We start from the raw sequence: 123,452 nt of genomic DNA, 5'->3' as shown, positions 1-123,452 counted from the left end.
AGGCTGTCTGCCATTGAGTCATCCACTCAGCCCACAGTCTGCAATGAAAACGTTTAAAAATTCTTTATCCTTACATGATGCTAAAAATTAGTTTAGCGAGGATCAGCCTGCAAAGTAGAGAAATAAGAATTTTAGAAGCATTTGCTTCTCTTTTCATTAAATACTGATGTGCTACCAAGTCAGTATTGAGTCATAGTTATAATATATATGATGATGATCTCTTCTCTTCATGATGATTTGTCCCCAACCTGGCCCGCAACTCTGCCCATGGTGCACTCATTACAGCCTGAGACCATCCATCTTGCTGTTATTCTCTTTTGCTCTTTCCTTCCTTCTTCCCTGGAGTAAACTTTTCAAGAGAGCTAGTTTTTCATGTGTCTAAAATATAACAATCTGAGCGGGTCATTTATGCCTCAATTAATAGGAAACCAAAGGAAGTGTGAAATAAAAACAAAGAAGCTGTTAAGGGTAAATGTAAAAATAGGTTGGCAAAAAAAGGAACAGAGGAAAACTAACTGGATAACAGTAAAAAAAATGGTAGTAATTACCAAGAAGAGAAGAGAAACCAAGAAAGGCAAAGATCTCAGGAAGGAACTGAACAAAGAATTTCAGAAAGTTATTCCAAAAGAACTACCAATTCTGAAGGCAGGTCTAACCTCAAAATAGTATGCTAAAGGATGCCAAAGGATAAATTCATAATAACCTATTCAAAAAAGACCAAACAAGATGAAGGAATAGCAGAAATGTCAACATCCAAGATTCTTTAGGAAATACAGTCTACTTATAATCACTTCCAATAATTGTATTGGAAGATAAAGTTGTATCAACAGGGAAGTTGCTACCAAGTTTGTAGGCTAGATCAATTGATGGAATATCTAAAATAATATGGCAAGCAACAAAAGAAGAATCAGTAAAAGTTCTAACCAAACTATGTTAACAAATCTGGAGAATGACACAATAACCAACAGATTGGAAGAGGTTAATTTATATACCAATACCAAGGAAAGAAGATTGAACAGTCCTTGATTTATGACTGAGCTGATAGAGATGACTTATGACTGATTAGTTTTCTTGCTTTCTGCATAAGTGAACAGGCCAAAATTTGGATAAACATTTATTAAAGGGTTGCAAAGTCTAGTTAGTATTTGGTCATTGGCTGCACCCAAGTATATAGTCTCCTTCTTAACTACAAAAACAGTCCTTGGGTTTTTTTGTGTCCTAGGAGTAGCAACAGTATGTTCTTTTGGTTGCAAGAGTCCACTTTCAATCCATTTCAATCTGCTAATACATAAGATGTCAATTTATAATTGATTTATTTGATCTTCCACTATATTGAGCTTTCCAATGTTCATGCATCTTATATACCATGTTTCTACTATAATTCTGTCTCTGCAGCTTCAGGGTTTATTTTCCTCTATGGTAACATCAGCAATTAGATGTCCCAAAGACTTTAATGAGAACCAGTTTGGTGTAGTGGACATTTGATCCTTCGCCTGTTCCTGTTTGCCTATGGCATTGTTGGTGGTGGCATGATGGTGTCAAGGGTGGGAGCATAAATGGGCAGTTTTGGAGGGGGTCAGGGTTGCAAAGATTGCCCTCCACAATGGTCCCAGTTTCTCATGTGGCCCCCTTGGGAAAATTAATTGCCCACCCGTGAGTTAAGGCATTAGGACCGAAGCCCAGAGACAATGAGTTCTAGTCTTGCTTCAGGACAAAATCAGCCAGATGTCCTTGGACCAGTTATATTCTCGCAACTCTAGGAAAGAGGCAATGACAAATCACTTATGAAAAAACTTCTAACAGGGACTTATCCAGGCAGTCTCCAAGAATCAGGCATGACTAAATGGGGGAAAAAACAACCCATCAGCAACGAGATGTCCCAAAGCATTTAATCTAGTTGTGGCACCCTGAAAGAATCTCAGCATGTTGAGTTTCATCATCTGGCACTATAACCATTAATTACTTTTGGTTTTTTTTATCTATGTAGTTTTCTAAGGTAAAACATAGTACAGGTAGTCCTCGACTTATGAACATAATTGAGTCCAAAATTGACGTTGATAAGCGAGACATTTATTAAGTGAATTTTGTCCCATTTTATTACCTTTCTTGCCACAGTTGTTAAGTGAATGACTGCAGGTGTTAAGTAAGTATCAAAGGTGTTAGGTGAATCTTTTTTCTCCATTGACTTTGCTTGACCATCGGTCACAAAATGTGATCACTTATCCTGGGATACTGCAACCTTCATAAATATGAATCAGTTGCTAGCTGTCTGAATTTTGATCACATGACCATGGGGATGTTGCAATAGTTGTAAGTGTGAAAAATGGTCATAAGTCACTTTTTTCAGTGATATAATTTTGAACAATCACTAAATGAACTGTTGGAAATCAAGGACTATCTGCAATCTCTGAGAGAGATGGGCAGTTCAAAAATGTAAAAAATAAATAAATAAAAAATATACCATTGCATTCTGCTACACAACATGAAATGATCCTTTGCTATTGTCACTACATATCAGTGCTTAGACAATTTCCTGATAAACTATGGTTGCCAAAACAAACCAATTTCATAATTCCAGCTGTAATTTTTCATGCTGGTACTATGCATTTTTGAAAAAGCAACGCTACTGTACTGAATTGCTAAATAGTTAAAAGTAGTTAATAGACATTTACATTTTTATGCATTTAGGATTGGCAGCTTCTTGCATCAATATTTTATCAGGCACGATACAAAGAGATTATGTAAGGTAGAGATATTTTGTCTGAGGAATCTGTGGAGGTTTCAGTATACATTCGCATTTGACCTGATTAAGAGGTCTAGTAAGTTTAATTCTATCTCCATATCTGTTCCCACTGTACAGAAGTAATTTTGTTGTAATTTCTCAGCTACCAGAATTAGAGAATTCCACTGATTTGAAGATGTTGATTATTTATGTTATTTTTCTTAGCATCTGTCCCACATGATTGCTGGGTCTGCTTTTTTTTTTACACTGTGCTCATTTAATTTGCACAGTGCAGCTATCTATACATGCTGTGTGGGGGATTGATTGATTTGCTTGGCTTGCTACAAACCCTGATCTAATTAGGTCTGACAGGGTGTTACTGGCCCAAAATCACCATGCTGGTTTTTGTATCATAATAACAGAGGACTAAAACCTAGGTCTCCCTACTCCTAGTCCAGCACTAACCATTACAACTTGCTCACTGTTTTAGTAATGTTACTAGTACAAGCATAGCATCAGAAATGAAAGTTCCAGAAAATCAGAAAGATCACAACAGGATATAGAAGGCTGTAATAATAAAACTGAAAGTATCGCTATCACATTTCACCCTGTAGAATTCATCCTATAGACAGGACTTTAAAAAAAGCAAGGCTTATATAGAGCAAGCACCGATAGAAAAAAAAAGATTGTATGGCGCTATAATATTCAGTCTTACAGCTGGGATATAGGATACTGAGCCAAGTCTTGCCCTGTGTGGGAACCTACTTTAAAGCATCTTGGATAGATGGCTTTCTAGTTTCTGTTTGTATCTTGTAAGTGATTGACAAATCAAATAAATACTAAAAATTTCCAAACAGGAAAGAATACTACCTTTATATAGTGGGTTCTACAATCAACCTCTTCCCATCCAACCAGAATTTGCCTTTCTAATTTAAGACCATTATTCAATATAGAACACATTGTTAATTATTTTTACGCTTCAAAAAGTATACATATTTTTGTGTATAATGTATTGTGTTCACAACATTATACACAAAAATGCTACATGGTACTGAATTTATTGGTTTATAACATGCTACCATAGATGACTCTGCTGGGTTTTTTTTCCCTGTCACTGACTGATAGTGTTATTTCAATGGAAATTGTTCAGCTAAACTGAATAATTAGGTGCTACGTTTCCATTATTAAGAAAACACAAGACAAAGGTATCTTAAATGACAGTGGTAATTTAACTGATTAGCAGTTTTTTATAGCAGATGTCCCTTTTATCTCTCCCAAGCTTATTAGTCAGAAATAATTCAGAGAATAAGGATTGCATCTAAGCAACTAACTCAGTAGTGGAAACAAAATTCGAATAGTTACTCTTAATATACATATGTTTTTGCTGTCCTACCAGCCAACTATCCAATTTGTAGCGAATGATGGATTGCTAGCAAACAACCTTTCTTATAAATTGAAACCGTTTGCATGGCTAATTGCTTGGAAGTTGCATCTGGAAGTTAGCAAAGGAAATCTGCACATTGTACACAAGCTTATAATCAACATGTATAGATGTGGAATCTCTGGTAAAATATGATAGGTAAAGACTACTTGACTTGTGAGAAGCCACAGCCATAGTTAAGACAGTTATCTTGTCAACAATACATAAACTGCCATGGCTTTCTAGGAAAGTTCTTTTCAACTTTTCAGGGTAGTCTGCAGCTGTAGAATTTCCTAATAGTTTCCCATCCAACTACTAACTGGCTCTGACCTTTATCTTTGCTTGAGATTAACCAAGGTCATTAGATACTATAATTTTGCAAAACTGGAGTGTTCACAAACAGTGAAAACTTAAGTAAAAAAGGACCTCTTATACTTTCTGTTTTTTTAAAAAATGTGTTTATACCATTGCACTGAATGGTACAGACTATTCAGTGCAATGGTACTGTATATCCAGTTGCAAGAAGGTTAGAACACGACTGACACAAAGTAAAATGTATTAGAAAGACCGTTCTTTATCATTTATCAAAAACAAGTCACACAGCTATACCAACTCTCCCAAAACAGCTCCAGCAGAAGAAGAAAAAAAACTTGACCACTGCAAGGTTCTTCTGCATTCAAATGGAGTGTGAAACAATATGTTAAAATGGAATAAAACATTAAAAGGATGCTGCAATTATTTAAAGATTTATATTGTGTATGTCAGAAGATTAAGCAAAAAGTGTAATGAGGAACTCTAAAAGTCGGAACACCAGGATGAAAGAACACATCTGTGCATGACACAAGTTGAACAGTACAAACTTTTGATTAGAAAACACCTTTTTCATTATAGTTGTTTTGACTTATTTTATCCAAGCAGGGCAGAATTTTTTAAAATTCAGCATCAAAACCCAAAGCATTTTGCCCCAAAATAAATATCTACATTTGACTTATGAAGGCAGTTAAAAAAAAATATTAAGCAAACCCATTTTAGCTTATCCCAAAAAATTGAATCAAAATATGACATGAAACTTGGATTTTGTGTTCTCATTTTCTAAATATCACTTCACATGTTTTATGCTATTTGCACATTTAAAATATATGGAAGGAAAGAATAATGCTTCATTTCCACCCCTAAGATAAGATTATTTTTATAAGCAATCGATAAGTTTTGTTTATATCGGATGAGCGGGAGTAAAATAGTTTTACTTACATGAAAAGCACCGAGTGTTCTCTTCTCGGCAGTCATAAGATAGCAAAATGTCTGGACAACGTCAAAAAGGAATGAAACACATCACTTTTTCTCCAGGGATAAAGTGCTAAATGACAAAGGAAAATATAAGCCTATATTACACATCATCTTAATTGCCATTACTGAAATTGGATAGAATCATGGGAAGTGGATTGCAGCCAGAGTGAAACTGAAATCTTTGGACTGTGATAAGAGTTAAGTAGCCAAATTTAACATCATAGTTCTATCTTACTATTTTTTTAAAACGCTGCATTGTCTAATTACAACCAGTAGTGAATATCCCTAGTGAATAATGAATAGAACAACACATTAAGCCATAAGGTGATTTGTGTTGTTTGGACTTAGTATATTGCATAAGCAAAGGTAGCATGAAAAATGGCCCTCCTGGAAAAACCGGAAGTCACGAAATGGGCCTGTTTCTGGCTTCCAGTGGGCCTCCAGAGCCCGGGGGAGGGTGTTTTCCCCCTCCCAGAGGCCTGGAGGACACACCCACCCAACAACCAGGCAGCGAACCGGTTGCTAGTGTTATGTCCTGAGGACTCTAGGAGTTCTCACTCAGGTCCATTCACTTTGCGGGGGCGTTTTCCCCTTCACCCATTGGTTGGTTCTCCCCAGCAGCCAGCTATAAAAGCAGGCTGCGGGGTCCAACCAGTTGCTGATCGCTGCGAGCCAGTTCCAGGCGTGGCAAGCACGGTCAGCCCTTTATTGTTATAATAAAGTATTGTTGCACTCATGCTCTGGTTCAGCCTCTCTTTTCCCAAACTTAACACTGGCGACGAGGATGGGATGGCTACCAGAAGCACCATGCAACCGCTGAGTCACTAGCCGCCGATCCGCAGCCAGAGAGAGCAATCGGCCGGCGATAAGAGCAACGCTGATACGCAGCCAGAGAGAGCGGTCAGCAAGCAAAAAGAGCAAACAAAAAGAGCAAACGCTGGTCCGCTGACAGAGAAAGCGGCCAGCAAGCAATAGAAGCGAACACTGATCCGCAGCCAGAGAGAGCGGTCAGAGCGAAAAGTTAGAAGCGTCTGTAGCCGCTTGTTAGCCCAGCTACAGGGAAAGTGAAGCGCTGCGAGCCGCAGCCGCTCATTGTTTGGCGCGAAATTCAAACGGCTGTCATTTGAATTTCAAACCTAAAAGGCACAGCACGGTGCTGTAGTCAAGTCACTGACGCCCACACAGGCGCGAATTCAAACGCCGCCAACGGCTGACGGCCAAACGTGGCTAACCCAGAGAGAGAGAGGATTGCGAAAAGCCTCTCCAGAGCTGAAATCACTTGCCTGCCACAGGCACTAGAACATTTTTCTGCTGCCCCAGAGAGATTTTTTCCACAGGTTGTTCTACCGGCCCCATCACCATGAACTCCAATCCAGTCTTCCCAGCGTTCAAACCGGATGAGGAGAAGTGGGAATCATACAAGAACCGTTTTAACCATTATATCGATGCAATTGGGCTTGCTGATGCTGGAGAACATCGGAAAAAATCGTATTTCCTGATCTACTGTGGAGCCATCGTCTTCGATACTGCCACAGCCCTCATGGCTCCACGTGAGTTGAAAAACGTTCCTTGGTCAGAGCTACTTGAAATCCTCACTAACCACTATTCTCCCAGGCCCTCACAGATTGCCAGGAGATTCACCTTCCGTATGAGGAAGCAAGCGGACAAGGAAACCATTAATCAGTATATGGCCGCTCTCAGAACAGCAGCATTGCATTGTGGGTTTGGAACCTACCTGGAGGACATGCTCCTCGATCAACTAGTCTGCGGGGTCAAGGACCTACACCTTCAAAGGCGCCTCCTCGCGAAAAAAGACCTCAATCTCGCACAAGCAGTCGAGGAGGCCTTAGCAGCAGAATTGGCAGCGCACTCAGCCACCGAAATCCATGGCCCGACTGCCAAGCTGACATCAATTCCAGTCCACTCCGAGGAGGTGGTAGCAGAGGAATCCCTGAGTGATGAAAACGACGTCCACCGCCTCTCCAACGACAGACGGCCGCAGGTAGGAGCCAAACAAGAAAACATCGGTCCACCCAAGCACATCACCCTGTGCCTAGCCTGTGGTGGATCTCATCTGAGGGCCACCTGCAAGTTTAAAGGAGCCACCTGCAATAACTGCCATAAAAGGGGGCACATCGCGAGAGTCTGCCAAGCCCCTCAAAGCTCAACACAAAGGCACCCCCCCGTCTCACACTCGGGGCCGCAGAGGCAAGTATTGAACTGTCGCACACATCACCGTGCCAAGCACACTTGCCACACTGTTAGTAAAATCTCTCTCTCCGTTTACTTAGAAGGTAAACCGTGCCGCATGGAGGTTGACACAGGGTCAGCGCTCTCAATTATCTCGTGGAACACCCTCAAGAGGCTCCAGCCCAGCCTATCAACTAGCTGGCTCCAGAAGTGCCAGTTTAGCCTGAAGGACTACCAGGGGAGGACCATTCCTGTAATCGGCAGAGGCAAGTTCCTTGTCAGTTTTAAAGCTTTTAAAGGTCACCTACCTCTAGTGGTAGTTAACGGCAATCTCCTACCTTATTGGGGCTCGATTGGTTTCCCCATCTCGGCCTAGGGCTAACAGGAGTCCATGCTGTCTCAACCTCAGACACTGACTCCTTATTCGCTGATTACTCAGATGTATTCAGCGATGAGCTGGGGTGTTATAACGGTACCCCAATATCGTTCTCAGTCGACCCCCAGGCAGTCCCAATCAGGCTAAAACCGCGTAGGGTCCCATTCGCTATTCGGCCAAAACTAGATGCTGAATTGGATAAACTATTAAAACAAGGGGTCATTGAGCCAACAGATTTCGCCAAATGGGAGACGCCCATTGTCACACCCCTCAAAAAGACGGTAGCCTGAGAATTTGCTCGGACTACAAGACCACAATCAATAAGTTTCTACAAGTTAGCGCTTACCCAGTGCCCGTCATTCAGCATTTATTACACACTTTTGAACCTGGCAGCATTTTTGCCAAATTGGACATGTCTCAAGCGTACCAACAGTTCCCTGTTGACAACCAAACAGCGGAACTCCAGACCATCGTCACTCACAGGGGTGCTTTCCGATGCAAGCGTCTCCAATTTGGCGTAAGTGTTGCCCCAGGTATCTTTCAATCCCTCATGGAGCGGATTTTACAGGGCCTCCTGGAGTAGTACCCTACTTCGACGACATCTTAGTCTCGGCCAGGGACAGACCCCAACTCTTCCAGAGAGTTCGAGCAGTGTTAGAGAGGTTCAGACAGCATGGCCTCAAATTGAAAAAAGAAAAATGCGCCATTGCCACTAGACAGGTGGACTTTCTGGGTTATAAAATTGACGCCTCAGGCATTCACCCCCTGGAGTCCAAGGTTAAGGCAATTCACGAGGCACCCACTCCAACCTCCAAAACTGAACTACAGGCCTTCTTGGGGCTATTAAACTTTTACGCGTCTTTCTTGCCCCATAAAGCATCAGTAGCTGAACCCCTACACAGATTACTGGATAAAAAGTCACCTTGGCACTGGGGGCACAAAGAAGACCATGCTTTTCACGCCGTGAAATCACTACTCACGTCAGAGGCGGTACTTATTCAATTCGACCCCAACCTTCCTTTAGTGCTGGCAGCAGACGCATCCCCCTTTGGAATTGGGGCAGTATTAAGCCACAGGCTTCCCAATGGCGCCGAGGCTCCCATTGCCTTTTTCTCCAGGACGCTCTCCGCAACAGAGCGTAATTACAGCCAGATCGATAAGGAAGCTCTAGCAGCTGTTGCGGCAGTGAAAAAATTTCACGAATTTCTCTTTGGCCATTTTTCGAGCTGGTCACAGACCACAAGCCCCTCCTGGGTCTACTAGCCGGAGACAAACAGACCCCTCAAGTCCTTTCCCCTAGGATGACGAGATGGACCCTCTTCCTAGCAGCCTACTCCTACAGACTCTTACACCGGCCAGGTAAAACATTGTCCCACGCTGACGCTCTCAGCTGCTGTCCCTTGCCGGCTCCGGCTGAAGACCCTGCTCCTGTCCACGCTATTTTCGAGGTAACCCAATTGGACCTCCCCATCACTGCCCTTGACATTGCTGCTAAAACCAAGGCAGACAAAACGCTCGCCCAGGTGCTCGACTGGGTGAGGAGGGGGTGGCCGGGTGGCAATGTTGAAAACAAATTCTCACCTTTCAAGACCCTCATGCAGGAACTGTCCAGTTTGCATGGCTGTCTACTGTGGGGCACTCGAGTGGTCATCCCGGCCTTACTACATACCCGAGTCCTGGAGGCGTTACACGAGGGACACCCTGGCATCGTGAGAATGAAGGCATTAGCACGCAGCTACGTATGGTGGCCAGGCCTCGACGAGGATGTTGTCAGATGGGTAAGTTCCTGCAACATTTGCCAGGAATCCCGTCCTGCTCCTCCTATTGCCACCCCTACTAAATGGGAGAGCGCCAGCGCTCCGTGGTCCAGAATTCACATCGACCTGGCCGGCCCGTTGCATGGGAAGATGTTCCTAGTGGTCATGGACGCCTATTCTAAATGGATTGACGTCGCACAGCTATCCACGACCACCACACTAGCAATCACCAACGTATTAACACGCCTGTTTGTAACGCACGGGCTACCCGACTCCATTGTCTCCGACAATGGCCCACAGTTCGCATCAACCGAGTTCAGCCGTTTCGCTGCCAACCTGGGTATCCACCACATTTTCACAGCCCCATTTCATCCTGCCAGTAACGGATTGGCTGAAAGGGCCGTCAGGACTACTAAAGAAGCCCTGGCTAGGTTCAGTAAGGATGACTGGCACCACAAACTCTCACGTTTCCTGATGAGCCAGCATTCAACTCCATGTTCAGTCACCAACAAGTCCCCAGCTGAGCTCCTGATGGGCAGGCGTCTGAGGACTGTATTGGACAGACTTCACCCACAATACTGCCCTGACTCTCCCCTCGCTTCCACATCGGGGGTTAGACATTTTATCTTATAGGAGCCAGTATTCGCGAGGAACTTCGCTGGAGACCCGCTGTGGATCCCGGGCGAGATCGTGGCCATCACCGGACCAAGGTCGTATCGGGTCAGACTGGAGGACGGCCGGGTCTGGAGAAGGCACCTGGACCAGCTGCGTAGGCGCCTCAGCACCCACACTAGCAGGGACCCAGAATCACAAAGCGACGGGAGGTCTCAGCATCAACCCCACATCCACATCCTTCCCGGCGACCAGTACACACTAGCAGTCATTCCGGAAAGCCCGAGCACGGACAGCGGCGCCCTGACGGTGGACCAGCCCGATCCAGTCTACGAGAGCACGTCCCCAGTGACCAACCCTACGAGTCCCGGGCCTGCCCGAACCGAGGGGCACGTTGGTGACACTTACCCGGCTCTGCCCAGACAGACTCTGAACGGACAGTCAGCGTTCCAGAGCTGCGCCGTTCCGGGCGCCAACATAAACCTCCTGCCTACCTCAAAGACTATGCGTGTTCGCATCTGGGGGAAAGGGGTGTTATGTCCTGAGGACTCTAGGAGTTCTCACTCAGGTCCATTCACTTTGCGGGGGCGTTTTCCCCTTCACCCATTGGTTGGTTCTCCCCAGCAGCCAGCTATAAAAGCAGGCTGCGGGGTCCAACCAGTTGCTGATCGCTGCAAGCCAGTTCCAGGCGTGGCAAGCACGGTCAGCCCTTTATTGTTATAATAAAGTATTGTTGCACTCATGCTCTGGTTCAGCCTCTCTTTTCCCAAACTTAACAGCTAGGATTTTTGAATCCCACCCCAGGTGCTTGTGTGTGCATATGTGTGTGTTTGTATGCATGTAAGAAAGACATTCTGAATTCCAAATGAAAACAACTGCTGCCCCCAACTTAGTGGTCTCCAGATTTGTGAGCAATTTGTGTATCTGAAGACTGCATTTAAACATGCAGTCTGGCATTTTCCTCCCTCCTCTCTTTGCCTGATGAAGACTTCTTGAAACTTGAAAGCTTGCAGCAATTTTCTACAGAAGCAATTGGCTTATAAAGATATTGCATCTCTTGGTGTTGTGTTTGGAATAGAGTATGCATATCTGCTTCCACATTCTTTAGCATTTATTTGCAACAAGGAAAAAAGAAAACAACACTGATATTTTTAGAAGACTAAATGCCAGCTTTCTTTGCTCATTATATAGAAGAGATGAAGAATGTGCTGTACAAACGTACTGTAATTACTCACCTCCTACAAATCTAACATCACATTTGTTTTATTTAAATAAATAACAATACAGCCAAGAGTTAAGATTCCCCATTAAGATTGCATTGAATTTCTAGCACTGCATAACCAACTGAAATTGTTAATGTGGAAATCTGTGATCCTTTATGCTCAATGCTCCATTGTTGTAAACACAAAAATGGGATAAAGTAGCATTCAGATCAGATGTGAAGCAAATGACAACTTGCTGCAAATATGCTTTGTTGTATTTTCTTTTCTAAGATTAAAGGAAAGAGGTATAAAGAAGTAAAGTTAAACCTTAACATTAGATCAACATTAGATCAGCCTTCATTCAGCTAAGAAGATAAAGATCAGGAAATACTAAATAAAGGAGAATAAGGTAGAAGGAGTCTTGGGGATTATCTCTACCTGTACAAATTCTGGAAAACAACCTAAGATATTCTAATGGGCAATTTCTGAAACCTGTAGGATTACCTCCTATTAAGCCATAACCTGGTTGTTGATTTTGGCTAAGGTGATACATGAACTCACACACTGTGGTTTGTATTCTGGGAACCTATCCAATTGTGGTTTAATAAAGAGATCATTGTTGAACCATATAGCATGACATGAAAATTAATTTAAACCTGAACCAGCAATTTGTGCTGTCATTTCAAAATCAAACTCTTTTCTTTTCCTGGCATACTGTATTTGGACATTTACAAACCACATATACAAGAGGAATGAAAGATAAAAACTCTCTTGAACCAAGTCCCAAATCTAATTAAGTACCTGGATGCAGTCCATATGGTATCCTTAGCAGTTATTCTATATGGAAATAGTTTACCTCCACTCCAGGCATCTGCAGGAGGTGGTTCCAATAGCAGAATTGAAGCCCTGCTCCTTTTAAATGTGCATAACAGTATGCGTATAGAGGGCTCTCTTTTTTCAAAGTGCTACCTGGCTCTGACCCACATTAACTTTTTTCAAGATCAGCCAAGACCACACTATAGCAAGGAGCAAATAGCAAATTTCATAGCAGAGGAACAGATGGCAAGAAAAAACTTACAAACCAATAAATCTGTGCCATGGCTAGAGGATTGAAGCTGCGGCTTGAAATTAGGCTGTTTCTGTACTGTCAAAGTCCAATTTCAAGCAAATATGAAATGAAGTGTGTGCATTTCAAATATGAAATGCACACAGTTGTTTTGCATATTCCACAAACATTGCAAGGTATGCCAAGGAAGGAAGGAAGGAAGGAAGGAAGGAAGGAAGGTATATGCCATCTTTATTATTTTTATAAACAGCTCAAGGTGGCAAACATATCTAATACTTCTCCTATTTTCCCCACAACAAACCTGTGAGGTGGGTTGAAGTCACTCAGCTGGCTTTTATACCTAAGGCAGAATTAGAACTCAGGCTCCCAATTGCTAGCCTGGTGCCTTAACCACTAGGCCAAACTGGCATTCTTTATAATAAAGTTGTAACAGAAATATTTTTATTCATTTATTTAGGTGCTTTTACTTTGTACCACTCAAGGCATCATGTTGCCTCCTCTGTTTTCCCTATAACAACAACTCTGTGAGTAAATTGAGGCTGAGAATGGCAACTTCCATAGGACTAGAATTCATAGCTTCTTAGTTTCAAGTCCTTCATCTTAACCACTACATCAAACCAGCTCCTAGAAGCATGGCAATTTTTTGACAATACTCTGTTCATTTTCCACGAAGTACAAAGAAGGACCTCTGTCATTTTCTAAGTGTTCAAAGGAAGAAAGAATATAATGTAATAATAGGCTCAGGGATGGGATGCTATGGGTTTGCACAGGTTTGTGTGATCCTCTAGCTAGGATTCTGCGGAGTTCGGCTAACCGCATACAGCCCATTTCGGATGCCAGGTAAGTACAGGGCCCACGTGGAGGCTTGGGGAGGGTGAAAAACAGGCCTCCTGGAAAGGTCCAGTAAGTCATGCCTGCCATGGCCATGCCCACCCAGCAACCAGGCTAAGATTTTTGAAGCCCATCCATGAATAGACTGATCAGGGGATGCTCAGGGAAAGTTAAAAAAAAAGCCACCAAGGCCATAAATCTTTGGCAGGATGCAGAAACACAAAGAAGTATAAAGGAAAGGCTCCTTAAAAGGAGACACAAAAAGTTGCAAGAAAGGAGATAAAGCTTCCTATTAGAAACAAGTCATACTGAACACCACGAGAAGTGAAGAGATGAAAAACAATATGTGGACAGTAAAAGAGAATCAAAGGACAAAGGGATTCCTCAAACAAAATCACTAGAGTCAACTCAATCTGTGAGAAATTAATTGAGGTCTACAATCACAGAAATTCTAGAATGATCTTTCGTATCACAGCTCCTATAGATGCATCAAATCAACAGCCAAGGTTTCTAGAAATTTTGGAAGTTGCCCTCTACTAGAAGGCACAGAGTTAAAAAAAAAAAAAAGATATGGGTGTGTGTGTGTGCAAGACGGTTATCATCTCTATTGAAAGGAAAAGAGAAGAGCATATCCAAAAGAGAACTCTTTAGTAATACTATAGTGCTTGCAGAAGTTTTAATGAAGTACTGAAGTAGAAGCCAGATTGAAAATGGTCAAACACAGAATTAGAAGGGGCGGGTTCTAGAAGTTTGCAATAAAATGCAGATAGGAAAGGTTGGTGGAATTAGAGGAGGAGGAAGAGGCAATAATTTGTGATAATTTGAAAATATGGGAAACGTAACACTGTGGCTTGCACATTTAACTACTGGTAATTGAGCTAGTCTGAGTATGGACAACTTCTTTAACCACACAGTAAAGCCGTTTTAAGTTGAGGAGCCACATGAGAAGGGAACAGGCTAACAGTACATATATTCACTTTGACAAGCAAAGTGGACAGCAGCACGTGAATGCATGTAGAACGTCTGAATATAGAAGGGATAGAGACTAAATTGGATAATAGGGAGAGACGGTAAATCACTGTATGTCATATTGGCACAGCATTTTATGGACTGATGAGGAAATGGTTAAATAAGCGTAGGAATAATTCATTTTTAAAAATCAATTTAGGCTGATTTTATTAAATTTGCACACTGGCTGCAGACTTATACAGCTACTTTGAACAACTAACTCTCAGTAATGTGTTACCTTGGCTGCTTTATCAATATGGCATGTTCCCTTGCAAGCTCAGCAAAAGTATTTGCCTTGGGAATCTAGCCAAGTAGCATTAGAAGGCTATTTCAAGCTTAAACCAGCTTTGATTAAGCAAAAATGGTTTAACTGAAAAATTCCATCCATGTAAATAGGAAGAACCCCATTTTAATAGCCTTGTGATGACCCAGGGTGGGATACAAAACAAACACAGTCACAGAAAACAGGTGAAGCCTCTTTTATTCCTTCACTTTGCTTCCAAGCTCCGAATTGACAGAAGACCAAAAAACTCCCACACAAACAATTACAAGAAGGAGGAAAAAAGCAACACAAACCAGGCAAGATAAGGGCTGGAGGACATCCACAGATAACAGAACACACACTGGGAAGGATGCCAAACTCAGAGAGGAACCATAAACTAGAGATATTTCCACACTTTGTTTCCAGCATTTGCCCGTACGCATATCTGTCCTCTTATTCAGTTGTCACAGTTGAAGCCATGAAGAGGATCAAAGCCCTCTCCTCCCGAGTACACCACGTCTCTCCCTTATCCTCTCCTCCATGCGTGTCCTAGGATGGATAAGGGATGGGCTTGGGTCCTCCTCTGACTGCTCAGCTGGTCTCTGCCCTTCCCCAGCCTCCTCCACAACCTCTGGAACCACACTTCCACTCCCTGTTGGCTGTTCCTCCTCTCCCTCAGAGTCAGTCTCCACCAGGGGCATGACAAGCCTTGAGATGCTCCTGTTATTCTGAAAAAGATAGCTTAACACTTTCTTTTTTGTATACCTTCTTCTGACCTTTGTGAACCCACAGGCATCCTTAGTCCTTGATTTGAATGTGTGGTGGGGAGGAGGTGAGTTCTGACATTATGAAAGTGAGAAAGACGTTTCTGGAACCACATTTTAATGTCACGGAGAGTCAATACCAACTTGATAGTCCTCAATCCATCAGTCATGTGTTTGTTACACATTTGTATTGTGCCTCTTTTGCCTACCTTTCCTTCAAGTTAAAAGGCCTCAGTCTGAACTCTATCCTCAACAAGGAAGTATTTTCATTATTTTGGTTGCCATGCTTTATACTTTTTCCATCACTTTGAGTGATTGGAACAAAGACAATACTTCAAATATTGCTGCGTCATTGATTTATACAATGTAATTGCTATCCTGGGCGTATTATTTTCCATGCTTTCCATGTATTAATTCCAGGCATGGAATTCATCAATTTTTATAGCAGCTACAACTTGTGTTGATGTTTTTGCTTTGAAATATATCCATTGTCATTCCAAGATCCTCTTCCTGATCAATCATAGCCACACAGATGATCCCATTAGTGAATGGGAAGGCTGGATCTTCTGCCTCAAAATGTATCAGCCATTCCTATCATTTAGAGAGGCCCTTTTGAAGTTCTTTGGAATCCCTGACTGGATAAATTTTACCTTATCCCCAAATATTTATAAAGAAACCCATATATTACTTTCTAAAATGTTTCTATAGTACAATGAATTCTTATAGTACTTACCATAACATTATAGTATACACTATTATAGTATACATTATTATATTTACTAAAATGGCTGTACCACATTAAAATACGAAAGCCTCTTTCTTTTCTAGGATATCTCCCCTCATGTCATGCCCCTGGTGGAGACTGACTGAGGAAGAGGAGGAACAGCCAACAGGGAGTGGGAGTGTGGCTCCAGAGGGGGTGGAGGAGGCTGGGGAAGGGCAAAGACTGGCTGAGCAGTCAGAGGAGGACCCAAGCCCATCCCTTATCCATCGTAGGGCACGCAGGGAGGAGACGATCAGGGAAAAGTGAGGTCTACTTAAGAGGAGATTACCATGATCCTCCTCGTGACTTGCAGGTGGGAGCTATGTATATAAGTTTGCAACTGCGCAGTTAGAATTTCAAGAGTCAATTTAGTGTTCACCTTGAAAGAGGTTTATCTTTGCTGGCGTTCTTCCCATGGAGTTTTCTCAGTTATTTTCCTGGAGTTTATGATTAGTTATCTTGGCTTGCTTCGGAACTCTCATCAATGCGGTTTGTTTTGGTTTTCTATTTGCCTCATTATTTACTTTTGTGACTTTAAACTGTGCTTAATAAAACAGTGAAGTTAAGTTGAAGGCCTTACCAGACTTTAATATATGTTTTAGGTTTTGTGTTATTTTGAGAGACTACGGGTCATCACACTTCACTGGATTAAGACATTCACATTTACCATGCATTTGGTCAAACTTTATACATGTGAATGAGCCCACAGGTATAGCAGTCACATCTTTTTAACGCTCATGGCACCATTTCTACACAGATGAGGCTGAGGGCACTTGCATGCTCACTGCTTGCAAACCTAGGTCTTGAGGGATGACCCAAATGAAGCAAATGATTGTCTCTATGCTCCATGAATCTGGAAACCAGGGTGGTTAAGTGTAGGACGACAATATGAGCAAGAACTAATAAATACCATTGTCATTTCTTTACCAATGGTTCAATCAGCCCAACAGATCAAGAGTTAATTCCTCCTATGGGTTCTGCTTCCCAGGAGGGGCCTAAACCCCTTCTAATAAGGTTCTTCCAATCTCCTTTCTTGCTACAGATTTTATTGGTCCCCCCTCCCTTTTCTTATGTTACCATGGTGACCTCAACAAAGACCTTCCTAGGACTCTGGGACAGAGACTTGCAAGCAATGGGACTTGCATCATAAAGCTTCTAGTGCATCCCCTACAAGTGGCTACAGCAGCCATAAAATGTGAGTTAAAGGGCAGGGGATAAAAAAGGAACACTTTATTTGGGAGAAGCACAAACCCAGAGGTTATTTGGGGGTTTGGGTTCTATGGCAAACAATAGGGAAGAGAAGAAAGATTCCATACAAACTATTTTTTTTAACAAATTTAATTTCTATTACTATAGCAAGATGAATATCTCAAGACTCTGTGTGACATTAAAAAAAAAAAAGATGTAGCAGAGTCTTGCCTTTGCAACAATTATGTAAAGGTAATCCTTGTTTTTCACTTACTACCTACAGGAAGTAAGAATGGGAGACAACTTAGTTCAGCAATTATCGGATTGCAGCCTAAACAGATTTTTGAATATGCTTAGTTACAGTGATTATGCTGTACATTTTGCAGTTATCAACTCATTGGTTTACTCTAGGATTTTAAAGCATGTATAGAATGTGCCCGGAATTGTTAGGGTTCCCAAAGCAATAGGTGAAAACTAATTACTGAAAATTCATGGAATGTATCTGGGATTGCCAGTGTTCCTTAGCAATGTCAAAGATACTGTATCTTGCCATGTAGTAAGAACTTTAACAGCTTCTTTAACAGATTAACAGAGTTGGAAGGGATCTTTTAGGTCATCTAGACCAACCCCCTGCTCCAGCTTTATAGCACTTTACATTTTTATTATAGCACATGTGGTCAGGCAGCTTTTTGGCTTAAGTAACTACACTTTTGCAGGTGGGATTAAAAGGGAATGGGTTGGGGTTAAAATGGTGGGAGATAAATTGGCAAGGCTAGAATTTGAAGGTTGATTGAATCCAGTAAGCTATCAGAATTCAAAGTTGTATTTCCTAGCAGAAATCCTGGGAAATCCTGCCCCCGTTTTAACAGATTTTCTCATATTTTGATTGTCTTTCCGGCCTCTGAGAAAACCCCCCCCAAAAGTTTGGTTTTTAAAGAGGTTGCACTTTATCTACTCCTGTGATAAATATAAAACTTAACCGTCACAGGAAAAGATAGAATTATGAGATAATAATGCAGACAGCATGTTGGAATGCAATAAATAGTGGTGAGAATGCAGACAGGGATGGATGGATGGATGGATGGATAGAGAGAGAGAGAGAGAGAGAGAGAGAGAGACAGAGACAGAGACAGAGACAGAGACAGAGACAGAGACAGAGAGAGAGAGAGAGAGACAGACAGACAGACAGACAGACAGACAGACAGCATTCACAGCGCCTATTTATAACACATTCTAGGCATGATACTGACATTGTTTAAGGTCATTGTTGTCATTGTTGCTCACTTAACTAGCATTATCTGTCGATAATTGCTTCTATGAGTTCTTGTCAGCTTGTCCTTCTGATATCAATGATAACATTCACCCATCTTATTCCTTGACAGCTTTTTTTCTGATAGCCTTGTTATTGTTCCAGGTTATGGGATCTTTATTAATGACTCTTGGTTTTGTATTACATGCTCCAAACATTTAAGTTTTAGTTTTATTCTTAATGCTTTCAATGGTTTTACTTACACTAGTAATGAATTGTGAGTGTGGTTCAAATATTCTTAACAATTTTCTCCAGCACCACAATTCATAAGCTTCAATTTTTCTTCTTTCAGGTTTTCAAACACACCAGATTTCACAGCTGTTACAACTAGAAAAATCATTGCCTTGACTGTTCGTTGGTCAATGTGATGTCTCTGCAGTTTTATATTTTTCCTAACTGTCTCATAACAGATGTCTTTTTATTTCATGGCTACTAACAAACTCTTTGTGAATTTTTGAACCTAAGAATATAAAATATTCTGCTCCTTCATTGCCTGTAGACACAACATTAGGTTGTTATTGTTTAAATTCTAAACAGCCCTGGTTTTGAGCATTTTTTTTCACATTTAGTAAGGAATTCCTTGGGTTTTCCTCTATTTACATTATAAAAGCAGTATTACCAACTGAACTGGTTGATATGTCTCTCAGCAATTTGAAGTCCAGTTCAATTATTTATAGGCTAGTGTATGTCATATATACTGCATATACATTTTAAAAGATACCAATATAGAACTCTAGCACAATGGTTGCCAACCATTCAGCTGGGGACCACTGGTGGTCCGTGACAAAATTTTGGTGGTCCACAGAGAAATGTCACCCCCAAAGCACCTCCCAAAGCAATTAATCCAGGCTGCGTGGTAACACAAGTATGTGCCGTCCACATGGCCTGTGGGAACACAAGGCTTATGTTGCTTGCATTGTGAACAACACGAGGTAGTGAGGGGAGGGGGGAAAGGGTGGAGGGGGAGAACTTTGCCCCATTTGCCCCACATGCCTGGCCTGGCCACCAGGCTGCTTCTTTCCACTTCTTTCTTCTTCTGCTTTTGGCTGCATGCAAGGAAAACAGCAAAAGTCTTTCTTTCTCTCCCCCAAACTCCGCCAGAAATGAGTTTTTAGGACCCTGCAAGTCATCCTGCTCCAAGAGGCTGCACCGGCACGACAAGTCTCACAATGACTCATTTCTGGCGGAGTTTGGGGCAGAGAAAGAAAGACTTCTGCTGCTTCTGCTGCTTTCCTTGCATGAAGCTAAAAGTCTCTCTCTCTCCCTTTCTCCCCCCACCCATCTCTCTCCCTGAGAACAGAGCTGGAGACAGCGACTTTTTTAAAAGGAATCCATAATCAGAAAATTGGTGGCTACCTACAAATGTTCATAAAAATTTCTTGCCAGCTTACATTAAGGGTGTATTCTGATTTTTATTTGACTTTCCTAGATTTCTTCCCAAAGTTTATGCAAATCCAGAGTACAGCATTTTGTTTTTTATTAATTAATTTAATTTTTATAGTTTCCCATCTCAGCTAAGGGACTCTGAGTGGCAAATAGTTTTAAAACAATTAGAAACAGTACAAAATAAATAGATGCAGCTGCCAAGAAAATTATCATAACAATTGTCAATAAAGCAAAGACATGGGATTTTTAACACATTTGGGACCTCAGACCCAGCTACATAACCATGTTTTTAAAACCTTACAAAAGGCCAATGGGACTGGAGCCATCCTTCTCTGGAGGAAGGATGTTGCAAAGGACAGGGGCTACCCTAGAAAAGGCACATCTTCCAGTCCCTTCCAATTGACTTTCCTTGGATGATGGGACCTGCAGCATGCTCAACCTGTTGGATTGGATTGGGTGGGGAAAAACTACTGAGAAAAGACGGTTCCTTGCATAATCCAAACAGCTGAGGGGCACTGAGTTGGAGAAGGTCAGAATACCTGGATAGTAAAGCCATATATTCATTCCATGTTTCTTTTTTATCCAAGGGAAAGAAGGACAAATCCTCCTAGGAAGGCTGAAGAAGAGTTTCAAAAAGAAGATGAAGAGGATACCAACAAACATGGTGTACAGTGGGAAGAAAACAAGAAACCCTACATTACCAGGGTCAGCATGATGTTCTACCCTGGGACTGGAAGCCAAAGTGATGAAAACTTCTCTACTGCTTCTTCGGGTTCCAAAGTCTTTAAACAGAGGTAAGCATTGTCCACATACCGATTCTTTCAGAACATTCATAAAACAAATCAGTAACACGATTTCTAATCAGTAATGTTGAAATCAGCAGGGATCCTGGCAACAGCAAGCTCATCTTATCATCCATGTGAGTTCACACATCTCACTAAACTATGTCATACTTTGCTGAGTAAACCACCATTGGATAATCTTATCTCACACTCAGCCAGAAACTGGTTTACCATCTACAGAGGCCAGATTCACACAGTAACCCATGGTCCAAAACTAAACTGTGTTACAACCTGGCTAGGGCTATCACCTCTGGGCTGCAAAGATCTGGAGTACCATTAATGAGCATTTGGATATTTGCAGCGTTAGCTCAAAGTACAAAATAGCTTATGGACTATGGACTGGGATTGGTTGGACACAGAGCAATGCAAGTGGAGTATTGCTTCGGATATGGAATAAGCTTTAGCTTATCTCACTACAGAAACCTATTCCTTCCTCTGGGTAAGAAAAAGTCCTTTGAATTGCTGGTAAATGATTATTTTATAGTTTGCATAAAAGTTATAGGAGCGTACTTGTCATTTTAAAAAGAAGTACATATTATGCTGTTTTTGCGCAAAAGGAAGAATTTGTGGACTTTAATTTCTTTCCCTTGTTGAGGGCTAAGTTGAGTGGGGGGGAAAGTTTGTTCTTCTGAAGGAGGGTTGGAGCAGAATAGGGCTGGCAAAACTTCAGATGACCAGCAGAGGGATCAATCTTTCTGTAGGTCTCTTCTGCCATCTAGAGACTGCCCAGATTTTCGCAGCCTACATCTGGTTGTCCTAGGGGAAAAGGCTAATTCTTTCCTTTTTAATTCCCTCACACACACTCCTGATATGTCTTTTGATCCAGCAGCCAAAGTTGCATACCTTCTCTTCCCTGCTTTTTCCCCATGGCAACCAAAATATATCAAGACAAAACAAAATCACCAGATGGGGGATTGATGAGATCATGGGGAAGGAATGGGAGACAGGTGGAGACAGGTAGAAGAAGCGTAGAGGCTTGAGGAGCCCAGAAAATGTGGAACTGCTGCTTGTTGGAGCCCCAGAAGCTGACCCTGGTGGGAGGTGGGAGGAAAGAGAAATAGCAAGCTGTTGAAGAGGGCTAAGAATAGCCGGCAAGCTATAATTAATCCAACATATGGGAGGCCAGGAAGAAATGTCTTAATGCATGTACAGAGACATACACAGAAATGGACACGGACACACACACACACACACACACACACACTAGTTGGGAAGAGACATGACCAACAAGTATTCACAATGCCAACATGGAATTAGGGTGCAGCCCCTCCCCCCATAAACTAAGCCAGTTAGCCTGCTTAATGAGATGATACACTACCAATTTATCCAGCCCTGCCTGCTTTTTACCTCAGAAGATCAAAAGCTAATTCTATCGTATAAACTTCAAATAACTTGTGTAATTGAGGTTGTGTGATTCAAGTAGCCTTGTGTGATTCAAGTAGACAAATCTTTGGCCAGATTAAGATAGACATGAGGATCTATGCACTCTTGCTAATCAAGCTGGTTGATTAATGTGTTGTATGAATTGTGCTAAGTACAGGTTAATATGCAGCTTCCTGCTTAACAGAAGTCTTTCTGACTCTTGAAGAGCATGTTCCCTCAGAGATTATCTCTCAGGAGCTCTGCTGCAGTAGTTAAGTCCAGCCTAAAACTTGTTGGTTATCTGGTTTGGGCCAGCTCTCCTTCTAAGCCTTCCTCATATGTGGATCTGGTAGTTGCAAAGAGTAAAAAAAAAGGATCCCCTGGGACTGTACTTGTAGGGGACTGAGGGTACCTGGTGACCAAGTTGACCCTGAAAGGGGGAGGGGAGAAGTAGGATCAGACCCGATTAGTACTGGGATAGGAGCAATGTACTAGATGTAGGATAGGAAATCCCAAGGCTGTTATTTAGGCTTGGGAATAAAAGATCCCATAAAAAAGCAACAGCAAGCCATTTCAATAAGGTCTCCAAAAACATTGGCAAGGAATCTTTCAAGTAATAACATAGAATAGAATAACAGAGTTGGAAGGAACCTTGGAATGGTGGGATTCAAATTTTTTTACTACCGGTTCTGTGGGTGTGGCTTGGCGGGCTTGGCAGGGGAAGGACACTGTAAAATCTCCAGTCAGAGGTCGTATTTGCTGGTTCTCCGAACTACTCAAAATTTCCGCTACCGGTTCTTCAGAACTGGTCAGAATCTGCTGAATACCACCTCTGTTCTAGTCTAACTCCCTGCCTAGGCAGGAAACCCTACACCACTTCAGACAAATGATTATCCAATAACATTATTTTTGCTTAGAGCTAATTGCTACTTTAAGCTGCAGCATTTAGTTTAACTAAATGGGAACACTGAGATTGAATTTATAGAGTTATTTCTTTCTTCTATTTACTGTATTTTCCTCTCTTTCCCCCCAAAAGGTCAAGGAGGTGTGGTTTGGCTTCTTTCTCCTTTTATTCTCACAACAAACTAGTGAGTGGCTTAAAGTCACCAAATGAGTTTATGGGGACTGTAATTATGCGGATTCGATTCTTCATTTTTGACTGTCCAAAAAGTACTGCAATTCTGTCCATTATTGCAATACTGATAATGACCTGGGAACAACTGAATCTTAGTGAAGGTTCAGGACAAGCAAATTGATTAAAAAGATAAAATAGTGTCCCATGATGGAAAAAAGAAAGAAAATGAAATATGATCCAGGTAGCCGACCAAAATTATCCCGGATTGTCTGTTTTCAGGTAAATCCAGGTAGGCACTTGATCTGTATATTTTATGACCCTTTTCCTGCCACACAGAGATTAAACAGGGCAGTAACTAAGAGCTGCCTTGGGGAGTTTCCACCTGATGCTAGGGAACAGTAACGGAGTTCTCATAGCAACAATAAATATGTCTTCTTGGCTGGTTGATTTCAGAGAGAGTAACTGAATATTTCTTTCCTTCCCTTCTCTGGGTATGCAAAGAAACCCCACAACCTCTCTCAATATTGAAAATAAATCAGGCTAGAATTCACTGTACCATCTAATTTCCATTGCAGAAAAGTATGTCTTAGCAATACCCTCAAACATTCAGACTAGAGATGATGCAGGGGAAATGATCATTGGCTTCAGGCAATGAACGGTCATTTGGTAAAATTGGTCCTACGGTATGCTGGAGATGACAATGTTCTCTTGTCCTGGATATGTAATATAAATCCTTCCTGGGGCTTTAGGATGCTTTGAATTAGCCTTGCCACTAGCATCTACTCAGAAAGGATATGCCCACCAGTCTGCAAGAAGAACCTGTGGTTTATGAACGAGGAGAAATGTCCCTTCCTTCATGCTACTTCCAATTATTTGGTGCAGCAATACCCTATTATCTATATTTATTCTGACAAGTGATTAGCTATCCTACTCTTAAGCCAAAGAGCTCCTCCTTGAGGATGTCAATATGATAACCATTGGGCTTTCTTTCCTTAACAGAGAGACCCTTCATGATTCCAAATTGCTGGACAACTATCGTTCACTGGTCCTTTTGCTGCATCAGAAGGATCTTGAAATCCAAGGACTGAAGAGTGTTGCCCGAAAGTATCCATCTGACCGACTGACTTACATTCTACAGGAAATTGTGAAGTCAAAACATAAAGGACTGGGGAAGAAGTGAGTTACAGAAAGCTGGACTTTCCTAAAACCTGGACTTTGTCCAGCCTCAAAGCACAGACCTGCATGAAAACTTGTCTTGGAGAATTACAAATAGTCCTTGACTTATGACCACAGTTGATCCCAATAAATGGTTATAAGCTAAGGACTACTTGTATAGATTACCAGAAAACCGTGTCACCTTCATTATCAAGGGCAGTAGTGATGGGGGTGGGAATGACAGATTGGTTATGATGTAAGGTTGGGCTCAGGGGAATTTGACACTGTGTCATAAAATGCTGCTTGGATTGTTTGTATCTGTGCCATAAGTCAACAGGAGGGAGCAGGGCTGGCCTCTGTGCTTTGTGAACTTTCTGCCTGTTGAAGCTGTCCAACAGCATAACAATGTTTACATAGCTTATCTCTGGCTTGCCTCATTTAATTTTGTTTCACAGAATAGTCACTGAGGTATCTTGGGGAAAAATACTTCTATGGGCACAGTCACCTTTTCGCAGCTGGTCCTAACAATTGATATTAGAGATGTGGAGACTGGGGAATTGAATTTATCTGGAGGACGTGTTTGGAGATGGCTGTACTAGGTGAATCAGAAGAATGACTGCTGGAGAAAAATCCTTCCTTGAAATTCCTAATTATTCCTACTAAGTGGGAATAATTAGATGTAGAAAGTTGTCAAGCTTGGATGAATATGCAGGAAAAAAAACCCATGTCGTTCATATGCGTGCGCGCGTGTGTGTGTGTGTGTGTGTGTGTGTGTGTATCCATCCATCTCATAATATATTTGAGTTATATTTAGGCAAATTGAATAATTGTCATGCATGCAACAATAGAAAGTACACTGTAAGAGAAGATTTCTTATTTTCAAACAGCGAATGTGTAAGTAATTTTTTATCTATTGTCTAATAAATTGATTCTGGAAAATGATTTTGTAAAATATTCTGGCTTGGCCTTCTAGTTTGATTAATCTGCTTGCCTTTCTCAAATGCCACTTAAGACTTGGTTCTAAGCTGTACATTTTAGATCTGGCAGCTAAGTAAGATTTTACGCTGCTTTGGGGTTAAAGTCTATTGCAAAAAATCCTGCAAGACATAATATTAATCTTGCAGAGCTGATGTCCCAAAGAAGCAAGCCATAAACAGTACCTGAACAAGGTTTCTGAGGCTCTCAGAAAGCATTATTTTTTACTAATGTGACATGCTCATCAGTATTCAATTTTCATTTTCCCCCCACACCTTTGTGGGTCACAAGTAACTGTTTAGCATATAATTGTTATTCGGAGCCTTCACCATTCTAAACAAAAGTACATGAATGACATCTCAAGTGGATATGAGCTGATCAGGTTGGCCATCAAGCAAGCATGAATAATGGATGTAGTTACCACAGACATGGTCTGTTGTACCACAACAGTACATGGTTAAAGGGGAGAGTTGTCATTGTTAACAGTATAAGAAACCAGTTGACTAAAGAGCTCTTGAGTTTTCTTTCTTTGAAAAGAATACACAAAATAGCTGTTATCCATTAGAAGAACTACACATCTTCCACAGTAGAAAAACTTTTGTGAAATGTGGAATTCTTTTTTGAATGAGATGGAACTGCAGTTGAAGAGGAAGAGGAAATACAAATGTAGTGGGGTATACCTGTGCACTGTATTTCCACCAACATTTGTGTTTTGTCAAAATCTGAACTAGACATAATCTTGAACACTTTCTCTTGAAAATGTAGAGGCATGGGAGAGACAGAAGGCAGAAAACTGTTCTGTACGAAACAATGAAGCAGAAGAGGAAAAACTGAGATGTTGTTAGTGTACATACATTAAAAAAATACTCCACACTTTTTAGGGGGACAATTTGTAGCAGCAGCAATTTGTGGTCCTGGCTAGTAGTACTGCGTCTGCTGTCATTGTCCACAGAGCCTCAGAAAACGGTTGTCAGCTTATACGTAACAACTAAACACTCAGCAGCAGTCCATCTCTGTTGGCTAGGCTCTCCATAGCAAAACAGTGGGATTAATTTGCATTCTGTTTCATTTGCTAATATATTTCTTTTGCTTTAAAAATGGGAACCTCTTCCTATTGTATGTTTCTTAAGCAAAGAAGTCTGGCCCTGTCAAATATAGCTTGACTGGAAAGAATCTTTTATTATTTATAAAGGATGATTTATTATTATGCTCATTTGGAGATTTGGAAATAACCTCAATGAAGTTTGAAGTGACATTGTTCTAGCAGTAAGCTCCTTTGAACATTACAATTTGTTTCCGAAGCATATAGAGTACAGTAGTGACTTCATTGATTTAATGGTGATAATTACAGCTTTGTCCTTTTTAAACAAAACATCTTTATTTTCAGGCTCCCGTAAGGTGTCCAGAGCAGTTATCTAAACCCAGGCATAATACTTTTCAATTTTACTCACTAAAATTCAGGAATTTATTCCAGAAGAAGGAAAAATTCCCCAACACATTCATAAAAGCAGACTTTCCCTTTACTGAGAAAATAATGTAGGCTCAACCTACAACTAATCGCTTCTCCCTATTATTTCTGAGAATTTGAACTTCAGATGTGATATGTTATATAGGTCTATAAATCAGTGCTGCCTATGAACCGGGCAAAGTTTATTCCTATAAATAAATCACAGGATTCTTAGTCCAACTGTATCTAGGCTATACAATATTGTAATGAAGGAGTGAGGTCCCAGAATACTTATATGTTACTGGGATAAAGGAAATGTTGAGAGTAAAGAAGTTAGATTCTGTTGCTTACAGTATTTTATATATGTTGCCTCTTCTGAAGATGGCTTGCCAGGGTTTCTTGTAATGTTATTCCCACAACAATTTTGTGAGATATCTTGGCCTAAACAGATTAAATAGAATAGAAAGTTATTAGATGATCTCAGTTATGAAACTGGGACTTAAACCTGACTTTCTCCAGGCTAAATCCAATGCCTTAACAGTTATACTGGCTCTCAATTGCTAACCCTAAACTGCAATGCATTTAGTGATTTCAATTCTTGGTTACGTTTTGGACTTTCATTGTCGATTGCTACTTCTGGGGTAAAGGGAAACCAAACTTGGTTTATTCCCCCCTCCCTTTGTCACCCCAATAGATCACCTGGATCCTCTAGAACAGGGTTTCTCCATCCCAGCAACTTTAAAATGTGTGAACTTCAACTCCCAGAATTCCCCAGCCACCTTAAAGTTGCTGAGATGGAGAAAACCTGCTCTACGCGGTCCCATAATTTCATGGCATGGTTTTCAGGGACTGCAGTGGAGAACGAGGATGGTTTCCACCTTATTTAAGCTATAAAAAAGCTATGTCAGATTCAAAAGGCTCAAAAGGACCCCTTTACGGGATCAAACATGGAGTTCAGCTCAATGTTTGCACCTATTTTGTGATGCAAATCAGGAACTTTGAGGAATTCTATTTAATCTTGGGCTATGACACTGACTTCGTTATTGTCTGTTCTCTGTCCTCCCAGTCATGTGTGTGTTTTTTTAAATAATGGAAGAGTATCTCCACATGGGTTACACAAATTCTTGTGGTTTCCTGTCCCCCAACTGGTTTACAAGCATACATTCATATGTGTGATCCCTGAGAACGTTGGGCTTCACCCAAGGAAGGTAGAAGGAAATGATTCAAGGACATATGTCTATGATGAAATAGGTTTATGGAGATTCTTTGATGAAGTAGTTTTATTATAGATGTTAGCAAAGCTATAACTAGTGCAGAAAAACAGGAAGGGCCAACTACAAGCCTCAAAGACATGTGGATACGGATAGGAGAGCTTTTCCACATTGTAGCCTTCAAATCCCTACCTTCTCTGCATAAACAGGTGACAATGAAGCTTGCTTAATCCTGTTGCCATTTTGACCACAGTGAAGGCAAAGCCTTCTGCTTAAACGGCTGTTAACACAGACCTTGATTGATGGGTTCTTCTGCTGCTTTTACCCTTCCAACAACAGCAGTGAAATTACTAATTATATGCTAAGCAAAAACATTGTTTTCTTTTATTCCACAATAGTTGTGTAAAGAAATATATTATTTTTAGGAACCCTAATGAAGAAGCCCTTCAAAAAGAAGTAGATCAATTGAATGCTGACCTGAAAGCTGTTAAGGAGGATTATGCAAAGGTAAATGAGCGTCCAGCAATATTTGCCTGAAGATTGATACCATGGATATAGCTGTACTTTGAATGGGAATTTGAACACAGATTTCCTTGATCCAAGTTCAGCACACTACATTTTTTTTTAGTTTCCTAACATTTCCCCACCAGTGCAGGAGTGCTTTGTTTGGATCAATTAAGCATTAATCCATTGGTTACAACAGCTTATCACCCACATCTGACATTTTGGGCTGGGAGAAAGCGACTGAGCCAAAGTCACTCAGCCATTTTTCATACCAAAAGTGGAACTAGAATTCACAGGCTCCTGGTTTCTACCCTGGTGCCTTAACCACTACACTAACATGGCTCCCTCAACCTTAATCACTACCATACAGTATTGCAGAATATTTTGATTTTTGACATTTTGATCAATGTCCACATGTTCTCAAATGCTTTTGTCTGTCTTTTTGAAAAGGAGATAGAAGATCTGAAAAATGAACTCACAAACTTGAATTTGCACATCAATAATTTGCAGCAGAAAATAAAGGCCCTGGGAGTAAAATTAGATGATGAAAATTATACTGAGTCTGAAATTTCTCTGTTTGAAGAGAGGAAATTAGCACATGAGAGCTTTGAGGTAGGAGCCTTACCTAACAAAAAATTCTCTGTTTCAATTTTATTTTAAATCATTAAATAATATTTTCATTGTGGTTTGTTTCTTTTATCAATTTCTGATTTTGTTTGGAGGAAAAATAGCTTTCTAATGGATTGAAATGTCCTGTAGAAAATTAACTGCTTATGAAATCTATAAAGGATCCTCCTCATGATACCTTTGGCTCCCTATCCTGCCTGAACTTGTAATGTTTTTTTTTAAAAAATATTTTAATGAACAGGTTTCCTTGATCCATATCCAGTACATTAATCACTACACTTTTTCTTTCTTTCTAGCATCTATTGTTTAACTTGTTTCAAGCATACTGTATGTGTATATGGTTCTTTGCTCCATATTTTTAGATGTTAAGATAATCTTTATTGTAATTTTTACTTCAACATTTTACCTTCTTGTAAATATATGTTTGATGATTGATCTCACCCAATATGGAAGATACTTTGTAAATACTGTAGTATTTCCAGTGGCAACAATTGCACATCTGGAATTGTGCTTCAGAATGCTTAAGACATGCTGTCAAAATGACAGATGTGCCCACCGTTTCCAGGTCTCTAGAGTCAAAGGTTTCTACAGAAAACACAACACACACACACACACACATTGTACCCCAAGCTCTAATGTATTGCTTTAATCCAGTACCGTCAATCCATCTATTAACTTTTTCTCCAAACTTTTGCTCCCAAAACATGTTCCAAAATTTTGAAGTTTTACTCATCCCAGAGCAATTCTAAAAGGATGAGAAAAACTGTTGTTGTGTAAATAAAGGTTGGCTAATGAAATTTTGGAAGAAACCCAGTGTCTGCTTCTAGGTAGGGATTGAATCAATAGTGAAGCTTGCCTATCAAATATATCTCCTTCCTGGGCGTGTTTTTAATTAATATAACAATTCTAAAAAAATCATTGTATTTGGAAAGAGAATTCAATTTGTCAGGAAAAATGTGACAATAATTTATGAAGACAGGTTCAGACATGTAAAGTAAATACAGTTTCACATTTTTACCTATAGTTAAACAAGTAGTTTGAGCATTGGGAACTAACTGGTTTATGCCATCATACTACGAACCCCTTGTTCATTTAATGGAATGCAAATGTATATATTTTGTCAAACACTAAAATGGAAGAGTGAAACAGTAAGCCACGGAAGAGAAAGACAAAAATATTAAGATATGAAGCAACAGAAATAAATACTGTGCATTTCTCATTCATCATGATCCAAATAAAGAGATGATAGATAGATAGATAGATAGATAGATAGATAGATAGATAGATAGATAGATAGATAGATAGATAGATAGATAGATAGATAGATAGGCAGGCAGGCAGGCAGGCAGGCAGGCAGGCAGACAGGCAGGCAGGCAGGCAGGCAGGCATGATAGAAGATAGAAGATACTGTAGATTATAGAAGATAGATCACGGTTCCCAACCCCTGGACTGCGGGCCACTTCTAGGCTGTGACCTATTCAGAACTGGGATCTGCAAATGATGGGCCGATGTGCATGCATGTGCACAGCTTGATTTGCATAAGCAGTATGCTGGCACATGTACGCACACAGAGAGAGAGCTCAACTTGTGCACGTTGCGCTGTGCACGCATATGTGTGCACGCTGGCCCACTGCTCACACAAGTTGAGCTGAGCTCGTGCAGCCCAGTTCACCTCTTCCCCAACCTCCACCTGGGCTGCCAAGTTGCAAAGGTTGTGGGGAGAGAGAGAGAAGGAGGGAGGGAGAGAAGATAAATTACAGGTGGACTCACTTGGTTGTGATTCATTTGTGCAGTAAGAAAGGAAAATAAAAAATCTCTTTCAGAACTACTCAGTACTTAAAGCAATAGAAGAAACAGATTGACCTTCAGATGAATGGAGTCAATTCCATTCCTGTTGGAGAAATGTATAAACATCCATCAGTGGCAACAACTGTCTTACCTTATCTGCATGTGAAAGCTAAGCAGGCCTGGTTAGTATTAGGTGGGAGAGTCCCAGGGATGTAGGCTAGGCTGGAAATTAAAAAACTTACCTCCAAAAGGGCAAAATGGCAAACTATTTCTATAATCTTGTCAAGAAACAGACGTGTCATGAATCACCAGCCATTATATGCAACCTGAAGGTGCTCTTACTTTTACTGTTGAAAAAGGCTGGGAGGGAAAAGGAAGGATTGTGGCAAAGGACTAGTGATGACATGATGAAGCAGAGCTCTTGGGCAGAGTTAGATAACTTGACATACTGTATTTTACTGTAATTTTCTACCCTAATTTCAGTCCTGGCAGAAATATAAATATGATACAATGAAAAACAAAAATGGAACAAACTCCATCACAACTCAATATTGCTAAAATATCTAATGACATTAAGATGGAAAATATGATGTTGTTAAAGACACATAAGTTATTCCCTCCTCAAATTTATTTTCCCAAGAAAAATACACTATCAGCTTAATAGCAGCATTTAACCAGCTTCTTAATTAGGCAACTTGGCTTTTCCTTATCAAATAGGGAAATAAACATTTGGAAAAAGCATAACTCCCCTTCCTCCTCTCCTTCTTGAAAGTTTAATTAGAGATCGAGCCACTTTGCCAATCAACACATCAGTCCTATTAAGGCATTGCCAGAACTGAAAAATCTTGCAGAGAATTAGGCAGAATTCCAGGCCTGGCTGACTCTCCAAGAAATCATTAGTTAGTAAAGGGTAAAGGAAGGTCCAATGCTATTTCTTCTGCTCAAGTCTTCCCCTTGCCCCTACTCCAAGCGTTCAGAAAGTGATTGGAGAAGAACCACCTCAGTCTACTGCTTGGATGCAGGTAAGTAGACCTTTCCTGCTATTGCTTCTTTTTCCACAAGCAGCTTGAGTAAGGATTGCTAAAGGAAATTGGCTGTGGTCAAGTTAGTTGGCACTGGAGGGAAAGTCAAGAAAGATTCATAGGGAAGAAGAAGGCTTGGAGACATGTGATTGCCCCTGTTGCTAGACTGCTAGACAGACAGAAAGAAAATGAAATTGCAGAGGAAGGAGAAAGACAAACTGAGGAAGATTTTAGTCACTGTTGGAGGAAAGTTCTCCAAGGTTTCAGGAAGGCTGAGAGTTATGAAATAATGATGCCGGTATTTTGAGCCTACTTCGAGAAGATTTAGGTGGCCAGAAGAAGGAATTCTAAAGGAGGAACTGCTGACATTCTGAAGGAAATAAGTGTTGTATATTTTCTGGTTTTTGACAGAGCAAGCATCCATTGATCGCTGAATCTTGATTATTTTCCATTAAAGACACACAGGAAACGTTCATTCTTGTGCACATGTAGCAGCAGTTGAAGAACAGAGGGGAGAAAAGGAGATCTTGAAAAACAGCAGAGGAATTTGAAGATTATCTTTTGTAATGGCTAACATGGTGAGCAGCTGAGATGTGGAACTTTGAAGTACTGTAGAAAAGAACACAGCTTTTCAGGGAAAATCAGAACTACTGTTTCAAATGAACTGAATAGATAGTGAGCAGTAGAGAAATGCTTTACTAACGGTAATTTTCTTGGAGAGGGAGATGGCTGGTAATATAGGATTTTTTTTTAACAATTCAGTAAATAGACTTGCAGTAGAATTCTTTATTGTCCAAGAGTGATTGGACACACAAGGAATTTGCCTTGGTGCAAATGCTCTCAGTGTACATAAAAGAAAAGATACATTCATCAAGAGTCAAGAATCATCTGGTACAACACTTAATAATAGTCATAGGGTACAATAAGCAATCAAATCATACTAGGAAACAATGAAGTATTACATTGAAAACATGTCCATCTTTTAGGGATACCACTGAAGGAGTATTCACTGACTGTTGACCGTTCCATGACTTTCTAGTTCTCCAATGAAGCCTGCATATCCTTAAATCCAAATATCAAAAAAAGTCAAGTCAAAAAATAGATACATATCCCGAGAGGCAGACTAAAAAGGATTTATCAGCAACACAATTTGGGAACAATTTCACCATCATCTCCAGATATGATTCATTATGAACTGGATGGTCTCTCTTCCTCTGAGTTTTCTTCACTAAATGCAGTTCTGCCATCTTTCTGGTATTTCTGGTACCATTTTTGGATCAAAGAGAGACCATTCCTTTGGTAGAGGAACCTTGTTTCAAAATATTTTCCCAAACATTCCCTTTTCTTCTTATATCAGTGACTCATGTTGATATATTTCAGCTTTTTCTATCTCACCGGCCCTTCGAATGGATCCTTGCCCAATCCCATTTTCTGTTGGCAGCCGGATCTCCAAACTGATCTCTGCTCTGAGGCCTGGATCAACCTGAATAATAGCTGATCAGAAGTTACAAGTCAGGTTTTATAGAGGAACAGAAAACAGAGCTCTCTACTGCTCCCTTCTACCCTACTCCAGTATATCAGCCAGCTGTTGTTTAGTTGTCCTGACCTTGGGGTAAATGCCCTTCTGGAACTGCTGTAGCTTGCTGCTAGGTAGATATTTTTTCCAGCAGGAATGTGGGAGGGGAGGTCCTTCCCTTCATGGAATATGCCCTGGAGCTGCAAGCCAGAACAAGGATGTCTCTGATTCACAATGGGGCTGCCACTTCAGTTTTTTCTTGGTACGCAAGTAAAAAGTGACCACTTCGACTGAGCTCTTGGAAGAAGCTCTGTGTAAGGATAAATTCATCACTAGAGTCTGATTTTCATTCATCCATCTAAAGTTGAGTCCAGAAGAATGGAACGTAGCTGTCTGAGCAAAATGTAACCACTTTTGTGTGTGTGTGTCCAAAATATTTCTGAATTGGGGTTGTAAAGAATTCTGCGTGTGCAAGGCATATGATTCAAAAGGGAATGGCACAGAGAGCTACTCAGCTCAGCAAACCACAGCTCATAAGAGGTGGAGACAAAGCACCTCATGTTCTGGGATCTGATGAAATAATTATTCTCTTGACACATCAATTTAACATGACTAAAAAGGGGAGTGAGAGGAGGTGGATGGCAGATTCTGTTCCTGCTGCAAACAAACAGAAACCATTAGTCAGGAAATCCAAACAGGAAGATCAGAATGTTAATGCATTAGAAGTTGTTTTTTCCTGTTGAATACAAGATTTATTAGATGACTTTAAAAAAAAGGGGGGGGGGGCTTAATAGTCATAAAATTCAAGCTCTTTTTTAATGATTTATATTTATTCATTATTGTCCTTTCAACAAAAAGGTACCTCTTGTCCAACCTTTAACAGACTGCATTTCCTTGAGTGGAGAAAAAAACCCTTTGATTTTTCTTTTCTCATATATCTTTGAACCTTGAATTTTCATTTTTCATTTCTGGAGCACCTGCATTTTGGGGTCTATAAACTGTGCTAAGTCAAAAACTATTTTGCTTGCTTTGGGCAGAGCATCTACTCCCTATACCATTAAAGTTGCCTTTCCCCCCACCTCGCCTCCCCACCTCTGAAGTGATAAAAAACAGCGGTAGTATACTAAAAGGCTGCCAGTTCCTGATTTAGTGCAATCAAGGAATCCAGCCCTTATAGCTTATTCAATATACCCTGGTTTAAACAAACCATGAATGAACATCTCATGTAAAGGAGCCAGCATAGGAGAGGCTGACTTGGTTCGCAGAACAGAGATTCACTTCACAGGACCTCATGTCAAAAGATTCTCAGATTCCAGGGAAGACCAGGGAAACAAGAGGCCATTACAGAGGCCATTACAATTGCAATGTCTCATCTATATATCAAGGAAAGCTGGTTGGCGTTTGCTCCTGTTTCATCGGGACAGAGGAAACTTAATGAATCATGATCATCTCTACCCAGCATGTGAATAAGCTTTGCCCTTAATAAAATGCATCTGTGTCTTAATTAAAATAATATACAGTAGTTTACCCTATAAGAAATAAGATACTAGACTCTTTTAATTCCTTTTCTATGCTGTCTAGCTGGAAGTTAGCACAAAATGCCAAAAGAGTCAGTAAAGCCATCTTTAAAAGATTAAAACCCTAGTAAAAATATGAAAGAATAAAATAAATTAAGAATAAAATATCAAGGCATGCATTCTAACACCCTTTGCTAAAATGTAGCTCTAAAGCACAACTGTCAAACTCCCAGCTTGCAGGCTGGATGCGTCATGCGCTGGCCCTGCCCACGCCCGGTTTTAGCAAAAGGGGAAAAAGTCATGATGTGTCACATGATGGCACTAGGGCAACGCGAGTTTGACACCCCTGATGTAGCTCTAAAGAGAAGAGATTCCTTAATTTGAAAGCCACCTATAAGAACGAAATTACAGGTGGTCCTTATTGAACAACTACCCATTTGGTGACCACTTGAAAGTTATGATGGCACTGATGGGGTCCTTGTAGTTAAGTAGTTGAAGCTATTGCAATGCCCTCTGGTCACCTGATCACCATTTGCAAACTTCATTGTCAGCTTTCCACAAATAAAATCAATCTGGAAGCTGTCAGGATGGTGATCAGGTGACCATGGGATGCTGTGACAATAGGGAATATGCCTAAGAATGGCAACTGGGATGCTGCAATTGCTGTCATAAGTGTGTATGGTTTTGTGATTGCGTACTTTTACAACAGCATCATTTAGGGTGGGAGTTTCTTGTTCCAATTATTCTTCATAAAGCTTATCCTTCATGAAAGATGTAATGGCTTTTAGACAACAATGCCCTAAGCTTTTCTTCATTTCTCTTTAAAAATGAAAAAAAAATGGCAAGCAGTATTCTCCCCCCCCTCCAGTTCTGGGAATCAATAACAAGGATTAGTTGTAACCAGTATTTTCTTTCTTGCCCAGCTGTGGACAGAGGAAGGAAAAAAGATGTTATCAGAACCAAGCCATGTCACGCTTAGGAGAATTCCAAAACACACCAGCTTTGTGGATGCCTTTCCTAAGGTCAGTGACTTCTTCACTGCGGGTGGGGTAGTAAATTGAGTGAGGTTTGAAGAATTGAGAAGTTTGAGACTAAAAAGATACAGGGGCTGACAATTGGGAAAACAAATATCAAAATTCTGATTCCGAAGCAATAATTTTATTACGTCAGCCAAAAGTTTACAAGCTACTTGAAAACTCTTGAATGTCCCGATCCTTTTCATAAGACAAGGTGGTTAAAAATGGAGCACAAATGAAAAAAGAAAAATACGTAGTTGGGATTCAAACCCCTCCCCACCGCAGTGTCATCTGTAGTCCTCCAGGATCCTCTGAGTTCTGGGTCAAAATTTGATGGCTGCCCAGTCAGTCTTTTTTTTAAAAAAAAAATGCTAAAAATTCAGTGAATGCTGAATTTTTAGCCCTTTATCCCTGAAATTCTCTCCTTTTGGTGCTTCTGCCCTTGTGGCTGTATCTCTAGCCTTCCAGCTGGTCAGAGGAATAAGTTTCATTTTCCAATCTACGAAAAAGATTGGCCCAGTTTTTGTTTACAGATCTATGAAATATGTGTTGTGGATTCTCTCCAATCATCATTTGTCAAATGTTAGGTTTGGAGTGACATTCTTTAAATCGAAATGATGTTTCTCCATACAAATTTTTGCTGTGAGGGTTGTTTTAGGTGCAAAAGTTATTAGAATAGAATAGAATAGAATAGAATAGAATAGAATAGAATAGAATAGAATAGAATAGAATAGAATAGAATACTTTATTGTCCAAGTGTGATTGGACACACAAGGAATTTGTCTTTGGTGCATAAGCTCTCAGTATACATAAAGAAAAAAATAAAATACATTCATCAAGAATCATAATACACAACACTTGGTGATAGTCATAGGTTACTAATAAGCAATCAAATCATACTAGAAAACAAATAAAACAATATAAATTGTAAAGATACAGCAGTACAGTTATAGTCATAAGTTGGAAGAGATAGGTAATAGAAAGGATAAGAAGAATAATAGTAATACAATCTTACTAAATAGTTTGACAGTGTTGTGGGAATTAGTTGTTTAGCAGAGTGATCATATTAGGGGGAAAACTGTCCTTGTGTCTAGTTGTTTTGGTGTACAGTGCCCTATAGTGTCATTTTGAGGGTAGAAGTTGAAACATTTTATGGCCAGGATGTGAGGGGTCTTTAGAATATAGACTATATTAAAACATATTAATATAGACTATAATATATTACTGGTATATATATTAATATATTATTTTAATATATATGTAGAATATAGAATATATTAAAATACATTCTGGACATTTTCCTGTAACCCGTTGTTCAGCTACAGCATAGATTGTGAAAATGTAATAATTCTACCAGGAGGTCTAGTCTGTTCCTATTTAGTTAACACAGAGGTGTTATTCAGCAGGTTCTAATCAGTTCTGGAAAACCAGTAGCGGAAATTTTGAGTAGTATGGAGAACCGGCAAATACTACTTCTGACTGGCCCCTCCCCCATCTATTTTCTGCCTCCCGAATCCCAGCTGATTGGCTGGGTGTTCTTTTGTTGCCCTGCATAGGAGAATAGACCTGGAAATGAGGTTAGTGGGATGGGGAGGGAATGGGATTTTACAGTATCCTTCCCCTGGAGTGGGGTGGGATTGGAGATTTTACAATATCCTTCCCCAGCCACAGCCACCAAGCCACAGCCACAGAACCGGTAGCAATACTGAGTTAATACCTATTATATTCCCTTCTATTATTTATTATTCTTCATTCTGATACTGAAAGCATTTTCCTCTGTTAACACTGAATCTTGAGGTGTGTGTGTGTCTGTATGTGGGAAATACACTGTGATATTGATACAAGCATACTGACCCATATGCACATACCTATTGCTTATCATTATTCTAATATGCCATTGTCCTTTTTTTGTTTCTGATTCAAAAGAATTCCCTTTACAATGAAGAAAAAGAAGAATTTATCAGCAAAATAACTTTTGATGACTTAAACTCACCACCCACTGTTTCAGAAGAGGGGTCACTGGAGAGGTAAGCAAAACTCACCAGTTTTCAGAGATAAGGGATGAAAGATAAAATCATGGAATTAAGCCTGGAAGGAAGTTGTATCAAAGTGTTTAAGAACATACCCAATAGAAATGGGGAATGGGATTGACTTCTGGCATGACATATGCCATGGTGGTGCAGAGAGAGAGACAGCACTCCGTTTCCTGAAGACAGGAAAAAAACTGCACCAACTCCATCAATGGCGATTGGTTCCCCATCCAATCAATGATTAATTGAAGGGATGTTCACTGCAGAAAAACCAAACACTATGCCAAATATGCAAATGATGCAATCTACTCTGTTAACAATTCAGGGGACAGATTTACAGATTACAGATTACAGATAATCAGATTTGGAAGGGAACTTGTAGGTCATCTAGTCCAACCCCCCACCCATGCGGGAGACCCTACACCATTTCTGACAAATGGCAGTCCAATCTCTTCTTGAATTTCTCAACTGATGGAGCTCCCACAACTTCCGAGGGCAAGATGTTCCATTGGTTGATTGTTCTCATTGTCTGAAAGTTTCTCCTTGTTTCCAGGTTAAATCTTTCGTTCAGTTTCTATCCATTATTCCTTGTCTGGCCTACAGGAGCCTTAGAAAATAGCTTGACCCCTTCCTCCCTGTGGCAGCCCCTCAAATATTGGAAGACCGCTATCATGTCTCCCCTGGTCCTTCTCTTCACTATACTAGCCATGCCCAGTTCCTGTAACTGTTCTTCATATGTTTTAGTCTCCAGTCCCCTAATCATCCTGGTTGCTCTTCTCTGTACTATTTCTAGAGCCTCAACATCTTTTTTATAATGTGGATGCAGTACTCTAGGTGTGGTCTTACTAAGGCTTTGTAGAGTGGTATTAGTACTTCCCTTGATCTTGACTGTATCCCTCTGTTAATACAATTTAGGATTGTATTAGCTTTTTTGGAGTCTGCTGAACACTGCTGGCTCATATTTAGCTGGTTGTCCACGAAGACTCCAAGATCCCTCTCACAGTTACTGCTATTGAGCCTGGTTTCACCCAGTCTATATGTGTACTTTTGGTTTTTCTTGCCTAAGTATAGGACTTTACTTTTCTCTACAATGATGAAGCTTCAAGAAAATACGTTAAAGAATCATGGAGAGATAAAATCAGAGATGGGAGAAATGAAAAGTGACATCCATAAACTAGATGATAAAATGGGCTCGATACAGGAAGCAATCCAGAAAAATGAACAAAGAATAAAAACAATTGGAACCAGAACAGAACAAACAGATAAAAAGTTGGAGCTGGTAGATCAAAGAATGACAGTGCTGAATAAAGACTTAGAAGATTCACTAATACACCTAGAGATGGATCAGGCCTCATTTTACTTGAGGTTTCAAAATGTGACAGAGACCAAGGAAGAAGACCTGGGAATGGGAATGGCAGAATTAATAGCTGAAGCCCTTCAAAGGGTCAAACAAGAAATCCTAAATGAGTTGGACAAAGTCTACAGAGTATATGCAAACTATGCCAGATGCCATAGACTCCCTAGGGAAGTACACATAAGATTCACACATAAGAAAGTTAGATATATCATTTATAAGATCACCAGAGAGGAAGCAATGATGTATGAAGATAAAGAAATCATAACCCTGAAGCAAATCCCTAGAAGAGTTCGAGAACAAAGAAAGGACTACCGCTTCCTGGTAACCCAATTAAACAAACAAAATATAATGTTCTAATGGATAACTCCAGAAGGAATGTTAGTCTCTTGGCAAGATAAAAAGATTAAAATTGATAACCTAGACAAAGCACAAGAACTACATGACCAGTTAGTTGGATCAGAGGAGGAGTATAGCAGTAGAGAGGAATTGGAACCAACAAGCCAAGAAGAACAATGACAGGAAACGAAAGGAAAGGATCAGGAGGAAAGAAGTAAGGAAGAGAAAGAACGCCAAGAAGAAGAAGGTATAAGAACAAGTACACAAAGAGATATAAGAGCCAACAGAAGACCGGCACATAAATAATAGATTGGAAGATGAAATTACTTTCAATAAATGTTAACGGACTAAACTCACCAGCTAAGAGGAAACAAATATTTACAAAACTAGTGAAACAGAAAGTGGATTGTGTGAATCCAGGAGTACACATTAAAAAGCAAGATGAGAAATATTTACAATACAACAAATTATGAAGAAATATTAAATAGGGAAATAACATTAGTAGAATTGAAATAAATAATCCAAAAGCAAAAAAATAATAAGACCCCTGGGCTAGATGGCCTACCAGGGGAAATGTATAAGAATTTGGGTGACCTGATATAATCGTTATTATTGGACATATGTAATGATGTGCTGATGGAAGCAAAGCTACCAGAATCATGGAGGCATAATCCTGAAAGAAAGTACAGATAATAAACAAATTAAGAACTATAGGCCAATTTCACTTTTGAATGCCAACTATAAAATATTTATGAATATCATGGCAGAGAGGATGAAAAAATTATTAAATGAAAATATGCACTCTGATCAAAATGGGTTCTTGCTGATGAGACAAATAAGGGACAATACAAGAATGGTAATTAATATATTGGAATATTACAAGGCCCATCCAGAAAAGCTTCCCTGGTTTTTCTGGATGCCCAAAAGGCCTTTGATAATGTAAACTGGCAATTCATGATACAACAAATCAAGCAGGGGTGGGATGCTATCGGTTCTGCCTGGCTCTATAGAACCGGTAGCTCTGAAGAGCAACAGGCACTGAACCAGTTCTATGTTTGCTGCTGTTTTGCCTACCTGCACCCGGGCTCTTTGCTTTGTATGGCACAGCTGAGGTTGAAAAAGCAGGAAAAAAGAGGCTTTTCAATTTTCAGCTGTCTGGGTGGCACATCTTAAGGTTTTTTACACATGCGTATAGCGCGCATCAGGTGTATGTGCACAGCATGCATGCATGCACAAAACATAGTCACCAAACTGGTAGTAACATGGGTTGAATTCAGGGGTGGGATTCAATTTTTTTAACAACCAGTTCTGTGGGTGTGGCTTAGTTAGTGGACCTGGCTTGGTGGTCATGTGATTGGGTAGACATGACTTGGTGGTCATGTTATTGGCTGGGTGTGGTCAACTCAATATCACTCACATCGAGGCACGCATCTCCTCACCTGGCCTCTCATGACTGTTGTAACAGTCGTAAGTGTGAAAAATGGTCATAAGTCACTTTTTTTTAAGTGCCATTGTAACTTTGAATGGTCACTCCACACAAGCAAAGTACCAGCAAAGGAGGGGAAAAAAACTCCAGAGATGTTCCTGAGACAAGAAGTCTAGTCCTGCCAAGAATGTAATAAGGGCTAACAGAGAGGCAGTTTCTGTAAGCAACACCAGAATGTTTCCTTCCTGCCTTCCTTACAGGATTAGGCCAGTAATTTCTTCTAACAACTGGTTCTCCAAACTGCTTAGAATGTTGACAACCGGTTCTAGCGAATAGGTGCGAACTGGTAGAATCCCACCCCTGAAATCAAGGCCATGAAATTTGGAGATAAGTTCAAAAAAATGATAGAGTCAATATACTCTATCAAAAGGCAAGCGTAATAATAAATGGAGATAGGACAAAAGCATTCATGATAATGAAAGGGTAAGGCAGGGATGTCCACTGTCATCTCTACGCTTCATCCTGACACTAGAGATATTATTAATAAGAATTAGATTAAATTCGGAAATAAAAGGAATCAGAAGCAAACAAGAGGAGTATAAGGTAAAGGCATTCGCTGACAACATGGTTTTCTTTATAGCAGAGCCATTGGAAACTTGACCCACACTAATGCAAGAGATAGAAAAATATGGGGAAGTAGCGGGCCTTAAAATTAATAAGGATAAAACTAAAATGCTAGTCAAAACCTGACAGCAAAGCAAAAAAAAAAAAAAGGAATTAGAGAAGAAAATAGGGTTGCAAATTGCTGAGAAGGTCAAATATTTAAGTATTTGGCTAACAGCAAGAAGCTCTTCAATGAAAGATGATAATTATATGAAATTGTTCAAACAAATAAAGAAGGATTTAGAAGTGTGGGGGAAGTTACAGCTATCATTACTTGGAAAAATTGCAACCATTAAAATTAATATTCTATGCAAATTACTCTATGATTCCAAATGATCCCCATAAAACTAAATAAAAAGTTTTTTACAGATTTAAATAAAATAACTACAAAACTTGTTTGGTCAGGCCAAAAGGCATGGATAAAATTAATTGCTTTTCAGGATAGTAGAAGTAGAGGTGGCTTTGGACTCCCAGCGTGGGAAAAATATTACAAAGCAGAGGTTCTAGTATGGATTAGAGAATGGGTAAACCTAAAGAATAGGAGAATCTTAACCTTGGAAGGGCACGATTTGTAAATGGGGTGGCATATCTTCTTGTGGAATAGTAGAAACAAGTTGCATTTGTATTTTTATAGACATGTATTGAAAGATTCGCTGATACAGACCTGGGAGAAGATTAAGAAAAGGCACTATATGAAAATCCCAGGCTGGCTATCCACCATGGAGGCAATGATCCACCCCAATACACTAGATGTAGGTAAAATGGCTAGATATAACAAAATTTTAGACAACCAAGGAATATTAAAAACCAATCAGGAATTAAAGGACCAGGGAATAATTATAGATTGTTGGCCATATCTCCAGCTACAATTATGATATAAAAAAGATCTAGAGGAATATGGATTCGATACTGAACTAAAACAGCAAGACAAATTATTAGTAGGCCCAGAAGAGAAATTAATATCAAAACTATACAATTACTTATTAAATTTCGATATAGTAGAGGAAATAGTGAAAGGACCAATGATAGTGTGGATTAAAAATTTCAGACATAACGTTGAGTTTGAAGAGTGGGAAGAAATTTGGAATAAAAATTATACAAGAACAAAGTCTGCTGCTTATAGAGAAAACCAATATAAGATGTTTTATTGTTGGCATTTGGCCCCAACAAGGTTGGCAAAAATGTACCCAAATCTAAATCCAAATTGTTGGAAATGTAAACAGGTACAAGGTACCTTCTTTCATGTATGGTGGTTATGCCTGAAGTTAAAAAATACTGGATCAAAATACAAAAATGGCTGTATGAAATTACAGGATGTCAAATAGAACTGAAGCTGGAACTGTTCCTTCTGGGGATTATTAAAGGAAAATATACTAAAAAGACAAAGTACATGATTTTGCATATAACAACAGCAGCACAAATTGCACTCACACAATGCTAGAAAAAAAGACATTATGTCATCAGACTGCTTTGTAATCCAAATCTTAGATTGCACAGAAATTGATAAACTCACCTTAGAGTTAAATGACAAGGAAGACTCAGAATATTATACAGCTTGAGAAAACTGGTATCAATGGTTAGATAATAGGAATAAGAAATGAACAGATTAGAAGAAAATATAGATATGTATATTAATAACTAGAAATGTACAGAATTATGTTTATGTAACAAATATATTTTAGAACTGTCAAAGATGATTGAGAATTGTAAAAAGCTATTATTAAATGTATTTGTATTTTAATGTTTCAAATTTCAATAAACATTTTTCAAAAATTAAAAGAAAATAGAAAAAGAAATGGGGAATGGATGGTCTCCTCATATTGAACTTCTGTGTTTTGCCACAGGAAAACCAAGACTCATTTTCTAGCTGTGTATATAAGCATACATCACTTGCAATATTATAATTTACAAGATTGTGCATAAAAGGCAGGTGGAAATGTTTACTCACAAGTAGATAGTATGCTGGTTAAGCTTTAGTCATACAGCTTGACGTAGGTTTTTTTATTTTTTTTATTTTTTTTATTTTAATTAAGTTTTTATTGGTTTTTAAAAACAAACATAAACAAACAAAACATAAAAACATCAAGCCATCTTCCATATGTATACATACAGTGTGCCGGTTGGTTTTGTGCTTCCATTTCATAGTCTTCAATTACAATTACATTGCATATAATCTTGTATTTTCATTCAAAAATTAATACCTTAGTATCATTATTAAGCAATCATTTGACTATACTTTTATTCATTCATGTTTTACAAGATAATCATAATTTACTTAGTTTGTTTTATAACAGTTCATATTATCATCCCAAATCTATCCTAAAATCATTTTGTAGATATAAGAAAGAAGTACATCTTTATATATTTATTATTTTCTAAAAGTCTACATATTTCATTACTGTATTTTATTGTCTAACCATTAATAGAATAAATCCCAAATTTTATAAAATTGTTTATCCTCTTGTTCCCTAATTTCAAATGTCAATCTACTCATTTCAGCACATTCCAATATTTTCTTAATGATTTCCTCCTGTGATGGTGTTTTCTCATTTTTCCAGTTTTTGGCAAATACAATCCTAGCCGCTGTTAATACATTTACAATCAGATATTTCAAGTCTTTACTATATATTTCAGGTAAAATTCTCAATAAAAATATCTCTGGTTTCAAGTCTACATGTTTTGTCATTTTTTTCCAACCACATGTGGATTTTAGTCCAGTATTTTTTAGCATCCGCACAAGTCCACCACATATGGTAATATGAGCCAGGTGTCTGATGACATTTCCAACATTTTTCGGATTTATTCTTGAATATTCTTGGTATTCTTGTCGGGGGAAAATGCCACCTGTAAAACATCTTATACAAATTTTCTTTATATGCTGTTGACATTGTCATTTTATAATTTTGAGACCACAATTTTTGCCATTTCTCTAATTCAATCCCAAGTCCAAAATTCTTCCCCCAAGCAATCATAGTTTCTTTAACTTGTTCTTCTAATTTAATTTCTAATAAATATCCATACAATTTTTTAAATCACCTTTTCATCAGTACCTGTCAAAATCTTATCTGTCAGTCAATTTGTCATAGAAACCTTCCATTTTAGAATCTTTATCATACCTTGAATGTATTTGCGCATATGAAAACCAATTCATCTTTATACCTTGTTCCTCTAGTTTTTGTATAGATTTGAGTTCACCCTTTTCATTCAATATTTCACCATATCTAACTGTTCCTTTTTGTATATTATAGGATAAGAAAATGCTTCAATAGTCGATAACCAGACTGGAATTTTCAAATAACATTGTCTTTTAATCTTCTCCCAGTTTAACCACAGAGACTCCCGTATATAATGTCTTCTAAAATACCTCTGTGCTTTAGTTCCTTTATACCATAAAAAAGCATGCCACCCCAACAGCAAATCATGTCCTTCTAATGTCAACAGTCTAGTATTTCTTAGTGTTATCCATTCCTTAACCCACGTCAGATTTGTAGCTTGATAATACAACTGCCAATTAGGCAAACCAAATCCTCCTCTAATTCTAGCATCTTGCAAAAGTTTTAACTTTATTCTCGCTTTCTTACCTTGCCATATATGTTTCAACACAATTTTATTTAAATCTTCAAAGTAATCTTTTCCAAGCCTAATTGGAATTGCTTGAAACAAATATAAAATTCTGGGTAATATATTCATCTTGATTGTTGAAATTCTCCCTATTAGTGACAGTTGTAAATTTTCCCATTTCGCCAGATCTAGTGCTATCTGCTGTTTAAGTTTGATATAATTATTCTCTTTTAGTGTACTGCATGTTGCTGTCAAATATATCCCCAAGTACTTGATCTTATTTGTGACCTGAATTTTCAATAGGTCTGCCAGTTCTTCCTTTTGTCTTAATGGCATATTCTTTGTCAAGATCTCTTTATCTTTATTTATTTTCAAACCAGCCACCTTTCCATATGTCTCTATCTTTTCGATCAATTTTGATGCTGTTTCTAGAGGGTCTTCTAAGATGAAAACCAGATCATCTGCAAATGCTTGCAGCTTAAATTCTTCCTTTTTGATTTTCATTCCTTTTATATTCTTTTCATCTCTAATATTTCTGTTTAGTGCTTCCAAAGTTAACACAAACAACAAAGGTGATAGTGGGCACCCTTGCCTTGTTCCTTTTCTTATATTGATAGAGTCTGTCAGTTCTCCCTCTATCGTTACCTTTGCCGTTTGCTTATAGTATATAGCTTCTATTGCTTGAATAAATTTTCTAGCGAAGCCCATCTGTTCCAGCAGTAATAACATGAATCACCAATTCACATTATCAAATGCCTTCTGTGCATCTAGAAATATCAGAGCCATTTGTTTTTCAGGATGTGCCTCGTAGTATTCCAAGGTGACCAAGATTACTCTCATATTATCTTTAATTTGTCTCTTTGGCAGAAATCCATTTTGATCAGGATGAATAAAATTATTTAGACATTTTTTAAGTCTTTCTGCCAATATTGAAGCAAAGATTTTATAATCTGCATTTAGTAGAGAAATAGGTCTATAGTTCTTAATTTGTAATGGATTGGCCTCTTTTGGAACAAGTATAATATAGTCTTCTGACCATGATTTAGGTATCTTCTTCTTTAACATAACTTCATTCATAACTTCTAGCAATGGAAGATTCAACAATTCTTGTAATGTTTTGTAAAATTCTGCCGGAAGTCCATCTGGGCCTGGTGCCTTTCCATTATTTTGCTTCTTGAGTGCTTCAGTTAACTCCATCATCGTTATATTGCTTTCTAACATTGTTTCAATCTCTTTAGGTATCTGAGGTAAATTAGCATTCTGTAAGTACTGTTTAACTCTTTCTTCATCAATATTCTCTTGCATATATAGTTTCCCATAGAAGTCTCAAATGATTTTCTTCTTCTCTTTACTACCATAGCAAACTTGGCCTTGGTCATCTGTTAATTGCAATATTTTCCTTGATTCTTTCTCCTTTCTCAATTTGTATACTAACCATCTACCTGGTTTGTTTGTGTCTTCAAAGTAGTTCTGTTTAGCACCTCTAATTTTCTGTGCTAATTCTTCTTTTTCTATTTGACCCATTTTATGTTTAACTATATCCATTTTTAGCTTGATGTCCTTTTTCTGTGGCATTTTCTGTAGCTCTTTTTCAAGTCTTTTATACTCATCTTCTAAGGCCTTAGAGGCTAATCTTTTCATAGTATTTCTTTTCCTTGTATAATCTATTATCAAGCCTCTAACATATGCCTTTAAAATAGTATTATTTAACATCCATCTAGATCTTCTTTTTTGTCCTTTCCATTTAATTGTCATTGAATTGTGATCTGCCCAAGTACTTGTTTCAATATTTATTTCTTGAATATTAGTTATTAATTCTGTTGACATCCATATCATATCTATTTTGGACCATGATACGTGTCTATTTGAATAGAAGGTATATTGTTTAGTTTTAGCATTTCTTTCTCTCCGTGTATCTTTTAAATTTATTTCATCTACTATTTTAAAAAAAGATTTAGGGAGAGTCTTTCTGTTTTGCTTTATTGTTTTCTGTGCTGTATAGTCCAATTTATTGTCTACAATTCCATTAAAATCTCCCATCATAACTATATTAGCACAGTCCAGTTCAATTATTTTCATATGTAATTTTTTGTAGAATTCTTCTTGTTTGTCATTTGGGGCATAGATTGCAATCAGGAGTGTTTTCGTATTATTGTCCATTATTTCCACCATTAATATTCTTCCATCATCATCGGTATAAATCAATTTTGCTGGGATGCTCTCTTTAATATATAAAACCACTTCTCTTTTCTTACATTGTGTCAAAGAAGTAAATATTTTCCCTAGTTTTGGCTGTATCAACAATTCTTCATATTGGTTTTTAATATGTACTTCTTGTAGACAAATTATATCAAATTTTAATTTCTCTAATTTATGAAAGGTTTTCCTTCTTTTAACAGAGAAGAACAGAGAACAGAGTCCATTTATATTAATTGTAATCAGTTTTTTCTCTTCCATGGTTATATTTTGTAGTTAGGTTTAGCAGCTCTTGTAGATCTTGGTTCACGTTGTTCTTTGGCTTCCACCTTTCCACCTACTGCACCTTCTTCTTTTTCAATCGCCATTTGGCAGTCCTCTTGGAATTCAATTAGTGAGATTTCTTTTTCTGCCTCTTCCTCTTTCCCTCCAAAAAATTATGTATAAAATAATTCCACTTTCTCAATTGAGTCAATTCTATGTCGCTGTTCTTGCCATGTGAACATTAAACTTCTGGAATCAGCCATCTATTATTCACCTCTTTTTAAAGTAGCATTTTAGTCAGGAATTGGTATTCTCTTCTCATCTTTCTCACTCTTCTGGGTATTTGTTTCAAGACCACAATCTCCTTGTCTTTATATTTCAATGTTTTCTCTTTTGCCACTTGCAATATTTGCGTTTTAATGGCTTTCTTTGTAAATCTAATGTGAACTTCTCTTGGTAAGCTATTTCTCATTGCATATCTTGTGAAAACTCGATAAACCTCATCTATTCCATCCATCATCTTCTCTTGAGTTATTTCCAAAGCTTCAGCCAGTATTTCTATCATTATCTCAGCTAAGTTTTATCCTTTTTCTTCCTCTACGTTTTGGAATCTAAGATAGAATTCTGATCTATCCATCTCCCATCTCGACATACCACTTTTATCTTGTTCAACCACCGTTAATCTATTATCAATATCTCCAATCTTCTTGTCTCTTTGTTTATCTTCTTCTTCAATTTTTTGGAATCTCTCATCATACTTCAACATCATTTGTTGGATGTTCTCCACTTTTTCATCAGTTTTCCCTGTTCTTTGTTCAATGTTCTCTGTTCTTTGTTCAATGTTCTCTGTTCTTTGTTCAATGTTCTCTATTCTCTTTTCCATATTCTCTGATCTTGCTTGAATATTTTGAATTCCTTGCATAATCATCTGCAGTCACTTTTTCTTGTTCTTCTTCTTGCTTTAACATTGTCTGTATTGAACGTTGTCCTCCAGATGTTGAGGAGGAAGTAGAAATTGAAGAACCAGGAGCTGTTAGTTTCCTACTCATTTTAAGCAATTCAAAATCTTCAGGTTCTTCTAAACCTTAATCCAATTTTGAAATAACCAACTGTAGTTCGAAGTAAAAATAGTAGAAAAAAGAAGCCAAATAGTAATGATAAAAAAAAAGAAAAAAAAAGAGAAGACAAAATTTCTTCAGGTTCTTGTATATCTTAATCCAATCGGTGGTTAGATGAAGAAAAAGGTTTGGGGAAAAAAAGGAAAAATTCTTCAGGTTCTTCAACACCTTAATCCAATTGAGAGGTCTCAAATAGAAAAGAGTGCATAAAAATAAACCAGAAAGGTAGATGAAAAAACAAAAATACCAGGAAAGGAGAAAAAAAAGGCTATTCCCTTAAAAAAAAAAGGAAACAATACTAAAGCTTTCCCTTTAAGATAAAAAGCAAGCGTAGAGATTGGACTTCCAAAGGAAAAAAAAGAAAAAAAAAGACAAGCTCCAACAAAGCCAAAGATCCAAATAGCTATTGCAAAAAAGAAAAAATGAAATAAAATAAAGCTAGTGAGGGATAGCACAACTTAGAAAAAGTAAAAAGAACACACTGCACTTTGTTTAATTATCCAAGGCTCTTATTATAACTCTCTTCTCCAAAAACATATCACCCTTTTTTCCCCTAAGTTTCAACACCAGACTCCAGCTGTTGATAGAAACCCAGAAGAGCACCTGCAATAATACTCTCCCATGCTCTTCCCTCTGTCTTATCAAACAGGCAGTGTCCTTGAAAAAAGTCTCAATTCTTTCTCAGCTTTGTCTGGTCAAAGGAAAAGTAGAGTATTTCCAAGCCTCTAGTTGGCAGTGTTACAAAGTTTCTTTAGCTTTCACTTTCCCCCTCCTTTTCCGGCAGAGTATAATAAGAATTAGTTAAAAAAGGAAGAAAATATTTTTTTTAAAAAAGACTAAAAGGGAGTCTCTGGCTTAATATATTATAAAATCAAAAAGGGGAAAGAAAAGAGTAGATAAAAAAAAGGAAAAAACCAGTCCAGTTTCGAAATATAGGATCATCAGCAATAAGAAAAAAAAAATATTACTTTGACATTCCTGTTTAAAATCTTATTCACTTCTGTAAAAATACTTTTACAGATTCTTTCTTTCCCTTAGGGTGTCCTCTCAAATCTTTAAATAAAGAAAAGTTCTCACCAAACCGGCACACTTTCTCTTTCGTTCTCTTTCGTTTTGGAGCTGTTCCAACTTCAGCAGCTTTAATGGCTGCCTCTTTGCTGCTGGCAAAAAGAGCTTCTCCTGGATCTACCAGGGACTTTACGATATCCCTGGGATTGACAGGATGCGCTCTTTACATTCACCATCTCTTCGGGACGGTTTAGATCCACTTGGACCGTCCAGGAGCAAAGATATTGGCAGCGATCTCAGACCTCCGAGATTGCATGCCGTATCATCACGATGCCAGCGATGCCCCTCCGCTCGACATAGTTTTTATGTCATAAAGAAACTTGGCCTTCTACCTGCCTGCCTACATTGTCCAGATCAAAGACCATGACGGTTGAGCTGGATGGCCTAGAGACTACTAGAGTATCCATACAGAACTCTTTCTAATCCCACAGCTCAGGAGAAGAGAGCAAGCTGCCTTCTGAACTATCCTCGCAAGCTATCCTCACTTCTATGAAAACGGATTTTGCCTTATCGGAGAGCAAGGCGGCAGAACCTTCTTCCAGCCTACCTTCCTTGGAGGACAAAGGCCCAGAAAAGAAAGGTAGGTGCAAACTTTCCAGTGGGTCTCCAGTTGCCTGGCTGAGTCATACATGCACCACACACATAATCACATGACCTCCCCGGTTTGTAATCCAGGTTAATGCCCTGGTGTGTTCCATCTCTGGTAAATTTACTGGTAAATCAGTAAAGACTGCAATGATGAAATAGTCATGTCTTAACTTGGGCCCTGCTGAGCGCTAGCTTTAAACACAAAACTGGAGAATGGGAAATGTCCCTCCTATCCCTATTGGGATTATGAAATAATCTTTCCAACCTGACTCACTTTTGTGCAAAAAAGGGAAGTCAGTTTTGTAGAGTATACAACCCATATAGCCTATAGGTGTGAACAACAGAGTTGGGAAGAACCTTGAAAGTCTGCTTTCAACCCTATAACATTTCAGATAAGTGGCTGTCCAATCTCTTCTTAAAACCCTCCAGAGGTTTTTAGGTTGCCTCCACAACTTCTGGAGGTAAGTTGTTCCACTGATTAATTGTTCTAACTCAGGAAATTTCTCATTAAAAAAAGAGTAAAATAGTAAATATCCCAGATCAGCTCCACAAGCTGGTATTGAATTCATTTAGATATATTAACTGTAATAGAACTGTAATAGACACATAGTAATAGAAAAGTGAATGTTAACCTGTGTGATTTGTGTTAGTTGTTAGTTGCTTCACTGTTTTTGTTCTTTTAAATTTTGCTGGTTATTGACAATCAATATTATTGGCTGATAAAATTCAGGGTATCCCCCCCCCAAAAAAAGAAACACTTGTCCCATCTAAAAGTAAGAATCTTGAAAAAAGAGCAGAGATTATTGGAATCACTAAAGACTTCTCAAGAACAAATTTCATTTCCTTGTTTCCTCACTTCCTTAGTACAGTATATTGTGGAAATAACTGTGGTATAATATATTCTAATTTCAGTGAAAAGTTTTTAAAAATTGCCTCTTAACTTTATGGTTAATAATCTAGTTAAACATAGTCTGGATGGCATGACTATTAAGTAGTTCCACACCTGGACTGAAAATCCTTATTCAAAACGTTAATTAATGATTCTTTTTCTAACTGCAGTTGAAGTGTCAAATAGAGTATCGTTGGATTTAGTCATGGGTCTGACATGGGCCTCATAATTTTTATAAATGACTAGGCAAAGAGATGGAGTACATCCTTACCAGATTTGCAGTTGAAAGTTTTCTTGAGCTGTTGGACAATTTGATCTAAAGGAACAATATATTTTAATAAAGATTTATATTTTTGCTTACAAACCTAAGGGCCACTACCATCTTGCATCAGGCAGATGGATAGACAAAGATATCAAAGGAAAACAAATCCTTCCCTGTCAATTTTTCCAAACTTGTTTGTTTTGTTAATTTGTTTCCAGGGCAATTTTCAAATCACTTTCCACCATTAAAGATATATTTTCATTTGTCAGTGTTGTATAATAAGTAATCTTGTAAGGCATTAGCAAAAACTTACGTTACACCAATTGATATATTTTAGGAAATAAGGATAATATACCAACAGCAGAATTTGCTATGAAATATTGTTAAACAATTTCTTTTTTTGTTCAAAAAATTTTGACCTAAGGAATTGCCTTTAAAATGGTGGCCATGCACCAAACTGACACAGTATAGAAGGCTTACTATGCTCCTGCTTTTCTCTTTCTTTGCATCTATTGGTGCCCGGCTGAATTACTTTACACTCCCAACTTCACACCTTTTATATTTCCCTCCAACTCTTACGTTTTGTATCTTCATCTTCCCCACACAATTCCCCTCTCCCTTGGGGAGGTCAATAATTTCCTTGCATGCTCTATACCAGGGGTGTCAAACTCAAGGCCTGAGGGCCGAATCTTGCCCGCAGGGTGCTTAGATCCGGCCCATGGGGCCACCCTGAAAACAGCAAAGGACCGGCCTGTGATGCCTCTGCCAGGGAAAACGGAGCTTGAGAGGGCCATGCACAGCTGTCCTAGGCTTCATTTTCAGCCGCAATGACCCCCTGCAGCCCTCTAGCAGCAAAAAGCAGCTCAAGGGGGTGCATGCAACCCTCTGAGTTCTGTTTTTGCTGGCAAAGGGCTGCAGGAGGCAGTCGCAGCCAAAAATGGGGCCCAGGAGCCCGTTTTCACTGGCAGAGCGCTTGGACCACCACAGATACCCCCAACAGAAGTGACATCATACTGGCTACATCCACCCTGGCCATACCCACACTGACCCCCTTAAGGTCAAACACAACCCTGATGTGGCCCTCAGTAAAATCAAATTTGACACCCCTGCTGTACACTGTCTGGTAAGATGACCCTTTATTTATTTTGATTTTCTCCTATTAATGTTAATTTCCTTGTTTCCTTTATTGATTCTTTTCAATTAACAACCTGGACATTGAAAAGTATGCCAGAGCCTAGCAATCAAATTAATTTACTTGCTTCCAGGGTTATGCTATCAATTTGCATAAGATGTAGTTATTTTTCAATCCTACTGTGCTCTTCCAGATTACCCTACCATTTAGAATATTCCATCTAGTTTTTTTAAAAAAAACGATATATGAAATAACACATCTTTTTTCAAAACAACAAAGAAGGTTGAGGGAAAAACAAAACCCTTAGATTTCTCTCTTTCTCCCACATCCTCCAAACTGTAATTATATGAAATTACATGAAAAGTGATAAAAATTCAGTTATGAAGACTACCGTCGATGTAGAAATCAAATCTTTCTAGTCAAGATTCATTATTCACTATTCAATGCAAAGCAAAACTATCTTTTTTTTTTTTTGAAGTTTTATGGGCAAAGATTAATGGGTCACATGAGTTCAGTGTTTCTGCTTTCCCATAGATTTGGTTTCCACCCCGTATCCTCATAAGCTCACTCAGCTTGGTCTTTCTCTTGGACGGCTGTCAGAGGAGGAACTATGTCCCCACTTGATGCGCTCTCCCTTTCTACAGGAATGCAAGGCGTGAGTCCACAGAGTTCAGCTCTCATGGCGGTATTTTAATTATTATTGCTTCATACTACATCCTCCCATACTACCACCTCTTACAATACTAAACAACACAATATCAACAGTAGAGACCTTCAAATTTCTAGGTTCTATCATATCACAAGACCTAAAATGGACACCTAACATCAAAAATGTCATCAAAAAAGCACAACAAAGAATGTTCTTTCCGCGCCAACTCAGAAAGCTCAAACTGTCCAAGGAGCTGCTGATACAGTTTTACAGAGGAATTATTGAGTCTGTCATCTGCACCTCTATAACTGTGTGGTTTGGTTCTTCAACCCAACAAGACAGACACAGACTTCAGAGAGTAGTTAGGACTGCAGAAAAACAATTACTACCAACCTGCCTTCAGTTGAGGACCTGTATACTGCAGGAGTCAAAAAGAGGGCTGTGAAAATATTTACAGACCTCTCACATCCTGGACACAAACTGTTTCAACTCCTACTCTCAAAACGACACTATAGAGCACTTCACATCAGAACAACTAGACACAAGGACAGATTTTTCCCTAATGCCATCACTCTGCTAAACAAATAATTCCCTCAACACTGTCCAACTATTTACAAAGTCTGCACTACTATTACCGTTAATCTTCTCATCACACCTTATCACCCATCCCCTCCCACTTGTGACTGTATGACTGTAACTTTGTCACTTGTATCCTTATGATTTATATTGTTTCCTAGTATGATTTGATTGCTTATTGTGCCCTATGACTATTATTAAGTGTTGTACCTTATGTTCTTGACAAATGTATCCTTTGTTTTTTGTACACCGAAAGCATTTGCACCAAGACAAATTCCTTGTATGTCCAATCACACTTGGCCAATAAAGAATTCTATTCTATTCTATTCATCAGAATAAGGAGGATTTTTAAAACACATTTATCAATCATATTGATAATGTTGATAGTATGGCATTCAACAGAATATGGAATGGCCAGGATATGGTCAGCCTTTGAGTTCTGCTTCACAACTCTCCATTTCATTTTCAAGTCATCCCTGAGGCCCTTTAAAGTCAACTCTTATTGACTTTGTATTATACTCATTATTTCTCCATGCTGTTAGCAGATTGAAAATATATTTGGCATTTTTGCTCACATTGTTCCTCATCATCTTGCTTATGCCAACAATTATTGTTGCATTGAAACCTTGCTTTGCTATGTTGTGTTGTGAGCGCCAGCGGGATTCCATTGATGCTGCTACTTCGTCCTGGACTTACTCATGGCCTCGTTGCCTCTTCCCCAAGTTCAAATCCTCTGGTCTTCTCTCTCAACTAGGCTAACTAAACTCTTTTGGTTGAGACCTTGAATTAAAGATGTAGTCTACTGGTCATGTTTTGGCAGGGGCCTTAATTTATAGCATTGTTTGTGCAGATTCCACAACCAGTAATAATCAAAATTGGGCACCACATGCTATAAACTGATTCCAGAGTTGTCTTCAGGGAGCTGATCTTCTGAGAAAAGTCTTGATTTTCTGCAATGTTGTACCTCGATTCTCCCAGTACTGTCTCTCCCATTTGGTTTGCTTTGTTCTTTGTTTAATTACTTTTTTTAAAAAAAATCAAGCTTTACTGATTGTTCTGGAAGGTCTGTCACAACATAAAGGCCACCACTGTAATCAGCCATGTGCTAATCGATGGAATTGGTTTTTAATAAAAGTTTTTGAATATCTAACTCATTTATATTTGCTTTATGTCTTTTGTTCTCTTCTTTTAGATGCCATGCTGAAACCAGCTCTCTAAGGATAGTCAGTGTGCACCGTAAAGGCAAATTTATCAGAATCTTCAACTGCTTATTGACTAAAGAGGTCGACCTAAGTGGCTACATCATCCAGCAGTGGGTTGGAGGATATCCAATCTCTATCTACCATTTCCCAAAGAATGTTATTCTGCCTGCCCAACATCACATCACTGTAAGCAACAGAAACCCTTCTCATTTGCCAATGCTACACATAATGGGACATCACTCTTAAGACATGCAAATAGGACTCTATATGTGTGGGGGAAACATGCAGGGCATCTGGATTCAGCGCTTGCTGCTGAAAGTCTAATTACTCAAACCACAGAATCTTTTGCACAATCAGCCCCCATTGTTTTCTTTCTCTCCCATTAATATAAACAATAAGCACTTTCAGACAAAGGGCGTATTAAATTACCAATAACTCCCTCCCCCAACAATGTGCGGCTATTTTGTGTTTGCATCAGAGATGATGAGAAAGTATGAAATGGTAACAAGTGAAAAATGAGAAAACTCTGCACCCAACATAAAATATTATGAATGAGGCAGAACGATGACACAAAGAAAGCTTTCTTTGGAAGCAGATGGTGATTCTAATCATTCTAAAACGTGATTCATACCATCAGATGCCTTTCCTCACAATAGCCTTAGCAAACCCAGCATTGCTATGGCCACCAAAGGAGATGCTGATGTAATGATGCCATGTCCTGGCATTCTTTGCACTCATGTTGGTACTGGCAGATCTTTTCTAATATGGAAATATTAGAAGCTGAGGATGCAGACATCACATGGCTTAGGATGAAAACAAGACTAATGTACCAGGGACCAGGATAAAATTGGGGCTATCAGATCATTCTAATGACCTTAAAAATATTAGTGAAGAAAGATGTCCCTTGCTTGCTCACTATTTGAATAGGACAGAGCCTTCTTTGACCGTTTGAGGGAAATGTGGAAGATGGGCGCATAGAATCATAGAATAACAGAATTGGAAGGGATCTTGGAAGTCATCTAGTCCAACCCCCTGCTCAAACAGGAGAGTCAATTCCAAATATTAGCCTCTACCTAGGATCAAACTCACAGCCTCGTAATTGCAAGGTGAGAGCTCCACCTCTAGGCCACCAGAGCTGCATAATAGAACAATCTTGTCAGTTGCTTCTTTTTATTGCTAAGTTGGAGCAATGCAGACTGGAGCAGTCTGCTGTGGCTCCATTTCCTCTCCTCTTGGTTCTTCTGTTTCCTTGTAAAAGAAAAGCCCTGCTGGACCACATCAAAAGCCCATCTACTCCAACCTTTTGCTTCCCTCAATGGCCTACCAGTTGATCCAAGCAGTGGCGGATTAAGGCTCACTGGTGCCCTAAGCACTGACAAATCTTGATGCTCTTCTCCTTTGTACATACTGTATAAACAAAGCCAAGCTTAGGCTACCAATTGCGGTGCCCCCTTTGGGCCTGGGGCCCTAAGCAGGTGCTTAGTCTGCTTAATGGTTAATACACCACTGTATCCAAGGCATCCTTTTATTCATGTTAACCTATGGAATTTTCCTGCCTTTGATAGGAACATAATCAGAGCCAATAACTACTTTTTGTCTCATCCTCTGTGAATGTGTTTCTTTTCCATTTTAAGACATTTAAGTTGGTGGTCATCATTACATGTAGCAGAAAATGAACTCCCCATTTATGTTAGCCATGAGAGGGCAGCAGTGCTAGAATAGGTTGAGATAGGGGGTTGCAATCAGAATCATATGCACAGGAGATGCACTGAATATGTCTTTCACAAGCCCACCTCTCCTTGGACCTTGGCAATGTTTTCTCTTCCCCATCAGTAAAACTTAAGATGCATGCTTCCATAGCATATCTTGGCTCATGGATGTTCCAAGCCAGCAGGAGGCACTACAGGATCACAACTGATGCTCAAGCTCCAAATATTCCAGTCAAAAAGTTTACTGCTTGTATAGCAGGATACTGAAGTGCAGATTACATGCTCAGTGCAAAGATAAACTTTAAAATTCCTTGTCAATGAGATTAGTGTTTAAAATTATGGAAAAAGTAGAGACAGATGAGCTAATTTATTAATCCAGCCCACCTTTCATCTGCCTTAAACTGCCTCTAGAAATAGTTTTGGTTTTCATGGTCTTTGTAGATTTAAAAAAAAAAAACCTAGCAGGCAAGTTGTACACATTAATCATTGTATACTTATTCACATGCATTGTTTAACAGGTTTGGGCTGCAGGGGCCAACTTGGTTCATGAACCATTTTCCAACACAAAGTTTTTCAGAGCAGGGCCCGACTGCCTCACCACTCTTTGTGATCGTAATGGCCAGGTGAGCTGTCTTGGCTAATAGTAGGGAAGTGGTTGGTTGGTTGGTTTCTGATTGTTAAAATAGAAGCTGCTCCACTTTCTGCCAAGGCTTAAGAAACAAATCAGGGCAAACCCAAAAGTGCAGTAAAATATTATTGTGGCATATCATGATGACAGTGGTGCTTCCAGGACCTTCCACTGGCTTGTAGAAAAGCTTATGAGCCACTTGGCCATTATTTGGCTATCTCTGTAAGGCTGGTGGCAAGAGAAGACCCAAATCCATGCCCTACTGGCAAATGGTAGCTTTATCGGAAGCTAGAAATCTGATATAAATTTTCTTCATGGGGAAAGGAGCTAAAGAGGTTGATACCTATACCGGTGATCCTCCCCCTGAAATTGAAAAGTGCTGTAATTCCCTCATTAGAGCTAAAAGGAAGGGTTAACCATTCTCTTCATTGAGGAAGCATGAGAAGGCCCTAGCTCCATTTTTAAGAAATAGAAAAGAGCTATTGCAATAGCTCTTTTCTATTTCTTCTCCCATCACTATTTTAGTTACATGGGTAGGAGAATCAGACTGACATAGTTTAGAGGAGACCTCAAGAGTCATTGGCCTTGTGCAGCATTTCTAGTTTGTGGCAATTCCCTTGGTGACACAGGGAAAGTATTTTTGGACCATGTTACAGTCCTTACTGTGTCTGGAACAGCTTCACCAGAACTAGTTGCAGAAGATAGTTGGATGGACATTATCAGTTGTGTCCTAGATTACGGAACCCAGCAGAGTAGAGGTATTTTGTTGGGGAGGTCAGTCGATCCAGCCTTGAGGTTATTGAATAAGAAGAACCAATATAACAGAGGCTGACTTCTCTCTAGCTGTGGCATCATCATTAGGGTTCATGTGGTCCCTTCCCTCTTTCAGCCTGGCTCAGTTAGATATTCTTCACAACCACTTTTGCTATGGCCTCAGCAACTCCATCTCTGCTAATACTTTGAATGATTGTTGGAACAAAATATAATGTACCTATATGAACTAGGTGCTCTGGGGAAAAAGCAGAAGAAAAATCGAGGTGAGATTATTCATAAACAATGATAAACTTCTGAAGAATCCTAAGAGCCTTTATATATACAGTGTATTTCATTGTAATGTTTCTGTATTTTTATCTTGATACTTTACCTTTGAATCTGTTATGAAAAGGTACTGTGCAAGTGTAAACATTAAAAGCAGCGGAGGTATTACCCTTGTCTCTCACTTGCTTTTTCTCAAGATGGTGTCACAATACGTAAATCCTCATCAATTTACAGCAGCAGCAGCAGCTTACAGTGATAACGTGGAACTTTCCATCGACAAGTTTCCCCTTTGGGATGGCAGAGAAGAAACAAATGAAGTCTGGTCCCCCAAGATTTCATTCCTCCCAAGGTACAGCAAAGAAAATCCTGCTCTTTTTGCAAAGGGAAGGTTTAGGTACAATTCGGAAGTGCTCAAAATTATGTCAAGTTGTGATACGTAGAGTAAAAGGCCCCGAGGAAGGTGTTGATATAATCTGGCTTAACACAGGATTTTCAGACAGCTCATCTCTGAGAGATGAATGCCCAGACCAAACTTGCATCCGTCCAATGAAAACAACTAATCCTGCTTTGAAGCTGGTCATTCCATTATTGAGTTCTCTTACTTAGGAAATTCTAATAATTTGGGTCTCCCTGGAATGTTATAGATTGGTTTAGTGTATTGTGCAAACTTAACCAATTGCAATATATATAATAATCCATGTTTAAGGAAACCGTTATTTAACACTTATTCATTTTTAATGAAAAAGTAAAGAACTTTCTATAGAATCTTTTTTTTTTTTTTTAGGAACTCAAAACAACTTTCCATGGATTGTTCAAGTATCAATATGTGGTGTGACCGGTCCATCGGAAACAAGATAATAACAAATGGGGAATGTAACTATTTTTCTTTTTCGTTTTCTTAAAAAAAACAACACCCTTTCCTTTCGGGTGTGGTGATGGTAGTCATATCAAAAAGACCATTTAACACACAAATCCATAATTAATTTGCAACAAATGGAACAACTTATCTTTTCATAATCAGTCACACTTTAACTAACTACCGTACTAATTTCATGAAGATATAGGTGATGAACCTCTAATGTGTTTTGGGATATTCTGTTCAGAAAACCTGAAAAAAAAAATGAATTGGGAAAAGACAGAATCCAAATATTTACTTTTATTTTTAATAAAGAAACCATTTTTTTTAAAAAAAATGCAATTTTCCTAATTTACTGTCCCCTGCGCTTCTTAAAAAACAGTAATTGCCTCATTTCAACCAACCAAACCAAACCAAACATAATGCAGCCCATCACAAGATTTCTTGTCCTTCTAGAATATCTTACTCTTCATTTATTTTTTACCCTTTTAGCTATCCTTTAGCCAGTTAACTATCCATGAAATCACTTGTCAGTTTTTTTAAAGTCCAAATACATGATGGCAGTTGAATCACCTCTATCTACTCTATTCTGACCCTTCTTCGTAGGAGAAAATCTCTGGTCTGTGTTAGGCATGTTAGGACCATCTTTGAGCTCTGATTTTTTTAAAATGCACATATATAGACATGCATTCAGAGGGCAGAACAGGAAACATATCCCATTAACAATGTTTCTGATCAACTACTATATTACAAGGTCAGAAGTATTTGTGGATAGGCTTATTCAATCTATCCATACCGATATCATTAGATTCTACCAGATATTAAGGACAATTTTTCTCCCTTCAACACATTGTAGTTCCAATACATGAAATTCCCCTTTCCCATTATCATGGACTTTATCTTTTTTTAATGGAATATAAAATACAGGTGTAATTTTATAAATTATAAAGCCCAACTGATATTGTGTGCAGGAATATATTCATCCACATTATTGTTCAGTAGTGCTAAATCAGGGTTGCCCATTTTTTAAATTAGGCACAAGTGTACATTTGAGCTTTGAGCAGCACACGTCCAGCTACATTCCAAAACATTACGAGGATAACCCTTTATCTGTTTAATAATGTCACTCTTCAATCACATTCAGCATTACAATTTATTAATAACAGTTCTGGAGATTCTAGGGGTCACAGGAAGTTTTCTAGTCCTGGGCTCAGAAATGCTCAAGTATCTTAGACACTTCCAAAATAGGGAAATGATTTAAATTCTTCTTGTAGCTTTTTGGGGGAAAAGCTCATCAGAAAGGAGAACTAGCTTTGGGATTCACAACAGTATTTTTATTGCTTTTGGCAGTTAAGGAAAGCTCTTCTGACAGTGAAGATTTTTCAGTCATGGTTTTCAGTCATGGAAACCGGCACCTCGGGAACCAGTAATGACAGTAAGTAAAGTCCATTGCTATCAGTTGCAGAGAGACAGTAACTCCCTCCTCAAACTTGAGATATTGGAACAAATAAGACATTGAGGAAAGAGACAGTAGTGGGTTCTATTATAATATATTAGGAAAATAACTGTTTCCCCAGGTAGTTATTGTTGTTAAAGGACTCAGGGGAGGTTTCTCACACATAAAGAGCTTTTTGTGCAAGAGATGTAATTATTTTAATCAGCATAATTTTGCTTCCATGTTAGTTTTCCCTGGCTTGGGCGTTTGACTATAGTTTAGCATAGTTATTACCTTTTCATTCAAGAGAACTCTACAATGTGCATCCTTGCACACTGTTGATTTGATAGAAATAAAATATTAAGCATAAAGCAAGTGGAACCTAGGAGACGAAAGAGCCATTCAAATATGCATCCGTGTAAGAATTCCCACCAGTGTCCCTCTTTGTATTAGGGCTGCTTCTCATGAGATTTGGAGACTGTGGCATTTGCACAGTCAATTCATTTGGAAGGCCAGTAACTTGACGAAAAGCATACTAGGAAAGTTTCTGTTTCCATTATCTTCTAATAATCTTCTGATCCTTCAGACTCAGGAACATCTACCTCATAAAAAAAAAGTTGTGCAATTTGAAACAAGCTTTTGCTGATGTCTGTTTCAATTCCCAGCTTTACCGTAGCACTGATTCAAAATAATAATTGGATATCATAGGCAAGAAAGAAGAATGAGAAAAACATGGGAGGGGGAACAGTCAGACTTTTGGAACTGTGCCAATTCAATAAACCAGTTCCAGCTGAGAAAACCTCTTCTTAGTGATGTCTTATTAACTGTTAAGTGAATCTGGCTTCTCCACTGACTTTGCTTGTCAGAAGGGCGCAAAAGTTAATCACATGACCCCGTGACACTGCAATCTTCATAAATATGCGCCAGTTGCCAAGTGTCCGAATTCTAATCATGTGACCATGGGGATGCTAAACAGTTGTAAGTGTGGAAAAAGGGTCATAATTCACTGTTTTCAGTGCCGTTGTAACTTTAAATGGTCACTAAATGAACTGTTGTAAGTTGAGGACTATCTTTACATTGTTTAGTAAAATGAGGTAGGACAGAATAAACCTGGTGTTCTTGGTATATATTAAGGCCAGATTTAGCAGTGCAGAATAACAAAAATGAACACAAATATAGCCGTGGTGGTTCTTCTATACTGAAGGCTTACATTTAACTTTCAGGCTTTGAATAATGTCTTTTATTGAACAAATGCTAACTGATTTTACATTCCATCACTTTTGCAGCTGGGCAAGTCAGACTGAACATATAAAATGCCTTTTGCACAAGTCTTATAATAGGACTGAATGGAGAGAGAGGTTATGCTGCCTCAGGCTTTATTTTAAGAGCAGAAAAAAGGAAGAATGATATGAGTCTGTTTTCCCCAACTCACATGCACAGTCATGTATTTTGCCAGCATTATAAGTTGGGAAATTATGAAAGGAAAAATAGCATTTGAGTTAAGGGTGTGGCACAGGCAAGAAAATTTTCATCTCAAATTCTCCCCCGCCCAAAAAAATAAATCTTACCTTGACACCTACAAATGTCTCTGTATAGTTGAACAAGAAGGCTACACTCTGTGAAGTCCAACAGCAATACGCAAAGACCTATGTGGCCATTATGGATTACAACTCCCTCTTTCATTTTTCAGACGTTCAAGACAACACTCGACACAACAATTCCTATGGTCTCTCTGATAGGAATAGTGTTCGCTCAAGATACGGTTTCAACTATATGATGTATCTTCCTGCTACAACTGATCTGTATCTAAGAAGATGCTGCAAATGCTAACTAGCAAGCTAATGAATAGGATGAGTGTGTGTGGCTTCTTCAAATACAAAGCAGGCCTCATAATTTGTCTGACAAAGTACACTTACTTTTATGAGTTGCACTTCCAGTTCTGAGGCAAGTGTTAATAGGTGTTTAGCTACTTTGGAAGGAAGAATCATCTTAAAAGTTATGTGAAGTGTTTTAGCATGAGAACAGAAGTATCCTGATTCATTGTGAACAGGTTCTCTTGCTGTTGATCAACCAAAATGGGGATGGGTTGAGCTGAAGAAAGGAATCTCCCTGCTAAACTGAGAAGCTGGCAAATAATTTGGCGCCTAGTAAGGGTCAGATTCTTCAACTGTGATTGATGGCTTCTCCCAGCAGCATTTTCCCAGAAATAACTTTATATCACTTTTCTAACAACCAAATTTAGCAAAGCAAAAAAAGAAAGAAAGAAAGAAAAAGAAAATGGAAAGGTCCTTATGGAAGGTCAGGTAAGGTCTGGAAGGCTTCAGAACCTTTTTCCCAAGTGCTTTTTCATAATTAATATGAGAAAAGTCAACTTTTTTTACATTGGTAAATTGGAATTGAGAGATCTACACTATGTTTAAGCATAAAGAAATTAATCTAGTTTAATGAAAGCCACTTTTCTTCTCCAGTTAAGCCCTAACTTTGCAAACATAATTGAAATTCTGCATTTACCTATACATAATGATATGAGCAAGTGAATGGGTTACTGCTTGATAGCTTTATTCAATATCTTCATATAAGTCTGGAAATAACACTGAATATCTGTGGGTTGGATTCAGTTACTTAAGGAAACACACTGCAATTCAAGGGTTTTGAGGCTGGTTGGAATCTCGATTTCAGCAGGCTTATTCTAAGCATGTAAATCTGAATCCAATTTACAAAATATTTTTGCTATATTAAGTTCTTTATAGAGATACTGTATGAACTTATCAAAGACTATATTGCTTGCTTATATTTTGAATATATAGAAAAGGCAGAATTTCAATTACTACAAAATCTGGACTGAATAAGAAAAAATAATTTAAAGGATACACCTATTCTTAAGGCTGATGTTCCCACATAATCCTTTTATGAATTTGGATATTACTTTTCTATAAACCTATATTCCAGTTCTGCAATTCAACAGGACCCCATTATGGCAAGAATTGAAGCAGAACTTTGGAGGATCTAAGCATTTTCATGGTTTACAAATATTTAACTTCAACATAAGAACATAATGAAGATATTATGTAAATGCCATTGAGATCAATATGCATTTTTTAAAAAATTTGAACAAAAAGGAACAGCTTATAGCTTGGATTGTTGCATAATGTATATCTTTGTAAACCTCACTCCAAAATTATCTGGTATTAATTTTGAAAACCACAGTACTTGGCTTCAAAATAGTCACAATAATTATCTATACATACCTGAGTTCCAATTCACATAAAACTTTGTTTCTTTTGTTAGCAGATACAGTTTGTAGGACTTATATGGATAAAGATACAGTATGAACTATGGCAAGTAATAAATCCCATGAATATGGCAGCATTTGCTCCAAATGCCACAATAAAAAAAACAGGGCCACCTACTAGCCATATGTGGGTGATTGTCATAACACTACCCATATTACAGATCAAAGACCAAGTAATTGTATCCATCTATGTGCCAATGGATTGGCAAGACTGCTAGAATAGCATTGCACATTTTACCTTAATGCTGACACTTATGAAAATGCATTTTTATCTTTCAATCTAAAAATGCTCTACAACTTTGAACTGAAAGTACATTTGTTGTAAAAAGACATGAAAAAGTTGAGGTAAATGAGGAATTGTTTGGAACCACCCATGTCTCACATAAAGATGTGGGTCACCTAACTTGAAGAAAATACAGTTTTGAGGTACGCTACGTATTTCTTTCAAGCACAAATAAATTAAAATGATTTGTTCAAATGGTCCTACACTGCTTGCTGTTTGGTAATTCCATGTTGAAAATGGTAACCAAGCAACATAGCTTGTTTACATTAGTGGAAGTAGAATCTAGTACCTGAAAACAATGTGTCTGCTGCTCAAGGAACATGAGGGAAAAAACCCCCATATCCTTCAGACTAAGCCAAGTGCAGCTGCCTACGGTTCCCAGTCTCTTAATCACTGGGAGAAGGCTTACACTTCGGAGCTGCAGCTGGTTACCTGAGGGAACCGGCTGTATCATCCTCCCATCAGCTGAGTCAAAGAAACCACCCTCACTCCTGAGGCCACTCAAACAGCTGTTCTAAACACCAGTGATGTAGTCATCAGAAGGAGCTTACAGTGGGCACAAATCCACTCTCCATTCTTTTCAAAGCCTGCTTTAAAAAAAGGTTGTTGGGGTGGGGATGGGGAGAATGATTCTCTCTTCACAGCAGCAGTTTAATTGGAGAGTAATCAAGTTGTTTCTTTCAACTGCTCTGCTTGCATAGGGACACTGTCCCCCTCAGTGATGAATCAGGCTGCTGAATCAGAGAAGCTGGCCTGTGTTGCTCATGGGAAATCAAGTACAGCCGAGACCTGGCAACAAGATATGCACAGCTGTTTGAGGCATTTCCTACAATTGGGGAGTCTTGCTCTGAGCAATCATTAAGATATCCGGCCTTTTTGACAAGCCCTGCAGGGCAGCTTTGGCAGTCAGAGGATGGACCATGTTCAGCACTGCATATCTTTCGGGCATACTTGTGTATGAATGAGTGACAGGTATCTGATGGCTGATAGTCTTAGGTAGGCTTCTATCCATAGTGGCTCTAAAGAGAAGAAATTCAACAAATTAGAAAGTAGGCTTATTGGGCCAAAGAACACTCTTCTAAGTATTTCCAACGCTTTGGTCATTAACTGGGCTGCTACTGAAGACTATTTCTAGGCTGTTGCCTCCATTAAGTCATGGCAGAATATTGTCACATTGAATACTTTTCTGCCACATTATAATAAATTGGTGGTTGGTAGTGGCAGAGAGGCATGGTGGCATTATTATACATTAAAAATGTTATCAGGGAGAGGAACCAAGTGACACAGGTAGATGTGTTAGGCAAAAAAATTGTTATGGGAGGACAAAATAGTTATGGGGAAAATATTTGTTGAATATGAAGCATCACATTCACATTATCTTGTGTTTAGGCATAGCTGAAATTATATTGTAATTATAAGAAAAAAGAAACGATAACTCCTTTCTAAAACCCCAGAAATTAAAATTTCAGCAGGCTCATTTTCTACAATGAGCACATTTGCCAGAACATCTACAATGGGAGCAACAGGGACCAAATGAATCTACTCAAAGACAAGCAATGGCTATTGGAAGGTTGCACACCTAGCCTCTCCAGAGCTAAATGGATAAAGGCAGAAAAAACTATCACTTTTCTGTCCTGCCTGTGTCTCACAGCTGCAGAAGCAAGAACAGGTAACTTCTGTCTCTTTCAATGGATGGGAATTAAGTGGTAGCAACAGCAACACTTCCAGCAAAAGAAGATCAACTTAGCTTGCAACTTAATAAATAGATGTATGTTAATGATTAAGGATGTCCCAGATTCAAGTCAAATCTCAGTGAAGGATTCTTATTTGGTGACTTCAGGCTGGTTATCTTTTAGCCAAACTTTATAAAGGTAGTCCTTGACTTGTGACCATAATTAAGCCTGTAGTTTCAGTTGTAAGTTGTGACTGTCATTAAGCAGGTCATGAAACAGCACCCGATTTTACAATCTTTTTTGCAGTGGTCATAAATGAATGCAGCAGTCATAAAGCAAACCCATTGTTCACTACAGGGCATTTTATTTTGCTGGAAATTGGAAGTAAATACCAGTTTCTGGCAAAAATGTTGTAAATTGTAGTCACATGATTGCAGGGCATTTCAAAGGGCCATAAATGCAGGCCAGTTTCAGAATGCCCCAAATGTGGTCATATGATGGGGAGGGACAGCCTAGAATTTTAAATGTAGATTATAAGTAATCTTTTTAAGGACCCATCATAACTTTGAATGGTTGCTAAGCAACCTCTAATACCTTGAGGACTATCTGTAGGACGTAATGAACAAGATTGCCCAAAATTAAAACGGTGCCAACAGTTTTGACCATTGTGATAGCATTAGGCTAGTGATTTAAGCAACCTCAGATACGCTTAACCTGGCCCAATATTATAACTATAAACCGGCTTCTATTCCATTAACTTTGGGGGTAAGATCCAAACCTATTTGCTGGTCCAAATGTTGCTGGTCCTGAAATGGGTCTCATAATCTGTTTGCTGCCACAAACTGTTGGTCTCTTTGTGAAGACTGCTGCATTAGAGGGTGTATCTGGTTTCCTGTGGAGATTCAGAACAGCAGTCCTTTCAGCCATATGCTGCACTTCATCCCTGTTCACAACTAATGGAGGCTGCAGTTTTAACACAGCTTTTTTTGAATTGGGTATCTTCAGGTGCCTAGCTCTCACAAGTCCAGCTGTCACACCCATGGATGCAGGTGAAGGGCATTTTGGAGGAGAAGGTTGGAGAGGGCGCTTTACAATACTTGGTAACGCATTTGCAAGGCTATGTGATGAATCTGGAATGTAAGGGGAAAGCACACCGTTATTTTAGCAACAAAGTATTTCATCCAAAAGATTGCTATGAGTTCTGTAAGAGGAATTTACTCAGATGGAAACAATGGCCTAAATTCCCAACTTTAATAATTTCAAAATTCTAAAGGGATAATTTTATACACAGCATTCAATTTCAGGGAGATATCTGTCTTTTCTGAATATTTTAGATAGCTTAATAACAAAGAATATAAATAGGGTTTTTAAAGAATCTGTACTGAATAGCTTCTTCTGCCACATTTTTACCAGGTGCAAAGCAAAACTTGAGAACCAATTTTATGTAGAGTGGTTAAGGCATCAGGTCAGAAACTGGGAGACCAGGACTTCTAATACCACCTTAAGCACAAAAGCCACCTGGATAACCCATGGCCTAATCGCTTTCTCTAGACTGTAGGAAGAAGGCAATGGCAAGCCACTTCAGGAAAAACTGCAGGGACTTGTTCAGGCAGTCTCTGACAATCACACACGGTTGAAAGAAAAACAATAGCAGAAGAACTTAAAAATATTTAAGCTAGAACTTGACAATTTTCTATGTAATTCTACTGTGATTAAAGGAATTATATACTGTATATATTAAGTTTGTTCAGATTCTCAATGTATCTCTCAGCTTTTCCTAAACAGTTTGTGCACTGTGCTAAGCCATTTAACGACTGCAAACTATGAACTACAGTACTGTAGTTGAGTTTATACAGCAAAGGGTTGGCTCATCTCAGTGGCTTGCCTATTCCATCTTTTTAGTAACGTCTACATTATTTGCATCCAAAGATACTGATCAATATCTATAGTGAGACAGGAGAACTGCAGACTTTGCTGCTATTGTTTCTAATACACTATAAATTCCATATTTATTTTTCTTTCTCACTCCCTCACAGTGAGCTAAGAGTACCATTTCCTTTTCCTCTGCATTTGCTTCCTTTAATGATACTGCACTCTAATCTTTAAATATTATATATAAATGACACTCCAGTTTGCCCTATTAGTTGTATACCTGATGACACCTGAGAAAGATGGGGACAACAAGAAGCTTCTGATGAGGTAATTTGTGTGATGTCCTCCTGAAAGGCTTCTTTGAAATCTTCATGACAGGTGTCACTCAGGTTGCAGCCTTTTTCTTCCTCTTCCCGTTCTTCATCACTATGTGTTATTTTCAACAGTTGGGGAGATTTCACCCTTTGGAGGGCTTGCAAGTGCCTGCCAGAAATTTACTTTTTAATTAGATGCCATCCTGCCCAAATTTTATAATATACTCTACATTAAAATTATGCATTATTTATTTGCATATACTATAGCCAACTTACATTGTGTCATATACCTTTAAACTGAAATAATTACCAGAAGCAAAGAAATCCACAGTAATGCTGTTGTATTGAACTTTGCCCCATGCTATACTCTAAAAAAATAGATAAATAGATAGATCAAATTCTTTATTGGCCAAGTATGATTGGACACACAAGGAATTTGTCTTGGTGCAAATGCTCCCAGTATACATAAAAGAAAAGATACATCAGTCAAGAAAATCATCCCAAACTCAGATTTTATGGCATTTACAGAAAAATAAGCTAATTCAGTCTTTAGCAAATCTCTCTTGAGGAAAAAAAAATTGCCACAAAAAAACTCCAGGACTTATTTCTGAGAGCATTGTTTTTGTCTGTCTTCTAATCTGACATCAGTACAATCCCCTCACCCACCCACTTTATTCTTCTCAAGCAAACTAGCCCTAAAATCCTAAATATGGGGTTTTCTTCATTTTGTAACCACTGATGTTGGCATAGTAATGTCTCATAGTGAGTATGATGGAGGGCTGTAACATTAAATAAAGGATATGCAGATTCGTTATTATCATGAATTTTCTCTTCCAAATAATTAAACAGTTGACTGCATTCTACCACCAATACAGAAAAGACAATAGCTTAAAAGTGGAAATTCAGATACTATAGCAAAAGCATGAACTGAAGTAGGTGTCTTTATTTTTGAATAGACAGCTATTTAAAAATTCTTAACCATTTTTATTTCATTTATCTTCCTTTGTAAACTATAAATGCTGAATGAAAATAGGAGGAAATATGAACAGTTCCTGAGCATGGCCACAAGATGGCTGACATGCTTAAGACGGTGAAAACAAGCTCAACTTATTTTTTCCAAAATGATAACCTAGAATAGTTACTAAAGGATAGATTTTTCATGGACTTTCATAGGTTTCACCCTGAAAAACTGTGTAAATATTGAATGAAACCAGAAAAAACAGTATAAACAATTCCCCACCAAAACATTCCTAATGTTTGTCTTTCCATAGGCTTTAGAGTGTGACATAATACAATCTGTTCATCACCAAGTGAAGATTACATTCACGTGTTGATTTATTTTGAGAAACACTAAAAAATTCTGCTTAATAATGGAGTAAATTTTGGCTCTTACTGGTAATGATGTTCTTGTAAGACCTTCAGCTCAGCAAAGATGTCTCTCTCATTTACACTGCCAGTTTCTTCAAAATCATAATTATGTTCTGCCAGATGACACGGTGGCTGGAACAGGTTTGTTACTGCAGACTACAATATTAGATAAATTATATAAAACTGTATCTGCATCCACTGAAAAAAATAATTTTGCCAAGGATTATTTTTTAAATCCTAATTTCTCTCATAATCTCCCCATCATGCCCAATGTTTATTGTACCAACAGTGACCTGCTATTGTGCCACAGTTTCTGAAGGTAACAGGGGGCAGCTTGACATACTATTGCAAAGCAAACATGCAAGATTAAGCAATGTTGCAACCCAGCTCCATTTGTTATTTGTCTCCTGGGGAAGGCTTAGTTGTGTTTTTTCTCAGATTTGTTCCTTCCCTTGAAATGTCGCTAACGGCTTTCCCACTTTACTTTCACAAGTATGAGTCTCCATGGTGAGTGAGAAGGCTTGCCAGAAACGAATTCATGATTAAAAGAAAAAGGCTGATAATTTAATTAGCAACACACCCTTAACAAGAAGCAGAAAACTTTATATGGGCTATTCATCTCTAGAACCAGACTGAGAAACATAGGTTTATTCTTCTTACATGACAACTGCCTTCTAACCTTCCCTCCTTTCAAAAATGTACTTATAAAGAAACTTACACCTAATTTCTGTCTTCGTGCATGAAGAGCTTTGATGGGGTTCCCACATATAACTCTACTGACACCTGGCAAAAACAAAATTTAAAGTGTTGTACTTTATACTTTCATATGCTTAAAAAACTGTTTTCTTTACCCAAAACGTCATACACAAGCTGACATGCAATTATGTTTTCTGCATATTTAGAAAGAGATATTCAGAAAAAATATACCAACTTTCTATTTTAGTCAGTTATTACTCTAACCCACAAAAAAAAAACACATTTGTGAGCTGAGGTGGATTTAGTAGGAATGGGCAAAGGGCTCAAGAATATCTTCCCTCATTCAGTTTAAGATAAGCATGATAGTTAAATTGGGAAAAAAAGTGACAGAAATTTCATTATCTGGGCAGGAAGAGGTCTGAGAACAGCCAACCACAAGGCAGAGATTACTTGATTAAACATAATCTCTAATGTTAACATAAAACTGAGCCACTCTTTTATACATGTGGTCATTTCCCAGTTTCAGTTCCAGAAAAATTTCTGCAAAAGCAAGCCTATGGAAATGTTTGTGTACATACATTTATCAGAAGCAGATAAATGCAAACCTTTTTATAGGAGAGGGAAAAGTCTGTTCTTGTTTGCTTCCACATGTTTTGTTAAGAAGAGGCTGAAGCAGGAGTGTCAAACTCGATCTCATTGAGGGCTGCATCAGGGTTGTGTTTGACCTTGGTAGGCTGTGTTTGACCTTGGACATGGCCAGCTTGATGCCACTTGTGTTGGGGGCACCTGTGGTGGCTCAAACACTCTGACAGCAAAAACGGACTCCCGAGCTCTGTTTTCAGCTGCAACGGCCTCTTGCAACCCTCTGCCAGTGAAAACGGAGCTCAGGAAGGCTGCCCTCCTGAGCTCCGTTTGGAGCAGAGGCACCATGGGCCAATCCTTTGCTGTTTCCAGAGTGGCCCTGCGGGCCAGATCTAAGCACCCTGGGGGCCGGATCCAGCCCACGAGCCTTGAGTTTGACACCTCTGGGCTAGAGGATAGGAAATGGGCAAGAAAAGCACAAAATGTTCATTACCATGTGTCAGGTCACTTGAATCATCATCAAACAATAACTCATCACAGATGGTGGATTCCAGGAGAGTGCTACAGCCAGAAAGCAAATGAGCACTGGGAGATCTCTGGAGAGCCTGAGGTCTGGAACCTAGCAAAAAGTGAGTTGCAGCAGGCCGTAGAGCAGAGCCCAGCTTTCTTGTTAGGAGTCCTAACTGAGAATCTAAACCGAAGAAGGGTAGGGGGTCAGGAGAAGAACGATAACACGATACTGTAACATGAATATGTTGTACTTGAGAGAAGCACAGAAAACAAAATTAATTTATGCCCATAAATTAAAGTAATATTCCCGCTAGAATGGATGCAAATGATATGTGTGTAAATTAAATATTCCCACTAAAGTAATATTTCTGTACCGTTACCAAAAAAAACCCCAGATTCATCCATGATTACACTAAACATTAGAAACTTCATAAGCTAACTCCAGGAATACTATGCCATTTATTAATCACAATTCTTTGGGCAAATGTATTCACTCAAGTCAGTGACTAATCAGGTCAGAATGCTACAGAAAGTGCAATCGTTCATAAAGACCATTGCAATGTAAGGATTTTGAAAACAGAAAAATGTGTATACATATACATGCGATACCTGAAATACTAAATACGGAGCTCATCCCTGAATTGCATTACCATGCTTTCATCCTGTGTCCTTGAGCTGAGAAATCATGGCAGCATAAGTCACACCCACTCAGTTTCCCTTAATGTGCAGGATATGGACTGTGCTGTACTATCTGTATTGCTTCTCCACAAGGCACTATATAAGGGCAATAACTTGCCATTTTATTTGCCTGAAATTTGAATGTTACTTACTACAGGAAACGCTGCCACCAATCACTTAGGGTACATACAGTAGGATTGTGTTGTAAAATCTGGCTTTTTCATCCATTCAGCTATTTTGCTACTGTTCTCCCAGTAAAAAGGACTGTTAACTTATCAACCTACAAACCAGTAGATGGCAACAAAGAGTTCTTTCTTAACTGTAAGGTAACTGGTTGCCTCCATTTGTGCAGTATAGATATAAGTGGGTTGTTAAATATTCTTGGAGCCAGATTTCAAGGTTGGAGTTTTTGTGTATCTGTGCAAGAGATGTTTAGCTTATGACAAATAGTGTCGTAGTTTTTCCAAAATGACTAACCTCTCAACCAATTGATTAACCATTTGATGACAGCGAAGTCAAGAGCTTTTTGTCTCTCTTGGCTATAATCTAGGGGTAATTTGGATTTGTGCAGCCAAAATGCAGTTGCTGCTAAATACTGTTGAAGAATCAGAGTTTGAGAAATTACTTTATTGATTCTGGTATCAAATTAAGATATACCTATTCAGTACAAAAGAGAAAACGTGTCTGCCTATGTTGAACACTATCTGTATCAGGTTCCAATCTCTGGAGGACTGAACTTTTTAAAGGAACTTTCCAGAAAGAGGAAGAGCCAGAGTTTTCCTAAGAACAGCAATTGCCGTATTGGGAAAATAATTCAGTTACATTTTTCACTTATGTGCCTTAAGTAGGGCAATAGGCTAATGAATTTCAGGTCTTCCAACACTCTAAGAATCCAGATGTGATTAATCTGGCAGTGGTATCAGAAGCCAGGGTTCTGCTCTGCCTTACAGTCAAAGATGGGATGAAAGGGGTCAGTCCTACACCTGTTGGGACAATGGTAGTCAAGCAGATAGCTACTCCTACCCATGTCACCTTACATCTTGGATCAGCTTCAGCCTCCCTAAGCAGTAGGCAGATTGCCTATGAGTATGAGATGGAAACTCCATTATGAGGACATATCTTCAGCAAACTGTAAGGTATGGAATGTCTTCATGCCATATGTAAACTCTGTGGATAACAGAAGGTGCTGTTGCATGAGGCAAATGTATCTATTGCCCTATCTGTATTGATTTTATAAACTAAAATAAAGATAGCTTCATAGCCCTGCTGCCTCCCTAGAGTTACTCAAACCAGAAGAGCAAAAATAAAAAGCATGAATTTTAAGATCAGTGGGTTACAAAACAGTCTACACAATATAAGCATATGTGTTTCAAGGGCTTTGTTTCAAATAAATCTTTCAAGTAGCAGTCTAGGCAACTTGACTGGATTTTGTCTTGTGTCTTGCCATATTGTTTTAATGCCCTTCTTTACCTACATAGCAACTACTATTTCCTCTGACTGGATTGGGTGATACTTGGGAATGAAATACTGGGAGTACTAAAATGTTTAGTGGAGGTTTTTCAAAGGTCCCTTGCTTATCTGCCCCTTCATTTCTTTATGCGTTCAGACAATACTTCCATTAAGTCTGTCATTAAAGCAGCTATGCACATAAACACAGACGAAGGTCATTGGTGAATGTCTTAAAAACAGATGCCCACATCTTCTAGAACATGTGCCTACTTAATGTTTCAACAACTGTGCTTTGCAAAGCACTCATCAAATGCTTTTCATAGCCTTACTGGCTGTATCTGGCTGCTTGCAAATAAAATTCTGTATTTGTTTGCTAAGGTTTTAATGTACATACTACAGGGTGAGTTTAAGAAACAGATTGCCTGTGTCTGGTTGCTTGTTTGTATGCAGAGCATTGGTTATGTTTTACTAATGGGCTGTTAGTACATTTATTTAAATGGTTGCATTGCTGGCAAAAATGCAGTTGCAGCTGGCATAGTGTCTTTGGTCTTACTGTTTTAATATTAATCAATGCTATTCATGCAATCATACAGTCCTAGGACCTTTTTGCAGCCACCAATAGCCACAATCCACCAGTAATGCTTGGAAGCATTTAAGGAAACCCTATAGATGAAAACGGGAAATGAAATTATTGCTTGGTGCCAGTGAAACTAGGCAGATGGGAGATGTTAATTAACCGCTAACTGACAAATTTTGTCCTATACACTATACATCATCTAACACAGTAAGAATAAAAAGTTATTTGTTCTATTAGAGTTGTCTCTGATTTATACACATTTTATGTTTGTTTAAAGCTCAGGGTGGAGTCGGGATGATGCAAGGGATTACAGGGTCATTAAAAGAAAAAAGTAAATGTTTGCCTACACATCCCCTAGTACCAAATATTCCACAGATTGGTTGGCCTTATGTGTGGATTGCTATCCCACCCACTTTTGTGGCTTTAGGGGGAAAACTAAAGCATCCCAGGACATTTTGAACTCTGTCCCAATGGATCCTCAAGCTGATCCAGTTTTGCTTTGCCAGAATGAAGCTAATTCAAAACATTCTGCAAAGCTTTCCAGGTGGGACTGTGTTTTTTTTTAAGTTCAAAACAAAACAAGTAGGACTAACTGGGATAGAGACAATTTAAGAGCTACAGAACTTATTATAAAAGAACAACAACGTTTTCCTCAAAAAGAATAGCACAAGATCAGGATTCATTGTAAGCAATTTAATTAAAGAGTTACAACAGTCCTCATTAAAAGGCTACTGCTCTAAGCTATTCCGTTACAGGTCAAAAACCACCTCAAAATGGTCTTAAGCAACAAGAAAGGATGGTGGCAACAGACCCATGTCTTTTAAAACAAGCTTGAACTGAACAGTTATGAAATGAAAAGCAGTTTGAGAGATGCTGAAATCTTGGCCTGTCTGTTGCTCCCAATCTTCAGCCTCAAATTAGCAAAATGTATACAAATGAATTTGGGGATATTGAAGAAAAAAATAGCATATTGAAAAAGAATCCAGTATCTTCCCATCAGTTCCACTCCTCCACTTGAAAGGACAGTAGAGATTTCAATCCTGGTGAACAATTATTTGGTTAATGAGTATATAGTAGGACAGTTTTCTTTATTCTCTGTGTTTGTTATGAGGCAGTCGTCAAGAATGTTATAGTTATTTCCAAGCATTAATCCATATGAGGACAGATAGTGCAATTAATTAAATATAACCCTTGAAACAATTTGCATTCTGTCCTAAATGCAACTGGGAAAATATAAAATGGTTTATCCAGTAAGATGCCCCAGAAAATAAAGGGTGAGTTATTAGACTTAACCAGCTTATGAAAAAGCCGATTTAAGATGCTAAGATCCAAGGAGTAGTTGAATTTAAAAGATATGCTACCCATCAGCTTATGGCTGGTTTGAGAGAAAATCAAATATAAGCAGCCAAGGTGGCGGTGGCAGTACCAGTAGGAAATCATCAGATTTCAGAGGAAGAAGAATCTTGTACTGAAGAATCTTCAATCTTAGAAGAGCAGATTGAAAAGAAAAAAAAGTTGATATTATTGAAATCAGATTGATGGGAAGCCACATTTTGAAATGTGTGAGATTTCACCACAGCACACAAGATCAGTTCCTGAGGAGACTGGTGGCTGAGGCTGCTTTCAAGCAAAAGAGGTATATGGGGCATAGGCTCATACAAGTATTTTTTCATTTAGTGATTGCCTCACTTAGTGACCATTCACGGTTATGACAGTGATGAAAAAATAACTTGTTGGCCAATCCTTGCATCTATGACCTTTACAGATCTGTAGAGCAAAGGAAAGCTGACATAAGATCATAAGCATAGTCATGGTTTCCCTTAGTGACTGCTTCACTTAATCACCTAACTGTGGTCCCAACTGTGGTCACTTAATGAGGACTACCTGTATTAATCATTCTATAAAAAAACAGATCTGTTACACTCCAGTCCTACAGGAACATTCCTACTATGAATTTGGGGGAAAATAATTAGTTAGAAATTATAGAAATGTCAATGACTTCTTTTTCTCTTTAGAGGCCCCTGGAACAATTTTGTAACAGCAAGAGTACTATATATACTCACAGATAAGACTATAAATTTTATGGCAAAATAAAAGTCAGGTTCAGCTTATCTGTGGATTGGCTTATCCATAATTATATACGGTAATACTTTTTAAAAATTCCTATACAGCATACTTATGGATAAGTCTCTCAGATAGATCAACACTTCAATTTTTAACCACAATACTATGAAAAATTAGAATCAGCTTATCCGCAGTGGCACATTTTTCATAGTATTTTGCTTAAAAATTGAAGTGTTGGCTTATATGAGAATGGGCTTATATGTGACTATATATGGTATATTTGAATCTTTACCTGTATTTTATTTCACATATAATTAGGAAGTATTATTTTCAATTATTTATGGTCATTCTTATGTCTGTGTCTAGGAACATGCCACCCAGGGCTCAATTTATGCAAATGTACTGCATTTATAGCACATCTTTTCTCTGAAAGTAGCTTATACGTGCAAAGTAGCTTATACGTGCATATCTCCTAACACAATATTAATTGTATAAGATGTGATAGGCTGAGAAACAGATACCAGCTGAAAAGCACCCAAGGAGATACATGGCTCAACGGCAACATAAACCTAATCTGGTCCAAGTGCAATACTACTTTGGCATTTTCCCCTGAAAAATATAAAAATTAATGGTGATTCTTATAAAATAACAGAATGGCCTGGAGATATTCATAACCAACAGGGAATCTGTAGATTACACATGTTGGTGTTTTGTTTCTTGTTTTTGCATAATTTATATTTTAATACTCAAAAGCACAGTTCTACTGCTACCATGTTTAGCTTTACTCGAGATCCATTCTTTATGCATCCAAATGATACTAAATTTTATTGCATGCTACCTACCCATAGTCACTTTGTGTTGAGATGGGTGGCCATATAGCTGTGACAAATAAGTAAACATATCCCATTCTTGGCATTGATAATCAGTTTTGTATGGATGTACAGATATTCTTTTCTCTTATTGGTAATCAAACAAAGTCTTATTAAAAAATTTAGCACACCTGAACCTGAAGCTTCCTCAATTAAACCTCCTTCTTTGATTGATTCCTTGACAATAAGCCAGTCCTTATTCATTTTGCATGGAAAAGGAATAGCAGTTTGATTTGCTGGTATTTCATCCAAACATTTTAAATGAGGGATGAGTTTTTTCACTTCAACTCTGTAATTGTAATTTGGGTCCTAGAAAAAAGCCCCAGAGAAAAGAATGCCTTCAGTTATTTTGATCATGTTTATAAGAAGCAATCAGAAAAACAGGTAAAATGGGAAAATAACTATAAATGTAACAATAGCTAAACTTCTTATAAGATTAGCACTTTTTATGATCATAATAAATAAAACCCAAGCACTATTTAGTTACAGATACACTAAACATGCATCCCATGTAAATAAATTTCAATTCATTTATTTAATTATCAATATTTGGGTAACTATTAAACAAATTGCTTTTGGGGTACACTGTCTGTAAAACTTTTGTCAACTTTTTAATATCTACTTTTCCTCTCAGATTTTTCTACTGCCTCTTTTTTCCCATTTTCACCACATAATATATTACTGTTAAATTTGTTTTATCTTCCAATTAACACATTTAGATAAGATAGTGTCTGCTACCAGAGGTCTATGTCATTTATCATCTAGACTGGTCTGGGTTTCTGCTTCCCAACTGTCTGGCAATGGCCACAAGAAAAACCTTTAAAAAAGCCAAATTAGCTGCTACAGGGGCCTGATTAATCTTGAGACTCTGCAGATCACCTTAACCTACAACTACAGTTTACTGATAAACAAACAAAACAGCCATGCAATTGCCCCTTCAGTGACTATTATCATTATCCCGTATTAGGCCCTAATATTAGATGAAACCAGTCTAATGACCTGTGGTGAATTGTATGAAAAGAAATGATTCTAGTTACTGTGGTATGAAACCCATTACATGAATTCAAAGATGGTTAAGCCTTAATTAAGTAAATTGCAGTCATCTTTTTTTGTCTGTCCTTCCTAGAAAATCCTTTTGATAGCCCTCACAATTCTATAAAAAAAAGATAATCCCTCTCCCTGATCTAAAAAAATAAACCAATCCTTGATCTAAAGTGTGAGAGCTTCTTTTTACAAGTTTCCCCCTGTAACATTTTCTTATATCAAAAGTCGGCAATAAAGGAGTTCCGGTCTGCAGTGCTTCGGGGCAGACAGGAATCCGCGACTGTGCGCAGTTTCTGCCTGTGTTCGCTGCCCGAGTGCCCTGAGCCACCCGGCTTCAGGGTTAGCCACCTCCGTAGAAGGTGGCGAAGACAGGGGGGACCTGGCAGGGTCGAGAGATATCGCACCTCTCTTCCCTAGCCGGCAAAACCCCCTTTTCCGAAGGCAGTAATGGCCGCCACATAGAAGCGCTCAGCCAGAAAAAGAAAGTGCAGGAGGAGTTGTGAAGAAGTAAAAGTGTTCTTTGCTGACCGGGAAAAGTACAGCGAAACTATCCCGGATTTTAAAAGTTGCCCAAGATATATCGTTCCCAGAGACTTACAAGTGGTGAATGGAAATTTAAAAGGGAAAGTTTTTTCTTTTTTTTTTCACTCTTCTTCCTAACATGACAGCGAACAGAACCGCAAGAGAAATCGGAAAACCTTCATTGGAGGTAATTAAATGCTAAAGGGATAAGGATTTCTGAATACTCAAAAAAAAAAATCTTTTTTGCTGTAGGTGGGAAGAGAGAGGAAAAAAAACTGGAGCAGAATTTGAAAGTAAGGAGGAGATTGCCTAGAACTTCAAAGAGTTATTAAATATTAATAAGACTTCTAAAAGACTTCTAAAAGATATATTTTAACTGGAACTTTGTGACTAAACAGTAACCCCAGAAAGAGAAAGGGAAGAAAGAAGAAAGTGCTAAAAGAAACAGCCTATTTGGATTGTTTGGTGACCTTGGAACTTTTGGGAACTACCTTTGATTAAAAGCACTTCGGTGGTTGTTTTGGAAAAACTTTTTCTCTCTACAATGGCATTACTTCTGGATGAATTGAAAATTGAATACAAAAAATACAAAAAAGAAGAACAAGAAGGGAAAGATTCTCTTGGCACTCTTTTTCAATTCTTAGAAATGGCGGTTTGTACTTATGAAAAACTGACTGCGCAACAGGATGATTGGGATAAAGAAGAAGCCATCTTTGATGAACAAGTGACTCTATTTGGGGAAGGAAAGGAGAAAGAGGAAAAGAAAAAGGGGACTTTAAGACTTGAAAAAACAACCCAAAAAGAGAAAAATAGGGGGAAAAGTGGATAGAATGCTAGAAATCAACAGAAAGGGGGAAAGTAGAAGAAGAAAAGGGAGGTGGAGAGACAAGGGGGTAAAAAGGGCAAGGAGAAGAATAAGCAAGGGAGAATGGAAGGGATGAGAAGCCTCAATGGTGGGGAGCAAGATGTAAAGAAACAAAATTCTTTTAGAGACAATGGGTAAATTTAATTGAAAAAGGGATTCTGTAAAGGTACACTAGATTGTATTCTTATATTTGTACTTAGAAATAATGTTAGAAAATTGGAAGCAACATGTAATCAAAAATGGGATAAAATATTTAGTGTAATTTAGTGAAATTTTTGTGAGAAAAAAGAAGGTAATGAAATAAATGAGAGAATTGAAGTAGAAGAAATGGGAACATCTTAATGAAATAATGATTTAAAATATGTGATGTGGGGGGGAAATAATTATGGAAAGTGTAAGTGTTCCCATAAAAATATGATATTTAATTGGAAAGTAACATGTAAAGTTTTTAAGATATAAATGAATATTAATATTAATGATTAGATCTGTATTGGCATTAATAGCTGTTTTAATTACATCATATACCTATAATTTCCTTTTTTCCTTTTTCTTTATAAGAAACATTGAGTAATTTTAGAGAATAAAATTGTGAATAGAATAAATGAAATGAAATAAATGAGAGAATTGAATTAGGAAGGAACAGGAAAATTTTAATTATCCAATGTTTTATAAAATATAAGTGAAGTGGGGAGGAATTAACTATGGAAAGTGTATAAGTGTTCTCATAGAAGTATGATACGTATCTGAAAAGTAATGGGTAAAACATAAAGATTTAAATGAATATTAATACTAATGATAGAATTGAATTAGTATGGATTGTTGTTTTAATTATATTATACATTTATAATTTTTTCCTTTTTTAAAATATAGTGTGTAATTCTAGAATGTACCAAACAGAATCCCAATGGAAGTCATGTATTATATTAAGTGTTATAAATTTAGGGGAAAGAGTTAAAGGCGTCATACTCCAATCAGTGCACAGGAGAAACTTTGTTTAAAGAGAAAAGATAAATGGATAGCTGGAAATAGAACAGACAAAGAATAATAAGTATTATGATTTGAACTGAGATGAGATAAATAAAATAAAATTAAGAAAGTTAAAAGAGGTGAGAAGTTATATAGAAAATTGAAAGTGGTAATAAGATATGGAATGGTATATAAGATGAATATGAATTTGAATTTGTGTCTGTACAAAGAGTTGTAACCCAGGATCAAGCAACTTTCAGAAAAGATCTTCTATGTTTTATGTTTTGTTTGTTTGTGTATTGTCTTTGAAAATCAATAAAACTGTTTAAAAAAAAAAGTCAGCAATAAAGGGAAATTTGCCTGTCTTCTCTTATCCCTAACAAAAGAGCCCACCTAATACACAGAGTCCAGTTCCCCTGTTCTGCTTCAACCATGACGTAGACTAAGAGTGAGCATTTGGAGTACTAAGGAGAGCACCTTTGCAAAATTTTCTTCTTTAATTGCTCATACTGAATAAGAAGATCAGCATTATTTGTTTTGGTTTTTAATTTTGTTTATAATTATTTTTTTTCAAACTAATTAGCTACTTTACCACCTTAAAAAGCTAAAAAGACACTATAAAATTTTAAATCAATATGCAAAACTTTCTTTCTTTTGTAGTTTTTGGTAGTTTCTAGTCCCTACAGCTGCTATTCAGCTTTCCAGCAAAAGCCAGAAGTGTCAAGGTGATCTTTATTCATTCATCAAGATACTTCTAGCTTTCTGAGGGACTAACTGTACATGTAAAATATGTGAAGGTGAGAATGTCCAAAGAGTGACAGATCTCCTGAAGGGGCTGAAGCTATAGAAGCAAGTTCTCTTCGTGAGAATCACATCTAACTACTTGAGCAAAGTACACTGTATTTCTGTTTCAGATAGGACATAAAACAAATATTTCAAATTAAAAGAGCGATCTTGATTAAAACATTGGAATATAAATAAAAGATGACAGATTCCCTTTCTTTGGAAGTGTCCAAATAGAAGTTGAGTAAGGGCAGTGGAGGAGCAGATTTCCTCAATTAGCAGTTACTTGGACTAGACCTTTGAGGTTCCTTCAATTTTACAATGCCTAAAATGCCTGCTCTCATCTAGTATTTTCATATGATTTCAACTAAAACTTTTTCTGATTTCAAGCCAGTCGTCAAAAATGCTTTAATGAGTCATGCTTTGAGTAGGGGTTGGTTAGATGGCATCTAAGGTACCTTTCAACTCTATGATCTTATGTGGAAATTGTAATTCCAAACATTTGGAAGATACCAGCTCAAGAATAAAGTTTTCTAGGATAAGAAAAAAAATACTAACAATAAAAATGGATAAAAGCCCAACTCAAAATTGTAAACAATTACTAATCTTTCTAAAATAAGAACTCATAAACCAGATATTAAATTGGCTGAAAAGAGCCATGTATTTGTTACACATAAAAAAGATAGAAAATGAACCCAGATTGTTTATTTTATAATGAATAAATAAATGAATGAGGGAAGGAGTAGTTTTATTTAACAACAACAAACAAAAAAGAAAAGGAGAAAACCCCCAAAGCAATGCAACAATAATGTCTGATGCGTGTGTGTGTACATTTAACATAATGCTTTCATAAAGGAAGATATTTCATTCTAACAGTCAAGCACAATTTTTATCTATTTGCAAGTTGTTCAAAAGTCATAAATACAGAAACACACTTATATAAAGACACACACACACATGCACATTCACACGAAAATATTGGTCCTTGTATTATTGATTTGAAAAGATAGTAGGCTAACATGGAAGATCCTAATATACCTTAGTCTCAGGCAATTTAGAGGTGTTAAGGTAATAACATGCAATTAACTAGGACCATTATTCAAGTGAAATAATATTACAGTTATATGCTTTATACAAATATGCTGAAGTTTATCATGTTTATTATTGTTTTTTACTACTGTTTTAATTTTTATAGGGAGTTTAAGAGTAAAAAAAACCCTTAATTCTGAGTTTCTAAACAGCATCTTTTTTAATAAATCTAACTGGATATTAAAAAGAATTGACAATTGTCAGGCACATCTAGCAAACCCACTAAAATTGATGAAAAAGAATTCTGGCCATAACTGCCATTTGGCTTTTAAGAGCAATGATTAATACAGAAAAAATTGAATAGTGAAGTGATTTAGGAAGATTGCACTGAATGTAAGATATAAGCTCAACCCAGCTTCAAATTAGAACCCTCGACCAAAACTCTATATCATCTTTTTATACTTGTTTGTTCTGCTTGATTGCATCACGTACTCTGCATGCAAAAATACATCCTGCTTTGCTTCAGGCATGGCAGTCTACTCATGGCATTGCAAACTCTTGAGAATTCCAGAAGTCATTTACAAGGCCACAAGAGAACTTCAGTAATAGAAATGAAGAAAATTGTTTTTAAAAGGGTAATTTTTAGTACACATATCTCTCCTTGCTGTTTCAAAATATAATCATACCAAACAACCACAAACTGTACTGATTTTACTATACTGTACTGCCCTGTACTGATTTCTCCTAGCAACTATGCTGATACTGCACACTGTTCTGTCTTCAGAAGGCTGAATAAAGTGTTGGAGATCTCCCAAGATTAATGATTTGAAGTACAAGTCTTCTTCTCCATATTAGAGTTATAGTATGCCACTTACCTATTCATCCAGATTGAGAAATAGTTCCTCCAAGGCAAAATTCACAATAACTTTGCTACATTAAACCACAGCTTTAATTCATGATTGCATTGAGATAAATCAACAAGATATATAGATTACATGTGGCATACTAATACACACCTCTGAAGATTGTGGGCTTGGCTTCAAGCAAATAAGATTTCCCTCTATTGTAAGATTGGTCAGCTTAGTACAGATCCGCAAGTATTGAATCTGACAAAGATCTTCAATGTTGTTTCCTTCTAAATCTAGAATTTCGAGGTTCTCCAGCAGACTAATCTGACTTAGTTCACCAATATTGTTGTAGGCTATGTAGAGTTCCTAAAGAAAATTGAAGGACTCTTTCAATATTAAGGTAAATTATGATATATTAAATAAAAATAATAAGTCATAAACAATTAAGACTTAACAGTAAAAGGAAGTCACACAGACTTTCTTATAGATAAGCAGCATGAACTTCATTTGCTTGATTGTTGTCATAGGTTTTTATTGGTAGCATATAGTATATGGCTAATAAACATAAAATCTACAATTTGCCATGATTCTTTAATATTATGCAGTAAATAATAGGAAAAATAAGAAATATGGCCTGTGCCTAGTATTGCAAAATTTAGAAAATAAAAAACAAACCATGGTTTAAAATTTTGGTTATTAAGAAAATGAGACTGTATTTCTTGTATAATAATATAATAATAATAATAATAATAATAATAATAATAATAATAATAATCCAGTCTAATAATAAACCAGAAACCATGAGTAAAGTTGCCTGTTTTTAAAATACATCTTCTAGAAAGAGAGATCAAGTTGAAGCAATTTTTGATTCATAGAATAAACCACAGGGTTTTTTTTACACTTTCAGTTTATTTGACTTGGCTACTGAATTAACAAATTCTAGGTTCTATTAGGGCTCATAGAATTGCCAAGGGTATGACTCGACTTAATGGATATCGATATCACCATCATCATCATCATCATCATCATCCTTATCAGTTTACAATGTCAGCACATTGCCCCAACAATCTGGGTCCTCATTTTATAGACTTCATAAGCATGGAAGGCTGAGTCAACCTTGCACCCCATCAAGATCAAACTCCAGGCTATGGGCAGAGTTTGCCTGCAATACTTCATTCTAACCACTGTGCCACCAGGGCTCCTTAATGATAATTATGGTAAATCTTCAGGCCATGTTATTTTCCTTATGGTTTTACATATATATTCATGTAGTTTTCTTAGCAGCAATAAGGAAGTGTTTGCCATTGTCTTCATTGGAGACATTATTTCATCTTCCCAGCTGACATTTATAATACTTTAAAAAAAATGAAATGCCATTGGACAAGGCAGTATTTTATGAATCAGATTTTACTTACATGTATACGTTTAAAAAAAGGTAATAATGTTTAAAAAAAGTATACCAAATCCCTCGGTTAAGAATACCCTCGTATAAGGATGACCCATAGTAAAGAACAGAGCCTATTGTAGCAAAATTCAATTTAAACACACAAGGTTTGAGTTTATTACACAATACTACTTATGCCACATTATCCAATTATTGTGTTCTGGCTTAACACACAAATTCCAGTTAAGGATGGACCTTGGGAATGGAACTTGGTCTTAAACTGGGGAGTATTGTAAATTAACATGGATTTGATATCCAATTTCCTTCAAAGTAGTCAGGGCTGTGCACTATGTAAACAAGTCAAGCAAAACAATGTATTAAGTCTTTGACTCTCCTACCTTCAAAGAGCAGCAGCAAGAGATCCCATCTAAATCGGAGAGCCCACAGCGAGCCATCCATAGGACTTGAAGACGAGGTAGAGCTGTTCCAAGGTCCCTTAAGAGAACAAATGCCAGGATTCACCATTACCTATCAAAGGATTAGCTTCATCTTTAGAAGTTAATGAAAATATGTTGTTTAACATCAGAAAAAGAAACAGAAAACTCATTTCAGTTTTTATCAGCTGGGACAAAACTTGGAATACTTTTTTAAAAAAAATGATCTGGAGATCTAAAAAGAAAGGGTTAAAAAAATGGAGTGCTTTAATAAAGGAGAATATTTGTATCTCAGGGTTGAAATGAGGAGTCTTTGGTGTTTTCTGAGCTTAGTTGTTGATGATGCTACCTAGTTTGGGAAATATAACATCTGGAGTGTCCCTATCGGGAAAGTTTTACTTAGTTTGAACTATGCATTGGCAGTGGGTTCAGCTGACCTTAAACATTGACACTGACTAATCACGACAATTATGCAACTGTACATATATATCCATGTAGAAATAAAAGGGCACTGGCAAACAGACAATTTATGTAAAATGTAAGAAATAAGGAACAAATGAACATTTCAATATTACAAGATAAAAGAGGCATTAGCCCTTCAATAATCAATTTGGGGTAAAGAAGTTTAAGCTGTTCATGGATTCCAATTTTCATCTTAAAAAAATTCATTGTAAGTAGTCTTCAACTTATGACCACTCATACAGCAACCATGCAAAGTTATGATGGGGCTAAATGAATGGACTACAACCTGTGCCTGCAAACGTACCCCTGCACTCACGTGATCAGAATTTGGGCCCTAGATAGATAGGGGTGGGAGTTGGAGGCAATCACTTACCTTATTGAAGCACAGGGCTGAGAAAGACCAAGCTTGGAATGGCTTGGATTGAGGTGGGCCCTTGGTTAACAACTAACTGCATTCATAAAGATGGCAAGGCTAGGATTGTGGTCACCAAGCGATGTGGTCATGTGACCACATAGCTTAGTGATGGAAATTTCAGTCCCAATTATTATCTTAAGTTGAGGTTCACCTGTATAATGAATACTATAATAATACGTATTGTTATAATACATTACTAGTTCCTGTTGCACAATTCTATTTTAGTTACATCATCCCCTCATCAGTTGGGGTTTTTGCAATTCAAATTAAATTAAACTTAAATGAAAACACAGTTAAAAGATTGTTGGTCATGATTCTGTGTTTTCAAATATAAACTTAATATTAGTTAATATTCTATATGCTTAATATTTATTGCTTCCATTAACAACAAAAACTGCAATCACAGATGTTACAAGTGAAGTGAATTTTGACTCAGAATTACCAGTGAGACTTTCTTATATTTATATTTCTTATATTTAGAACTACATTCTGAAAACAACTGTGGCTGAATTATTGAAAGCTTGCCAGGGCAGATTGTCCTAGTATGCATACATTACAAAATCTATCCAATTTGTAATGTATCACATATCCTTTCTCAGAATTGGTGAAATGATTTGAAATAAAAGAGAAAACCAATATAAGGGTATGAAATGACATGTTGAAAAGAACAATAATTATTCAGTAAAATCCTTGTTTGAAAAAAATGGGAAATAATCTCATTAGAGGCAAATTTCTTATTTGATTAGGACAAACCTAACAAAAATCCAGATGACATGTCAAAACACAAGCTTCCCATTCATGGAAAGAAAAAAGTGGCAGCACAGATTTAAATCTAGACAACAGGAAATTGCTTTGACAAATTAGAAAATTGCAGAAAACTATTGAAATTCCATATTTGAACTTTGACTCCTTCATAGACGGGAAGAGTTTCTTGGAGGAGAACTTCTTCCCCTGGCATGTTGACCCCAAGATTAGCACATCGTAAAGCAAAAGTCATTCTCATCAAGTTCAGTTATTTTCCAGATCAAGCCATTTGAGGCAAGTATAGATTACTTTGGAAACTTGAGAAGAGCAGAACTCAAGATGGTCTAACAGTATGGGAGGGCTCAGCTTGATATGTATAATTTATAATGGGAGTAGCTGTACAAATTAACTATATTTAAACAATTAGTAAACTGTGGTATTAAATATTTTGCTTGGTCTTGATCTTCTTGGGAATCGGTATCAAATCCTTAAATTTTTTTCCAATCAAATTTTTAAAATTTGACATGATACTTTGTGTACGCATATTGTATCAAATTTTGTACTGAATTAAAAACTCCCAAAGTTTTTAAAATACCATTAGCCTTTTAGGAAGTATCAATATAATTAGAATTATTGTTAACATCCAGCACCAATACAAAAAAAATCCCGTAGCAAGAAATGAGTTAAGATGAGCAACTTCTCTAGCAATGAAAGGCAGATGTAAACTTGCAAAAATCTCAATGAATTTCACCTCCAAGTAAGTAAGCACAGTGCAGAGCTGTGCAGGACAGTTAGGATTATACTTTCCTGCGTAGTTATTTTTGTAGCCTGAAAGTATTTTTAAACTAGTTTACAGAGTAGTAGTCTACACAGGGAAGCAGAAAGAACTTTCAGAAGAAGGCACTGTAAAACCATGTCAATATTGTTGCCAAGAAAATAACACAGACATACACCCTTAGCCATCAGAAGTCAAGCCCAACTTTAGGCAGACTTTACTTTTATGTCTATTCACAGAGTACTAAATCTGGAACACAGAAGTTGATTACCTTAGGAAATTGGTTGCAATGACAATACATCATTTCTACTACATACCAGTATCAAAACAATGGAATCTTTTACTGAATTCATAACTAAAGCATGGGTGTTTTATAAAACATAAAACTCTTTCTAACATTTATTTGGAATCCCAACATTTAACAATTGCTGAACTCTGGAAAAACAGAATGGGTTCTGACCTCTCTCTGTATAACATCTTTTATTTGAAGGGGAATACTATCATATCCATTCTTGGTTTTATTATACTCAGAGTTATATATTCCTAATTTCCCCAGTTCCCCTTTATAGTATGTAATATCCCCAATCATTTACACTATCATTCTCCAAGCCTATATTAGTTTGCCTGAATCTTTGTTAAAATGTGATATCCAGAACTGGACCCAGTATTCAATTTAGAACCTAACTATCTTTGGTTTAGAAGCTAAATTTCTGTTAATATAGTCTAAAACTATATTTTGCACTTTTGCAGCACATAATATTGCTGAATATTGCTTTCATTTTGAAATCAACTACCCGTACTATTCCAAGATATTTTTCACAAGTACTGCTACAAAGCTAATGTTCTTAATTCTATTTCTATGCATTTGACATCTGATTTCTAAATGAATAATTCGTTGCCTTTGTTAAATTTCATTTTATTTTGGAATCCATTTCTCTAACCTATCAAGAGCATTTTGAATTTTATTTCTATTGCTCTAGAAAATGAACAATTCCACTCAATTTTGTGTCATCTACAAATGTATAAGCAACCCAATATTTCTACATCCAAATTTTGGGCTCATCTGTGGTTATCCTATCACTAATGTCTTAAAGCAGAGAATGCCACAAGAGGCAAGGAGTGCATCCTTTAACTCAAGGGTCTTTAAATTTGGCAAGTTTAAAACTTGCGGACTTCAACTCCCAGAATTCCTGAGCTAACATGACTGGAGGAGGAATTCTGGGAATTGAAGTCCAAAAGTCTTAAAGCTATCAAGTTTGAAGACCCCTGCTTTAGATGACCAACAGGAGGCTGCACTGATAATGGGACAGACTTCTGTAAAATCAGCAAGGAGCCGCATCTCTGCTCAGTTTATTAAAACAAAGAAAAAATTGTTACATAAATCTTAAACTCTGCAGGGAAAGAAATCCCAAAGACAGACTGAGGAATTAATGGAAATAATGTCCTTGCAAGCTTCACAACGCTGTAGCACTTCTACTAGAAACTTGTGATACATTTCTCATTAAATATTAGCTTCACCAGAAATAACTTGGCTCAGAAGTAACTAAACAGAGACAATATGAGATCAAAATATTGAGCCTATTTGGGCATGGGTCAAATGTAGATAAGGCCTTAATCTCTTCCCTCACTATCAATCTCATCCCATTAATCCATTTCTCCAGATTGTGCTGCTTTCTGTCTATGCAATATTGGATAAACATTACAAATTCTGAAGCACACCTAATTTTGCAAATGAAAGAAAATTAAGAATATTACTTTATAAACTACAGTTTATTATGACTATAGTGGATTCTTTCTCCAGCTAGGTATAGAAATCTAACCTTTCCTAGGAATAATGAATTGACTGGATTTTACTTCACTAGAGGTATATGTAAGTTTTAACATACTGCAAGATTATCTGCAGGAAAAAATAAAATAAAGGACTTAATATCTTTTAAATCTATAGAAGGAGTGATTTGATTTATAATGTCCAAGAATTATGCATAATAATGTATGATTTTGTAGACTGGATATAACCAGGTACATAATATAATACATTTGCATAGTTCAAGAACAGACTTAATCAAGTTTTTCTTATGTACAAAAGATAAAATGTGTAGTCAATCTCTCTGAAATAGAAAGAAATGCTGTAAGTAGTAAGAGACTTGAATATTATTTCTGACTTAACTTTCTGAGTTGTTATTTCTTACCTCACAGAAGTAAGTATACTTCCATTCAGTTTTAGTTGTTTCAGATTAGGGAGGTAAGAACCTGTAAGATCAGGAAACAAAGACAAATATAAGCAAATATATATGTGTTGTACTCCTCTCAAACATCGAATTTCAAATATTTTAATTTCACAGTTTGTACATTTGTTTACCATGACATTTGACTGATTTCTGATGTCTAATATTTTCACAAAAACATTTCTTACCAAAGTTGCCTAGAAATGATCCATTCTATGTCTGACTATATTTTAGGCCAATAGTAACTGACATAAAATATAACATTTTGCCATTACTGAACTTGTTCTGCAACTCTTTTTAGGATGGTTGTAAAGCACATCACCATGGTTGTTAAACAATTGACATCTGATAACAACACTTAATGGTCACTAAGTGAACCAAGTGGTTTTTAGGCAAATCCAGCATATCAGATGAGTGGGTTTTTTTTGCTGTATTCTGCTGGAAAATGACAAAAAAGTCACAAATTGTATTTATATGGGGATACTGGTCATAACTGATCATAAATGTGAGTCAGCCACCAACTGCCCAAAATGGATCATATGACCATGGGAGGTGTTTGTGGCAGTCATAACTCCAAAGACGGGGGTCAAAAGTAGTTTTTTTAGCAATAGCACTTAGGCTTATATACCGCTTCACAGTACTTTATAGCTCACTCTAAGCGGTTTAGAAAGTCAGCATATTGCCCCCAACGAACTGGGTCCTCATTTTACTGACCTTGGAAAGATGGAAGACTTGAGTCAACCTTGAACTGGTCAGGGTTGAACTCCTGGAGTGAGAAGTGAGTTAGCCTGCAGTAATGCATTCCAAGCACTACACCACTATGGCTCAATATAGCTTAAAACTCCATTGTAATGGTTGTTAACTGACCAGTCATTAAGCAAAGACTACCTGTAGGTATAAATGCTATTGTGCTAGTTTGTTTAAAGAAAAGGAAGGTGGACATAATAGTTCTTAAACATGCAACTTGGCTAACTGCCATGCTGACTTGTAATTAATTGTCCCAGCACATTCTTTGAGTCTCATGTTGAGAACAGACATCTGAGGGTTACTGCTTATAATAAGTAGTAGTTTCATTAGTATTCTCTAAACATTGCAATTGTTTAATAACCCTCCTTTTAATGGTAATTCCATGCCAAATCCACTAAAAGTAGCAACTGGGAATTATATTAATCCTGCATTATTGTTGTTGAAATACAAGTTAAAAAGTTAACTTTTTTTAAAAAAATATTTTTTTCCCTGGGATTTGAGAAATGCTCTCTCCCATGATCAAAGTTTTCCAATACAAAAGTACTTTTTTCCACAAAGTGTGATGTACACAACTAAGTTAGTTCATTGGCTTAAAGTCTCTGAATCTTTAAACATTTTACCATAGAATATTCCAGAATTTCCAGAAAAGATGTAGTAACTGACTGTAAACATTTAATTAAAAATATAGATTTTTCAGAAATGTCATCATCCTTCTAATTTTGCTCTTCTAATTCACACAGTCAACTCCCTCCTTTCTTTTCCTTTCCATTTCTCCCTCAGTGTCATCTCTGTGTGCCTCAAGTTGTATTCTCTCAAGAAAACTGCAACCCCCTTATGTGCCACTTGCCACTCATATCTTTCTGGTTTTTTTCTATAACATACTTTGATATGGGCTATATTATTTTCAGACAAGAAAGTAAGCATGAAGCATAATTTGTAGATCGCTACCCAAAGAAACTTGTTCATTAGCTATGTTTATACTGACAGCACAATGGTCCTTATAGAATACTTTATTTCGCCAAATGCAATTAGACACACAAGGAATTTGTCTCCAGCTGTCAGTGTACATGCAAAACAACAGAATAATAATCATAATCATAATAATATCAATAACAGAAGGTAGAAGAAAAGATGAAAAGGTTAATAGTAATACAGCCATACTACATGAGTAAAATATACATAAGACAGTACTGTGGAATTAGTAGAGTGATGGCATGAGGCAAAAAAACTGTCTCTGTGTTTTGTTGTTTTGGCATGCAGTGCCATTAGGGGCATCCCAATGGGAGGAGTTGAAACAGTTTATGTCCAGGAAGTGAGGGTCTGTAGATATTTTCTCAGCCTGCCTTCTGAACCACTCAATGGAAGTCAGGCTGGTTGCAATTATTTTTTTCTGCAGTCCTAACTATCTGTTGAAGTCTGTACCTGTCCTGTTTGGTTGCTGTATCAAACCAGGCAGTTACAGAAATACAAACTACAACAATTCCTCTACAGAACTGTATCAACAGCTTCTGGGGCAGTCTGAGCTTTCTAAGTTGATGGAGGAAAAACATTCTTTGTTGTGCCTTTTTAATGATAGTTCTAATGTTAGGTGTTCATTTCAAATCCTGGGAGAATATAGAATCCAGAAACTTGAAGGACTCTACTGTTAATAATGTGCTGTTGAATATAGCAGGAAGTGGTAAAATAGAAGAGCTCCTCCTAAAATCCATTCTCATCTCTACAGTTTTAAGCATGTTCAGCTCCAGATTGTTCTGGGTGCACCACAGGGTTTCTATATGCAGACTCATCATTGTCTTGAATGAGACAATGACTGTTGTATCATCTGCAAACTGCAGAACTGCAGTGGATCGTGCTTTTCTACAAGCATTTTCTTATTATTGTCATTGTATTTGCACTTATGAAAGGATTATATAAGCCCTTTCTAGGAGACAACCAGTACTAGAGAAAAATGTTCCATTGGGCCTGTTCTTAAAAAACAATGAATTTACAAAACAAATTTCAAATATTTTTCCCTACTTGATAGATGTGTTGCTTTTTTTCATTTCTATAAATTATCAAGTTCACTTTCTATCATTATGCTTTTTTTTAACCCAGATAACACAACAGCTTCAGACATAAAATCAATTTAGTGAATTTTCCAAAGGCAACATTAAATGCAACTATTGATTCATTTATGATTCTCACATGTTAGTTTTTTAATTTATTCATAACCTATCTTTGTTATTATTATAATTGTAATAACTCAAGGTGACAAACACACCTAATATGCTTCTGAATAATCTGAGACAGAATAAAATTTTCTCTCACCAAAATTTCCCAGACTATTCTCTCTGGTGTTTACACGCATCTCAAGGGCCTTCACTTGCCGCAGGTCATCTAGACCCGTCAATGCTTTCTGCAATAATAAACAAAAAGATAAATATATATGTATAAATATATATTATGGGTCCTCTATCACAGTACTTCGAGAAACAGCTCTCATCCTAAAATTTATCTTGAAACAAAAAATGTAGGAAGTCAAACATTAGTTTTGAATTCTAATTCCTGCATTAACTTTTAATATAACACAAGAAGGAAGATATGGCTACATAATATCAAATATATTATTAAAGAAACCAATTGCTCTATAGTCATGCTGCTTGGGTAAAGGCTATATTTCTTAGTAATATGAGAATTTAAAAATAAAATTAGTAACAAAACATGTACAAAATTATTTACAATTAAAAACCTGGCAAAGGAAATGCTACAATTTTACCTGTAAACATGCTTTTCCATGGTAGCTCCAATAATGAGAAAGCTTAATTTGATTTGCTCAAACTTGAGAAAACGTTCTTAAAAACAGGCAATAACATTTATTTACTGTATGACTCTGCTAAAGAAATAAAGCTACTTCTTTAATTATAATCACTGCTAATACGAATATCTAGGGGAAAAAATAATATTGAAGCAATTTGGATGGAGAAGAGAACATTCAATATTTATCCACATATACATACACTTTATTCTAACAGCAAAACATATATGAAACAGATAAATAAAATATATGAAACATACGAATCATACTGCTGAATCCTTGGAATGTAATAACCTCACAACTGTTTAGTAACAGCTTTTTTTAAAAAAATGTTCATATTTTAACTCCAAGTAGATGCTAAAACAAAGGTTTTAGCAACCCCTGGGCTGCAGCCCACTACTGACTGGGCTGTAACCTGTTTGAAACTGGGTCATGCAAGCAGTGGGTAAGTGTGCACATAGTTCCACTTGTGCGAATGGCAGCGCTCACATTCATGTGTAAAACTCCATTTGCATGAGGGTCGAGTATGTGCGCCCACCCATTGCACAAATGGAGCTGTGCACTCAAGCATGTGTGCCTGCCACTTGCAGTGAAGCATCCCGTCTCCCCCACTGGTCCACCAACCCTGATCGGTTGCAGACCAATGCGTTAGAACTTACAGCAAAGTTTTCAAGTTATATGCATTTTTGAATTGCTAATTCATTTTCTAGCCAGATATGTAAACCATAAAAATTTCTAGTTCAGTAAAGTTTGGAAGTTTCCAAGTTGTATATTTATCTTCCAGGTGGTTGCTGTAAAAAGAAGTGTACATTATAAGTGCATTGTAATTATATTGCCTGCTGCTCAATATTTCCAACATCCTGGTGAAAATATTTTTTTTCTCCACACATCAATGATTTTATTTTCTTTAATTGTCGCATTCAGATCTCATAATATATGTTAGATTTATATTTTTCTTCATATTAAGTAATAGAGACTAAACAGTTATGTAGATTAAGAATACTGGGATGAATATGTTAATTTGTATCATGCTTATTTGCATAGGACTTTTTTCCCCCTGGAAAACACGTCAGTTTCTAGCAATTGCTTGAAACGTTCTTACATTCTCTGTCCAAATATTTACATAACTAAATATGTAATCTACTTCTCCAAATCATTCCTATGCTATACAGCAGCCAATAAACTATTTTATACATCTGCATTGAAAGCGTAATAAGCATATTTCCTGAAAAGTAAGTCCTACTGTCAATAACTCGTTTGCATTGTTGTGTACGCCAGTTTTTATAATGTCAAGCCTTGAAATAAAAACAACCCTCTAGAGCAGGGGTCCCCAACCACCGGGCCGCGGACCGGTACTGGTCCGTGGATCATTTGGTACCGGGCCGCAAAGAAAATAAAAATAAAATAAAAATGGCGGCTTTCTTCGCCTTCGGTGAATGCTGCTGGGATCAGGGATCAACCAAAGCCCGTCCTGCTCTCCGGCTCAGTGGCTTCAGTTTCCTTCCGCCTCGTTCCTCTCTCAGTCACTCTCTCGCTCCTCCACCAGCCCAGGAAGAAACTGCTTCAAAGAAGCCAGCAGGGTGGCTTTTCCTGTCGGCGCAGCTCCTCCGAAGCGCCCGTTCACTCCCACCCTGCCGCCAGCGGTTCAATCCAGTGCTCCATTCTGTCTGCCTGCCTTCGTTTCTGGTTGTTTCGGAGCAGCTTCGGATGAGAATAATAACTATTCACCTCTTTTACTCAGCCGAAGCTGCTCCGAAACAACCAGAAACGAAGGCAGGCAGGCAGGCAGAACGGAGCACTGGATTGAACCACGGGTGGCGGGGTGGGGGTGAACGGGCGCTTCGGAGGAGCTGCGCCAACAGGAAAAGCCACCCTGCTGGCTTCTTTGAAGCAGTTTCTTCCTGGGCTGGTGGAGGAGCGAGAGAGCGACTAAGAGAGGAATGAGGCAGACACCTGAGAGATAAGGCTGAGGGAGGAAGGGAGACACCTGAGGGATGAGGCTGAGGGAGGCAGGGCTGAGAGGCGGGGCTTCTCAGCCATCCTGCTGGGACTTGTCCTGAGCCATGGAGACAGCCGCGGGCCGCCGCCGCCCAGTGCTCAGTTTTGAAGGCGCTCCTCAGCCCGGCGCAGTTCCTGAATCTGCAGCTGAAACCCTCCGTTTTAAATGTCCCAATAGAAGAGAATATCTGTCGCTCAGGGTTGCAATGAGGAGGCATTGGTGCTCCCTGAACTTGGTGGTTTGCTGGCAGACATCTTATTACCCGACTAGGTAACAACATCAGATGTTATCTAGTCAGGTAATGAAACGTCTGCAAGCAAACCACCAAACTCGGACTCCTTCCCCCCCTTGAAAAAGTGTCTCCCCCCCGCCCCCCCCATCCTTGAAAAAGTGTTTCTGCGTGAAACTGGTCCCTGGTACAAAAAAGGTTGGGGACCACTGCTCTAGAGTAGGGGTGTCTAACTCAAGGCCCAGGGGCTGGATCTGGCCCACAGAGTACTTAGTTCTGGGCCATGGGGCTGACCTGGAAAGAGTGAAGGATCGGCCCGCAGTGCTTCTGCCAGTGAAAACAGAGCTCGGGAGGGCCTGTTTCCCTGGCAGAGGGTTGCAGGAAGCTGTCGCAGCTGAAAACAGAGCTCAGGAGCTCGTTTTCGCTGGCAGAGTGCTTGGGCTACCACAGGTGCCTCCGACAAGAGTGACATCAAACTGGCCACAGCCACCTCACCCCCCCCCCCGGTCAAACACAACCCTGATGCCGCTGCCAATTAAACTGAGTTTGACACTCCTGCTCTGGAGCCTATGGGTAATCATTGGAAATTGCTGAAAACATGTTTTACTGCTACACGGATAATGCAATAATAAGACAATCTGTAAGATTAAGGTCTCTATTTTTGCTATTCCTCAGGCAAACATCTTGTCCAGTTTAAATTTTGTTTTGTATTATACACTAAGAAATGCACTCAGCATTAGAAATCATAGACACTTATGTAAGGCAATTTTATTGTTTTAGCAGTAGCCATAAAAAGACATCCAAGGCCAACCAGCAAGGGAGAAAACATGAATGTTCAGGGATTAACACACCCGGGATAGAAAATAATTGAAAACTGGAGTTGTAGTGCCCCATGTGGAACTGGTGCATAATTCGGGGTTTTCCTTGATGCTCGACTCCCTGTGGCCAGGAGAGTCTCTGCACATAACCATCTTGTACTTATTTTGCCTATGTAACACCTCTACTTTGTGAGCTGCACTGGTTACCAATGGGGCTTGGGATGCAAGAAGATTCCACCTCTACTCCATGTGTATCTTGCTCCCTTCCTTGCCATCTTTATTCATTTTAAATCAATTTTTAATATTTATTATTTCAATATTTTAATGTTTTATCTTGTTGCTTTTACTTGGTTGTAAGTCTCCTAGAATCACCTCTAGGTGAGATGGGCAGCATATACATTTAATAAATGAATACAATATATTGATCATCACCTCTAAAAAACCCTTCTCAGCTTAAGATCCAAATATTTATGGGATTACTACTTATTCTTTCTATCTAGCACTGTTGGCTTTCTCCAAATCTCATTTGTGTCTAACGGTTGTTTAGTTTGTTTTGTTCTTCCCCAATTTGCTATTAATTTCCAGTTTTATTCTTATGTTTTAATTCTAGTACATAATACATACCTAGAGTTCCCTTTATGATTAAGGTAGCATACAAATTAATAAATAAATACCGGTATATACAATCTCAGTTTATCCCTGGAATTGGCAAATGGGTGTGGGAAAGTCCAGATAGTGCTGTCATCTAATTTTTTCAGAATGAAGCAGAAAAAGTATATAATGCTTTTTGATCACTAGCATGACTAATATATTTTACCTAGAGAGCATCCTATTGTCAGCATACTCAGAGTATGCCACAACTCCTAAAATGAAATCTAGTTCCAGAGGCCAGCAATCTCCCTGCATTGGTCTTAATGATTTGGGTTCAAATCAACCAACATGATCCAGCTCTGTGTTACATTCCAGTTAAAACTTGTTTCCAGCATCCAACATTCTCACTTCAGTGTTCAGCAACAATCAATCAATTTGATAACATTAAGCTTTATTTCTAAATTGCTTTTGTGTTACTGGCGCCCAACTATTTATCTTATAGCACATGGCCTTCTTCTATTACTGAATAATCTGTCCTTAATTTCTTACAATTTTCCATCACTGTGCAATTAAAATCACAGTTGCACTGCTGCCATGCTGCCTAATTGTGACTTATGGATTGCATATGCTGAGCTAAATAGCGCTCTTCTTTGTTTCCAGAAAGCTTCACCAATTACCTATTTTTGTACTTGTTCAGTCTGCCTGTGGCCTCCCTGTCAAATTCATTTACTTTGATTACCCAAAAATAAGTCTTTTAAAAAAAGGATATAGCTTGCCAATAAAAATGTTGTTTTTCCTTACTGATGATTGCAGAGCCCAGTTAACAGTATATACCCAAGCTTCCAACAACAAGCCAGGCAAATGATACTAGCAGAAAAACTTTAATATTTTTCATTGAGGGAGGGAGAAAAAGGACAGAAGGGAAGTATAAAATATAGTGAAATCACTAATTCACTAATTCAAATATTGCATGTTAGTAACAGAAGTTAGAATATTTAAAATTATAAGTGAAGGATTAATTTTACCGTGAGGGTTTATTATATGTTTATTATCAATATGATTTAGTATTAATAATTAATATTATATGGAGAAAATACTGTTTTGATTACTACTAATGAACATGATGATGATGATGATGATCACTATTACTCAAAGTAACTGTAACCAGAAGACATAGACATTGAAATAATTGCTTTTTCTTTATATAGTACAAATTTTAAAAAAATGGAAAAAAATTATTGCAGGTTAGTTATAGAAAAAAAATACTAATATTATCATTATATTTAAAGGCATAATTTGTACTAATAAATTAAATGCCATCAGCAATAGATGCTCACTTAGCTATTTTGTGCTAGTCAATTTCAGCACAACCCCTTCATAGGATTACTATTGTAAGAAAACAATTAGTGAGGAGATATGCTAACTTGAGCTCTGAAAGAAAAGACAGGATATGCTCTACATTTAACAAATAAAATAATGTATCATTAGATGATGAAAAAATGCCATGACTGATTTTCATGGAATACAAGAAACTATAAGAGTGAGTAGATGGAAATCCTAACAATGTCATACTTTGTTGTTCCTGACCATTTGCTATGCTGATATGATGGGTCCTGGACTCCGTCAATGTATGATGCCTTACTATTCCATTTAAATAAGAGCATGGGTAAGAAATCTTTTTGGAAGACAGGGGCTACATTTTTAGGGCATATATAGGACACATATTGTTATTAATTTTCAAAATTATTTTGAAAACAGTATTTTCACAGAGCTCTTAGAACTGCTCACCTAATCACTGATGTCCAAATTTAACTACTGTTAATGGACGGTGTGAATAGTGAGCATTTGGTTCGCAATGGCATTGTTTTCGTTCCAAAAAATACAAGAAAAGATATGAAAGCAGAAGGAAACAGTGGCAGAACAATGCAGCTAGGTGAGTGAAGTTGGAAGGTTACATGCATGACATCTGGCATTTGATTTAGAACACAACTCAGTAAATAATTGCAGTAGTTATGGGCATAGGAGGCAGAATGTAATGGAAATTCTCAACAACATTCCCTACATTCTGGATCCCTTAAATTGCAGTTTTTAAAACCAGAAATTTATGTTAAACATATTTGCTTTAGTAATTGGAATAGCATAAAAAGACCGCCAGTTTAACAAAGATGTTGACTATATAATTTCATTTATTTTAGCATTTTTCTCACCTGCATTTCTTTTGGCTTCCTAAGCAACAAGTTTATTCACTTTTCATCAACAAAGAGGAAAAAGTTTTCATCTGTATCAAACTTCATTTTTTCAAAATAAAGAGAATTTTCCCAATTAAGTGACTTAAAAAAGAAGGCAAAGGATTTCTCAAACTTCTTTCCTACAGAGAAAACTACATACTGGCTTGTTGCTGCCTGATTCACAACAAAATACAAGCTATCAACTAAGTACCCTACTGCCAAGGACATGAACTGCATCTTAGGCTTTTTCAGACTTTAATTTGTTAACCAAATAAAAAAAATGCATGATACAATAGAATAAAAAAAAATCATGATGAACTTTAGCCTCATTCTCTTCAAAGAGAATGCAGCACTATTGTTTTACCAACATAAAACATTTAAATATTAAAAGAATGTGAATGTTTATAAATTTGCTGAACAGAGAAGATTGCCCACAAGTTCTGAAAGAACACTAAACGAACTCAAACACATTGTAGAAACTCTGAACCTCACAAAAAGCAAATAGAATATCTATATAACACCTTCCAATAAAATGGATACCCACACAACTTTATCAAAAAATGCATGAACACTTAATTCACTACAACACAAACAACACAAGCTATGAAAAGGATAACATTACCATATATCAAAATCATCTCAGAAATAACCAACAGTCTGTAATAGCCACATGGCATTTCTATAGCACCCAAAACAACTAAATCCCTCCAAAATATCTTAAGTTACGCAAAAGACCCAGGATCCTCAGAAGAAAAAATAGGAGTCTGGTACAATATATAATGTAAGAACTGTAACAACTATTATGTAGGACAAACAGGCAGAACTCTAGCAGAAGGCATCCATGAATACCAACTAGGAGTTTAGAAGACAGGATGAAAACTCCCTAATCACACAACACATGAACTGAGTTAATCATAATTTCAACTGGGAAACTGTGAGCATCCTAGACCAAGCTAAGTCCAAAAACACTAGAAAATTCCTGGAAGCTTAGCACTCAAACAATCAGCCATCAACTGGGACATAGAGATAAACAATATCTACATATCATTCAAAAGAGCCAATCAAAAAACCAACAAAAGAAACAAAAAGACCAAAATACCTCCTCTTCAGCAATCAATACCCAGATAGGCAAAAACTGACACAAGAATTAACTACCGTGCCAACAATCAAGCAATAAACAATATCCCAATTAAAGAACTACCAACTCAGACAAAAAATGAACAGTAAACAACAGCCCAATCAAGGAACTACCAAGAATAGATCCACCAACATTATAACTCCCACTTGTATATAAACAGAGAGAAGACATCACCCCTTCTAGCACTGATGATGTTACCTAGTTGGGTGATGAAATATCTGCAAGAAAAGTATCTATGGAGATTCTCAGTCATCCGGGTCATGGTTATCCCAAAGGTGCTTTTTTCAAGAAGCAACTGGACTTTCTGATTTGTCTTTGAAGATGTTTTGCTTCCTATCCAAAAAGCAAGAATCTATCTAGAGCTGAAGAAGCTTCTTGGATGAGAAGTGGAATGTCTTCAAAGAAAAATCAGAAAGTCCAGTTGCTTCTTTAAAAAGCACCTTTGGGATGATCTGCAAGAAAACAACCAAGCTCACAGAGCACAAGAATCCTACTGAGAAAACAGTTGCTGGGATCCAGAAAAAGCTTGTTGCTAGTGAAAATGTTGTGACCAAAAAGAGTTTGTTGGCTGAAGTGGGTGGAGGAAACATTAATTATCCATTTCTGTTCATTCTGTGATCCTCAACATCATCCTAAAACGTGTTCTGGAGACTGAGGATACTCCAGAACTTTATAGCACTGGAATCTGACAAAGAAAAAGATCACCTCGCCTTGCTAACTTACAAGGAAGTATGAGCTGCATAGAACTACACAGGGAATGGTTCTGTGGGCAGAGATTAAATTAGATCTTGCTCAGTATTCTAGAGTGTTCTTACTTAAACACAGGTGGATGAGGACAATACTTCAAATTAGCAACAGAACATAAGGTGAACATGAAATTATTTCTTAAAAGCCATTAAGGAGTACAAAGCATTTTAAAAGAGTAACTAATACAACTACTCAGATATTCCAGATCAGTTATTTTAAGATAGGTTAATCCTACTAGCATGGTAAACAAAATCATAAACATAAATCATTGTTGTATCATACTTACAAATTTAATTATATTAAAATATCCCCTAATTTGAGTCTTCAATAACTAAATAGAAATTAGTGTAATATAAAATAGGCCTCGTGATTTCCAATCACTCAGTCTGAACAAATGTATGAAGTTATGAAAAAAAAAGAATTATTCGGAACCATATTCAATGGCTCCATCTAACTGCAATACTTTCAGGTACGCCAAAGTACTGCAATGGTCATTAGCAAGGCTAATATACGTATATACAATAACATAGCATATACTCACCAGCTTGTGGGGAGAAATATATTCATCCACAAGTAGCTCTTCATCTTCTTTAATAGATGGACTGGGGTTCAGGAGACCTTGCCAGCTGAGATCTGTAACCTTAACTGTTGCTGAACCTGGTCTTGAAGTTCTATCTAGTTTCCAGTTTAGCTTCATTTCAGAATGCCCTAAATGTTAAAACACACAAATGCAAGCTAATTATTTGAATCCTGTATTTATTTCATGCATCATAAGATAAAATAATGTAGAATTATCCTAAAAATGTATGAAGATTGAAAAAATATAAAACCTTTACTAATCAGAATGATAAGCTTAGGTTTATATGCATATAGGTTATATATATAAAACTAACAATCATGAAAAAGGTTGTGCAAACTGTTTATATTTGATATTATATCTCTGTTTTTAATGAACAGATATAACCAAATAGTTAAGATGTTGGACAGGAATTCAGATTCAAATCCCTATTCAGTTTCTGGATGGAACATAGTAACTGGCATAACCTATGTCATAAAATTGTTGAGGGTAATATAAGAGATAAAATTAAAGGGGAATTCTTATGTCCACCGCCTGCATTCTTAGACAAAAAATGGGATATCACTGTAACAAATCAATGCCTTTTGATTATATTGGAATTCAAATAAATCAGCTAAGCAATATAACTTTAACAGAGGAAGTCTGTTAAATCGATTGACATTCAAAAAATTAATAATCAATACTGGGTATGAATCAGTCTAATTCTTACTGTCCAGTGATTTGAATGTCAGGAAATTCCAGATAATCTTTTGTATCTCTTCATGCTGGCTAAGATGTTAAATATCCAAAGCCCTTAAGGGCAAAAGATTTATATGATTAGAAGAGTATCCGAAACTTTTAACATAAATACCTAAAATATCTTCTTAAAAACCACCTATTGGTGGTTTGCCACCACGCTGGCAATTTTCATCCTATTGCCAACTTTTTCTTTTTCAGGGTTCACTTCTCCAGTTTTCCTAGTGTGAATATAAAGCTGCTAGGTAAGGTCATTCATTGATACAGGATAAGGAATGTAAGTATGAGGATGATATCCAGTTATACCCTTCAATGCCCTTTAAGATCTTTCTCAACTTAAAGGGCATCATTTGAATAGCCTGGGGGAGAAAGAGGTATAACTGGATATCATCAGCATACTTACATTGCCTGAAGGTTTTGAAGATCTGGTGAAGAAAGAGCAGACTTCAGCTTAACCCAATAAGTCTGAGTGCCTGTAGTTTTAGGGCCATCTAGATCAGCGATTGGCAACTGCTGGGCCATGAGAAAATTTTGGTGGGCCGCAGAGAAATCTCATCCCCAGAGAACACCCCCCCAAAACAATTAATCCAGGCTGCGCAGAAACACAAGGCTGCGCTGCCCACACGGCCTGTGGGAACCCTCCCCGCCCACTCATTCCTTACCCAGCAAACTTGCCTGCTAAATTGCTATTTTTCCGACCATCAGCTGTTCTGCTGTGCTGGGAGATTTAGATTAGCTAGGAAACGGGAAACAGTTGGATTTCTTGCTTTCTAGCTGGTCGTTAGATCTCTGGCTCTGCTTTTAAGCACAACCAAACCTCCCTTAGGACTGAAGTTTCTATTATTCAGTACAGACTCACTACAAGCAAGTTTTATTTGACAGACTGAGCTAGCCGATGGCAAATAGATAGATCACTGAATGATTCTGTGAGCAACTCAGTCTGCCTGCCTGCTTTGCCTGATTTTGGGTAAAAGTTGCTCCTTTTTAATAAAAAAATTCAATATTTATATAAATATTAATAATATTTACATACAAGCCATGCCCAGCCAGTCACATGACCACCAAGCTATACCCACAAATTAGGCCATGCCCACAAAACCGGTCAGTGGTCCCTGGGATTTAAAATTATCAGTTTGGTGGTCCCTGAGGTCCAAAAGGTTGGCGACCCTTGATCTAGATCTACAAATTCTCTATTTTTAAAAATTATTAATTCTGGGCAGGGTTGTACTCCCTCAGACAGAGTTGGTTTGCATCCTGGGGGTTCTTCTGATCTTATGCATGAGCAGATGGGTAGTATGGTAAAAAGTCCCCCCCCCACAAATTCATCTCGTGTACAGGTAGGCTTTTTATTGGATTAGGAGGCACTGCTCATGATCACTCATGTCTTTAAGTTATTCTCTGATTGCACTAATCCAGTGTATATGGAATTGCCCCTAAAGCATTTAAAAGTTTCATTAGTCCATAATATAGCAATGAATGTAGTTTAGGGCATAAACGCTACCATTATAAGTATAGGATATTCTCATATTCATGTTATAAGAATAGCGCTGGTTTCAAGAAAGTATCACTTTTAAAGTTCTACAGTACAAGGCATAAGACCAGGTTATTTGCAGGATCACCTGCCTTCAGTAATTTTTGCTTCCCTCCCTAGATTTGGTAAGATGGGCATGCTTCACCTTTTGCAATACTTTTTGCAAAACATTGCATCTAATGTGACCAAGGAGGTGTGCCTCCTCTGTCATGTGTGCCCTGTGCAAGAATCTCTATCCTGAGATTTGGATGGCTCAAATTCTGTTGATTTCCCTTCAGAAGCTGAGGCTGAAACATTAATGCAGCCTTGTATAGATGTCTTGCTTTGGTGAGCAAGTGGTTGTAAGATGCCTCGATCTTTTTTGAATTAATTTTTAATAAAAATATTAAATGTTTTTGTGTTTCTGTGTGTGTTTTAGTTAAGATGGGTGACTGACCAAAGAGTAGCCAAACAGTCAATTTAAACAAATGTCATATATCCATACTGATACAACCATACTTCAAATTAGGAAAGTGTATCTGATATTTAAACATGGAAACAAAATTAATTTGATTTTTAACCCTAAATTGACAGAGTAAAATTAATTATTAATAATTAAAGTTATATGTTGCCCAAGTTTCAATGATACTGGGCAGATTATACTCTTAACAAATTATATGTTATTCATAAAATCAATGGTCATGAAATTAAATAAAATACCATATCATAAAAACTAACCAAATTTGTAAGAATTTTCTGTTACACTGAATAAAGGAAATAAAATACCATTCAAGCTTTAATCTACTTCAAAGAGTAATTATACTGTTCTGATTCTCTAACACTACCCTCCAAGTACAATTGGAGTAGAGATTTCTGCTTGTTCATCAGATTTCTGTGGGTGTAGGAGAGGATGAATTCTAATGAGCAAAATTCTGTTAAGCTAAAAAAAAAAAGCTTCATCTTTCTATCTTGGTCAACAGAAACTGCAGAAATGGTAGATGATCCAACATGTTATTCTTCTATTAAACCCCTTTTCAGGTTGCATCTTAGATGAGGTTTATGACATCTTACATCATAAACACAGAAATGATCAATTGTGAAATATGTCATTCTCATTCATGATAGATAAGACACTTAGATCTAGAAAAGTTTCAGTGTAATACAATGAGAAGAGGAAAAATGCAATAATATATAATTTTGTGGAATCCATTTTGTTTCATATGTATACAACATAAATAAAATGTGCTGTATTACAAAGTTACCAGTGAACTGAAAGACAATCCAAGCTAGTATTTGCTAATATTTAACAGCTGCATTAAGTACCACACCCACTAACTACTTTCCAATATTTAACTTACGGGAACAACACAATTATAAAACTTGGTAAAAAATTAAAAATTAGGATAACTTGGTGATCCAATCCTCTTGATAACAAGAAGTATACTTTATTACAGAACATAACATGACAGCAGAACCCTACAATGTAACAATGTAGTGGCAATAATGCACAACTCTTTTTAATAGAAATACTTGAACTGTAAACTAGTACAGTATTGATGCAAAGTGCCAATCACTGAAGATACTCAATATTTTTTCTGCAAAGTTTTGAAAATGTTTCAGATATTACAATTTTACATTTTTGCTTCTAGGCTCTTATTTCTGACCCAGAAACAGCTGTTTGATTTGTTCTATAATTATTATTTTTTATTTAGACTCTTATGTCCCACATCTCAAAGAAAAGGCTGCAAAAGCAGATGAACGATACAAATATTTCAGGGTAAAAGTTGACAACAAAAGTAATTATTCTTGTGCTAACTTAAAAAGAGGCAAATAAAGCTTTGCCCTCCTGTCTTGGAAGGCAATTCCATTATTTAGGTGCCATACAATGTGCCAATAGCTTGTCTGACAATCCTCCTGTCTTGGAAGGCAATTCCATTATTTAGGTGCCATACAATGTGCCAATATCTTGTCTGACAATCCAGCCAGCCAAAGGTGACAAAGCCAAGATATGAGTATTCTGTGGACCCAAGCATTACTGTATCACAGCATTTCAAATCAATGGGAGTTTTCAGGCTGTCCTCAAAAATAATTCCACATAGAATTACTGTTATGATTAACTTGTAAGTACTGAATGCTTGAACAATCAAGACAGAGTTTTACAAGGAATATATCTATCAAACATACTGAGATTCTACTAGTTAAAAATGTGATCAAATATAAGTATGGAATGCAGTTATAATATTTGTTGATTAGAGAAGTTAGTTTGAAGGAAAATATATAGTGCATTCTTCTGAACGTCCTTAACTATGAATACCATTTTAGCTTTAGTCTGTAAAAGTGCCCTATCTTTCAGAAAACAAGATTTATTATTATGTCATACTACTGTTATGTCAATTAGTTCCTAATGGAAAAATCATTCTTCTCTACGTTCATGTATTAGTTACATCACACAAAACCTGATCTTGTTATATAAGACTTGCTTGTACACAAACTAAAAGCTAAGAGCCCAGAGATATAGCTTTCATTGTAAACTTCAGTAAACAATTCATTTTACTTCCTGGACCATAACATAATATTTGTTTATGAATTTTATAAAGGTCAGTTAAATTTTTTAAATTACAGTATTGAGTTTTCATTAAATGTACTTTTATATAAAAAGCTATTTTTAAAGCAGTACTTATTTGTCAATTAAACGTATCAATCGACTTCAGATAATCAATAATCTTTGATTATGGTCTCTTTCTTTCAGATAAAGTGGGGAACTATACCTTCAGCTGACACAAATAGAAAAGAACAATTATCACTCTAGAAAAATTGCATGGTGAAAAGAGTGTATGTTCGTCCCTGAGTCTTTCTCCATCTCTTAGTATAAACAGAAGAAAGCTGTATTCTACGAAGGCCAGAGAGATAAAAGCAACGAATGATAGACCCAATCCACTATACAAAAAAAGTAATACTGTACATGGCTATTTGCATTAACCCAATTTATCATGGCTTTCAGCAGCTGCCTAAGCTAATCTCGGTATCCATAAGGAGAGTCTATCATTAAAGGCAGGCACAAAATAAATTTTCTACGAGGCAGATCAATCCCCTCTTCTTCTAGGATTGGAGCTAAATATTTTACACCGGTTGCTGAAGAGAAAATAGCAAAAAAAGAAAAGAAAAAAGAATTTCCTCACAATTCTCTTAGAACAAGGGTACAAGCAAACCTTCTGTACTAACCACCATAAGCAGTTGGAGGTATCTGCTGTATTCTTAATTGTGTCAAGGAATTCCTGCCAAATAAACTAGTGAACACATTTCAAATAATTTTCACATTTGTTTTTCATTATTGAAGACTACAGACAGGTCAAACTGGATGGTTACACTATGTTCCCTTGATTTTATATTTTTGTGTTCATGCAGAACTATCAAGTAAAGGAGAAAAATACAGAAAAATCATACAATGAATCAGAAGGATCAAACTTTCAAACTACTGCATATTCATTGGTCTACTGAGATAATGTAGTAATAGCCACTTCTTTGTTATTGCAACTTTGCATCTGTGATGGTATGTCCATGTCCCTGGAAATAAGTCCTATTAAAAATAGTAAACAACACATTAAATGACTATGCATTAAACTGCGTAATAAATAATAATAAAGTTGGAGGGAGAGTGTCACCAAGTAATTTAGAAAATGAAATAAATTTAAAATGTTTAAATATTTATAAAAATAATATTCAAATAATAATAAAAATAACCTCCAATGAAGGGCTTGTGTTCTTTGAGGAAGATGAGAACAATGCCAGAGGTTTCACTATAAAGGACAGGTTTCATCAGAGGCGTCAGACAAAGAGTGCCTCTCCCATAAACAATAAGGTGAGACATAATTTATCAAAGCCCATACCACATTGATTATTGCCCAGATCAACAAGGACCATGCTAGGGGCTGAAACTCCTGAACATTTGGTAGTAAATGGGCTACAGGACTCAGGCTTGTTAGCTAAGGAACCAAAGCCAGTAGCTGCAAAACTATTGGAATTAAAATTGTTTACCCATCAAAGTGTACAAAGATTGAAAACAAAAAAGGTAATTATGTGTTATTACTAAACAAGGCCATTAAGAAGAAGGTATCTGAAAAGAACTCACCAGTTCTGAAAAGAACAGCATCCATAATCAAAAATAACAGATCAGAGGCTACAAGATCAATGCTTATTTTATAATATGAAATAAAGTATTTACAGAAGCAGAACTGGAAGTACTACAAAGATTTATCCAGGCAAAAAATCAAAACCAGAAGTCTTGCTAGAAATATTCAGACCGTAAAAGCAAGCTGGTGGAATCAGCAGTAGAAGCCAGCATCACTACTGAATCATATTCATTCCCAAACCAAACACCTTCTTCTCTGCCTTCTCCTCAGAAAGAGCAAAGCCCTCTAACTAAAAATAGAAAATGAACTGAAACAAAGAATAACCGAGCATCCAGAAAAAGCACAAAGATAACAGAATAAAGTTGCCCAAATTTCAGCTTGTTCCAAAGAAACAGCTAGCACAAATATTAAAAGATGCCAAAACTGTAATATCAAATATAACCACCAGCTTACTACAAGAAACCAACTAATGTAGAACACAGCTGCAGTTATAACAAAATACCTGGGATGCAAAATCAACAAAAGAGAAAAACAGCCAAATGGTCACCACCAAAATGAAAAATCAGGCTGAAAATAAGATCTGCAAGCCAAGATTAGATACAAGCAAGGTAAAACAAATGAAAGAAAAGAAACTAAAGAACAAGAAGACCAAATAATACACAATCAATACATAGGAAACAGCCAAGATTAAGGAAGCACTGGAAATAACATCTGCAGCTAAGAAGATCAGATAAAAATCTCGAATTGCATATTATAGGCAGAATTTCCAATTTCAGTTGAACCACAGTTGTTTCTACCAGTCCATCAATAGAGTGACTGCAGTGAACCAGTCAACACCTGACAAAGAAGAAACAGTGCAATTATGCACAGAGGTATGGGGTAACACAAAAAATATATATCAGGAATGCAGCTTGGATAAATGATGTAAATAAAAATTTAAAAAGCTGAAATGAAAGGACTAATAGTAGCAGCAGAAATTGCAGAAAAAAGGGCAAGTAAGATCAAGAATTGGTCAGAACCAGATGAAGATGAGCTGCATGTTTTTTGGTCAAAACATCTAACTGGTCTATACCAGTGCATTGCCAAGTAATTTAACAATATATTGCAAGGGGGTAAATTTTTAAATTGATTTAACATCTGGTAAAACCTACTTGATAATATAAAATCCAACAAAAGGGCAGCACCAGGCAACTACGGGCCAATTATATGCTTACTTACAACTTTCAAATTGCTAACTAGTGTGGTAGCTGATGCAGTCTAAGAGCATCTAGTTGAAAACAAGCTCTTTCCACCTGAGTAGAAAGGAACTGTCCAACAGCACAGGAACCCAATGAAGAAAAAAATCAGCTAATTGACAAGATAATTTTGGAAAACTGCAAGAGAAGGAAGACCACGTTGAATGTAGTTTAGATTAATTATAAAAAGGCATTCAACTCCCTCCCACATGATAACCAAGTGACTATAAATAACAGGAATCAGTAGAAACATCAGAAGTTTTGTGCAACGATCATCTGCACAATAGAAGATGCAAGTTGCTGGTCAATGGTAATAGAATGGGAAAGGTTGATATCAAGAGAGGAATCTTTCAAGGAGGCTCAATATCATCACCACTGTTTGTCATTGATTCCTCTGTCAAAATGCTAAACAAGTCAGATCATGGCTATCAAACATGAAAAATTCCATACAGACCACCTAGGCATCTGGCCTTCTTTGGAGGCCTTTCTCCAAGTTAGCCCCACAAAAGTGCTTTATACATTTTTATGCTACATTTTTGTATCTTTAAAATTGCTATTGTATCACTATTTACTTGTCATGCCATCCACCATGTCTGTTTCCAACAGCAACTCCACTTGCAGTATACAAATTTGAGCTATTTATCTTCTATTTATCTTCTTGAAATGGCACTGAAGTTCTCCTGGGTAAGTAAAGGGAAAATTGAAGGATAATTACTTAATGTAGAAGCATATAGGGTAAATATACAAATATTATATTCAAACATATTCAAAATGTTATTGCAGTATGTTTTACATAGGCCTAGATACTTTATAGGTATTTTGTAGATATAGAATTCTATTTATAATTTCCAGTGAAGAGATGGAATCTTTAAAATAACAAGTTAAGCTCATCTGTATCTATCATTATTAAGTTCTAAAACTCAATTGGTATTTCAATCAAAGGACATACATCCCACATACCTTATGGAACATTTTATCTTCTGCTCCCAGATCCACTTGAAAATCTTTGTTCTGCGTTGCCTTTAACTCAGATGGAATTAATGTGAATCAATTATAGAATTGTTTCTTAAAGGAACTTATTCCAAGCAAAAGCCACTTCCTTGACTTTTTACAGCAAATGGAAACTGATCTAGTTATGAGTCATCTTTTTTAACATTGCTGATGGCAGAAAGATTTTTAACAGCTTCTGTTTGTTTGCTTCATTTGTATTTTGCTTTTGATGCTTGTTTCTTTCTTCAGTAAATGGCTAGGTTTTATTGGTAAATATTAATGAATTTAATTTTTTAAATTGACTTGAATATGATTTTAGTTTTTGAAGTCAAAGGCAGTTTTTCCACAGAAGAACATTTCAAGATGTGGAGAAGAGAGAAGGTGCTATTTTGTGACCAATAGTTCTAGCTTCTATTCACAATGAATGTTATTACCTAGGTTCTCAAATACCTTAGGGGTACAATGTAGAAGTTATACTTAGCATATTTCAGAGTTCAATCTTCTTATTTTTTCTCATAAAAGTAGGAAAGGTTAAAAAAAAATAATGGATTTGGGCAGGTGCAGAATACAGCACTTGACTGAAAAATACTTGGCAATTTGCTGATTTCTAATTGTACCTTCTCTTCACCACCAGTGGTGGGATTCAAATTTTTTACTATCAGTTCTGTGGGCATGGCTTGGTGGATGTGATGTGGCTTGGTGGGTGTAGCGTGACTTAGTGGTTGTGGCAGAGGAAGATACTGTAAAATCTCCATTCCCTCCCCATCCCACTAACCTGCTTTCCAGCTCTATTTTCCTGTGCAGGGGAACAAAAGAAAACCCAGCCGGTCAGCTGAGACCTGGGAGGTAGAGAATAGATGGGGGCAAGGCCAGTCAGAGGTGGTATTTGCTGGTTCTCCAAACTACTCAAAAATTTCTGCTACCAGTTCTCCAGAACTGGTCAGAACCTGCTGAATACCACCTGTGTTCACCACCCAAAACTGTACAATTTAAATGGGAAGTTATATCTAACTTTAAATATTCATTTCAGCTATGAATTTTATTGATGACCTTGTGCTAAATATTTACCTCTACCTATTTTAATGCATAGGATTGTTGCAAGGATTTTATGCAAAATGCTGGGTTAGAAAAGCAATGCATATAATCTGTAATTCCTTAGAAGAAATGTAACAGTGGGCAAAAATAATATTGCAGATGCGTTTATGGCAAAATCTAATCTGTACCGCATTTCATTTACAATTGAAAAATTAAATTTATTTTTAATGAACAAATATATCAGTTATATGCACGTAGTCATAAATTTATAACCGTTCGTTTAGTAACCGTTTGTAGTTACAGTGGCACACAAAAATATGATTTATGACTCTCATAATTACAATAATTGCAGCATCTCTGAGGCCATGTGAACCTTCAGATGCTTGGTAATTGGTATGTATTTATGATGATTGCAGTGTCCCAGGGGTCATGCGATCACCTTCTGCAACTTTCTGATAAGCAAGGTTAATGGGTAAGCCAGATTCACTTAAACATTCTTAAGTGAATCTGGCTTCACCATTGACTTGTCGGAAGTTGCTAACTTAACTAACTTAACAATTGCAGTGACTTTGCTTGTCAGACGTCATTGACATAATAACTGTGATTCACTTAACAACTATGGCAAGAAAGGTCATAAATTGGGGCAAAACTCACTTAACTGTCTTGCTAAGCAAAGGAAATTTTGGGCTCAGTTGTGGTTGTAAGTTAAGGATTACCTGTATTCAGGGGTGGGATTCTACCTGGTCACACTGTTTCTATAGAACCAGTTGTTATGATTCTGCACAGTTTGGAGAACTGACAAATTGTGCCACTGGCTGGCCCTGCCCCACCCTGCCCACTCACTCCTTATCTGGCATTCGTGCCATCCAACTTGCCTGCGTTGTGCCTTCGCCTAATTTTTGGTAAGTTGCTATTTTTCCGTTTTTTCCCCCAACCATCAGCTGTTCCGACTATCAGCCGTGCCGGGAGGTTTAGATTAGCTAGAAAGCAGGAAATCATTGGATTTTTTGCTTTCTAGCTACTCTAAAAGCAGAGCTGAACCTTCCTAGCTTCTATTTTTCAGTGCAGACTCAGCAGATTGCAGAAAGATAGATATCTGAATGAATCTGTGATTCTGTGAGCAATTCAATCTGCCTGCCTGCTTTGCCCGATTTTGGGTAAAAGTTGCTCTTTTTTTATAAAAAAAAATCAATATTTACATACACGGTGTGTTGTGAGTTAATTTGTGAGTTTCCTTGCAAGCAAATTTTATGTGACAGACTCAGGTAGCAGATAGCAGAATGGTAGATCTCTGAGTGAATCTGTGATTCTGTGAGCAACTCAATCTGCCTGCCTGCTTTGCCTGCTTTTGCTCTTTTTAAATAAAACATTCAATACTTACATAAATATCTACAATATTTACATACAAGCCATGCTCACCCAGTCACATGACTACCAAGCAACAACCACAAATTAGGCCATGCCCACAGAACCAGTTGTTAAGAAATTTGAATCCCACCCCTGCCTGTATTTAACAAGACTTACCTTACATCACCATAAAAATTACTATTTGGAAACAACATTTGGAAATCTTTGAATTAAAAGCTTTTGAGGGCTGCCTCAAAGTTTATATAGGACAGATTGAAGGGTATAAATGAAAATACTGTTTTGTCTATTTCTTGAACAGTATCAGAAGCCACAGTCAAAGATAAAATATTAGATGACACAGTAAGTGCATCCAGTCAAGATACAGTTGGGCAGTCTACAAATTTAATGAATAAATCTTTTCTCAAATTAATTGCAAGGGTGCTTACCCAGAAAAACAAATTGTCCATTTGATGTCAGAAAAGACTTTCTCATCAGGGTAGGCTAGCCAATGACATGGAGTAAGAAGTGTACATGTATATCTTCATCTTACATTCTGAGCTGATCAAGTATTCTTAGCAGCTATTTCATCTGTTAACATCACAGTAGCTTTAGAGGGATGATGGTGCTTATTTATTCCCAATTTCTTATGATGGTCCAAAGTTGCAATAACTTGTTTTCCGATGGGACTGCTTATTTGTCCTAAAACTTTTTATATGTGCACAATGGGCAGCACATGGTTAATGCTGTGACTTGTATAAACAGTTCTTTCAGATAAGATCAGTTTTCATTGTGTGCAGGACAAACTGCTGGATATATGGGCATACGATTTGAGATTGCCCAAAGCTACTTTTGAAGTGCAAGATTTCAGATTTTGCCATGTTTTACTATTCTTGTTCAAAGACAATAATCTTTATGATACTGAATTACTGTACTGCATTTTGAAGGAATCTGATTATAAAGAGGAGAGTTCAGAGTTTAACTATTGGTATGCAAACCCTAGATTGCATTGTGCTGACTTAACTATTGGGGAGGTGCAAGTAATGAATAGGTAATAAGTAAACAACTGCAGCTTTCTACAGTGTTTTAATCTGGCAAAGTAATAAAAAAATTACTGATCAAATAAATATGCTACCCCTATTTCCAACAATTTTACTGACAAGAAATTTTATTTAGAATTCTGTATTTAGTGTTTAGTCCACAACTCCACACAGTTGGAATTAAAACAATGTATTGAAAGTGTAATACAGTATTGAAATGACCAACTGTTTATTAAAATGTGGTAACAAGTTCCAGAACATGAATCATCAGGAAGAAATAATAAGCCATTTCCTATAGAAGTCCATTCTTGAAGTCCATTCATATTATAAAATCAATTCAATATTATATTCAGGGTTCTTAGGAAATAAACTATACTACCAGTGAGGCAATTGCAAGTAAATAAGTAAATAAGAGAAGCCAATGATAAATATGCAAACTGTAAACACTCAATTTGGTTTTTCTTCCAAAATTTGAAGAATCAAAAGAAAATCCATGCCTTTCTACTCTATTGGAGAAAACTAGCCTCTTCTACATATCCGTGTATTTATTAAGTATATGATAGCTAATAGAACAGTCAATAAATGCTAGCTAATATGCTATGGTATCAATTTTCTATTATTTGTGCAGTTCACATTAGGTAAACATTTAGCAACATTGCACATTTTATGTTCAGGGTACAGATTCCTGAAAAAAATGTAACTTCCATGCTTTGAAGGATCATATATACCCATCTTATCTACATGTTTATTTAAAATGCAGTCCATCCCATTGCTGATTTTTCAGTGAGAACTGGAATCGCAGTAGAGATGACTCAAAAATAAATCCCATTTTTTAAAAAAGAGTTATTCCCGAATAAATATTTCTGGGCTTTTGAGTTTTAAGTCAAGGGAACTACCGGTGGCTACTTGACCGTGGCATTCATTATTTCCTAAGTCAAAACACACCGTAGAATAACACACAGATAATAACGAGAAGTTTATTTATTTATTAAGTTTGGTTGTCACCCATTCCGCTGCAAGGAGACTTAAAAACAGCGGGAGGCTATAGAATGCGCTTCCCCATCAATTGAAAAAGCGGTAAAAAGAGCAAATATAACACCTGGGCTTGAATTTAAAAAAAAGAAAAATCTCATTCAATTAAAAAAATGATGGAGGAGAATCCCTTTCCTACCTGCTTCTAATTTCTTCCGACTGCCGGCAGAATTAAAAAGACACCACGGCACATCAAAAGAAAAAGGGAAAGCGAGTCACGCCTGTCAGGCCTCTCAATCCTTCCACCGGCGTCCCGGGGACTCCCTCGTCCTGGGTCCTTTCGGCCCTTCCAGGCCTCTTCCAAGGATTAGACGTGTGTACGCAAGGCCTCAAGTTACCTTGGCAACCGCCTGATTTGAATACACTTGCTACATAGTCATGAGCCCGGAACACCCGAAGCCAATCGCCAAGCCTGAAGGAAGATGGGCGTGGCGTACCTCTGAGACAAGCGCCAGCCTCTGCGCTAGGGGCTGCCTCTCAAGTTTTGCGGGAGGCACCGATCGCCGATGTAAGAGCGTTGTCCGCCGAAAGGCGAGAGTCTGAAGAGAACTGAACCGTGTGTCTGTCAGTCGGCCGGTCGGTTTCCCGCCTTCTTTGTGGAGTCTTCCTGGTTGCGTGTGAAGGCCACCTAGCACGTGTGTTCTGACGTATTCTATAAGCAATACCGGCTTAAAATAAGCAAGGGGTTGGCGGTAGTTGCAATGGTCCCCAAAGAACATCTCGGTTCATGTATTTGTTCCGAAAGTCAGTTTGACGGGAGAGGTGTCCTCTCGTTATCTTTTTCCGCAGTTGAAAGCATATTATATAAAGAGAGCTCGCACGGCCCATATCACACACGTTCCTCCTATTCTGCATCTCTGGCTCGCGGTATTTTATTGTTTTACAACAAAAGAACAATGTAATTGTTTTAAAAGCTTCATATAAAATACTAGTAATTCTCATTATTTTTGCATTACGCTGTAGGAATGAGGGAAAACAAGAAGAGTTGGCTGGCAAGTTTTTTTGTTCAAATTTTCCACTTCGTGAAATATTGGAAAACACCTGAGGGAGATTTTAAAAGAAAAACAATTGGAGGGGAAGACCATTTTCAGCTTTGATCACAATTTTCTGAATGTTTATTTTTTAAAGATATTGAGAAAATTTATATGAATGTGTAGATCTTAGATACACAGATCTACATTTATACATTCTTACATAATATACATTTCTGTCTGTCCATCCGTTCGTCCAATTAATCAGGATTATTTCCAAGCTATAGTAGAGTCCTCTGGGTCTGGGATGTATGTTGTACAACTCTTTCAGAATGTTTATAAACACAACTGTGAAATTTTCTTCTCTCTCTCTCTCTCTCTCTCTCATACTCTTTCTTGCAGCTATCAAAGACACAGCTGTAACTTGCTGGCACAATTTCCCAAAGGAGTCATTTATCCTCAGAATTATTATCATTGGGTAGTACAAAAGGGAGATGCCAAAGCAGGCAATGCAGTTGTATGATGTGGAACATATTCCCTGCTGAGATGCAATGAAAGACAAAAAAAAAATTATGCTCAGCAGTTGGAGTACTAGATCAGTTTTGCAAGACTTTAAATACCTACTTGATTACTTGAAAATAGTAAGATGAGATAGCCTCACATTTTCAATGCTTCATGTTCTGTAGCTATTTTTGGATTTATTTTCACTTTTTGCTAGCCTTGGGTTGGTCATAACAAAATCTGTTGTTACTTTTTGTGTGTACATGCTGCTATTTTGGCTCCGTAAATATCTACTCATAGAATTAGCTACTAGTATATATAGGACATCCAATTAAACTTCTAAGATTGATAGTGGAGTCTTATTCCTTGTACTGGTAGTATAAAAACCAGAAACAATCCTGATTCTAGATCAGGATTCTTGAGATCTAGCAGTATTTTAAATAGCATTATTTTTATTTATGATCATTGACTGATCAGTACTTCCTATATTCTTTTCAAGTGTCTACTAAACTATTATGTAAATAACAATAATTCAGTATTTTTTTCAGAGATTTTATCACAAGGCAAAATGAGAGGGTTGCCATTGGCAAGTTTTTGCCATCCTTAGGAAGGAAAGAAACAGAGTTGGCCAACAGAGCATCCTAATGGAAAAGACTTCCAGCATCATCTTTATGAAAGGAGTAGGAATGTTTTAAATGATCAGCCTTTCTATACTTGGCAGAAGTTGATTTGCCACTCTCTTTAAAAATGCAATTTCTTTATTTACCTTAACAAGTTTTAGAAAAAAAATACAAAATGCAAAAAGAAAAAAATATACAAAAAGTACAAAAATGTATACTAAATAACAAGAATAAAAGATGGAACAAAAATGGGGGAAACTAAATATGTCATATAGAGTTCTACCTTAGGGGGGAATTTTAAATGATTTTCTAACTTTACAAAATATAACGTCTATGATATCGAAAAATATATTGAGTCATTTCTGATTAGCAGATAAAATTACCTTTTCAAAAAACAGGTAAGTCTCTTGAATCTAAGAATAGCACTGTTTTTCCAATCTAAAAATAATTATGCCCCAGGAAAATGTCAAATTGGGAAGCCTACAAAATGGGCTTCTGTCATTTGAATTTTCTACCAAAGTATCTTTGGTGCCTTCTAATAAATGCTGTTAATATATGCCATAGATACACTTCTTTGGATAAAACTAATGTACTCTTATGTTCAGACTTTATTTAATTCTAGACTGAGAATCCTTTGACAGATGTTGACTTAATTTGATCAATGTAACAAAACATTCATGTTCACAGAGAATTTTTCTATTATGTTAAGGTAAAATTATAGTATTGGTGACGCATCAGTCCAAGAAAAATAAATGCTGCTAAAATTATAATGGTAGCATAGCTATCTACCTACTTGTACCTATACCTTTTATAACCATGATCCATGTGAGTGTGTGTTCGTGTATTGTGTATTTCTCTGTGTATAATGAAGGATGCAGTATTTCATGACATGTTTAAGTAAAGCAACAAAAAGTTAATCATAGTACTGATAATGCTAATGTTAGTGTTTTAAGGTAATTCCTTATGTCTTGGTAGAATTTGCAATAGAGGGGTGCATGAGTAATGGTTTCAATCCCCAAACCATAAGAGAAAATTTGTTTCACATAAGGGAACTTTGAAATGTCCATCTAGTTGTAGGTATACTGATGATAATACATTCTGCTATGCCTTAAAGAATATCCTTTAGGCTAGGAAAGATGAGAGATAGCAAATATTTGACCAGCACCTAAGGTTCTTTTCAAACCTAGATTATGTTTTATGGCATCCTGTTAATTTCTTTTGAATAGTAATTTTATTAAAAATTAGAATTAGGATAAAAACTAATAAACAAAAAAAGGAATTTAAAAAGAATAGAAAATGCAGAAAACAATCAAAAAATAGAAAAAGAAAAAAAATAACACGCACATACAGAAATTATTTCCCCATTCATCACAATAAGTATAATTAATTTTGTAATTTCTTCTTCTCATCTCTATAAATAAATTCTTAAAACCACATTGTCCTGAACAGGAAAAGTCCATTAAAGGTTACCAGAGATAATAACATATATATTTTAGCCTTGATCAAATAAACCAACTTTATATTTTTCCTTTTATGTCTAACAAACTTAATCTTTAGCTTATTTGAATAATATCAAAAATATTTTTCTCCATTCTGTGGAGTCAATTGTAATCTTTAATTCCTTCTGGTTCCCTTTGAAGACCTTGTTCCTGTAATATCCAACTTTAAAAGTCCCATCCCATCTTAAAGAGAATTCAAAACAAAAGCATGTACTTACAGGAAGTATTATTATAATTAATTTTAAAATCTTATTTCCAATCCATGTGGACCCTTAGTTTGTAAGTTTCCAAAATCAAAGTTCTAATCACCCTTGTGCTGTTTATTCCAAAATAAATGTTTTAAGCCCTTAAGTATGTAATTTACTTTTTTTACTCCATCTTTATTATTTTTATAAATAACTCAAGGCAGCAAATATATGTAATACTCCTTCCTCCTCCTATTTTCCCCAGAGCAATAAATCTTTGAGGTAAGTTGGGTTGAGAGAGGAGAACTGGGCTCAAGGCCACACAACTGGCTTTCATGCCTAAGGCAAGGGTAGAACTCACCTGGTGCTGTACAACGTATTGATGCAAAGGTTCGTAATAGCTGAAAATGAATTAACAAGCAATATCCAGAAGTAACCAGAAAAGTAAATATGCAAATCTAGTGCCCTTTCTCAAGGTGCCAACTGCAGTTTCAGCAAGAGGTTTATTCCCTTGTTTCCCAGAACTCTAAACCCCACAAATCTTGTGGTTTCCTCACATGGAGCGACTATCTGGAGCAGAGGTGGTATTCAGCAGGTTCTGACCAGTTCTGGAGAACTGGTAGCGGAAATTTTGAGTAATTCAGGGAACGGGTAAATATTACCTCTGGAGATTTTACAGTATCCTCCTGCCACACCCACCAAGCCATGACCACTGAACCAGTAATAAAAAAATTTGAATCCCCCCACTGGTCTGGAGCACTTTCTAGAGATTTCAAGTTCTTTCCTTGTCTAGAGAGGAATTACAAAAAGCTGGTCTACTCACTTGCTCTCCCTTCTGTCACTTTCTTCAGTTTGCCATTCCCTGGAAGTCTCTGCATCTTGTTAATTTCCATATTCCATCAACTAACCTTTGATTATCTGAACTTTTCAGATATGATAGGCCAGAGAGAAAACATGACCAGATGAGCTAATTCCACTTGTAAAGCTACATTATCAGAATCTACAAGTACACCACATATACATCCCAGTATTGTTATACCTAAGAAACTAGGGAGGGTCTTTTCTGAGACCCTTGCCCTGCCCACTGTTCAGCAATGAATTTTGCTGTCTCTTATCTGACTGTTCCTTTGGCAGCATCCCAGTCTCCCAAGGTGTTTCCCACATATCATCACAGGAACAGGTATAATATTTCTTTCATATACTATGTGAAACTCATAATTCCATTCCAGTACATGTGGATACCAAGTCAAAAACTTCATACATTTTTGTCTCACTACATTTAAATCAAACAGTCTTGTTTCTTTATACAGTAGCAGCATAATTCAGTTAATTCTCCTTGCAATGCCATAAGCTGTTCCACAATCCCTGCTGCCAGTAGGAATGATTCAACAATTTATTGCTGGAAAACTATATACAATGCTTTGTTTTCTTTAAAAAGATAGTAACAATTGCTGGTAAATCACAAGGCATCATCATCATCATCAGATGAGTATCTTATGTTTTATTAAAGAAGTGATCTGATCATCAGTTGAATTGAAAAAGTCATTTTCATGTACAGGAAATTGGATAATCAAAATCTCAAAACATGGTTTAGATTTTTCACAGCAAATATGTAATATCAAATGCTTAATTCTTTGCAAGTGGTTACATGCAAAACCTGTTCTAGATATTAAGAATTTAAGTCATGTGAACATTTTAAAGCAGGATAAAGTAGGCAACAAAAAGCTTCAAAAGAAGCTAAACCTGAATATCAGAAATATTACATATAGAATCAAATGCATTCCAGCAGATATACAATATGATTCCTCTTTCTTTCTTGGTCACCAAAAGGCAAAATAAATAGATTTATCAAATCTAGTGTATATTTGGTAGGTACAATTAATGTTTTATCAGTTGAGGGAAGAATAAATAATTCCGAGTTCAGTTTCAGTTCTTTGTGGGAGACCGATTATGAATCATTCATCTGAATCTGATTAATTTTGTATAATACATAACTATGTACTTTATTTTTATTAGTGGTGGGACTTTTAGCTTGACCCTTATCTCAGGTATATCCTTGTAAAGGCTCTTATTGACAAGAATCCATTTTCTAAATGATGCAAAGCCACCAATCTCAGTTTTACTCACCATAGCAACCAATATTTTATGATCAACATTATTCTATTTCATGGGCCGGGTTGCTATAGCAAAGTGCTTGTGTCATATTGTTAGGTGATAAAAGGAAGCACTTTACTTTTCACTAAAACACACATCTCAAAATGATCAAGTTTGATCCCAGAAATAGCTCAGTTTTAAACTACTTAAAACAACTTGTAAAGAATTGCCAGAAAAGTTTTACTGACAAACTATTTCCAAGAGGAGATAGAGGGAAGTATGTTATTTTCCTTCAAATTTTTGCTCCTCATTAGTAGCAGATATTCAGACCACTTGTTAAGTGAAATCATTTTCAGTGTTCCAGATTTGACCATAAAAGAGACTGGAGAATTTTATTAAACAAGCAGAATTTCTAGCTGAAGGAACACTAGGTTATAGATTAACAGCAAAGATCTTCACATGAAGAAATCGAGAAGGAGCAGGCCCTCCAATCAATATATATAATAGCAAGCTCCTTCAGCTACAACAAGCTTGCTCTTATATTTGATTGGAAGATCTGCTCCTTCTGGTTTTCTTCATGCGAAGATCTTTGCTGTTAGCCTATAACCAAGTGCTCCTTTGGCTAGAAATTCTGCTTCTTTAATGGGCACTATGCTCCAAACATAGTATTAATTCATATGGTTTACTTACTTGTGGTTTAGCATGTTGAGGAAACACATACATTGACTTAGCAGGCATGGTTTACAGCAAGATGAAAGCTATGGCTATTTTTGTACAGATCTGACTTTTTAAAGAAAAAACAACTAGATTTCTATATGTGCACTTACGGCCCATTAAGAGTGAGTGGCCTCAGATTGCTGCTCTGAAATATGCATGCTGCTTAGGCCTTAGCAATATGAGATCAGCTGGAACATTTTCTTTAATCTATTCCTCCTTCTCAGGACTGCTGTGATGCCTACAAATCAGCCAAAGGCCAGCTTTGGAGCAGCTTGCATTTTGTTTCTGTCCTGATCGTTTTCCTTTCTGTTCAGTTAATACAATACTAGAGCTGTTAGAATGTGCTTACTTCATTCTCAGACGGCACTGGAAGAGTTCCTATATGATAGCCTGATTGCTCAAAAGATAGAGTTAGGACAAGGTTAGATTAAAGGGCAGCAGGATGGGGTATGTGAAAGAACATCCTCTGAGTGTTGCTCACCGAATATAGTGTAGCATCTCTCGCCACTAGGCTCTGAATGACTTTGCTTACATGCTATTTTAAACCATAACTTATTGAGTAAGCTGTAAATGGCTAGGTGTGCAGAACAGAGTAACCTGTAGTGCCCAAATCAAACAAACTACATTATGGTTTAAGACCCCACCCAGTAAACTTTTGGTTGAAATGTGGCCTTAATTCCAAAGGATTGGGAGTCCAGGCACTGTTTGCAGTGGGTTTGCTCCTTGCTGAATGGGCAGATTCAGTCCCTGGAAGAGGAGAAATAAACTCATTGATTACTCCAAAATGGAATGGCACAAGGTTCTTCTCTGTTGCTAATGAATATACAAGCTGATGGAAGAAGTCATGTATTAGTTTGTGATGGTATGATCAGAGCCTCAGAGCTGCATCTGTATCCCAGTCCAGACATACATTAGGAATTCGAACCCAGTGGCTGGAGACTGTAAATATCTTTATGGAGAGAAAGAAACTGAGACTGAATCTCAGCAAGATTGAGCTACTGTTCATTCACTACTCCTAGCCACCTGGGTCTCAGTTGACTCCAATGGTGACATTGGATGAGGTAGCATTCTCAATGAAGGAGCTGGTCTGTGACTTGGGAGCCCTTCTAGACTCATGGCTAGATAAGACAGTTGGAGGTTGTTTTGGAGGGGGGGGGGGCTGGCCCAGAATTGTGTGATGTGCTGGCTGTGGACTTTCCTGGAGTCCTGGAAATCTTGACTGACATTTGTCATCTTCCAATTAATTACTACAGTACACTCTATGTGGAACTGCTTTTGAAGAGTATTCAAAAGATGCATTGGCTCCAGATGTGGTAGCTTGCTTGTGGATGGAGACCATTACTTATACAGTACATGATATCAACGTTGGGGGGTTCTGCATTGCAAACCAATGGGATACCAGATACCATTCAAAGTGGTGGGTTTGAATAAAGCTCTACATGGTTTGGCTCCTAAGTACCCACAGGACCATCTGCTTCCAATGGATCCTACCCACCCCATTTGGACTACCAGATAATAATACTGAGGGTTCCTTTTTACATGAGACATTTAGGCGAGAGCAAGTAATGTAGGTTTTTCTGTAACACATCTTCCTTATGGAATGGGCTCCTACCAGAAAACTGATGGCAACAGTGCTTCTGAATTGCAGTAAAGCCATCAAAATAAAGCTGTTCAATTTAAAGATCAATCATGTAACAATATTGAAGGGATTAATGGTATTAATGTATTGCTATATTTGCTTTTATTTTGACATTTTTGACTACTTTGTTTTTTCTGTATACAAGTCCATGTAGACTACAGTGATATACAAATATAAATGTACATTTTTGTAGAAATTTGGACATATCACAATGCTAAGCACTCATATTTTATATGAATAAAAACTTAACAGAGAAAAATGTTGGATTTAAAGGAGCATTTTGTTTATAGCTATTTTATTTTGATCTTGTTTGATTTTTTGCAATGTTCTTACAGTATTTGATTTCACAGCAGGATGTGCTTCCTCACTTATATTGTACAGTCTGGATAAAGTCTGCAAAG

General features: G+C 37.4%; 3 protein-coding genes across 4 annotated transcripts; 2 read left to right on the top strand and 1 right to left on the bottom strand.

Annotated features, from left to right (window-relative positions):
- Positions 1–13,383: 13,383 nt before the first annotated feature.
- LOC148128086 (uncharacterized) lies at positions 13,384–38,284 on the top strand. The gene is made up of 7 exons (XM_087928707.1): positions 13,384–13,472; positions 20,731–20,937; positions 24,422–24,598; positions 28,636–28,717; positions 29,165–29,326; positions 36,108–36,206; positions 38,127–38,284. Exons 1-7 carry the CDS (start codon positions 13,384–13,386, stop codon positions 38,229–38,231), a joined length of 921 nt encoding a protein of 306 aa, XP_087784833.1. The 3' UTR covers positions 38,232–38,284.
- A 1,039-nt stretch (positions 38,285–39,323) lies between these two features.
- Positions 39,324–59,847, top strand: LMNTD2 (lamin tail domain containing 2). Its single transcript, XM_087928673.1, has 7 exons — positions 39,324–39,829; positions 50,651–50,799; positions 53,625–53,745; positions 55,508–55,703; positions 57,745–57,849; positions 59,090–59,241; positions 59,677–59,847. Exons 1-7 carry the CDS (start codon positions 39,324–39,326, stop codon positions 59,792–59,794), a joined length of 1,347 nt encoding a protein of 448 aa, XP_087784799.1. The 3' UTR covers positions 59,795–59,847.
- A 2,561-nt stretch (positions 59,848–62,408) lies between these two features.
- On the bottom strand, positions 62,409–115,099 carry LRRC56 (leucine rich repeat containing 56). 2 transcript variants are annotated; one of them, XM_087920915.1, is made up of 14 exons: positions 114,965–115,099; positions 109,957–110,064; positions 101,739–101,905; positions 92,961–93,048; positions 89,871–89,931; positions 85,250–85,346; positions 83,636–83,833; positions 77,542–77,719; positions 71,757–71,954; positions 70,704–70,768; positions 70,011–70,141; positions 68,584–68,786; positions 67,210–67,561; positions 62,409–65,777 (listed from the first exon to the last, which is right to left on the bottom strand). In XM_087920915.1, the coding sequence occupies exons 2-14, from the start codon at positions 109,973–109,975 to the stop codon at positions 65,585–65,587; spliced, it is 1,950 nt and encodes a 649-aa protein (XP_087777041.1). In that variant the 5' UTR covers positions 109,976–110,064; positions 114,965–115,099; the 3' UTR covers positions 62,409–65,584. The 2 variants fall into 2 exon arrangements, with proteins under 2 accessions (XP_087777041.1, XP_087777042.1); XM_087920916.1 differs by lacking the exons at positions 101,739–101,905; positions 109,957–110,064; positions 114,965–115,099 and adding an exon at positions 99,292–99,410.
- Positions 115,100–123,452: the final 8,353 nt, after the last annotated feature.

The sequence above is a fragment of the Pseudonaja textilis genome, chromosome 1, assembly GCF_049901715.1.
Source record: "Pseudonaja textilis isolate UNSWEBS1 chromosome 1, rPseTex1.2, whole genome shotgun sequence".
Classification (NCBI taxonomy): Eukaryota; Metazoa; Chordata; class Lepidosauria; order Squamata; family Elapidae; genus Pseudonaja; species Pseudonaja textilis.
Note: the sequence above shows the minus strand (reverse complement) of the source record. Positions and strands in the feature narration are given on the sequence as shown.

Excerpts from the sequence above, each read along its gene's own strand:
- LRRC56 (XM_087920915.1), bottom strand. Across the intron at positions 70,142-70,703 it reads CACGAAGACAGAAATTAGGT|TCTGCAGTAACAAACCTGTT; the intron begins GTAAGTTTCTTT and ends CTAATATTGTAG. Across the intron at positions 67,562-68,583 it reads TCTTTCTCAGGTGTCATCAG|ATTCATCACATAGCCTTGCA; the intron begins GTATACAACTAA and ends CTTACATTCCAG.
- LMNTD2 (XM_087928673.1), top strand. The coding sequence starts at position 39,324 with ATGAAGCTTCAAGAAAATACGTTAAAGAATCATGGAGAGATAAAATCA. Across the intron at positions 57,850-59,089 it reads TTTGTGATCGTAATGGCCAG|ATGGTGTCACAATACGTAAA; the intron begins GTGAGCTGTCTT and ends CTTTTTCTCAAG. Across the intron at positions 59,242-59,676 it reads AAGATTTCATTCCTCCCAAG|GAACTCAAAACAACTTTCCA; the intron begins GTACAGCAAAGA and ends TTTTTTTTTTAG.
- LOC148128086 (XM_087928707.1), top strand. The coding sequence starts at position 13,384 with ATGCTATGGGTTTGCACAGGTTTGTGTGATCCTCTAGCTAGGATTCTG. Across the intron at positions 20,938-24,421 it reads TCCAAAGTCTTTAAACAGAG|AGAGACCCTTCATGATTCCA; the intron begins GTAAGCATTGTC and ends TTTCCTTAACAG. Across the intron at positions 36,207-38,126 it reads TTGTGGATGCCTTTCCTAAG|AATTCCCTTTACAATGAAGA; the intron begins GTCAGTGACTTC and ends CTGATTCAAAAG.